Raw genomic sequence first — 144179 nt, forward strand, 5'->3', positions numbered from 1 at the left:
ACCAATAGGCTCACTCGCACGGCCTTTGTAACCCCTGACAGCGAACCTATGGATTTCCTCTCCCGTTAACCCCTTTGATGCTGCGTTAGATAACGGGAGCGGAAATCCGTAGGTTAAAGGGCCGTGCAAGCAACCAATAGGCTCACTCGCACGGCCCCTTAACCCCTTAAGGTGCAACAAGTGCACCAGGAGCCTAAAAGTCTGTACGAGCGACCAACAGAGTCGCTCGTACAGACTTTTAAAACCCCAATGCTGCAACTTACCCTGCAGATCCCACTGGTCTCCCTGTTCTATCAGTTAAATGTCCGTACAAGTGACTTTATTGGTCGTTCGTACGGACATTTAACTGATAGAACAGGGAGACCAATGGCATCTGCCAGACAAGTTACAGCACCAGGAGCCTAAAAGTCTGTACGAGCGACCCTATTGGTCGCCAGCAGGGGGCTCGTCTGCCATCAACCATTGGCAGACGAGCCCCCTGCTGACGTCCAATAGAGTTGCTCATACAGACATTTAAACTCCTGGCGCCAGAGCTGCTGCGGTACGCGTTAACCCCGTATTAACCCCTTAACCGGAAAAAACGAAGAAAAAACGAACACAAGAATGTCCATGAATATTCGCCTGAAGAGAAGACAGGAACAGGCGAATATTCGCGGAATACCAAGTTTTTTTTCCCCCGAAGACGAGCACGAAGAAGAACACGAAGAGCCCCCTGGTGCCCAAGTCTCATCTTAACCCCTTAATGACAAAGCCTGTACATGTATGGGCTCAAAATGCATGTTGTTTTAAATGGATTTAGGGACTGCCCATTGTCCTTAAGGGGATGCCATCTCGAATAATTTATGCAGAACAGAGATTTGGTGTATTGACTATTCCCATCTACCCCACACAAAAGTTATCCCCAAACTCTGGAATATCTGGCTTTCTCAAAGCTATGCATATTAGTACACCACATTTTGTAACTAATATTAACTTTGTTTTAAATCCAATTGATTTTCATTTTTAAGTTTCCTTCTATAAAATGACTATCATTATCTTATATTAACTTATCCGACTATGCAGCCAAAATGCATTTTTCATAAAAAGGGAACCTATTTCTGTAACAAAAGACAGCATAAAAAGAGACAATACATAAAACAATTCCAACAGTACACACACAAAAAAGGCTAATGTAACCAAATTTAATCTTAGTGCAGGCAATAAAGGAGCTGCAACAATTTCTCCATCAAAATTACTTAGAAAATAGCGCTTGATTTCAATCAGTTTCATATTGTCCATTAATGGTTTATTTGGTGACTGGGGTTATTATTGTGTTATGCTACTTTAATTAAACAATATCATTAAATAAACAATTTGCAGAACCTTGCAATGACAATAGCCAACAGACGCAAATATATACATAGGCCAATCAAGGGGTTAATGAAGATTCTTGAGTTCCAGAACGCTGAAGAACGAGGGAGGATATAAAACGTATAACCGCATTTACGATGGCAAAATCATTGGCAAACGTATAAATAAAAAGCTATAATTACTTGGAATTTTCATTTGACCCTAGTGGACTGCCGATCTTTTGAATTGTCTGACAGTGGGCTCAGGCCCACATATATAATAACATATAGACAATAACCGGTAATAGAAATGTACTATCAAAATTTATAGTGGGCGGTAAGTTAGTAGCAGTACTTATTTTAAAATTGTTGGCTTCTAAATTTTCAGCGTTGGCTTCAAGATCCGGTGTATGTTTCCAGCTCCGAAACTCATATCTTCATATAAATTCCAACTGATTGGTAAATTGTTAGCACGCTTGTCTCCAGACATTGTCAGCGAAACTGCCCCACATAGGATTAACGTTCCATTTTGCACCCTTGACTTATTTTGTAGTGTTTCGGATATGCTTTTGTAGCAGAGGAATGGACTTTTAATTTAATATGGCCAAGGACCATGCCATAAACAAGGGTAAAAGAGGTCTGTTGGCATAATAAACAGGCCCTTTGGGGGCCAGAACTTCAGTATGGATAGTATAGCTGGGTGAATTGGCTTTGACGCAAAGCTCGCTTGGTTAATCTCGCAAATGGTAAAGGAGCGCGAGTCACAGTAGGCCTTCGCAAGCTAATCTGGCGCATTAAATTATTCTATACTTTTAACCCTTTCTGGCACTAGATTTGTATTATAAATCTAAATATTCTACAAATTAAATCTTGCAAATATTCAGTAAAAAAGTAAAACATACAGTAAAAATATCATTATTAAGGTTGTTCTCAAAAGAAAAAAAATCTTAACTTAAGGATGATATGAAAAGACAATTACCGTATTGGCTCGAATATAGGCCGGACTTTTTCCCCCCACTTTAAGTCTTTAAAGTGGGGGTGCGGCCTATATTCGGGGTCTAGCGCCCGGCGCCTGGGACATGCAGTCCCGGGCGCCGGGCAGGCAGCGAGGTTAGGATACAGATCCCGCGCAGCGGTGCAGGGGACCTGCATCCTACTCTCCAATATGCTCAGACAGCCTCCCCTGCCAGCACTTTCCACGGGGGGGGGTGCCGGCACGGGATGTTGTCTAAGCGAATCGTGCGGATGGTCACCGGCTGCGGAGGTTGTTTACCCGCATCGCCGCAGCCGGTGATCGTCCGCACGATGCGTTTTACCTCTGCCCCCAAGACTTACCAGAGCAGACTCCCGGGTGTCTTGCGGGGCCGGCGGGGGACATCTACGCAATACGCTGAGTGCCGGCACCGGAAGTTGTATACGCGTATTGCATAGATGTCCCCCGCCGGCCCCGCAAGACACCCGGGAGTCTGCTCTGGTAAGTCGGGGGGGGGCAGAGTGGCAGCATATCGCGGGGGGGGGGGGACAGTGGCAGCATATCGCGGGGGGGGGGGGAGGACAGTGGCAGCATATCCCGGGGGGGGGGGGGAGGACAGTGGCAGCATATCTCGGGGGGGGGGGACAGTGGCAGCATATCTCGGGGGGGGGGGAGACGGAGTGGCAGCATGTTTTTTTGGTGCTTTTTTAAAGAAAAAAACTTTTTCTTTAAAAAAGCACCAAACTTTTAGGGTGCGGCCTATATACGGGGGCTGCCTATATCCGAGCCAATACGGTATGTACATGTTGTTGGTGTAATGTGTCTTTATCTATTTTCTTTGTCTATTATATTCTGTATGAAAAATCATAAATAAAATATTTTTAAGAAAAAAGAAAAGACAATTATTAACTAATACAGGACAAATATTTTTCTTCATTCGTTTTTATTTGGCATGAAAACAATAAGTCCAAAAGGAAAAAAAGAAGATGTGTTCTATTGTAAATTGACACCTTTGAAGTATTCAGCAAAGCTCTGAAGTTGTGATCATTAAATAATAATAATAATTAAATAGAAATATGTCGAAAATGAACTATTCAAAGCAACGCAAAAAACACAAAACGTTTGTATGACCCGGCGTTATTGAAATCAGTGCTGTTTCTAAAGCAAAGTTCTCGCCGGCGGCTGTTTTGTTCACCCTTCCGTTTTCAATAAAGTTATTGCATCTTGCCTCCTCAAAGATGGCGGCTCCCATAGCGCCCTTGATTTCTATACGGTGTATATGGAGGATTTACCGGTGTTCTCGGCGTCTGCACTACGGTGCCCGGTTAGGGGCATTGGGGGTACAAAAGACACCCCGTTTGTGGAGTCTTTCGGCAGGTTAGTGGAAAGGAAGTTTGGAAGGGAGGGTAAAAAATACATGTTTAAATTAAGAGAAGAATCGGATAAATCGTTATGGGAACAAAATTATCTAGCTGTAAAAAGTCGTTGTCCAGAACCTCCTGTGAAAATAATGTAATAGTACAGAGAAGGGTCAGCCCCATCTCTGTTTATGGCATATAATAAAAAGTCCACCTGTGTGAAGAGGATGATCAGTGAAAAACTGGGTTATATAGGGCCAGATTCTATTGTCAGTATAAAATGTATCCCTAATTATAGAATAGTTCTTCTCCTATAGACTGTGATGTTAAAAACCAAGACCAAAATTCAGTTATAACACTTAAAACGTAACATCTTAATAGACTATAATATATGATGATGCTGCTAAACAGAATCTGCCAACCCGTGTATCTAATTAATCGTTTAAATATTTGAAACTCGCGTGAGTATGGCAGATATATCTCGCATTAAAATAAATATCCATACACTATTTTTATGTATGTTTCTATGAGTGGTCTAATTGGACAAACACCAAGCTAGCAACTTGTGCAAATGATAAAGTTGTGTTCTGGTCATTTAGGGACGTTTTCTTTTACTAGGCTTTGCACACCAGTTGTTACAAATGTTATAAGGAAAGAATGGGGATGATTTAATTATAAGGCTCATCCAAAATTCTTCTTTACCACCATGCAATAGCAGACTGGTGTGTGTCATCAAAAATGTAATAATTGTGAAGGACAACAAAAAATGTACATTAAAGTTTCCTTTCTACCTCACTTGGTACTTCAGTCTTCATCGGGTTTGCGCAGTTGGTTATTAGGGAGCGTGGATGGAGACTGATCTCTTTGTCGGCTTTAGAAAGAGATGGTGGGTGAATAATTAGGATTTGGCACCAAAGAAAACATCTTCATTGATTTTAAAATGACTAAACCCATCATAATAATAATCTACTCGTAAATTTAATACATGGGTTTGTTTGTTTGTTTGTTGAAATAGTGTAAGGAGCTCAAAGATGAGACCTTGTTAAAAAGTCTGCTTCATATAACAACTGTCTATAAAATTATGCAAGACAAACGTTTGAACTAAAGTAATATATGAGCACAATATTCAAAATAACTGTGTTAATGTCGCAGGGTGAAACTAAACATGGAAAGGCCTGACAATTGCTGCTTGCTTTAAAATGCTTTTTGTCCATAGTACTTATATTTGTTCTGAATTATCTTCTAGGCACGGGTAGGGTCGTGGTTATACTAATTGCATATTATTTCATTCTCTCCAAATGTTCTCCAAAGCTTCTATTAGCCAGTTAGCCGAGGCTTCGATACCAAATGGGGAAATTAACCTACACTCCAAAGCTTTAGAAGAATGCACTGGACCTTTACAGCATTACGATTATCTTGTTAAGGAAGCAGTATTAAGAAAGGATGAACATCAAAGGAGAGTCATGCAGCAGTTGGATAAGCTTCATGAAGACCTCAGAGGGTACAAGATAGACTCGAAAGGAGTTTTCTCAAAGGTGAGGACTATCAGAAACAATGTTTTACGGGTTTGCAGTGATCTGTATTATATATGCATTTGTACATCTGGGCTAATAAATATCAGATTGTATTTGAAACCTGTCCAATGTTGTTGCCACATCCACAATAATTATTACTTAAAATGTAGCCAGTGAAGGCTTGGCTCGACTCTATATGTGACCTATAACATCCTGTTCGCTGTCTAGAAAAAAATATAATTGGGGCGTAGAGTCAACATTTATTTTTTTTTCAACCCCTTCAATCCCAGGGGTTTTTGGTACCTCAAAGCCCAGAGCAATTTTGCCATTTTTGGGGTATGTCGGTTTAGCGATAAATTCTCTTTTCCTGTGAATAGTGTACCCATATAAACTATATATTGTTTTTTCAAGGAGAGATAGAGCTTTTGTTTGATACCATTGTTAGATGATTAGCTGAAAATTTAGAATGAGAAATTTAGTAAACACTTTTTTACATTTTCCCTCTGAATCCTCACAAAATTAGGTAAAGTGATGGAAAATCCCCTCCAAATTTATTAATTCAGGTGTCCTGATTTCAGAAATACCTAATTTATATAGATTTTCCATACTTTCCCAGGGAGCATACTATAAGGTGTACAATTTTGTATAATTTTTATGCCTATGGCTTAACGGGTTTGGGGGTTGTGAACGGGGGCAGGAGGGTTATACTGGCTAGATGTTATGCTAGGGCAATGGGAAGTAAGGTTTTTTAATAATGTTTTTATCTTTTTTTATATATTTTTTTTAATTTTCTTTTAATTTTAATTTTTTTACATTTTTTTTTTATATTTATATATTATTTTTACACAGAAATGGTTAGAGGTCCTCCTAGGGACCTCCTGAACATGCCAGTGATGTCACAATGACATCACAGCTCACATTACAATTTTTTTTTGTATTATATATATTATTATTTTAATTTATTTAATATAATTTTTTAAATGAATTAACTTTTTTTTTCTGCTTTTCTCTCAGTGAGATGGTTTCTCACTCCCCTCCCCGCGATCCCCCTGCACCGATCCCACTGTGATCTCTATGCAGGTCCTCACAGACCTGCATAGAGATCGCAGCGTCTCTGTGCCTCATCGGAGGGCAGGATATCCCCAGCAGTGACGTAACCCGGAAGGGAATGCCCGATCGCGCGTTTGCAACTGCACGATCGGGCACTTTCAACTGTAACAGCTTACCGGCTTTCATGCCGGAGCTGTTACCGGAGATCGGGCAGCAGAAAGCCGGCGATGCCGGCTTCTGCTGCCAGGGGGGAGTCCAGGCTGTCAACAGCCTGGTCTCCCGTGCAGCGGCAGGGATGTGTCCCTGACGCTGCACGAAGGGCTGGACGTACCGGGACGTCCATAGGGGTTTCTTTGTGGGTGTTTTTTGGATGTCCCGGTACGTCTATAGGGGAATGAAGGGGTTAAACTCAGCAACCTGCCACTGTGGAACACGTAGCTTACCGAGCTGATGCTTATGCCCTTTGGAGTGCTTCCTCCAGTTAGAAATATAGTGCTGCCTATAGAAAAGGGTTTAGGGTCAGTTGCATCCTCAGCCTCCCACACGTGTGCATGCCTGCATATTCTCCTGGCACCTCAGAGAAGGCCATTGTTTTTTCTTATCTTGATCCCAGCTGTTTTTTTTCCCGTCCTTCTGCCCTTTTCAACCTCTTTTTCGATCTTCTAGCCTTTTTCCCTGTCTAGCGCTTTCTAGTCCTTCCCACCACGTCTCTTGAGTTTGTCTTTTCCCTATCCCCCCACTTACAGCTTACACTTTCCCATCCGGTTATTTACATTCTCTCCTTCTGATTATTTTCTCTGTTATCTCCCCTCCTTTTTATTCTGTATCCCTCCCTAATTCTTCAACCCCCAATTTGAGCACTTACCCCTGGTGTTTAGGTTGAAACAGGCCTTACTCACCATTTATGCTGAGCTAAATCTATCCTTGATTCTACAAGGAAGTTAATTTTTCTAGTGTCAAACCTGGAATCTGCTTTGAACAAAGCCCATAATAAAAAAAAAACCAATAGTCCCGCAAAGAGGTACACGGAAACATGCAACCCGTATGGATCTTTCTTCTAGGCAAGAGCTAACGCATTCATCCATCCCATTTGCACACTGCTATAGTAAATTTAATTACATGAGTTATGGTGGGTAAAGGTGATGGAAAACCCTTCCACTTAAAATTAAGGGGGTAGTAGAAGTATTATTAAACACTCATCTACAGACACCAGACATGCCAGAAGGCTTATTTTTTCCCTCAGAAACCTCAGCTGTCTTGTACAGCGGGCGATTACTTTCAAGGGATCCATGTATAAAGTGGATACAGAGGCAAAAGGTGATCATTGTTGACCTTATTTGCATGCGCCTACCCAGAATCCCTTGTGGTTGTGGCAGCACCATGAGATTTCGGAGGGAAAAACAAGCCTTCTGGCTTGTCTGGTGTCTGTAGATGAGTGTTTAATAATACTTCTACTACCCCATAGTAAATTTAAAAAATGACGCAGAAGAACCTTTCCTTAGTTTTTGTTACAAATCCAAAAATGTTCCCGTACGTACCAAATGTTTTTTTGGGGGGGTTAAACATATGCTGTGTTCCTTATCTCCATTCTTTTAGAAAAGCATGCTATTTTTTATTTTTTTTTGAACATCATAAAAAGTTACACTCTGTGAAGTTTTATAGAACCCCTGCAATTTACATTGCATGGGCAGTTCAAGTCTTAATTCTTAAGAAAATGTTCTTAGGCGATGAAGTGTTCTACTTTGCACAGAAGTGTTCCTTGTGGTGAGTGATATAATGCTAGGGCTTTTTAAGGAAATAATTATACCGCATATTCCGTCTGGAATCATTTGTCCCTGATTCTTTAAGGAGATAATGACGGATCTGTGAAGGAGAAATGATATATTTAACAAAAAAGAGCTTGGTGTGCTGTTTGAAAGAATAAAGTTACAACACGGAGTTTCTTTCAAAGAGCTGTGAAAATGGTTGTTTTTCAGATAAAAATAATTTCCTTCATTGTTTGGGAAGATGCACGAATATTTTTAAAATATCTACAGCTTGTTGGTTTTTTCAGGTAATAAAATTATAGCCAAATATAAAAAAATCTCAGCATATGAGATCCGTTTATGATTAGTGAGGGCTGTTTCTTCCGTCGGCTAGAAAAGTAAGTAATAACATAAAATATATCTCTACTGACGATGTCTTGGAGAAAATGAATTGTCTAATAAACACAGAAACAAGGGTTGTTGTGGAATCATAGCGTTTTCCAACGCGGACACCTAGAAAAGCATTGGAATTAGCAACACAATGTGTACAGCTGCAACATAAATGAGATGATACACATCATTTCACATCTGACATATTCAAGCGGGGTGTCTTCTCTAAGATTGGAAAGGTACATTCAAATCTATTTTGATGTCCTTTCAAAAAAATAAAATAATGCTATGTTCCTATTTCATCGAGAAACAATTACATCTTAACATTTAAAGTATATGTATCTGTGCGTTAGCGGTTAAGTATAACGCCGGGAATAGCTATTCATTATTTTCCTTTCCAACGTTTAGAATATAAGCTCTGGTGCGAGGGGTTTGCCACACCGTTTGTCTCCATCTGTGTCAGACTCGCAGATGTGTATACTTTCAGTGCTGTTGCTAGCACTCTATAAATAAATGATAATAACGGTAGCCCTGTAATTTTCCAGTGAAACATTCTACATGTGAGCCACTAAATTACTTATTCGTTTTTAAAAATGGGGTCGGTACCTTCTCCGTTTTTTTTTTGGTTTTTTTTGGTTTTTTAACTATTTGGATGCCAACAAGAGCATAGACAGAATTGATTAACAACCTGTTTGAAGCACATTTGTTGCCTGCACAAATGTTTGCCATTGTTAAATTTATTAAAATTACCCATCCTCCTCCTAAGGTTGGTAACTTCCCCAAAAATGGAGGAAGACAATATCATGTAAGTAAGTGCTGGCATTCACTTGAAGTGTATTTCTTGTGCATATACATCCTCTGTACCAGTCTTTGGCTTTCCTTTGACCCAAGGCTTTTCTGTGGCCCCAATTATATTCTGTCTGCCTTAACCCTGGGCTTCTCTTGGCCATGAGAATGTCTAATTGATTTTTACCTTGCAACCGAGTAGAGTTGCCAAAATCCAGGGACAAGCCAGAATATTTCTGTAGTGTCCTAATAGAACATAACACCTAGTATTTATATAGCGCCTTTCTCCCAGTGGGACTCAAAACGTTTTTTAGTGCAGGCTCTCGGAATTAACTGGATCGGTAGCTGAATAAAAGTTGTTTATCACCCAATGAATGTTGTCGGTCAAATTGCGGTATCACAAATATTGAGGTGAACAAAAAAAGATATGACTGACTTTCCAAGATATGCTAGTGTACCGTATTTTTTATCTTATCTGTAGCTATAACATAAATATTTTCTGTTGTGTTCATGGTAGTTCACAACTAACAGAAGGCACATTGTCTGCAGAAAACCCAGATACAGTGATCTCAGGTGGACATGTTTTTCTTCACATATTTCACGTATCATCTTCTTGCAAATTAATGAGTGTTTTCCTGTTTTTTCATATCTACTTAAAACTGAAGTTCCTTGGTAACTGTATTGCTCCCAGGCCTTGTTTTTTCATTTCAATTATCTTCCGTTCTTATGTTGCTGCCATGGTCGTAGAAAAATGGACACTTTTTTTTTTTTTTTTTTTTTTTTAATATTCTAGCAAGAACCCTCTTTAACGGATTCTAGTGGATCTCGGCAACCCTTTCATTTTAGATTCCAGTCTGGCGTTTATTAGATATTTCTTTATGCAGCATCAGAGCTCTTAACTGGGTCTTTGAACAAAACCAAAGAGACAGAGAGTGTACTACTCAATGAAGGAATTAATCACTACATCATTTACTGAAATAGGAGGGTGACCAAAACCTTAACCATAGCAGTAATGGAGGCATGCACAGCGTATTGCGGTTCAGTATGGAAGACACCTTTTTAGTAAAGAAATAAAAGAATGAAGTTCTAAAATAGTAGAGCCTACGTGGCTTCCTCTTTAGATGCATGTATTGCGCGGCTACATAATCCACATTCGATAAGCTCCAACCTCTTTGACAAATGTTTTATTTCTACTTTAGATTTTTACCAGGCGAAAACCTCCCAAAGGACTGTATGTATTTGGAGATGTGGGTAAGTAAAATGAAGGCAGAAATGTGAAGATAATATTCTTTTTAGAAAAATTCTATACGCTAGCTACAAATAGAATACACCTTGCCAGCAAGTTCGAAATTCAGGCCTTTGACCTGGTTTTATGAAAATACTAACTTAATAATATATTTTCTATTAACATCTTTTTACTGAATTGTCATTCTCAAAGAGAAAAGGTAATATGGGGGTTACAAAAAAAAGAGTACTTTTAAGAATTTTTACATAATTATGCAATATTTCTTATCTTGTATTTTTTTCTTTTTTTTTACATGATTTTAATAAATTAACTCTGTCATATAGGTAAAAAACATATTGGTAGGACACATAACAGATAAAAATTGTGGACCATAAAGTCAACTCTTTATATGTTTAGTTTTTCCTTTAAAATGTAATAATTTGCTATTCCATTAACCGGCCCTCCGTTCGCATAGAAGACATTTTGGTTTAAAACTGTGAAGCTAACGCATGAATGGGGCCTAGTAACCCACTAATAAAATGAGAGATTTGTCAGTCCTGTTGTAGATTGAATGAACGGTGCTAACACTTTTTTTGTCTTTTTTTTTTTTTATTTATTTTTTTATTAAGGCACTGGAAAAACAATGGTAATGGACATGTTTTTTGGACATGTTGAAGTTGAACAAAAAAAGCGAGTACACTTCCATGGATTTATGCTTGATGTCCATACTCGTGAGTGATAACACCAGTCAAGTATACATGGATATATACTGTCTATTCCGTCAATCTGATTATGTATTAGATACCAGATGAAACCGCTCCACAATAGGACATTTCCTGACATGGAATTTTTATTTAAAATGATACTTTTAAGCTGCTAAAAGAAAGTCTATTGTTAAACGTCTAATTGTACAGCAATCTAGTGGACCTTGTAGAAATACATATATTTTCCAGTAGTAAACTACGACATACACATGCTGCTCATGCATTCATACTCTTTCGAATAGGTTTGACATTGAGCCATCCCTTAACCTGTCTATTGGCACACTATCCTGCAGAACATGTTTAATTAACAAGAACAGATGTAAAAAAAACCATTATTGTGACTTCCTTTAACTTAAAAAAAAAAAACAAAAAACTGTGGGCTATATTACTCCGTGATCTGATTTTTTTCCCCCAAGCATTTGGATAGTCTTGGCTTTTTGTTTAGTTTTCATTTTAGCGTTGAAACACATTTTGATTAACCTAGGAATTCATCGCCTTAAGAAAAGTTTACCAAAGAGAAAAGCAGGATTCATGACCAAAACCTATGACCCCATTGCCCCAATAGCTGAAGAAATCAGCGAAGAAGCCTGTCTTTTGTGTTTTGATGAATTTCAGGTGAGTTAGGCCAGGATGAGTTGGACAATGCATTTAACATTTCCATAATGCATAGTTGTCTATTGTATGAAGGGATTTTCTTGGTTATTTGTACAAATGCTGTTTAAATTAAGATACGTATTATACAGGGGCTCATAATGTATGCAGCTTTTATTTATTTATTGATATGAATGTACACAGAATATAATAAGAGCTACAATATGGTATGTATGTGTGTGTGTAAATGTATATATGTGTGTATATATATATATATATATATATATATATATATGTGTATATATATATAATATATATGTGTGTATATGTATACATACATATAATGTAGTATATGGCAGTGGGGGGATCTGTTAGTAACATGCTGATGAAAGGAATATATTCTATATTGTCTTACCTTGTATTACGCTATCGATGAAATCTTAAAATACATAGTCATCTTTTTTTTTTGCTTTTCAGTGCTTATTTCTATCACATTCAGGACTGATATTCCAAGAAGAGTAATCTTAACTGGTTATGCCTGTTTATGATTCTGTGCAGTTTTCCAAACTAGTGGACAAAATATTAGAGGTTAATCAATCTGATGTACAATTGAACCATGATTGTGTTAACTTACCCTGATACTTACCCTACAATCCTTCAAAAGGCCCATCTAATTTTGTAAACATTTTGAAATCTACCTACAAGCCCCCAGAAAAAAAGTCTGATTTCAAGCAGGATGCATGTCTTTTGTGCTAATTCTAATTACTAGTTATGTATGCTTATATTTGCCATTCATTACATGGCTCTGTACCAATCAGCAGATGACAGAGCCCTAGGCACTTGCACATGTAAATTAACTATTAGATTTTTCTTTTCTCTTTTTTTTTCTTCTTACTTAAGTGAGTCATAATAGAAAGCAACTCTAGGTCATAATAAATCTTTTCTCTTAAATGCTAATTAAATTTCTCCATTCTCTTCATTAGTCGGCTGCCATTAGTGGTAATTTGTAGCCTTCTCTTTTGTTCTTCGGCATAATGAATGCAGGATACTGAAAAAAAGACTGTCGCAAGAATACATTGCCTATTGTTTCTCTGCTTACTTCTATCGCTCTGGAACGGAGCGGTAATTTTACAGTATAAGTAAGAGGACACGATCAAAAGATCGCAAATTGGCAACCCTGCCATCAAGTGACTCTTGCTTTATTAATTGGATAGCGTTTACAAATCAGTTTGTTCTGCAAAGGCAAAAGGCATGAGTCTTGTAGCGTCAAAACATCACGTAGACGCTGATCGTGAATGTCTTCTCTGGTAGAAAGTATTTATCTTTTTGGCATAATCCAAATGTTATTACAAGGCTTTCCAAACATTGATTTAGAAGTAATGTAGCTTTGTTAAGAGAAAATCATTACAACTGCAGATCTAAATAGACAGGAAGAAAATGCGGTTGAATTGTGTATCAAATACTTGAAGTTTCACTTCAATTTTCAGGTACAAGGCTTTGTTTCATCAACCAAGCATCATAGTTCTGCAGTAGTGTTTTGCTGTAACACCAGTGTATTGTTGTTTATTTTATTGTTGTATTGTTTATTTATTGGTTCAGGTGCACTAATACACATTCAGTTTTATAATTTCAATAGGGTTAATACTGAAATGTCTCCTTTGCTTGATATTACATATTGTTCTTCAGCACACTATATGGACAAAAGTATTGGGACACGCCTATTAATTATTCAGTTCAGGTGTTGTAAATCAGACACATCACCATGTGCATAAAACCAAGCACCTACCAATGCCGTCTGCATTTACAAACCCTTGTGAAAAAAAATAGGTTGAATATCCGGTGTGGCTCTGACTGGCATCCACGGAGTATTTTGCTCCTGCAGCTTCATTGGGGGCCACGGCCACACGTATAGTCAGATGACCGGCATCGGAGGATGCAGCCTTACTAGCCGGTAGGCCATTCCGGTCCTGCTCAAGTTGTATCTAATGTGTTTCCAGTTTATTTTCAATAACCTGAGAAGTATGTTTGTCCCTTTATAAAGTAATTCAAATTGAAGATAACGTTCCCAATATTTGATTATTTTAATGTCACACAGTACAAATATATTATATATTGCCTTTATTGTAATTTAGGTTAGCAGATATACTTGAAATGTATGTCCTGTGTCTCGGAAAAAATCTTTGTCAAATATACAAAATGTGAATCTCTTTAAAAGTACTATTATAATGGCGGGAATAAAAATAAAAGCCTTATAATTGCACAGCTGATAGTATGAAGTATGCTTCTTTGTACTACTTAACTGACCATTCTCTTTAGTATTACTTTAGGGATGTTACAGGTTAAGGTTTATGAGAAAGGCAACCCTTTGTAATTGACAGGATAAAGCTTTGTAGCACTATAACACAGCTTGTTTTGCTGATTTGCCATCTGTTGAATTGTGTTGTTCGCCTATAATAGTATCCATATCATTTGATTCCACTCTAGTCGGCTACTTGTCCTCCATTCTAGTGCCATAACCTAGTGTTGCCTCCTATCTCAGCAATGCTCCTGCAAGTATAATAGAAATGTAAAATATCATTCGTTTATTGTAGTTTGTTTTTGTTCATTATGCTAGCTCTAATTAGCTGGATCACCTTAACGTTTGTTCCAACTGTGTGAAGCTGCCACTTGTATTCACTGCCATGAAAGCCAATAAATGCTGAGCATAGATAATATAATACATGTGAAGTCTCGCTGATTTGGGTCATTTTAACAGCTATGAGTAGGTGTACACAATACTAGTATTTAGCCTGCTGAATTTAGGGGATAGTATTTCTAAAATAAAATGATAGAATTTCACTTAGAAGTTGACTATAATTGAATACAAACCCATGGTTTTTAAACTGTCCTACTCATTTCATTTCAGATAGGGTAAATAGTCAAAAATGTAGTCCATTCAGCAGGGTTCACTACATGTCTAGTTAAAATTCAGGAAAGAGATTATGTGGTTATGTCACTTCACAGATCTCAAAAATCATATACGGTACAGTGGCAAGAAAAAGTAAGGGGATATAAATTTGTCTTAAAATGTGATGTGATCGTCATCTAAGTTACACTAATGAACAAAAACAAATTGTTTTAACTAATAACACACAAATTACTGCATTGTCCTTATCCATATTGAATACATCATTCACAGCGTGGGTTGGAAAAAGCATATGAACCCCTAGGATAATCACTTCATCAAAAGCAAATTGGAGTCAGGAGTTAGAAAACCTGGAGTCCAATTAATGAAACGTCATGGGGTCTGTTTTTTAGAGCTTGTTTGACAAAAAAACACACTCAAACATTTTGAGAAATCAGAGAAGGGCTACTAAAATGATGAATAGTTTACAGGATAAAAAAAATATGAAAAGGCTAGAGGATATCAAAATGTATAGGATGGAGGAGATAAGTGAGATAGGGATGTGATAGAAACATTTACATGCATAAATGGACAAGAAAGAGGTATATTTCAGAGAAATTTTATGAGAAGATGTTAGATATTGGGGGAACAGCCTTCCAGCGGAACTAGTATAATGTTAATACAGTAATGGAATCTGAACATACATGGGGCAGGCAGGAAGCTATTCTGAATTTAAAACAAGAGCAAGAAACCAGGGCCATACCAGGCAGCTTGAAAAAGTTGTATAAGCAATGGAGGCTTACTATACTGATTTGGAATGATAATATATTTGGGGACATTAAAAGTAATGAATATCTCGACCAAAATTAAAATTTTAAATTTGCGAATTTATTTTAATATGCCACATACCAGTATCCTTACAAAGTATGATAATGGGCATTGATGTTTTTTTACAGGTAACAGATATAGCTGATGCCATGATACTCAAACAACTGTTTGAAAATCTGTTTGAAAATGGAGTTGTGGTTGTGGCGACTTCCAACAGACCGCCGGAAGGTAATCTTAATTTTCAGGCTTATTATGTAAAAGTTAATTATATATTGTTACACCATTTCCATTAATTGCATGGACAAAATTTGGATGCCAGAGAAAGTAAATGAGAAGGATGTTACTTTAAATTAACATTGTTTTCCCTCTTGCAAATGCTTGGCGTGGCAGCACTGGGGAAGCGCTAAAGTGTCTTAGCGGTCCGGCGACCCCCTAACGTTAAGCTTACATAGTGTGTGAGGAAACTCTTCTTCTTCCTTCAGCAGGAATCTGGACGGGAAAGGTTTCCTCACACAGTGTGTGAGTGCCACAGCAGTAAGCTGCGGGCCGGCTTTAGGTGGCCATTGGGCCACATCAACGTGGTCCCAGTGTTGACCAGAGAAATCTGGAGGTGACGTAAGGAGGAGGGTAAAATGGGATAATAAAAGACCAAGTAAATGAGCGATTGTATAAGTGTTTGGGGGCAGATGTGTCACAGCCAGGCTGTTTGGGGGGCAGATGTGGCACAGCGAAGGCTGTTTGGGGGGCAGACGTGGCGTTGTGGACATGTTGCTTGTGAAGTTGGGATGAACTGGGATAATTTTCTCACCTGGGCCCTGTGGTATCTGGTTAGATCCCTGGTGTGGTCTGTGGGCACATTAGCTTGACCACACAAAATATGTGGTTGGTGTGCAAATATTTCCCGGGCTGCTTTTCATTCCCAGTCCGGGCCTGAGCCCACTTACCACCCAACACATCTCCTCCTCTTTCAGTGCACACACGTTATTCTCACTCACGACTAGCTCCAGTGTTGATTCCCACAAGAGTTCAGAGTCGCTTTTGCAATTAGTTTTCATTGGAAACAAAGTAACATGCAAATCAATGCATAAATTATTTGAAATGCGTTTTCTTGTTGTTATTCTGTCTCTCACTGTTCAAATAAGCCTACCATTAAAATTATAGACTGATCATGTCTTTGGGCAAACGTACAAAATCAGTAGGGAATCAGATCATTTTTTCCTTCACTGTACCTCTCATGTGGAGGTCTAAAACATATTCTTGGTCAGTTGTTACCGATAAGCTTGTAATCAGGAGTCTTCATGATGCATTGAGGCACAATGTCCCACTTAAATATCATAAAAGGTTTTTCTTAAGATTTAATATAAATTACACATTTTTAGCAGAATTTTTTGGCTTCAGCATTTTCATCTCTTCTCTTCAGACTAATCCAAATATTGTCAGGGAAATATATATTTTCGAGAAAAGTATGGCTTCTCAATGGCTGTATATTTATCACGAGTTTATCATCTGGGAATGGAGAATTTTCACAGTTTTACCCATTAAATGTAGTAGCGAGCATGTGCAAAAAAACCCCAAAATATATTCATTAACTTGTCTTGACTTTAGAAACATCTCCTATGCCTGAGATTTTTATCCAGAAATAGATGCCCTGCATTACCTATTATGTTCTGATTTTTTATTATTCAATATGCTGGAACTGTAGCCTTAATAGCACTAACAGATTAGAAAAGTTTTTCTGGAAAGGGGACAAGATTCGCCTTACAACATTTCATGCATTCGTTTGTGCAGATCGATGTTTTGCTAGCATACATGCAATTGGCTTCTAATTTTGTGGGAAAGCATGCTTCCTAGTTTAAGTAGTGGAATCCAAAATGGACTCCATCATGCATTAAACAAAACAAAAATATAAGTCGGGGAACTAGATTGTTAGTAAATATTTATTTTTATTTTTGATCGGGGAGAAATATCGTGTTTATGGTTTAAAGTACTGGAAACTTTGTCTAGCATTTGACTGTATTGCATTTTCACAGGATAGTGTAAAATTACGGATTGCGATCCAATACACATGGAATTCCTTTGGTCATAATACTTGGTAAAGCTAATTTGTGAGAATTGTAGTTAAGAAATGTGTATAAAATCCCATGGGAACGTCCATCAGATGGCCATTGAAAGTCAGATGGATTATGCAGCATTTCCATAATTGAAAGACATGATATTCTAGAATAATACTTGGGCAGCACAGGTGCAGGATAAGAGACCTCTTTGAATGCTTTTTTAAAGCATGAGATTCCAAGAAAACCTTTCAAATTAGTCTATTTAGCACATAATTAAAAAAGCTGACTTTAAGCAGTAAAAAGAAAAAAAAAAATGGGTGCATGCAAACTTGAAATCTAGACCTACTCATTGTTTGATAATTCAGTTTGGTATAAAACAGGAAAATAGTACCACATAAAACATTAATAGGTGACTATAAAAATCTCCTGGTCCGGTTTGTATACCTTTTTTGCAAAAGCTTACTTATGCTTCAGTTGTTGTGGTGAAGATGGTGGAGTTTGTTGCTGGCTTTGCTGGCTTTTGCAGTGGATTGCTTAGGCTTCAGATATAACTATACCTTAAGTAATCTAAAACATATTTATTGCATATTTTATTTAAACCAATGGAAGCTTAAAAAAGACATTTAGTTTTGGGGTTTTTTGTCACCATCACACGGATTTGCCCTCCTCCCTCTTTTTTGAGAGAATTGTAATTGTATAAGATCCATGATACATGGCATCAGTCTGTCTTGAGATTGCACTTTGTAACTAGGATAATAGTGTCTGTTTGGCAGATTAAAAAGGATGACTGAAATTTGTCTTGATTCGTGTATTTTCATCATCTCCTTTCCCACTTGAATCTGTAAAGTATCTCAGTTTTTTGAGTGAAAGTTAAGGATTAATAATTCACGGAACACTTAAGTAATGAAAGACTGCAGTTATTAGGTACATGTTCTAATGATGAACAAATAGCTCACAGAGTGAGTATGCTCTATAAAGTCATTGGTTGGTTTCTTTTTACTTACATTATTGGCACTTAAAGAGGAAGGTTAATATATATTTTTAATATTGAATAAAAACTTTCTGATCAATGGGAGCACACCAGTTTTACTCAGCTTGGTAGTTGTTAGAACTCAAAAATGCTGTTTTGCTTCTACAATTTTGTGTTTTTGTCTTCATGTTGCTCCCCAACCAGCCCACGATGCCCATTGCTTGCAAAAGTGGGACAGTGTGGGAGACAGCTAGACAGTTCCAGAATATTGGGATTGTCCCTTGGAAAACTTGATAGTTGGTGTCACGTTAGCTAACACCAGAAGCACTCACCGCAGGAGATCTTCAGAATAAGGAATCACCAGGAACTCAGGATGATCCGAACAGTGAGGAAGCTGCAGTGATAGCTGAAAATGTGGATACTGAGCTGAAGCAGCGAGGTGCAGAGGTAGTAGATATGGGAGCAGCCCAGGATCAGAAATATGATGCCGTCAGACGAGCCAGGGGTCGGAAACACGATACGGATAGTCAGCCAAGCCAGGGGTCGGATACACGATGCGGATAGTCAGCCAAGCCAGGGTCAGGTACACAATGCGGGTAGTAAGACAGGCCAGGGGTCGGTAACGATGGTCACAGGCAGAGGTACAAAATAAGCAGGCAAGAGGGTAGTCAGGAAATCCAATGGTCAACCAAATAGCAACAAAGCAAACTCAAACTCAAAACGGAGAAAGACCACAACAGGGTGCCTGTGGACAGATCTGCAGGGTTTTTGAATCTGGTGCCACAGAAAGCCACGCCCCCAACAGAGCGTCAGGGGCGGGCCCTTAGACGTCCCTCAGACTCACGGCTCCAGCCGTGAGAATTGGCTGCGCCCCCAGTGGAGACCGGCGAACCGGTAAGTAGACCTCTCTGGGGATTCCTTAGGCAGCGAGCAGTTTTCACTCTGATCGCTGCCGAATCCCCAGATCTGCCTTCCTGCTTCCTGCACCGGCGATCGGGTTGCAAATCGCCAGTGCAGGGAGATCGGGAACTCCGGACCCCACCGCACTTACGTGCCGACGTCCGCCCGCCGGAGACGGAGCACACAAGGACCCGGGACCGCGACCGGACCTGCTACCGGACCCGGGACCGCGACAGTTGGAAAGCAGTTATTTCTCAGGAGTACTCCTTGTATAGTAACTGTCATGAGCCAAAATTGAAAGAAGTACTCAGCAAGTGTCTTTACCTATAACTTTTTACCCCATGTCAGCTGATAAAACTGTTTTCTAGGACTATTCTGTCAGTAACTAGGAAAATAATGTTTATAGATAGGCTGTTTTGGGTTCTTTTCACTAAAAGTTAAGATAAGTCAAGCTAATGGGTTTATTGGGGTAATGTAAAATAAGTGATGCTTAATGTTAATTTAATTGATGTTACCCTGGGTTTGGCTTTGTTGTTCTCTGTACTGGTTTCCATCTGTATGTCATCAGACTTGGAACATGTGTCTTGGTATGTCCCCTTCAGCATGCCAAGACATTTTGCACAATGCTATGATTCTAACTTTGTGGGAACAGTTTGGGGAAGGCCCCTTTATATTCTAGCATGACTGCCCCAGCACACAAAGTCAGGTCCATAAAGAAATGGCTGGATGGTGTTGAAGAACTTGACTGGCCCACATAGAGCCCTGACCTCAACACCTTTGAGATGAACTGGGGCGGAGGTTGTGAGCCAGGCTTTCCTGCGTCTGACCTCACAAAATGCTCTACTGGATGAATGGGCAAAAGGTCGCTCAAAAACCTTGTGGAAAGCCTTCCCAGAAGCTGTTATAGCTGCACGGGGGGGGGGGCAACTATGTATTAATGTCTATATACATAGAATGTGATGTCATAAAAGTCCCTGTTGGTTTAATGGTCAGGTGTCCCAATACTTTTGTCTATATAGTGTGTGTATACATTAACATATTGTGCATTAAAGGTGCTGTCCCACAAAAAAGCTTAAGCTTATAAACCCTAGCAGAGCTGTCATTTTATCATTTTCTCTGTAGGTTTAATCACATAAAACAACACATACAGCTTAAAGAAGCCTTTTCAGTTTAGTGGCAACAACCTGTCTGTTACTATTGTGTCACATGGCGATTTAGCGTCCCCTGAAAAATAATGAAGCAAACGTTATCCTAATTAGAATTAAATGGTACTTTTGATTATAACTTCTAATGATGCCTATGTGATTAGTACTGTGTTGAATTCAGAAGAACATTTGGAACAACGCTTTTATGTTGTACCAGGAAAGTTGTTGCTTTCAAGAGATATTAACAAATTTACCAGGCTATCTGCACCCTACCAACTAGACTACGACTTTAGGGACATTCACTGTACTGTAGAACAAAGAAACTATACATGCGTCATGTCTCGGATCATCACAATCTACATATGCGTGGGATGCGGGGGTGCATGTACATGTCGTGGGAGAATCATGCATGCACATGTATATATCTGCGTAGCATTGAGACTTGAGCCACAGGCTCCTTAACATCCTAAGTGTATATGCGCATGCACACCCACTGTCAGGTTATGTGCTGTTGATTGGCATTTTCCTGCTGAAGACACAGCTCTACTGAAAGACACACCACTGCTGTCACTGAATCCCAAATATAACACATAGTAGCCTTATAGTATGTTAATACATAAAACAAGCTCATAACAGATCTCAATATGAATAGCAGATTTTAATCTAAATGGTTTTTAAATCAGATAGTATAAAGGTTCTCAGATCTTCATAGACAACACTGGCACTCTGAAATGTAAACACTCTGTCTCGTCTGACAGTGTTTAGCTGCCACCATTTAAAAATACATACTTCAAAGAACAAGTTACCATGGGGTGAGCGTTCATTACGTTGGTACTGTATGAAAACACCACAAATCTAAGTTTGCAGTATACTGCTTGTTCTCAAAAGGTTTTCAAAAAAGTGGAGATTAGAGGAGAATAGTGTACTTCATTACCTTGCTAATTAGTATCATATTTAAATATGAGGGGGAAAACTCTTTAATTTCATTAATACAGTCTTTTTTTTTTTTACTCAAGTACTTACTTTGGTCTTTCGTACAGAATATTTTTTAACTGTTACAGTAGAACTGATGTATGGTATATTTTCCTTGCAGGGGGATTAGAAAAGTTATAGTGCTATGTTTAAAAAAAAAAAAAAGGGAAACAGTATACATTGTACTGTACTGTACAAATTAATAAATGTTAACCACGTAGTAACGTCCAGATCAATAAAGGACCAATTATGTCAAAAGGACTAGTCAATATGTTTTGATAATTCTGTTGTAGTATAACACATAGTAGTCAACATTCTGTTATGGGTCATTTCAACAGGTGCTATAAGACATTTTCAACATTCTGTCATGCACTACTTCCGAATATGAGGACAGAATTATGATTCTAAATCAAACTTTGACTGACCATACTTGTGGAGTTTGTTGTTGCACAAAATCCCTTCATTGATGGACAATGCAATGCAAGTGCAATCACAATGATTAGCTCCAGGCACACAAATTTCCCAATCCAACATTGTTGCATTACGGTCCAGCACTTTGACGAATGTTTTAAGGTTAGTCCCACACTGTTGAAAAGATAATATTGCAGAATCAGGAACGCTGATGATCTACAGGCTCCTGGAGATAGTCCTATCTTAAATATGTAATAAAAAAGATGAATATATGTTTGTACACAAACTTACATTCAGATGTCAACCTTAATTTTACATTTTACACAGTGTACAATATTATATCCATATGATTGCTCAAGCAAATGTAATCAACCAGGTAGCACCTTGGTGGTGTGAGAAGCCAGATCACTAGGTAATCATACACAAGTATGATTCTAATTAAAGCGTGATGATTTGCATCTGGAAAGCTTTTGCTGAAATCAAGGAATTGTATACTTTTGCTATGTTAATGAATGAATGTGTATTTATTAACACTCATACACAATCCTATGAGAACTCTTTTTTGTGGTCTTATCCCTGAATTAGCATTTTTTACTTACTAAGGGGGCATGTACAGTGTGGTTGTACGATTTTCTATAACTACTAGGGGACTTGTCACCTTCACAGGTTTTAGAGTAACTAAAGTGATTATATGTTTTGTGTAGCAGTACAATATTTGAAGATATTTGGTAAAGGACTGTTTTACCCCAAGGAAGTTGATATCTGTGGCAAAAGGTTGGGAGTCCAGTGCTGACTAATCAATTCCCTGCCCTGATATTATCTCAATTCCCCACCCTTACAAAGCTGCTTGAACCAATCAACAAGATTTAGCAACTTCATATTACAGGGAAAATTTAACAGGGAAGAATAATCATGCAGGTCCTTAAAACAAGTTTCTGTTGCACAGGTTTGGTTAATGTGTTGAACTTTAATACATAAGATCTGGGAAGAATGTAACATTTGTTACCTTTATTTCTACTCTCTGTGAAAATTCTAAACAAAGTACATGTCCTTGAAGGCAGGATTAGTCCAAAACAAGTTCGGTTCCAGAACAGCATTGATGGTATCCATACCATTAACATAAAGCCATAATTGGAAAGGATTCTTCCCAATCCTCAAAAGTATTCATAATTAAAAAATAAATAAATAAATAAATTAAGATATACTTAATGTAGGGTGTAAAACAAAAATACAACAAACAGCCTTACTACCCCAACACCAGCACCCAGAGCACGCAACACAGGGGTATTTCACCTTGATTAAGCTAGCGAAAGGTTGAGCCCTAAGGCAGGAAACCCAGTGCAGGAACTGAGCACTAGCTGGATACCTGTGTATAAGAGATGTCACCGCTACTTCCATAGTACAGGTATCCCCAGGAAGTGAGGTCAAGTACACAGATGCCAGGTTTGGTACACTAAATGGGGAGTCAGTGCACAGTGCAGGATTGCTAGATAAGCATCAAATTACCACACTAGGGTGCTTCTAAATAACAGTTCCAGGTTTTTAAATCCGGTACCGACATTGCCCCACCCCTCATCGCACTTCACCTGACTTCGAAGGAAATGGGCATCAGGTACATGCCAAGCTGCGCAGAAAGAACTTTGGACCGCTTGGACAGAAACAATTTGGACAGGAAAACTATGCAGACAAACTTTCTCTCTCACAAAATAGGCACCAATTCAGGAGCTGCGGTTGATTTGGGTAGAGGTATAAAAGTAGCCTTTTTAGAAAAATAGTATGCTATGATTAAAAAAAATGCTGATTGGCAACGAATTTCATTATCGATTATTATCGATTTTATCGATTAGTTGTTGCAGCCCTACATTTCAGCGACACCCTTTAAGCTTAGGAGGTGATCATTGATTTTGAAAAATAAAAACAAAATGCACTTTTAGATATGGTTTGACTGTTTTTGGGTTAAACGCTATTAATGTCAAATATTTTCTTAAAAAATGATTGCCAAAATAAGACATTTGTTTAATGTGCATACACAAAATCCACAAGAGACGCTTCCCTTCCACGTTCCTCTCTACAGACGGCCAAAGAAGGAGCGCTTGGGTCAGATAGGATATGATAATAGCGGTGGATTTTGGCTGTGTTTCGGTGTGTTTGTGGCGAGTGTACAGCGGGAAGCGCGGCAGGCCATGGTAGCCAATCCAGAGTGAGTAGGTTCTGAACTGCCCAATTACGAAGTCAGGGCGCATAATGCCTATTTGGCAAGAGACTGTTGTAACGGCACATATATATATAAACACGGCACATTTTAACGAAGACACAACATTGCTAAGCTAAAACCGCTGACTTTCCACATTTCTGGTCGTAGTGCGAGCTCATAGTCGCTCGAGTAACATGAAGATGATCATGCTGGGTAGGATATATCTCGTATCTTGGAGGTGGCTCCAAGCCATAGATGACACGTTGATTTTACATGTAAGAGATTTATGTTATAGATTCCATACGATAATGTGACCTCGTATACACGGTATATCCAACACACACAAACACACACAGATACTGTTTGAGGGGCAACCATGAAAAGATGTAATTTTATTTATCCGTTATTTAAAGGGGAAGTCTCACGGGGGGGAAAAAAACATTTCAACAGGCATCGTATACAGTGCCGACACTGACAAAAAACCCGGTCTGATTTCAGTCCTTTATCTGCAGACCTGGATATTGTCAGATGTGATGTTTTGGGTGACGCTTCCGGCTCAAAGACTGTACTGAGTCGAAATGTTAGAAAAAAAAAACCCCCAATAGTTCAGACTTTCCACGTTTAGGGTCCTGGTGCGAGCTCATAGTCACTCGACTCCGATGATTGTGAAACTGAGTGATACGATGATGATGAACTCTCTTCAGGATCCGGCTGAGCAGGGTATATGTCCTCGTATCTTGGAGGTGGCTCCGAAGGGATACACTCGTTGATATATTCTACGGTCGGCCCCCATCGCCGTGGAGCGTTGTAGTCGTTTTCCCCGTCAATTCCGCCAGAATCATGGTCGCCCCGTTCAAAAAGGATGCTGTCGTAGGAAGGAGGGTCCCTGCTCATTGACCAATCAGGTCCTCCTGCAAAGTGTGGAGGTGGGGCTGACGGGAACGTGAGGACTTCGTCACCCAAAGTTAGAGGAACCGGCTGATATCTGGAGGCTTCTGGGTCCTCCTCAGAGTCGCCGTCCCGACGGCTTTTGCTCACACAGATAGCCAGGCAGTAACACAAGCCGATTACGACGAGCGCGATTATCTGCACTAGGCGAGCTTCACAGACTTTAGGGGTTTTGTCTGTGTTAGATACTGGCTTGCAGGCTGGTACCACAAGTCCTGGGATACTAACTATTACCCCGCAAGCCAATAACAGGATCCCAAGTATTACAAACTGCACAAACTGCCGGCTTTTCCCGCAGAGGAAGCTTCTATCTGGATCCGTCGGGTCTCCTTCTAATTCCCTCCTTCTTCTATCTCGTTTGGCAGAAAACTCGGCCATTATTAAACATGCCAGCCCTAACCCAGCAAGTACCGGGCCCGTCACCTTGTAGGTGTTACAGCTGTCGGACTGGCATGACGCGAACCCATAGACAGAAAGTACAGACCCGCTGCATAAGAGCGCCCAGCCAAATACAAACAGCGAGAATGTTATTTTGCTGCTTGTGCGAGGGCTAGGAGTGCCGAAGCAAGTGCGCTCCATGATGGCTGAAACGTGTACCTGTCGGGTGTCAGTCAAAGATGGTCAGGTGCAGAGACTTGCACCTATGTGCCGGGTATTGCGTGCACAAGAATGAAGGCCTTTTAATCTCTGCCTATTTTGTCTTTTTAAAGTCAATTGAAAGCTCAATTTCACTCCCTGTAGAGGGCAGGTAACAATTATGCTCAGTACTGCTACTGCTCACAATCTGAAACAACCAGAGTGTCTGGATGCGCTTTTACAGAACATCACAGCATTGTGATGTCACAGCACTATGACATCACAGTCAGGGCAGGCTGTACCACTGTGCAAAGGCCATAGGGATGTTCTGCCCTGGTTCAACATATCCTCAGGGCCAATGCACAGCTGCCTCTTTCACAAATGACAGTGTTTTATTCCACAAACCCCCCTCTCCTTACACAAAGTGGTTTTGGAACAAAAAGAGACTTTCTGCAGTGTTAGGAAGTAAGGGCTTCTTTTGACATTGCGCATGCTTCACAGAAATACTTGTTAATAGATGACAATGTTGAGGATACTTGGACAGGAGAAAAACCATGTTTACACTTAATAAAAGACAATTAACCACTTAAGGACCAGGCTGTTTTTGGGGGGGGGGGGTTGTACCTTTCGTGACCGAGGATGTTTTGACACTTAGTGAACCCATGCAAGTTTTATATATTGTTTTTTTTCAGGACAAGAATAATTTTTTTGATCTAAATATGAGTAAACATTGAAAAAAGCACTTTTTCTGACTTTTATTTGAAAAATATTTTACTCATCGATAAAAGCTAATAGATTCTATTTGTTTTTATGTTTTTTTGCAAGTTATATAGCAAGTACAAGTAGCATATTGCTATGTCAAAACCCTGTTTTCCCAAATCTGGTCACCCCATTAACCATAACTGCTGCTAAATTAACCCTAAACATCCCATTAACCATAACTGCCCCTAAATTAACCCCAAACACCCCATCAACCATAATTGCCCCTAAATTAACCCTAAACACCCCATCAACTATAACTGCCCCTGAATTAACCCCAAACACCCCATTAACTATCTGTCCCTGAATTAACCCTAAACACCCCATCAACTATAACTGCCCCTGAATTAACCCTAAACACCCCATCAACCATAATTGCACCTAAATTAACCCTAAACACCCCATTAACCATAACTGCCCCACTTCCTCTAACTTTCAGCAGCCCAAATATTAATTTTATACTCACAGTAGCCGTGTGGATGGCAATGGGCAAGGCCAAACGGCAGTGACTGCAGGGAGGGACTGGGAGAAAGGAAGGGGCGGGGCCAATCGGCAGTGACTGTAGGGAGGGACTGGTAAGTAGTAACTGCTTTGAGTCACACTGAAACGGATTATAAAACGAGGGGTATTTTAGGGAGCATTTGCTCTGAAAAAACCCTCATTTTATTATCGATAAAAATCGATTCAACTAATCGATAATGAAATTTGTAGGCAACGAATCTAATGATCGATTATTATCGATTTTATCGATTAGTTGTTGCAGCCCTAGTCTGTAGTCACAGGTGACAACTTTTAATGGACTCACATAGAAAAAGATGTTGACCCACATAAACTTTCAGGACCTTAGAGGTCCCTTCTTCATGAGGAATTCTTCTGTTGCAAGATGAGACCTCCAAGGTTTTAAAAAACTTATGTAAATCTACACCTTTTCGATAACCAAGAAAATGTGTCACATTTGACTAAAGATGCTATCTTCTTTTGGACAAATAGAACTAAATCCATTTTCCTTACTGAAATATTTCTGATTTATCTCCAACTTTGAATCCAGCTTGGTGACTCATTCATATTTCTGCTATGTTTAGTCCTCATTAAAGTTATAAATGTCATTTAATAGTTTGCTTCATTGATATCTGTTGCTTTACCTGATTGAATGTAATGAATTTCTTGAACTGTAAGAATTCGATTCATTTTTAGTTCCCCGCTGTTCTCTTTTGTTGTTCTGTCCTTTTATCAGTGTAGTGCTTTAGTTCTGAGAGTAACATACAAGCTGGTATTGTTATTAGGCCTAAGTAGCAAGGCTAATACCAATTTTCTCTTTCAGACCTCTATAAAAATGGACTTCAGAGAGCTAACTTCGTACCATTCATCTCTGTGCTGAAGGTAAGGGAAGTCACTAACTAAATGTGATCCCCCCCCCCCATCAAATTCATTATGAGGTTTGTACAAGACTTCTTTGATCGTTTCTTCAAGTTAAACGCCACCTTTTAATTACTGTTGGAACCAGCGTGCCGAGGTAAGTTATATTGTTCCATATGATGCATAAGCTCAGAAACCGAATACATTGCCTGAGAAATAAATATTTGTTATCTTTAACTCACATATACTATATGGACAAAAGTATTGGGACGTACCACTTCATTATTGAATGTAGGTGTTTCGATCAGCTCTCATGCCACAGGTGTATAAAATCAAGCACCTAGCCATGCAATCTGCATTTACAAACATTTATGAAAAAAAGGGACGTTCTTAAGGGCTCAGTGAATTCTGGTACTGTGATAGGATGCCACCTCTGCAATAGGTGCTTTTTACTACTCGATCTGACACTTGGCATTGTACTTGGTGATCTAAATCTTGCATAAAGCTGCTTAGCTATGGAATAAGCAGAGCCTTGACAAATTGTATGCACCATGTGCCTCAGCACTTGGCGACTCCGCTCTGTTACTTTAAGTGGTCTTCCACTTCATACCTGAGTTGCTTCTGTTCCTAAATGACCGTGGAATATCTAGCAGGGATGACATTTCATAAACTATTGCAAATTATTGCAAAGGTGGCATCCTATCACAGTACCAGAATTCACTGATCCCTTAAGAACGTCCCTTTTTTTTCATAAATGTTTGTAAATGCAGATTTACTGGTGGATTCTGGAGCAGTGGAAACATGTTCTGGGGAGTGACAAATCATGCTTCCCTGTTTGGCAGTCTGATGGGCGAGTCTGGGTTTGGAGGATGCCAAGAGAATGTTACCTGCCTGACTGCATTGTGTCTCCTGTAAAGTTTGGTGGAGGAGGGATAATGGTATGGGGCTGTTTTTCAGCCCCTTACTTCCAGTGATGGAAAAGCTTAATGCTTCAGCGTATCAAGACATTTTAGACAATGCTAGGCTTCCAACTTTGTGGGAACATTTTGGAGAAGGCCCTTTTCTATTACAGCATGTATGTGCCCCAGTGCACAAAGTAAGGTCCATAAAGACATAGTTGGATGAGTTTGGTGTGGAAGAACTTGACTGCCCCCACACAGCCCTGACCTCAACCCCATCGAACACCTTTGGGATGATCTGGAAGAGAGATTGCAAGCCAGGCCTTCTTGTCCAACATCAGTGTCTTACCTCACAAATGCTCTACTAGATGAATGAGCAAAAATTCCCTCAGATTTTAATGCCTATGTATTTAGAATGCAGCATCATCCCTGTTGTCCCTGTAGGTGTAATGGTCAGATGTCTCAATACTTTTGTCCAAATTGTGTGTGTGTGTGTGTGTATAATATATATTGCTTACAGAAGTTAATTTTAACTCATACAAAAGGAAAGTGAAATATTCTCCATCTCAACCCTGCTTCAATGGAATGATCTTCTCCCTTTTAATGAATATACATACATTGTATCAAACATCTGTATTCAACCATTTGAAGCCACACATATTACTGATTATTGCATATCACTTTTATTCAATGTGTAGTATTGTTTTACAGTGGATATAAAAAGTCTACACACTCCTGTTAAAATGTCAGGTTCTTGTGAAGTTAAAGAATGAGACAAAGATAAATCATGTCAGAACAATTGAACTTCAACAATTCAATTGCAAAACAAACTGAAATCTTTGGGGGGGGGGGAACAAAACTTAGAATGTCCAGGTTGCATAAGTGTGCACACCCTTAAACTAATACTTTGTTGAAGCACCTTTTGATTTTATTACAGCAATTAGTCTTTTTGGGTAGGAGTCTATTAGCATGGCACATCTTGACATGGCAATATATGCCCACTCTTCTTTGCAAAAGCACTCCAAATCTGTCAGATTGCAAGGACATCTCCTGTGTGCACAGCCCTCTTCAGATCACCCCACAGTTGTTCAATTGGATTCAGGTCTGGGCTCTGCCCGAGCCGGTAAAAAACGTTAATCTTCTTCTGGTGAAGCCATGCTTTTGTGGATTTGGATGTGTGCTTTGGGTCGTTGTTGTGCTGAAAGGTGAACTTCATTTTCATCATGAGCTTCCTAATGGACGCCTGAAGGTTTTGTGCCAAAATTGCCTGGTATTTGGAACTGTTCATAATTCCCTCCACCCTGACTAAAGCCCCGGTTCCAGCTGAGGAAAAACAGCCCCAAAGCATGATGCTGCCACCACCATGCTTCACTGTGGGTATGGGTGATGTGCAGTGTTGTTTTTGCCCCAAACATACCTTTTGGAATTATGGCCAAAAAGTTCAACCTTGGGTTCATCAGAGCATAACACATTTTCCACATGCTTGATGTTTGTTTTTGCAAACTTCAGCCAGGCTTGGATGTTCTTCGTTGTAAGGAAAGGCTTCCGTCTTGCCACCCTACCCCATAGCCCATTCATATGAAGAATACGGAAGATTGTTGTCACATGTAGCACACAGCCAGTACTTGCCGGAAATTCCTGACCAGTTTTCTTCTCGTCTTTTCATCAATTTTGGAGGGACGTCCAGTTCTTGGTAATCTCTCTGTTGTGCCATATTGTCTCCACTTGATGATGACTGTCTTCACTGTGTTCCATCTAATGCTTTGGAAATTCTTTTGTACCCTTCTCCTGACTGATATCTTTTAACAATGAGATCCCTCTGATGCTTTTGAAGCTCTCTGCGGACCATGGCTTTTGCTCAGAGATACAACTAAGCAAATGTCAGGTAAATCCTACTAGAACAGCTGAACTTTATTTGTGATTAATCAGTCACCTTAAATGATGGCAGGTGTGTAATGACGGCTATTTAACATGAGTTTTAATGTGATTGGTTAATTCTAAACCCAGCCACAGCCCATTTGTAAGAGGGTATTTCAGTTTGTTTTGCAATTGAATTGTTCGCTTTATAGGTCACATTAAAGGTGGAAAAAGTTCTGATATTTTTTATCTTTGTCTCATTCTTTAACATCACAAGAACCTGGCAGTTTAAAAGGGGTGTGTAGACTTTTTATATCCACTGTATATAGCACCAAATTCCATAGTAATGTACAATGAGGTTGTTTAACTTGTTGAAAGTCCTCTAGAATGACGAAAGAAGAAAACAAGGAAAACAAAGGGAGAAATAGCAGTCATTGTGATGCTGTTTACATATTTATTAATGCAAACATTAAATATTCTATTTCTAACAAAATGAGAGGAATTAGTAAGTAGAGTTTTAGATGAGTACCAAATAGGGATGGTTGTTGTGAGATCCTTTTATTCTTACTATGTTAAGAATTCTAACCATATTTTAACACAACATATATAGGGGGATCAGATACATAGGAAGCCTGATTTTTTACTTGTTGAACAAGGACTATTGATTTTAAACACAGACATCTATAATGTGCATCCCAAGGGTCCCCTGCAAGACCTATTGATTTATGTCACAGCAATATGACACCATAGTATCTTGAAGTCAGGGGAGACAGAATAAACTGGAAAGATGGTTAATATGAGAGGTGATAAGGGGATAAGAAAGTGGCATAATTACTTGGTATGGAAAGAGAAGGTATGTGTAACGGTGGTCACCCTTGACTGGCTCTGATAATTCCTCTGAACAATTTTTGTCATGGGTTTCCCAGAAATAAACCTGAATTTCAGTGTAATGATTTCTTTCTTTTTTTTTCTTTTTTACATTTTTCATATTCATACATAAATTTAAAATAACATTTCCTTAAAACTATTATTTCTTTTTGTGTTATTGTTTCTTTCCTTCTTTATATACTATATATTTTATAGCAACATAGCTTTCAAATGTACTTTTTAATTATATGCTAGAGGGGATCCCAAGCCAGTTAAAAGGGGCTTTTGAGCTCTTTTTTACAAGCCAGCATGGAGGTCTGCAGAGAGGGTCTTTAATCCAATAAACATTTCATTGAGATCATGAAAAGAAAGCCAGTGGAGAAGCTCCAAGAATAGATTGTTGAGGGTAATTTAAACCAGGTGGAGCCCCCAGGATATGCCAAATTAACCAAGAAATGTATTTTCGTATAAAGCAGAATCTTTAATTTATTTACCTGGGCAAATTCAATCTCACAAATATGTATGGCGGCCTTGCCACTGAATTAATTAAGTGTTAATTTGGCTGGACAGGGCATGCAGAGGCTGTGAGAAATTCACATGGCTAATAGAACTGTCCAAAGCTGGCCCTACCAAGGAATAGATAATTAGATGTAATTAGTGTGTATGAATTGTTGTCTCTTTGCCCTCAACTTGAATAATTTTGGAAGTAAAAAGCGCTCGTGGTGTAAATGCTTTGATGTATGAAGAGTCATTGTGGCTTGTCAGTATAAAGGCAATGTTTTATTCCCCTTATATAATAGCTGCGGTACAGAAAGGCTGAATGGACATTACTTCCCCCAATTCTGTTCAACGCCAAGGACCTCCGTATTCCCTTCTAACAAAACGTGCAAGAAGTTTTCTCTTCTAGATATAAAAGAGGGGATCATAACAGCAACTTCTTTACATTTACTTAGTTTTTCCGTCAGAGTTTTTGCATCAAATTCACAGACATAGTACTGTGCCTATAAACATTGGCTGTACGGATGCATTTTAATTGGTGTAATATAGAAGGACAAAAAAAAGAACCAAACTCAATACCATGGTGAATCTCCAAGTAATTCAATAAACATAAATTCCCTTTAATTAGTTGTGAATTAACTGATATTTTTTGTTCACTGTCTAAGTAAAAATGTTCAAACAGCAAATATTTTAGCATCTATTTTAACACTTTGAATAGCTGGGGATGGATATTAAATGAAGTGCAAGTATTTGTCACTTTTAATTTTCCTTTTCAGAATAAAATATATAGGTTTACTTTACTCAAACGTGTACATTTGTGGGTCAGAGAAAAATATAGAACTTTGGAGACTGGCAGATAATTGTTGTGATATATTTTTAAAGAATTCTGTGTAAAAGGAAAATCTGTTTTTAGCTTTGGGATGTGGACACAACAAAAGTGAAGGTATTCTGGAATCTCAAAATGAAATAGGCCGTTGGCTTTGCAGTGATGGTCTACGTTTCTTATATATATAGTGTAGTATGTAGTCTAGATTAAAGAGATTCTCTAGATCTGTGATCCTTATGGTCCATTAGCATTTTATCAGATCTGTATAGAACATATAAAGGTGTCTGTTTGATTTGTGTGAAATTGGGAATGTGTATGTTGATATTGAGATGCTGATCTAAGAGGATAATCTTGAGGCTCAATATCCGATCCCAAGAATCACATTTGTGAGATCTCTCGCCCACTCCCAAAAAAGATTTCATTTGACGAGGAGTAAACTGCCCACACAGCTGTTTATGGTGCATTTTTATGGAGTGATAATTCAGCCTCTAGTTCATTCCCCAATGGTAATATTGTTATATTTATCAAATTATGCAAATACATAGCATAATATCTCAGGGATTAGGCAACTAGGGTGCTCAAATGCTTCCAACTGGTCATAATTTAAGATTAAATAACCACTTATTGATTTTTCTGTTAATGGCACTTGATCACTGAAGTTGCTTTCCAGAATCAAGACGTCTCTTTTGACATATTAATAATATAGCACTGGGTATATGCATCATGAAGCAGTGATATCAATTATTACAGAAGAGTAAAGTATAGAACTGATATTCCCAGGTAACCCTTCTGATGACATATCGGTGTTAGAATTAAGTAGCATTTGTTCTCCAAGTTAATATTGAAAATGTATGTCAGCGTCAGAGCATTACGACAAGTATGGTAATTATGGGCGATTGTTCATCAGACATGTGTCACGTATGAATTAATTTAACATGCGGTGTAAATCAGCCTAAAGTAACACAGATTTACTATTGGGGGTTGCTTTAAAAACTATTTACTGTTAATACGTAAGTGAAGGTTAGAAAGGTTGATGAAGTGATAGAATGTTATCCCTTTCTGTTCTTTTTGTCGGATTGTAATTACTACTGATTCATACAACTGTCTCTAAAAAGAACAGCAGTTTATTAGTGTGTCGATCAAGACAAGGCATGGCTAATACAAAATCCTTTTTTAATTTTTAATCTTGCTGTGTATAGATTATACAGGAGTTCTTCCACAATTATTGAAATTATTCTTTCACATGGCTTACTTAAAGGAAATGTATTAAGTAAAATATTTTTGACACTTTTTTTATTATTCCTTCCTCTTACTCATTGCACTTTTTTGTGAACTTGAGTAACACGTTATCGGTTGGATATATTTTTGACATTGGTTTCGAGCACTTGGAATGCCACGGTGGTGTTAGGTCCCTGAAGACCTTACATATGAACGTAAGGGTTGCCTCTATATCATGCATGAAAGCAGGTGGCTTTGAGGTTAAAACTCCCAGATTGCTTGATGGTCCCTTGGATATTATATCTCATAGATAATACTATCAGTATGTAGGGCACAGTAGGGAGGAGACAAGAGTGAGTTCTGTTTCCTTTCTCACATAAACCACACAAATTGTTTCCATTCTGCTATGGCTCCTTTAAAGCATGGTTTTGTGAGCACAGGACAATTACCTCTGTTTATTAGTCACACATAGTCCACAGCCCTTTCTACTGTCTCCAGCATCACATTGTATCCTGTCAGTTACAAAACCTCTTTAAGCGCAGTTATTGATTGAAATAATGATGTAAAACAAGGCTAACAAAAGCTGTTTGGGGATTAGTAAATCAGCTAAGTCAATGGCAGGGCTCTCTCCAACAGCTGAGCCTATTTTTTTTTTATTATCTATCAAGCATCTGGTGGCAAAAGAAACAAGTGACTCAATTATAGCATTATGTTTACAGTGCTTATTGCAGTCATGGATCAGTTCACAGTTGGACATCGTGCAACACTGAGCTAGAGGCCCGCTATAGCAATAGAAATTCTAATACACTGGAAGCCATGTTTATGTTTAGCTTGTTTTTAAATCATGCTTGTTTCCACTTTACAAATTAAAGTTTGCAAAGTGCTAATTTTTCTAATAATCGTATAGTGATTATATACCGTAAATCATGAACACAGGAACCGCTGAGGAGGAGGAGGGTGGGAGCAATCCCCTACACACATCTACACCTCTTTCTGATATTCCTTCTGATAAAGCAGACAGGGTCATGGGATTAGTGGAGCTATAAAGTATGTGGACAGGATACAATTACAAAAGTTTAATTGAAGGTGTTAATATATTTTAATTCTCAAGTTTTATGGTCAAGTGTGTTCTTGATGTTTGCCTTTAATATTAATACAGTGAAGTCCATGTATTAAGAAATGTTGGACAACAGGTCCTCCTCTTCAATGTGTCTATGGTCTTTTGTGCATGGGTTTCTTGGTTTCACCCATGTGTTTAAAATTTAAAATGACATTTCTGGCATTGTATGGGATATACCACATTGTTCAATTTGCAAGTGAATTGTAACAGTTCTGTGGTGTGCATCTTGGAGAGAGGTTTGCATAGACATCTGCTGTCCCTTAATAGAAGATTACAAACATCAGCTGGCATAGTATATGACAAAAAATGTATCTGGTCCTCAGAAGGGTTCTACTACATTGCTGTAGGTAACAACCATGTATGTGCAGGCTAGTTCAAATGCCTTTCTAAGGATACATGTCTCTGATCCCCTGGTGCTAACAGTATATAACTCTCTTTCCTGGTAAGCCTAGAGTGGAAGCCCAGTGAGATGGATTCCATCTGAAGAAAAAGACCTCTGACATCCTGAAAACTTATGAGACGTTTTACAGTTTTGGCCCAATAAAATGTATAACCTTCAACTAGAGACTCAATCTTTTCTTGGACCAGATCCCCTCTGTTGGTTTTGTAACAGAAAATATGCCTTGCTGTGCTAAATCTGCCATTGTAGAGCTATAAAACCTTCTTCAAAGAAAGCACATCCAAATACCCCTAAATGGTCAGCTTCTAAATTAATTTTATTGAGAAGACCACGTATGATAATTTGCCTTGATATCGCATGTAAAAGTCTGTGTAATTCATGTGTTGTGTTATGTTTCTTTGTAGGAATACTGCAGTACAGTTCAACTAGATTCTGGAATAGACTACAGGAAAAGGGTTCTTTCTGCTGCTGGTAAAGTATATTTTCTGTAAGTTTCGATTTGGTTTTAGTTTTACCAGCATATTTCATTTTTGTATTTTTTTTTCTTCTTGCACTGACATCCGTTTAAAGAGTCAACAATAAAATAATGGAAAAATAACCAAAAAAGAAGATTGTGAACATATGGTTGAGGTCACCTTTGTGCCACTTCCATGTTTAATTCCTTAAAGAGTAAAAACACTTTTGCTGCTCTATGCTGGGATACACAGTGGGTGTGTACTGATGGTGTCAGCTTTTGATCCGAGACAGAAAATGCCACAAGCAATTTTCTCTGACTTCTCCTGCACAGAGAAATGCTGGCTGATATAGTGATCATATGCACAGAGCCCTGACCTCATCAGTGCCTGACCTCACAAATGCTCTACTGGGTGAATAGGCAACAAATTCTACAAAAACACTCCAAACTCTTGCGGAAGCTGTTATAGCTGCAAAGGGAATTCATGCTATTCTCTCAAAATGTTAAAGAGAAAGTCTCCTTAAGGATATAATACAGAGCAGTATACAGTAGTGTCGGTTACCGTTCACAAAAACATGATTGTATTTTAATTGTTTTTTTCCCACAGCATTAGATAAAACCAAGTTTTTGTCAATGCTGCCAATTTTGTCAATTACTGTATGCAACACTTGGTTTTATGCTCAGTGAGAAAATATTTTTTCCATGGAACCACATTTGTTTTTGACTGTTTTAACTGTCTGGTTCTATAAGTTCCAAATTCAGGGAGGTCTCACTTTTCTTCCAACACGTAAGCAGGGGCGGGCTGGGCCAGGGGGGCCACTGTAGTGGCTGATGCGGTTGCACGACCGCCAGGGCCGTCTTTAATGCGAGGCAGGAGCCCGCACCAACCGCTATCGCAGGGGGTGCAACTGCGACCGGGCTTGCCACTCTCGGGGGCCCAGGCGACCCCTGCAATCACTTCCGCAGGGGCCCTGCTGCTGGGGGAATTTGTCATGTCACATGACCTAGTTCCATTCCTGCTTCCCCTGAGCGGGACAAGAGAAGTTGTTCACACAGAGTGCCAGCAACACAGAGGGAAGTAGCTTCCCTTGCAGAAGTCTGCAAGCAGCACCAAGAGATCTGCGGTTCATGAGGGGAGAGGTTGTATAAACGAGTATGCATGAATGAGGGAATGAACGAGTATCTGAATAAGTGAATAAATGTTTGTAAATTAATGAATGGGGGCAAAGGTGGCAAGTCCTATGCTTCTAATCTGGGTGTTGGGCAGATCCTGTGGATGCAATCAGGATGCCAGGGCTGACATGATACTAAAAGGGGGATAGGAGGCATTAATTCACAAGGGGGTGCTGGCTGGGGCATCACATAAATCAATACTAAAGGGGGGGCTGGGTGGTGGGATAAATATACAATGTGAGGCTAGCTGGGGGCAATACACAAGGGTGTGGGGGCATTAGGGTGACCACATCGGCCATGTTTTCCAGGACACACATAACTTTTACATATTGCTGACCAGCCCAGATAAAATGCTGTGGCAGAGCCTGTCTTGGTCTGTGTGTTCAGGTGTTGGTGTGGCAGAGCCTGTCCTGGTGTGTGCGTTTGGAAGTTGGTGTGGCAGAGCCTGTCCTGGGGTTTGTGCGTTTGGGTGTCGGTGTGGCAGAGCCTGTCTTGGTGTGTGTGTGTTTGGGTGTCGGTGTGGCAGAGCCTGTCCTGGTGTGTGTTTTCGGTCATCTTTTTCCTGGCACTTCACTTACTGTAGAAATAAATTGATCTATTTCATTTTTACTTATCCAGAGATAAAATGCAATCCTGAATTTGTAATCACTCCAAAACTTTCTAGGCCCAGAAATCAGTGAGAGGAAAAGTAAAGGTTTTGTGTTATTTACCCTTTCAATTAGGGCTGAAACAACTAATCGAAAAAATCGATAATAATCGCTAATGAAAATCGTTGTCAACGATTTTCATTATCGATTAATCGAGTCGATTTTTATCGATTATAAAAAGAGTTTTTTTCAGAGCAAATGCTCTGAAAAACTCCTCTCCTTTATATAATCCGACCTCAAACAGAGATCGGATTATAACACTAGAATCCAGATCCCCCGCAACGCTGCAGGGAACCTGGATTCCCCTCACTGTCGGCCGGTCTCTCACTTCCGTCTCTCTCCCCCGTCTGTCTCCCCCCCCCCCGTACACCCCTCTGACTCCTCCCCCCTCCCATACATCACTTTGCCTCTCTCCCGTCTCTGTTACTGACAAGCACTTTCACTGCAGCTTCATAGAAGCCTCAGCGTAAGTGAAGGGCAGTAACGGAGGCTGTCTTTGCGCATCGCGCAGACCCCCACCGGCTGACAGAGAATCATCCTTTCTGTCAGCCGGTGGGGGTCTGCATCGCACAGACAGCCTCCGTTACTGCCCTTCACTTATGCTGAGGCTTCTATGAAGCTGCAGTGAAAGTGCCTGTCAGCAACGGACCCGGGTAGAGAGGCAGACCGGTGTATGGGAGGGGGGGAGGAGTCAGAGGGGTTTGTGGGAGCCACCCTCCCATACACCACTCTGGCTCCTCCCCCTCCCATACGCCACTCTGCCTCTCTACCCGGCTCCCTGGTGTCTTGTGAACCTCCGTTGCTGACAGGAGGCAGAGTGGAGTATGGGAGGTGGGAGGAGGCAGAGTGGAGTATGGGAGGGGGGAGGAGGCAAAGTGGTGTATGGGAGGGGGGAGGAGGCAAAGTGGTGTATGGGAGGGGGAGGAGGCAAAGTGATGTATGTGAGGGGGAGTAGGCAAAGTGATGTATGGGAGGGGGAGTAGGCAAAGTGATGTATGGGAGGGGGAGGAGCCAAAGTGGAGTATGTGAGGGGGAGGAGCCCGAGTGGAGTATGTGAGGGGGAGGAGCCAGAGTGGTGTATGTGAGGGGGAGGAGCCAGTGTGGTGTCTAGGAGGGGGAGGAGCCAGTGGTGTCTGGGAGGGGGAGGAGCCAGTGGTGTATGGGAGGGGGAGGAGCCAGAGTGGTGTATGGGTGAGTATTATGAATTTCAGGGCATATAGGGGGTATAAGGCATATCGATATTAGGCATATCAGGGGGGCATAAAACATATCTGGGGGTAAAAGGTATATCAGGGGGCTCAGTTGCATATCACTGGCATATAAGGAGTATAAGGCATATCAGGGGCACAGTGGCATATCAGGGGGCACAGTGGAATCTGGCATATAAGAGGTATAAGGCATATATGGGGGAAGAGTGGCAAGCTGGGGGTCAGATGTGCATAACCGGGGGCAGTTTGGTAAATAAAAGAAAATTTAAACAAGGCTTTTTTTCTCATAGTTTTTATTAAATATGAAAAATAGTTAACATATGAATTAATATTTAATAATAACTTTGTATTAAGACCTAGTTTGAGAAACACTGTGTTTGGGTTCTTGTAGCTCTTATTATTATGTCAGTAAAATAAGAAGGTAAATAGAGAGAGGCCATTGCAATAAAGAGATGAAAGTGTAAATTTGTACGTTTTTTATTACATTATTTTAAATTGAAAAAAAATTGCGTTTTTTTTATCCGATTAATCGAAAAAAATAATCGGCCAACTAATCGATTATTAAAATAATCGTTAGTTGCAGCCCTACTTTCAATCTGCATATTTTATTAAAACTAAATTTTTATTTTTTTTTACAGACAACCAGTATTGTTGTTTATTAATAACCCCCTTTGTTTTTCAAAAATATTTCTGACAACATTTTGTAATTATTTAAAAATGTATAGTGATGGAGCCAAGCAGTGAAATACTGTACTGTAGTGTTCTGATGCGTTTTTGATATCACTTGCCCTGGCTTTGAGTAACTTTTCAGTTTGATATAGTTTCTAGTCCATGTTCATATCTTCCATTGGGCCAACACAGAAAAAGATCTAAAGTTATACAAGCTTTCAGGTCCTCATAGACCTCTTCTTCAAATGGAATTCCAGATGAAGATGAGAAGTCTGAGGACGTGAAAGCTAATGTAACTTTTTATTTTTCTATAATGTCCCAATAGAAGTTGTCAGTTTTAACAAAAAAAAATGATTTTGGGCTAACACAGCAATGTTATTTTTTTTTTTCTTATACTGAAATTTCTATTAACTGTGGCATTATTTGTAAGCCTCTCAAATCTGATATTCACAGATTTGCAGAGGAAAAAAGCACAGTGCAGCTAAGGCTCAACAAAGACACTTCAGCTAGCTGATAGGCACCACGACAAATAGCAATCCAAGCAGCAGACGTGAATTTGAAAGATGTTTGGCTGTCTGGTCCTTTTTTGGGTGGGGGGGGTTGCTTTGGATGTAAGAAAAGGTCTGTAGCCTCCTCTCCCCCTTTTGTGTACACAGAGCATTAATGGATTTGCTTTGCCTGCGTTGCCTCATTAGTGCAAACTGGCAGAACCAGAGAGTTCTTTTCAGTGTATGCAAATAAGGAAGAGTCACCTAACTGAGAGTTAATATTGCCAGATTCTAGCCGTATTCCAAATGTCTTGTTTGTGTTTGGAACATAACACCCTGTTCTTTTTTTATTTAGATATATAGATATATGGGCAAAAAGCTAAGTGGCAGCTGTTAGACGTTGGCTTTGAGTGTTATTAATGTCACTTCTTTTCAATGTAGCACAAGTGAAGCTGATGTGGAAGCCGTCATGGATAAGTTGTTTGATGAGCTGGCTCAGAAACAAAATGATGGTACGTAAGTTAATTTCTCTTGAAAGAGAATACTTTTAAAACACAATGCCCAATCTCCACTGACCAATTAATAAGTTCCATTTCTGTATATGGGTTGATGCCACGCTCAAGAGGCAGTCATTGTATCAGCATTTTGTCTAATTTATGTGTTGAATCATGTACTATTATTCATCAAGCTATGCATTTCCTAGCTGCAAGGGATGAATTTTAGGGTAATTATCTAGACAAGACTGAAGCTTTTGTTCCTGTTCCCATAGTAACAAGACCAAGGATTCTGAAAGTGCAGGGCAGGGAACTGAAGCTGAGTAAAGCCTGTGGATCCATTGCTGACTGTACGTTCGATGAACTCTGTGACCGTGTAAGTGCCCCATCAACTATTAACACTAGTCTGTTTGTCAAAGAGTTTGTCTTTATCCGAGGTAAATAGTATTCTTCCTAAACAATGAACAACATCATATTCCGAAGTTATGCCACCTTTTAAGTTTTGCATTTATATTTCAGATTTAAGTACTAAATAAATAATAATTAAATATAGACAAATAAAAGGAAGACGAAAAATACATTGTACAACGCCCCTAAGAGGAGGGAGACCTTAATTCTTATTTGTAGGGAGTGCATATCTACTCATTGTGCATATAAAGCACAGATTGACGCAACATGACTTGTTTTTTATAGATCAAGGAAATGTACCCACCTTTTACTTTCGTACCTAATGTCTACAAATAAAACATGGTATTGCCTACATTGGCATTGAATAGAAGAATTTCCTTGGTTTTAGAGACTGATGCATATTTTTTCTTACCCAGAGTAAATATTTTATTGTTTTCTCACATTAAGAAAAAGTCCTGACATTAAAGTTGCTGTTCCACTTAGACAAAACATTTCACACTCTCGCTAATAAACCTTAGCAGATTTGTATTTTTTTCTGTTTTCTAAAATTTTCTAAGAAACAAATTTAAGAAAGTTTTTTCAGTATTCATGGCTACAATGTATGGATGGCTTGTTTTTGTGTCAAGTACTCCCAGCTAAAAATATGAAAAAGGCAAATTTTATTATCTTGGGGGTTTGGGGATGCAGTGGTATTAGGTATGATACAGAGAGAAAAAAAAGTCATATCTTCAAACTCTGAAAAACAGATCAAGGTGAGCCAATGTTGGTTATTAAAATGAACTTTAATACTATTTTTATATAATTTTGTTTCTAGAATTAAAAAGGAGACAAAAATATGGAGATGTTCTTACATGGCTTGTCTGATGTTCACTGTGTAGTTTTTAGGATTTGTAGATTTGCTGTTTAATATAACCACTGTGAAAGATCATTAAGTCAGCATGTCACACAAGGATATACTAGTAAACCGTTGCAATGTGGTTGGACATCTTGTGGTTTTAATGAGCCTTAAATACCAATATTTGGATGAGGTGAAAAAAGTGATGCTGACTGAATGGTTGGTTATGCACCAGTCACCATATAGATATATAATACATGATGTGCTAGTTGCACAAGGGTAAAGGAATCCACTTTATTTGGTAGAATCAGAAATTAACTGGGGGGGATTATTCTATTATCTTTTCTTCTACACATTTCTATATGGGCTGGCACTAGGTTCCAATGCAGTCTTCACATGGGAAATGAAAGAAAATGTGCATCAATGCCCTAGTCGTACCTTTGGTGGCTTTCAGAACGGAACAGAACTGAGAAGTCAGGAAAAAATAAACACACCCAATGTGGTTCACGATATGTACTTAGTTTTTGATTCTTTTGCCACTGGACCGCCGTGTGGGAATTATTCCTACTTTGAACCCCAGATATCTAGAATAACAATATAAATATGACAGTGTTTATTATTGTCATAATCCAGGAGATTTTAGGTTACAGATCGAGGGGTTATTGTACATGATGTTCTCAATAATCATTCAACCCATTTCGACTAAGTGTGTGTGACACATAAAATACTTATTCAGTACCATGTTAATGGCCAGAGACATACATATGATTACAGTATCTTCTAAGCATATTTCTTTAATGAACCACATGATGTACTCTCTTCTGTAGCGGCAGCTCATTATTGCAATTAAAAGAACATTGGTCTTAAGAAGGCCTATTGTAACAGTGATACAAGTGCCAGGCTACCTCTCATCATGCCTGGAACAATGTTATTAACAAAGGCCAGATTCCTATGGCTTAGTGTAGGCTACAGGGTGCTTACAGAGGAAAAATTACTCCTTGTACAGTGTGTACCATATAGAACAATGGATTTCTCTAAGGTATCTTGTGCAGCCGCTATCGGATGTAGTTTGATAAAGGAATGCACAAAGCCCTAATTGCTGGAACATTATTAAGTAAACCAGATTCATTAAACTTAATGCACAAATGAGACCATGTGGCATCCAATTGTCTGTAGTGGCTGAAAACGGCCAAATCAACATCTGATGAAACACAAATATATCCTTTTGGGTAGGTTGACTAATCTGGACATGTTTATGTACAGTAACAACAAAGTAGATATCCCCCACTGTTAAGGTAAGTGAGCAGTGCTGGATTTATATTACATTAGCTTCTAGACATAGGATCACTGGCATCCAGGTGCACAGCGATATGGCCCAATAAAAATAAATGGTGCCACTGTACTGTTTCATTGCTTGGCTACAGATCCATAGTTCTTCTTCCCCTTGGTTAAAGTACTGGGCTTTACATCCTTCCAACTTAAACATCCAAAACAGATGTAACATTTATTGATACATAGGGCCGGTTCTGTAACTCAGTATACTAATATCCTGAAAATGTGCTTCTATATGGTGCATATCACTTATACTTGTGTGTTTTTATTGAATTAAAAATGTAGGGCCCCTTAATCACTTGCTAACATTGGTCATACCTATACCTGGGAACTCACTATGTTTAACCCATTCATGCCCTACTTCCCTAGGGCTCCAGGTCAGTTTCTTCTTTCTCTTTGCAGAGAAACTTTGCCCACACCAATTACAGTTCCTCTCCTCACCCGCTAACGATTTGTGGCTAGCCCTATACTTTCACAGAGCCTTTCTTTCAAAGGAGGAAGCGCTCCAAGTAATAGCCCTGAGAAGTTGTGTTTCCACACTTGTTTATACCTACGTGTTGGGTGTTGATGTACCATGTAGGTAATTAAAATTCTTATTTTTGCCTCTTTTGTTTATGCATCTGTTGTTTTTGTGTTGTATATTGTAAAGTATCAATTTTGTTTTAATTTCATAACAAAAACCTTATATGATACACAATTTGCATCTTTAGGTATTTATGAAAAAGCTAAACTCAACTAGGAACAGGGTACTTCTGGGGCTTGTCTTGCAAATTATACGCTGTCCCTTTGAATATCATTTACAGCACAAACAAAATGCTCCAAATTATAGTTTCCCCGAATGAATAGATGCTTTAAAGCCCAAGAAAATCCTTTCTAATGCTAAAAATATATATATCTTAAATAGTGAAAGGACTATTTTTGTTATTCTTCCTTAAACACATGTTTAGGAAGTATAGCATACTTATGTAAAATGTTGGTTGCTTTGTGAATAAAACTCTGTGAGCTCAATTTCATGACTCACAAAGTCGACTTTTTCGTATAATGGATATCACACATTAAAATCATATACAAGTAAGCAATTTAACTACCAGGGCACAAATCCCCAAAAAACATCACTCTGAAACGCACATACACTGTGTGTGATAAGTGGAAAACTTCTTATTGATGGTGCAGGTTGTTGCCACAGATGAAGCTCATTACAGCCAGTCATATATTTTTGAATTTGCTTCCCAATATTTATCACATAAATGTTATTTTTGGAGAACAAAACTACCGTATTTGCTCGATTATAAGACGAGGTTTTTTTCAGAGCAAATGCTCTGAAAAATACCCCTCGTCTTCTAATCGGGGTCGTCTTCTAATCAGACCTCAAATAGAGTCTGATTAGGAGACTAAGATCCAGATCCCCCGCACCGCTGCAGGGGACCTGGATCCTCCTGTCTCACCCCCCCCCCCATCATACACACTTACCGGTGCTTCCTGCTGTATTGCCGGGGCAGCGGGTTGACGTCTACGCGATCCGCGTAGACAACGTCCGCTGCAGCCGGAAGGAGGTGTGGCTAGCAGCGGGGGTTGTCTGCGTCCGTCGCGTAGACCTTCCCCGACTGTCAGAGATCTCTGATCTCTGACAGCCGGGGAAAGTATACGCGACGGACGCATACAAACCCCCGCTGCCAACTCCACCTCCTTCCGGCTGCAGCAGAAGGCGACGTCAACCCGCTGCCCCGGCTGGAAGCACCGGTAAGAGAGGGCTGAGAGGGGAGAGAGGAGAGAGGAGAGGGGAGGGGAGGGGGGGGAGAGAGTGTGTGTGTGTGTGTGTTAGTTAAATGGGGGCATAGGGCATTTCTGGAGTGGCGTTAAGGGGGCATTTAATAGAGCACTCTGCCTCCTGAAATGCCTTATACCTCCCTATATGCCACTCTGCCCCATAATATGCCTTTTAACCCCCTAAATGCCAGAGTGGCATATAGGGGTATAAGGCATTTCTGGAGGCAGAGTGCTCTATACAATGCCTTTTAACTCCCTTAATGCCACTCTGCCTCCTGAAATGCCTTATACCTCCCTATATGCCACTCTGCCCCATAATATGCATTTTAACCCCCTAAATGCCAGAATGGGATATAGGGGTATAAGGCATTTCTGGAGGCAGAGTGGCATATAGGGGGTCAAAAGGCATACCATGGGGCACAGTGGCATATAGAGGGTTAAAAGGCATATCATGGGCCACAGTGCCATATTGGTGTGGCAAGCCTGGGGGCAGATGTGCGTAACTGGGGGACAGGCTGGAAAATACAAGAAATAAAAACAAAAAAAATATTTTTCTCAATCATAGCTTTTATTAAAAAAAATAGTTTACATGAATTAACATTTACTGGTAAAACTTTTTTCCTTTAGGGTCGTCTTATATTCAGGCTTTTTCTTTTTTCCTAAGTTAATATTCAGATTTTGGGGGGTCGTCTTATAATCAGGGTCGTCTTATAATCGAGCAAATACGGTATATCTGTTTCCCCCTGGGTTTAATTATATTTTTGTTTTGCTTTTGTGGCAAACATAGTGATACTTAGTAACTGATATTGTTTTGTTCTCCAAAAATAACATTTATCAAGTTGATAAAGACCTCATCGTGAGGTCGAAACGTTGTTGTTCTTCTCCTTCAAATAAACCTGCCTGAGTGGAACCCTTGAGTGCCTGGAGCCTTTTTCTATTTTGATTTACTGGGTAGTTGGCCCTTCCTGGCACAGCTAAGCACCTGAGTTCCTGTGGTGTGTGCAGATTCCTGATTCTGGTGATTATGTAATTTTTCATCATTAACCAATTGAAGCATAAATATTAACATTTTGTATTCTAGCCTCTGGGTGCCAGTGACTATTTGGAAATGTGCAAGGCTTTTGACACTGTTGTTATCCGACGTATTCCACGTTTGGACATGACAAAGAGATCACAGGGTCGAAGGTTTATAACCCTTATTGATGCCTTCTATGATCATAAGGTATGTTGATCAAATTGTTAGTCTTGTTCTAAAGTTTATAGGCTTCTTTTTGTTTTAATTTAATAAAAAGTAATTGTAGCAACTGATGATTTCCTAGCTATGTTATCTGAAAATTACCTAACATTTTGGTAATAGATAATTACTGTCACTTCGTATTTTGGGTTATGTTCATAGGGATTACCATGTTAGTCTAATTGTATAAATACAAAAAAAATGGACTAACATGTTTTTAAGATGAGCTCTTGAGAGTATCAAGGGTATCATAACGGGAGGTGGACACCTCGAAAATTTAAACTACTATACCCAATTCTTGTTTTTCCAGCCTATAATCTCAGACGAGGAAAGTTATCTAAGCATTTTACACATTTCATTAAAAATTCACACATCAGAAGCCTAGTTGCCAAACGTAAGCTATAACCTAATTTTTATTTAAAAATGTTACCATACTTGTTGCATTTCAGCCTTCGTTTATCCGTAATGTAAATTTCCTTTTATGGCTCTTGCTACAAGAATAGTTTCTCCAACCCCAGGGATACCTAATTGGTGAACAAGTTACTGTGTTCAAGTACATCTAAGATCAACATAAGGACCTCTCCTGGGAATTTTCCATCCCTGAGATTGATCTAACAACTAAAGGCTACCATAGTGATTTCAAGGGTTGTGTACAATGAGGGTAGCAATGTTAGGCAACCATTTGAACTGCTGCTGGCTCATACAAATGGTTTTTAAAATTGTTTTGAATCACTTTTTTTAAATTTAGTATAACCAAACACGTGATGATCTCCCCAATTATACATGTCTACGAGGTAGGTTATCAAAGAGGATACTTTCTTATAAGTATCATAAGGACAAAGAGAAGCTGTAGTTTGATTTTGTTTCAACTTATTGTAAGGGTTTACAAAGTAAAAAACTGATATTATTACATATTGCCCAAGATCCCACTACTGTTATAATAACCTTTCAGTAGACTGACATACAGAGTTTAAGATGGAGCATCACACCCACTTTCAAGACCTCAGAGATCACTTTTCTCATGTTGGAAGAATAACATCTTTAAGAAATTTGTGACATTTTGAATGTTTAAGTGACTCTACATGTTATGTAAGTTTGCTTTTGGCTATCTTCTGTGCAGTGGTATACCATGCAACAGGGCTGGCCCCAGGTTGTGTGACCTCTCCAAAGACAGACTATACTGCCTGTCACTAAAGGAACAGGGCCCGTTGAGGAGATCAAAATAAAGGGAATGTAAGGTCTGTATGTATGTATCGCTTCTCCCTTGTAATGTGGGCTGGCTACTGATGCTGAGCGCTGGCATATAATGTCATATCCCGCCGCTCAGCACTGAAGCTGTGCTCACCACCCTTATGCAATGTCTCGATGAGTATATAGTGATGAGTTATGCTGTACCACCATCGGTGTGTAGGGGGTGCCAAATAAAGGATCTGCAGGGTTTAATCACTGAAGTATTATTTTGCATGTGAATTGGTGTATTAAAAATTTCACGGGTCTACTGCAGTGAGTTTCTCCTGTAAAAGGGTCAGACTGGCCCTGCATTATTTAAAGTTAATGTCTTTATCTGTGTATTGTACGCAACCAGGTAGAGAACTGTTATTTGTTCGCATTCTAAAATCCTTTCGACTTGGAATTTGGAATGGCTATTGCTGGCAACAGTTCAGCCAAACTAGAGCTTTTGGCACCTGCGGTAGGGTTCATCTACAGCAGGTGCGTCTACTTTTTAAGCTGCAGAAAGGGGGTTCAGGGGCATTGTTGCTGGGCGACTCCCTATTTGCAGTGTCTGGGGCAGCAGCTCCTCTTGCCCCATGGAAGTTATCAACCTGGCCTAGAATAAAAAAATAAACAAATACAGAATGAAAAACAAAAAAATAAACTTACCTGAGCTACCCTCCTCTGTGGTCTTATGATTCTTGTTACTGAGTAGGTCCAAACCTGTAGCATTTGCAGACCCGAAATTTAAAGGGACCACTTAACGATCATGTGCATATGATGCCCGGAATGTCCCTTTAAAGAATGAAAAAAATGTGAAATACCTTTTTAATCACTACAAAGAACATTAGTTACTGTGCCTGTAATGATGTTTTCCAACTATCATGATGCTATCTTCTTTTACCTTAAACTGCTGTTTTCTTTATCCTTCTTACTGACATTGTTATAAGGGTATCGTTACAAGGGTATTTTTTAAAAAAACTATATATTTTTAGCAAATTTTATGCTGTGACTTGGACATTGATTTGTCATTTGACCTTGTCCTTGAATTTAGAACAAGGCCTATTTTTAGCATTCTGAATAATACATCTGTTGATAATCTTAAAAATGATTGGAAACCTTCTTTTAATCAAATGAGGGACTTGAAGCAGGCATGAACCAATGTACATATACAACTGTTAAGGAAAATGGACGTATCCTGACAGAATTATGCAGTTCCTTTTGCATTTCAATTGTCTGAAACTAAAAATATAATAAGATCGGAAATTACTTTGACTAGGTTTTCATGTGAATTAATGACTGTCCCATTTGAATATGAATCAGTGATTTATACCGGTTTGAACAAAGAAATTAATATGGTTGCAGCCCAGTTACAAATTGCGCGGAAAAAAGGGTATATAAAACGCACCTAATATACAGTTGGGAGCTATATTGCCAATTCCTGGTGATGTTTAATCTTGTGAATAAATTCGTTAGTACCCACATAAATAAAATAACATGGTGTTCTGGTGTAAATAAAATATATATTTATATTCTGAAAAAGGAAGGACAATCGTGTTATTTGGAGCAGTAAAATCTGCTCACGTTAGTATATATATATACTTCATACTCGGCCAAACTATGCTATGGTAACTCTCTATACCACCTGAAGTTACCCACTATTTAAGAGAGAAGCCAAAGTAAAAAAAAGTAAAAAAAAACACTACAAGAAATATATTTTATACAAAAATAACATCAGAACTCTTACTTTTATACAAAAATAACATGTCTTACATTAAAGAGAATTGCCCAATTCTTCCATATGTTGTTCTAGAGCAGGGTTTGACAAACCTCAGGAGCCAGGTCACCATGGCGACCAGAAATCTCTTCTTGATGCCTAAGGTTTTGGGGAGCACTAGACTGTCAAATGCACTAAGTTTTCTTTGCCAAGCACAATGTCTACGTTCCTCAACATTGCCCGTTACTTTGTGCATCTTCAAAAGAGCTTGGACAGAACAACTGGAACCCCTTGTCTGCCTGGGAGAGACCTTGCTGAAGCAGTATAACTACTTTGTGTTTGGTTGTGCTCGGTCTTGCCATGGTAAATTACTTTTGACATTAAGATCACCTTGTTAGCGAGCTTGGCTTTTCATCAGCCAGTTTTATTCCTCCTACACAGCTGTTTATGGTTCTGTTAATGATTGTGTTTCAGCCTACATATTCAATTGATTATCATCAGCACCTCTTTGGTATAATTGTTTGATCGTACACTCAACTATATCCCTACAAAATCCATTACTTTGTGCACTTTGCATTTTGTTAAATTATAAAAACGAAACTATTAACGTCTGTTTTTGAAAACATTCTTATATTTTACACTATATTGAGTAATATATACTATATGGACAGAAGTATTGGGACGCCTGACCATTACTCCAACAGGTACTATGATAACATCACATTCTAAATACATTATAGACATTAAGATGTAGTTGCCCCCCCCCCCCCCCCCCGTTGACATTATAACAGCTTCCACTCTACTAGGAAGGCTTTCCACAAGGTTTTGGAGTGTTTGGAATGGGATGTCCAACAAGATCAAGTTCTGATTATTATTATGATTGTGTATTTCTGATGATGATCTCCGAGTTCCAGTTAACACAGGACTTTCAATTCACAAATTTGTTGTTTCTGACAAATTACACACACACATGGAAATATTGTAAATTCTGCAATAGTTGTGTTACTCATAAGAATCTGGTATAAGAGAAACTCTTAATGTGCTATAGTTTTCTTTATGGACAGTAAACTGACTGGGACTAAAGGAGACTTCATTAATTTTGTATAAAATAACATTATCTACAGTATTACTAATATCTAGAAACATCTGCAGAGCAGGGAAACACAATTACATTTTCTTTTATAGCGAGGTTTCCAGCAGATGCTCCACAGGGATATGGGTTGTGTGTGAAATGACATTAGAGATTATGTAGCAATTAATTCCCTCAACTTTTTCTATTTACCAAAATGTGCCCCAGCAAATTGTTGTTCTATGTGGCAATACACTAATAGCGAAAATAAGATCAATGAGTCATGTTTTTATATTCATTTCATATTTGTGTGGTATAATGTCCATGAATATATAACTGATCACTTTTACCTGAAAAGGCTCAGTGAAGGTCAAGAGTGTGTAACTCTTTTATTGTGTGCATTTTGTGCCCACAGCTTCCTCCATCGGTCTGTAAGGTGAGGCTCAATCTGCCCTGGGTCCATTCTTACTTTAAGGGCCCCTGGCAGTTGTCTCATGGGCCCCCTGATGTTGTACAGCCCTGCAGGGGTGAGAAGGAGTGCCCGCTGCAGACTTATAATGATCCCCTGATCTTAAATCTACATTTTTTTATATATATACATTCTTTGCTTTTTTTTTTTCTCCTGTAACACTCAGTGTGGATTTACCCCAGGCACAAAGGCCACTGACACCCATTCATGTTTACAAATATTAAAGGAATCAAAATACTTTTGTATGAGTGACAGGTAAAAAGTCACAGGAACTGTGAGATTGATCAAAATATGTGTTTGTTTCTTTTTAATAAAGGTTTGGGCATATGACAATAGTAGCATAGGAATATTTCAAATGTTCATATCTGAGAATTTCCCGGAGTTCTTTCTCTATTGGGGGAGTAGCTTCATGAGGGGGCAGGGTTAGCTACCCTAAGAGTAGAAATAAAGCTGGCATGGTGAAATGCCCCCTCCCCGGAGAAAGAGGAAAGCGATCCAGATAATCTGAAACCCAGAGAGTTTCCAGATATTCTAATGTTGCATTTAGTTACAAAAGTGTTATTCAGCACGGAGTATCTGAAACACCACCTTACGTTACTTTAAAAATATATTTTGTTTACTAAAACATATAAATATGTTTGTTTGCAGGTTCGTGTCATCTGTTCAGCTGATAGACCTCTGCAAAGTTTGTTTCTGCAGAAGCTTACTGATCATGGAGAAACAGGAAGCAGCAGGATACTAATGGATGATCTGGAGCTGAGTGAGGTATGAGATGCCTAAAAACCAATATGACTGTCATTGCTAAAATGCAGACAAAAAAAGTATTTGTGGCCAGATGAGAGTTATGTTTTATTTAACTACTGCATCTGGCCAAAGCCAGCAATGGATTTTACTAGTGTTTTTTGGCTTAGACTTAGGGCCGCAGGTTTGGGAGGTGGCAGAGCCTAGGCCATTTCACTAAGTTTTATTTGATGATTGGCCTCCCATGTCCCCTCATAGGGCTGGTTTGAGAGATCAAAAATCTCCACTAAAACTTGGCCTACTGCAGATGGTTGTCCAGCACCACCAAAGACGGAAATATAACTTCCTATCCCGAGGCTCTGCGCAAAGAAAACATGCTGGGGAGAAGGACAATTTTCACTTACACCTAAAATACCTAAAATATGAATTAATTCCCTTGTGATATTCCATCTGGATTATTGCATCTCCTTACTAACAGACAATCCCCATCTCTTGCCTTTCACCACTGCAAACCACACCTTGACCAGACTAATTTTATTCTGCCCCATTGTGCCAGTAGCTCCCCACACCCTCCAGAAAAAGCAACTGACTTTTAACTACAGATCCCTCAAGAACAATGCATATGACAGTATTTCCACCCTTATGGCTAAATACTCTCTTGAACAACCCCTTCTCTCTGTCCATGGCCAGCTTCTTTCCTCAACACAACCTGCATTACTAGGGCAAGATCAACTGGGCTCCCCGATATGCTGCTGCTCAATGAGCAAGTTGGGGAAATAAGAAATCTCTCTTTTTTTTTTACCAGCCAATTTTCTGTCCAGAGCTTTGTGCCTAGCTGGCACAGCTTCTGAATTATTTTGTACCTGGCGATGCATGTCCTTCTGAGGTGAAGCTCCTGAATTTGATGCCAAATCCTTGCACAAGCTCAGATAATTCACAAGGAAAGCAGAGACACTGGTAGGTAGGTCCCAAGGGACTAACGGGCCTGCTCTGCATCAAGCTTATCACAGTTCCCCACCAAAATATACCAGTGAATATTATCTAGCTAGCCCCACCAACAGTGACAGCTCAATATAAACATTTTTTTCAAAAACAATTTTGAAATTTGTCCAGCTCTAGCCAATGGAGTGCAAACTAATATCTTACGATTTTATTTAATCCCTTAACGACCAACGACGTGCCAGGCACCTCACGGAAAAACAGTGAGTTAATGACATTAATTAATGGCATTAAACAAGCCTAGAAAGGAATCTATGATCGCTTTATTCGCTTAAACGGTGTTACTGTAATGCCTCGAAGTCGAGGCATTCACCAACACTGAGAACTGCAGCAGGGGACCCATGTGGCCCCCCTGGGGGTGTTCATTGTCCACCATATACTGTATGGCGGTGACTGCCTGATTTAAAAGAGCTTAGTAGGGGATTAAGGATCGCCTCCTAAACTTTAATGGTGTCACTAAAAATAGCCTTTACGCTGAAATCAACTGGTCTTGTTGCAGAAGGATAGATGGATATTTACTATTAATGACTTATTTCCTTGTTTTCATGTACAGGATATATCTGGAGATCTTTCCATGTTCACCGGAGAAGAGGAAATATTTGCATTTCAACGTACATTGTCTCGACTTACAGAAATGCAGACAGAGCAATACTGGCGAGATGGAGAGAGAAGTCAGAATTAGTTTTCACTAATCGCCATGATTATGCCGCAATTCAGCAATTTGTTGAGAGATGACATTTTAAAGCTAATAATTAAGCTTACTGCATCTTTTGCATTTTACTCAGATCTCAGGACCATTACTAATAATATTGTGGATCCCTGTGTGTTGTATTTATACAGGATTCTTGCACGTATCCAGCAAACTGTGTGGAGTGGCGTTATACCTGTGAAGTAGAGAGTAAGTAGCAGTTATGTGACAGAATAGTGCCAAGCCAAGTGAATCACCCAAGAGCCTTTCTTAATTTTATGATATTTTTTAGATACGCTAAAATTCCTACTCTATTTGGGCATGATATCATACCTACCAAGTGTCCTACTTTAGGAGGGACAGTCCCTCTAGGGGACCCAAATTCCTATTTCCTCTCCTTATGTTCCTCTTTTCTAGGATCTCAGAATGTTTGCCGAGTATGAGTTTATCACAGTGATCTACAGCCGTAAAGAGCGCAATAATGTTAATAGAAACGGTAGAGAATAGGTTACTCAGCTATGAAACAATTATCAATAGGTCACAAATTCACATACTTCTCAGTAAAGTCCTGTCCCCTAGCTATACCTCTAAATGTCGCCTCCAAAGAACTATTGTTAACACATTTGCCAACATGCAGGGGGCATCGTCTGACAGATTAGTTGTGCAGTTTATCTCATTAGTAGGTATGTTTTACAACTGGTTACAAAATATGGAAGGAGAATTAGAGAGTATCCAAAAAGCCCCCACCATAATCAGCTGCACAGCATTTAGGGAGAAATGTTTTTAAACAGACTGTTGTCTATGTTCTCTTTGTTAATTAAAGGTTTTGCTCAAGGGGCCAAACCCACTTTTAGGTGATATTTGTAGAATTAATGTCATGTCGATAAAATAAGCTAGTTTTCCATCTGGAAGTCTCCTTATTTTAGCATTACTAATGTAAGCCGTACATGGGTGCCACTGCCATCATCCTAGACTATCTTTCCGTAAAGGGGAACCATTTTTTATTACTAGTATCAGATTAAAAATACATTTTCAAAAACCATTTTTTAAACCATTCTAGTTTTTGCTTAATGTTTTCCGGCAGCTCTTTATTAGACATCTAATGTTCGTGTTCAAGCTCTGTTATGTTAGCACAGTCCACTAGACAAACAGCCTGACTCCTAATCATACCGCCTTGTGGTGAACACTAAGGCGGGTCAATCTTTATCACTCAGCCGGAGCGTTTTGAGCAGGGAAAGTCACCCAAATTATTACGATTAACTCAACAACGGCAGCCTCCATGCCCACAGATAATTTATTAGAACAAAATTAGATTAAACCATGTTTTTTGTCAATAACTAAGCTACATTACGGTTTACAGCACTGTATTTTACGCTCAAGGGGGGGGGGAATTATCCTTAGGACTTCCCCTTTATCTAACGGCTATTTAAATTATTTGTATATTTTAAGGGATCATTGTCATGCACTCCTGTAATTCTTTTTTCTCCATGTTCTGTGGCTTTAGTCTCTCTCATAGCAGGCCTTGAGTTCGTAACCTACATGCAATGCAGGGCAGTATTGCTTTGGAGGACATATAACAGTTTTATTGTTGATAGGATTTTATATTAGTCATTCTGGATTCCAGCGCACAGTAATACTATGTACTACTTAAAATGTTCCATAACCTGATTTCAGGCTGCCTTGCATGGCCCTTTGTATCTGGACCTAAATAGATCATAAAGATTTATTCAATAAATGTGAGATGCATTGATATATCGATATTTCATTTCACTGCCCTCACTATGCATTATGAAAAGTCATCCCCAGACAGTTGTCCCTTCCAGGAAGGCCTGAGCTGGCCCTTCATAACGCATACTTAAATCTTCAAAGAAACCTTCCCTGCATTACATATCAAGGTCCATCTCAATAAACCTGCCAAGATTGTAATGTTTAGTTACATCGCCTAACTCACCGTTTCTCACTCTCTCAATGTCCATGCCCTTGAGTTTGTGTCTTACAATAGGAAATGTAGTTCAGTGAATGTTTTGCCAAATGGTACATTGCCAAGTGCATACATAACTTCTCCCAGTTTTCAAATACGTACATATAAATCACACGATTACCTTAAAGCTGATCTTTCTTTGTTCATTCTGAATAGCTGAACAGTAAGCATATGCAAGTTGCTGGAAAGTTCCATATTTTATATATTTTTATGCCACACATTATATTATTGCAGAAAATAGGGTGCTGGCAAGTAGGAAGCCAATTTTGGGAATTATAGGATATAAAAGCTGTTGTATATGAATTCATGTTTCATTGGATTTTTATTTTAATTTAAATGTGTTGCACATATAAACTGGTGCTTAAAACAGTATATATATTTATTATTTTAAGTTAAATATGTATGTACATCTCACTGAGTTTGTGGCCCTGGACTGAAAGCCCTGATCCGGGTGCTCATGTAAGCACAGATACTGAACAAGATGTATACTTCCTTACAAATATAGTGCAATACATTTACAGCATCATCTTATAGGCAAGTGATCAAGACTTCCCATTGGTGACCTGTAAAATAATATCATTTTTATTTGTATGTATGGTCTCTGTTTTTGTATAACCAATTGAAAATAAATATTTGGCAGTCCTTTTATTGTTTTATCATGAATTATTTTGAAATTATTATGGAAAAAGGTTTTCCGTTTTGCAGCAGAGGTGCTTTTAGCAGTTGTGTGACAATATGAGGCAGCATATTGCATTAGATCCTTTACTTTTTGCATGGGGCATGTTAGCTTCCCCCAACACTCCAGTATTTTTAGTTTTAGAAAACTGTACCAAGATACTTAATGTGTTAATGGTTAGACAACTTAGACTAAATAACCAATATTACAGTATTGGTCCCAGAGAAGATAGTCCAAAGAAGTTAGTGATATATTTTAGTGGTCTGTGGAGTCACCTACGCTTTCAGTGCCTCAGGGGGCTCTGATTCAGTTTATACTTTATACCTTTGAACATTGGTTCACTTATCACTCAACCGACTAACTTAACCTAGCAGTCAGGACCCGGGCCAGCAGGTCAGGTAGGAGCCCAGTTGCAGGGGATACCAGGGGCTCTGTCTATACTCCTTGATGCGTCATGACTGGTGGTAGGTAGGTACAGACAATGACACAACAGACAGAAAAGCAGGACTGGAATGAAAGAATAAAGGGGAACTGTAGCGAGGACAGGGGAAACCAGAGTGGCAGGGCACACTGCTGGACTCTAAGGGAAACGGCTGGACAAGTAGGCAAGTCTGGGACACACTGGGTCTGGTACAAAAAGCTGGATCATGAATGTAGCCAAGGTCATAACACAGGAGATCAGAATGAAGTACACAGAGCTTTAGCTGAAAGCAGACTAACAGGAACCAAAGCCAAACAATGAAAAGGCCCAGACTGAAGGGCAGAGCAGGTATATAATGGCAGGGCTAAACCCAGGTAACAAGGCTCAGCTGTTCCAAGTAATTAGAAAGGGGTGCTCCTGAGAAGGAAGGGTGGCCACTAGTGGCTACAGGTAGACATGACAATGAATAATTATAGCATAGTCCAGGGTGGAACCCTGACACTAGCAAACCAAAACAGTAGGTCTTAAGGGCCCTGCAAATTTATTATACAAATTATATTGCGTAAAATATTATATTGTATAGATTTTATCATTTTAATAGGATTGGCACTTTTTAATTTACATTACAAAATAAATAGGTATTGTAATAAGGAGTATTTTTCTGGGACACGTGAATATTATTATTATGAATTCTTCCTAATCAATGCTCATGCTATTTAAGTATTCAAGTTAAAGAAACTACATGACTTTCAATGTTCATTAGAAATGATCTAGTGCCCTCAAGTGGCTGCATGGTGGTACTTTTATTTCCTTTGCTATTAAGTAAAAATAATCCTCAAGGTCTTTAAAGAAAACCTGTATACAAATTTAACAGAAAAATAATATAAAATTAATATTAACATAAGATCTATGCACAGATTAAACAATTAGGTTTTTAATATAAAATGAGAAAATATGCATTGAGTAAACTATACTCATATTCATAAATGAACAATTATGACTGTACCATTCCTGTATTTAGCACTATGTTTAGTCCCACTATGTAGGAGGTGAGAGTAGGTTCTCACCCTATTGAGAGTGTGCCTTGACGTGGCGGGTGAGCTTAATTATGCTTTGGCCAATTCATGTAACCAAAACCTCTCATTTATATTATGTTTATATATTTGTTGCCAACTTTGTTAGGGTGGGTAGTACAGCCAATACACTGTATTTACAGCATGCTCACACCTTTTGCTAGGCCTGGTTTTGTTAATAAAAACTTTAAGTGAACACTGGAACAGATGCCATGTTTCCACAAGATTGTGACACTCCTTGACATTGGCAGACAAGTTATTAAGATAGGAGAAAAGAAAAGAGGGTGAGCAAAGGATTGGAACAGCAGCTGTCCACTATCTGTGAACAATGTCCCCTAATGTTCAGAAAGAAAAAAACAAATACAATATATGCCATAGTTAGATAATTAGCTGAAAATGTAGGATGAGAAATTTTGTAAAAACTAGCAAAATATAGGAAAAAAAACCCTTTATTATATATATATTTTCCCTCTGAATCCTCACAAAATTAGTGATGGAAAATCCCCTCCAAGTTTATCAATTCAGGTGTCCTGATTTCAGAAATACCTAATTTATAAAAGCTATGATTGAGAAAAAAAAAATTTTTGTTTTTATTTCCTTTTATTTTCCAACCCGCCCCGCAGTTATGCACATCTGCCTCCAGGCTTGCCACCCTGCCCCAGAAATGTCTTATACCCACTATATGCCACTGTGCCCCATGATATGCCTTTTAAGCCTCTAAATGCCACTGTGCCCCATGATATACCTTTTGACCCCATATGTGCCACTCTGCCTCCAGAAATGCCTTATACCCTTATATGCCACTCTGGCATTTAGGGGGGTTAAAAGGCATATCATGGGGCAGAGTGGCATATAGGGAGGTATAAGGCATTTCAGGAGGCAGAGTGGCGTATAGAGGGTTAAAGGGCATTTCTGTAGGCAGAGTGGCATAAAGGGGGTTAAAACACATATCATAGAGCACTCTGCCTACAGAAATGCCTTATGCCCCCCATTCCCCCAGCTGTCAGAGAGGAATTGTGCGGGGAATTCTCTCTTACAGCTGGAGGGTGTATGCGCGATGGACGCAGACAACCCCTGCTGCTAAGGGCGCCTCCTTCCGGCTGCAGCGGAGGTTGCCTACGTGAATCGCGTAGAGGTCTACCCGCTGCCCCGATTACACACCAGGGAGTCAGAAGCACCGGTAAGTTTGGGGGGGAGGTTACCAGACAGGAGGTTCCAGGTGCCCTGCAGCGCTGCGGGGGATCTGGATCTTAGTCTCACAGTCAGACCTATTTGAGGTCTGATTATAAGACGAGGGGTATTTTTCTGAAAAAAACCTTGTCTTAATACCGTATTTGCTCGATTATATCTTTTTTATATTTTTTTCATTTTATTTTTTTTGGGGGGGATTTATCAGTGCAGTATGGTTAGAGGGCCTCTTAGGGACCTCTTTAACATGTTATTAATGCCAGTGATGTCACAATGACATCACTTAGCTTTATTTTTTTTTTAAATTATTTATTGTATTATTTTAGTGATTTTTTTTTATTTTTCAAAATCACTAAATTTTTTTTTTTCATTTCGTTTTTCAGCATGGGGGAAGAGTGAGAAATGTGGTTTCTCACTCTCCTCCCTGCGATTCCCCTGCACCGATCACACTGTTATCTCTATGCAAGAGATTAAGGGGTTTAAGAAAGGGCAGGTTAACATAGCTAAAGGTGCAGTTAAAATAGCGTTCATAAAAAAACTTCAATAGTTTACATCACTATTAAAAAATAGCTTTAAAAGCAGCACTGTGTTCCACCCCCTGACAAGCCAACTCATACATTTTCCACAAAGGGGTGGAATGTGTGGAAAGTCAGTAATAACAAAGTTAAAAAACAGTAACCATGATTAAAAACAAGCCAGTAGTAGTTCTTGAAGTGGAGCAGTTATTTGCTTTTTGCAGAGTATTGTACAGCCTTGTATCTTCCAACCTGTTTATTTACCGTGCTTTAGAGGTGTGTAATGAAGGGATAGGAAAGGTAATTGGTGACAGTGCTCAAAAAATCAATAAAGTTGTGGGGGGGAAATAACCAAAACAAATCAATCAATAAATAAATTGTATCAAAGATATACTTCCCAAAACCTGTGTTTCACAGATGGTGTAATTGCTGAAGAATCCTAGGTACTTGAAAGAAGAAAAAAAAAAAGTCCCGTAACTTCCGCTCACCTGTCCATGTGGGTTACAATACATAGGAAGAACCACGAGATTTCTGCACACAAGAATAGAAGAACAGATACGAATATCGGAAAAAAATATGACAAACACAGCGTATCAACCCATTTTACAAAATATCACAATAGTGAACCTAAACACTTACAATTCATTGGGATAACACACGTAAAAAAATTCTGGAGGGGAGAGGATTTTATAAAAAAAATTATAAAAGAAATGAAGTGGGTGTATCACTTAAAGAATTTGAAAGATACAAGAGTCACATACCAGAAGAAGCTATTGGTGCAAAACGCGTCCTGCATATTGACGAAAACAGGAGGGGAAGAGCCACACGCTCAGAAGTCTATATGAACTATACGCAATACGAGTGTAGCAAAGCTACCACAACACCAAGCAGAAGTTACGGGACGGTTTATACCACTTTTTAATGTAAGATACCAGATTTTATTCAAGAGTAAAGATATATTTATACTTTTTAACCTCCTGGTATCTGCCTTCCGATTTTTTTTTGGGAGAAAACTGGTTTCATGCACGCCGTCAGGGACACCTGAAAGTTGCATTGTAAAGAAACGACAAACAAAGAGGTCAGACATTGACCTGCAAAGTGTAAGAGTATCTCCTATCACATATTCCACTTATTGTGCATACTACACCATAAAGTTCCTTTTTTCATTTTTTTTTTCTTTCAAGTACCTAGAATTCTTGAGAACTTACACCGTCTGTGAAACACAGGTTTTGGGAAGTGTATCTTTGATACAATTTATTTATTTAATGTTTTGTTTTTTTCCACAACCTTTGTTATTTCACATTACTTTTGGGGTAACTGTGGAGTTTTACCCCCAGTGATTTTGCAGCACTTATTACGTTTGCTTAGCGCTTCACCTAAAGTCACTTAAATGAAGGGATAAGCCCTGATTGAAATGGGCCATTGTGGAGCTGCAGTACTCGGCAATAACCTCCGATGTAGCTGCTTGTAGCGAGTTATTTGATTAAGCAGGTAACATGTACCCTGACCATGTCTACCAAAAGCCACTTTTAAAAAAACAAATGAGGCCACAAGGTTATTGTTGTTTTAGTGTGTTATTACTTTGGGATTTTATGATAAACTTGGGAATGTATTGTCCCACGATTATTGGAAGCTGTCCAGGTCCTGAGGCCGCAAAGCAGTCCTAAATCATGATGCTCCCTGACCATACTTCACCATTGGGATGATGTTTTCATGTGGGTATGTGATGCCCTTTTTACACCATACATAGTGCTGAGTTCTCTTCTTGAACAATACAACCTTCAACAGTCCACAAAACATTTTCCCAGTAGGGTTGTATAGTATCAAGGTGCTTGGCAAACCTCAGGCAAACAGTGATGTTAAATTGGAGAACAGCGGCGTCCTCCATGCTGTCCTGCCATTGACTCTATGCCTGTTCAATGTTTTGCATATGGTAGACTCATGAACAGAGATGTTAATTAGTTCCAATGATTTCTTCAAGCTTTTCTCTGTTACACTAGGGTTCTTTTTACCTAATTAAACATTCTGTAGTGTGCCCTTGGAGTCATCTTGGCTGTGGCTGGGTGCCGATTTCAAGGGAGAGTAGCCACAGTACTACGTTGCCTCCATTTATGAACAATTTGTCTAACTATGGACTGATGAATATGTAAAATATTTGAGATTAATTTGTAACCCTTTCCAGCTTTATGCAAATCAACAATTATTGGTTGTAGGTCTTCCGAAGCATTGTTCACATAAGCAAATGCTTCTTGAAAATAAAAAACCTCAAACATTTTGATTTTGCTATGTCAGAGTACGTCTAAACCACACCCCATACCGTTTCATTGATTGGACTCCATGTTTGCTAACTCCTGACTCCAATTAGCTATAGTTGAAGTGATTAGCCTAGGAGTTCACATACTTTTTCCAACCCATGCTGTGAATGTTTGAATGATATATTCAGAATGAACAATACAATCATGTCTGGGTTATTAGTTAAAACATTTTTCATGATTGTAACATAGATGAAGATCATTTCATATTTAAGAAAAATGTATACATACATTGCTTTTAAACTATAATACAACCAAACATGAGTACTGACTACAATGTTATATGTTTTACAGTCACTTTGCCACAATGTCATCTCTTTTCCCCTCCCCAACCCTACTGAAACCAACAAGCATTTCCTTTCTGCCCCTCGATCAGTTGTCCCCCAGTCTTGTTACCCTGTCTTTTATACTTAAGAAAGTTGAAGTATCTATGTAACAATTTAGGAGCATCTTCCTGCACTCAGCCCTTTAAAATAGTATTTTTAGAAGCCACTGATATAACATGATCCAACTTCACATAAGAATTTTCGTTCTTCGGGCACCCTCAACATAGCCCATTTTGGAGTAAGTGTAATCTTGGCAACATTTGGGAATTAATATAGTCTATTACCCGAGACCAATAACTCTGAATAGGCAATAGGGTTGCTTCCAAGTCATCACATTTAAGACATTTAAAAGAATTCCTAAAGCCTGCCAAGTATTGTCTGTGGGGATAATGTATGAGCCACCCAATACCTTATAGTATGCTTCCTAATATGCTATATGGTATGGCATTTTCATCAGTGTCCATGGCTTATGTATTATTTTAAGGACATCCTGTATTTCCAAATCAGTTACATATGTGGACCATCTGACCAGTCCCCTCAGTGGTTTATACACTTAAAATGCTTCCTTATCAAAGAACATAATGTGCTTATAGAGTATTGTTTAGGTGTAGCTATCTACAGATAATCCAGACAGGTTGGCCAGTCATTATCCATGAAGAAAGTCAACACAGATGAGGCATAACTAATAAGTTGTAGATAAGCAAAAATAAGAATAGAGAGTTCAGGGAATTTTTTTCCTACATTGTACATCAGACATCATTGTTTTAGAAGAGACAACCGAAAAGCACCCAATTCTGATTTGAATGGTATGGTAGGGTCTAGGATCATGGAACGGGAGCCCTTTAGATTACACACTTACTCTATGAGGTTCATAGAGTCTATGAAAGGTTCTTCCCAATAAAGCCAGTCTTATGAATCATTGAATATCTAGGACTACTGTATAATACATTGTATACAGTTTTAAATTCAGGCCTTCAACAATAGCGGGACTAAAATGCAAAACAACTTTTCTGAGAACCATCATACACTGACGATTTCTTGGGAAGTGTTTGTGTGAAATGTCAAGATCAGTTTATTAATGCAAACAGTATGGGCTTTGAGCAAATAAACACCAATTTTATTTTCCCTGTGTTGTTGTTTCACTACTTTTCCACATGTTTTAATCATTATCTATATACAATACTGCATTCTGAAAGGTTGCCACTAGGGGGAACTAAGTAACTAACAAGTACTTCATTATCCAGGATTCAAATTTTAAAGAACGAGATCATTAGGTAAGTCTTGTACAATTATTTATTTTATTCAATTTAGGAAATATGCTATGGTGTTAGGTAGTATGTATTGTTTGTTTTGCAACAAAATTAAAAAACATGTGTTTAAAATAAAATTAGATGAAATGTTTCATTTCATGGTTTGGTGAATAAAGCACCAATTTTTAATAAACTTAACTGTCTGTGGACATTTCGACTTTAGACATATTTTATGTTGTGATACTGTGGAAATTGTAACTTGCCTTGAGGACCACCTTCTATATATATTTATATATATATATATATATATATATAATAAAAAATAAAATAATAGAAAATAATTCTAACCTCCAGTTCCTACAAGTAGTCAAAGTAAGTCATTTGGGACTCATATTCTATAACTCCCGTCAGCAAGAGTGGACTAAGGTTAGGTGGGGGCCCTGAGACACTATTATAAGGGACCCCTTCCAGAATACTTATATATATACCGCGAATGCTCTGAAAAATACCGCTCGTCTTATATTCAAGGTCATCTTATCAGACTTCAAATAGATCCTCCTCTCTGGTAGTGGGTGGACGTCTGCTGCCAACTGGTTGGTGCTAGAGGATGCCCCTGCAGGCGACAAATAGAGTCGTTCGCACGGCCCTTTAAACCCTGACGGTGAACCTACAGATTTCCGCTTCCGTTAACCCCTGCGATGCTGCGTAGATAAAGTAGGCTAGATGGGGAAGGTACCAGGGAGATTAGTAAACGAAGACGAACACGAAGATTCTTCGTGTTGTGTGTCTTCGTCTACGTTTTGCCGCCGCCATGTTCGTATGTTCGGTATTCGGGCTGAACAACGAAAACACACCCTTCGTGTTCTTTTTATTTTTCATCCGAATACAAATGCACAAGTCTACTTTCTGTCATCTCGAACCAGTCTGCCCATTCTCCTCTGACGTCAACAAGGCATTTCCATCCACACAACTGCCGCTCACTGGATATTTTCTCTTTACACCCTAGAGATGGTTGTGCGTGAAAATCCCAGTAGATTAGCTGTTTCTGAAATACTTAGACCAACCCGTCTGGCACCAACAACCAATGCTCGGTTTGAACTTCAGCAAGTTGTGTTGACCACCTCTACATGCCTAAATGCATTGAGTTGCTGCCATGTGATTGGCTGATTAGCTATTTTTGTTAACAAGCAATTGTACAGGTGTACCTAATAAAGTGGCCAGTGAGTGTATATATAAATATACAGATCCTAGACCAGTGATGGCGAACCCGTGGCACGCGTGCCGCTGTTGGCACGCCGAGCCGTCTCTGTGGGCACGCCGTGACTACAGTAATATACTATAGTCACGGCGTCCCCCGGACTACATCTCCCACAGTTCTCAGTGCTGAGCGCCGGGCGACTGGATATGACGCTTATATCCAGCCCCGGCGCCCAGCATAAACAGCTGTGCGCGGCTGCACTGCACAGTTAGAACGGAAGAAGCAGAAAGGAAAAAGCAGAAAGGAGGAAAAGGAAGCAGAAAGGAGGAAAAGGAAGCAGAAAGGAGGAAAAGGAAGCAGAAAGGAGGAAGAAAAAGCAGAAAGGATTAAGAAAAGGTAAGATTTGTGGAGAACCAAGGTGGGTGGGTGGTTGATTATTGGGGGGGTCTGATGTGGAGAACGAAGGTGGGTTAGGGGGGTCTGATGTGGAGAATGAAGGTGGGTGGGGGCATCTGATGTGGAGAATGAAGGTGGGTTAGGGGGGTCTGATGTGGAGAATGAAGGTGGGTTAGGGGGGTCTGATGTGGAGAATGAAGGTGGGTTAGGGGGGTCTGATGTGGAGAATGAAGGTGGGTGGGAGGGGGTCTGATGTGGAGAACAAAGGTTGTGGGGGGGTCTGATGTGGAGAACAAAGGTGGGTTGGGGGGGGTCTGATGTGGAGAATGAAGGTGGGTGGGGGGGTCTGATGGTGGAGAATGATGTGTGTGCATATACATATGGTAAGGCATATGTATGGGCACTTGGGCAGGCATATGTGTGTGTGTATAGGGCAGCTGTGTATATGTGCGTGTATGTGCATACGTTTATGGGCAGTGTATATGTGCCCACAAAAGGTGTCTTTAAAAAAATACATGCACGTGTACAGTTGTTTTTTTTTTGTTTTTTTTCAATACAAAAAATGTTTAATGGAAAGCTCTGTTATTGTGTTTTTCTTTTTAAACAAAAGCTGTTAATTAGTTTGAAAAACTGTACGAATTGTTTTTTCTAAACTAAAACCTCGTTATTCAGGTTTAATGGCAGTGTTGGCACTTTGAAAAAAATAAGTCGTTTTGGTTTGCAGTTTGGGCACTTGGGCTCAAAAAGGTTCGCCATCACTGTCCTAGACCAAGGGGCACCCAGGCAAGAATATACACTTGCGCCTCTCTGCCTCTATTCTTTTACACAGAAATATTTTAAATATTTCTAGAATGAGCCTAGTATATTTAATATTGGTGGTATTTTAAAACTTAATGCTTCCAACTCATCAGCATGCTTCTTACACGCACAGGCTTACAGTGTACACCATCACTCAGTCTGATACTGTAAACTGACACACACTCTACCATTGCACACACAGGGTCGGAAAAATCATTAGAGGTCTGTGCTATAGTGGTATAAATGCAATCTCCTCTAGCAGTATGGCTCAATCAGACAGTGACATTGGCACACTAGGTAGACTGGCAACATGATATAAAATATGCTATGTGTTATAAAAGGTGTTGAAAGTGGCACTTAAGAGTGATTCACACATAAACACTCTACAACACATGTAGCAGTGAAGACTTTAATATTTGATATCATGGAACAGTCATAAATATGTGTATAGATTATAAAAAAAAAATGTCAAAGTTACATCTCAAAGATGCAAGATTCTAGTTTTAATCTGCCAATTAACAAAATCACACCAAAATCAGCAAGTAAATAAAAAATATTGGTTTTAAATTAAGATAAGGCCATGTAATCGTTGAAAGTCAGGAGATATTTGATCTGCAAACAGCTGTCTTCATTTACCCGCCACACAACATTTTTCTTCCATGAATAATATTTATGATTGTACAGTTGTACTTAGGTGAAACCAATGAAGAAACCATCCAATTAGATTACTTACTGTAACACAGGAAATGACACAAGCAATTAAAATCTCATAATTGAAGTCTTGGAGATTATTAATGTTAACGAGGCTAATTTCCCGTATTACTTGTCCTTTGACACACGAATGTCCGATAGCCAAGGTGATCTGAAGGACAAGACAAATGAAAAGGGGAGATTATCTGTAGACAAATGGATTCAAGGACCAGTGTATATAATGGGAACCAGAGAAATTATTGGAAAGTATATCAACCTGATCAGTACCAAGGTAATGGGAAAAGCATAGGGAGAACATTCATTAAAAAATAGGGAGAGCAGAGTAGGTTAGGATAAACATAAATAGAATCTAAGAAAATTTCATCAATAAAATGAAAACTAGACATAACAATAAAATAGATTAGATCTATCATGTCTCCCAAGTGTTACATTTTACAATGAGTGGTGAATATATAACCCACCTTATGTATTTCTATTCTAACTTTCTATTCTCAGGATCTCCAGAAGAAAAAAAACGTGTAAACCAAATATTTTGAAAACAATTCAACGAACTGAAAAGGGCACAAGTTATATGTATTTTCATAAATACATTTACTTTTATGAGAGACGCTGTGAGCATGATATGTCCCCTTTACCCCTTCAGGACCGGGATTTTGATACTAACGTGTCGCTAAAGGACCGGAGCCGTTTTTGTGTTTTTGCCATGTCTTCCTTCAACTGTAATTTCTCTCTTATCAATTGGTGCACCCACACAAATCATATATTGTTTTTTTCAGCACAAGTAGGGCTTTCATTTGAAACCATATTAAGCTGGGTAGTACATTGTTTTGTTTGAAATAAACTGGAAAAAGTGGGGAAAAAATGAAAAAAAACGCATTTTTTTACAGTTTTGTATACATACAAATTGTACACACATTAAACCAATGGGAAAAAATTATCCCAAATATATTCATTAACTTGTCCTGATTTGGAAACCACCCAACATGGCCAGGATTTTTATCTATTTTGACCAGTATAGGGCAAATATTGCAAGGCATGCATCACGTTTTTGAAATGTAATTTTTTTCAAATTTGGCATGGTAGTCTAATAACTGCAATAGTTGTCACAAATACTGATTATCCCCCCAAAATTATATGTTTATGAAAAGTAGATAAGTCAAGGTGTACAACTAGGGTCATTTTGACACTTTTCAAACAGGGATTTTATCGCCAATTGCTGCCAAATTTTGAGGTATTTTTATATTTTTTTGCATATGCTGCAATGTTGCTTTAGATTTCATATTATATTTTGTATAGAATATGTGCAACTGCAGAAAAAAATTGCTGTGTTCACCAACATCCCCCGGTTCCAACAAGGCCTCACATGCATGGTTCATGCATTTTTTGAGGAAGCTATGAGGGCAAAACTGGAACATGCGCATTTTCGTTTTCACATTTGGAATTTTCAGAAATTGGTTTCCTGGGCCCATATCCCATTTGGGACATTTTGGAAGCCCCCCACTGTAAATTACCCCATAAAAGTATATATTTATGAACAGTAGACAAGTCAAGATGTTCAACTAGGGTAGTTTTGACAGTTTTTAGCTAGCCATTTCTTCACTTATGTCTGCCAAACTTCACAGGGAAATTATTTTATTGCGTTTTTAACGCATACATTTCAATGTTGCACTGAATTTCTTGCACACCATAAGTGCAACAGTGGAAGAAAACACCACATTTTGTTCACCAAGATCCCCTGATTCCAACATGGTTCAAGCACTTTTTGAGGAAGCTATCAGGGCAAAACTGGAACATGTGCATTTACATTTTTTTAAATATTTTTTTTCATCAGATTACTTGTAAGTGACAGGTTTAGGCCGCTGACATCAATCAGGGAGACCGATCAATAATCAGCGACTTAAAATGTCACCGACAAGTGATCAGGTAATAATTATGATTATTTCATTTATTAATAATTTGTGTTTTTTCAATATTACCCTAGATGACCCCTCTCTCTTTGTAGAGCAGGGTCATCCGTGGGCTGCCATAATGATCCGATCACTCCTATTGGCCAGGAGCGATCTGATCAGCCCAGCCCAGCATTTGACCTGGAAGCACCCTGGACTTTCAGGTCAGTGCTGTTATTTTTTTTTTTATTATTATTATTATTATTATTATTTTATTAATTTTTTTAATTTCTTTTTTTAATTATTATTATTATTTTTTTTACATTTTTTTTAACTCTTTCAATGCTGATGCTCCATTGAAGCACAGCATTGACTGATATTTAGTCCCCACAAGCTTGTGGGGACTAATATTAACCCCTGCAATGCTGCGATGGGGGTCATACACAATCGCAGCATTGAAGGGGTTAATTGAGGAAGAGGTTGGGTAGGGGTTAACTGAGGAAGGGTGGGGGGGTCTGGTCTCCACATGAGACCAAAGAACCCTGTCTCCCTGTCCCTGAAGCTGCCTCTGGCAGCTGGGACACAATCTCCAATTGACTGGAGATTGTAGGGGAGGAGTCTCTCTGATCAGTCCTACAGGACTGATCAGAGGACTTCTGGGGGGTCGTTTTTGCTGTTGCTGGTCTGCCTGGGCAGACCACCAGCAGCAGAGCCCCCTACAAAACGGGAATTAACCCCTTCAATTCCGCGATTGCGGCATTCAATGCCGCGATTGCGGCATTGAAGGGGTTAACGCTGCACTGACGCTCTCATGGAGCGATCAGGCAGCAGGGGGGTGTTGGATCAGGTCCCCACACTTGTGTGGTGACCCATTCAACCCCCCCCCCTTCCCACTCCGTGGGAGCGATCGTAGGCTTGGGGGCGGTCTTAGACAGGCTGTGCTGTTTGCCCAGGAGTCCTGGGCAGACAGCAGCAGCAGCGCCCCCACGATCACCGCGATTGTGGTGATGTGGGGGCGTTTTTTGGAGGAGACGTACCTGGTACGTCCCGGTCTACCAGTGACTGTTAACCAGGAAGTACCAGGTACGTCCCGGTACTGAAGGGGTTAAATGCCATTGCAGAGTGATGTTTATTTTGGTCCATTAAGTCATTCACCTACTCTGAACATAGTTTGTAATACACTCCCACAATGTCTCCACACCATATATGTGATTATACTATATTTTACGCACCAGGCCACTCCATTAGACAAAAAGGGTTCTGACCTTAAAACAGGATCTGCTATATTCAAGGGCAATCCCATTCTCGTCTTAAATGTTGAATTTGATTGCAGTTTATTTCTTCTTCTGTTTGTTGTAAGTAAACTTTGTCAAACGTAAACAATTATAAAGAACATACGTTCTATATATATATATATAAATGAACTCACAACCATATAAAACACAGAGATATACTGAACTCTTTACTTAAAAAAGCTGTGCAGTCAACTGAGAATACCAATTACCATCGGAGATGGCCTCGATCCTTTGACTATCAGAGTTGACCTGTGCAACACTCTTCAGAACCCATGAATGTACTATATTTTATTTGTGTAGGGATCTTAAGTTACTACTACTTATGTAAAACATTCTGTACATCCATATTGCCTCAGCAAACGACGGGTTAAAATAAATTACCCAGATTGTTAATTAGCATGTTTGACAGAAGGTTAATTGAAATCAGTGTTTGACACGTGCACCTGATGACTAGTTCACTCTTTTCATGGGAACATCTCACTTGAGCTTGCAATACCATCTGGAGGAACATTGGATTAGGCATTTTTATTTAAAATGTGGCCAACATTCAGGTATGCGTCACACCCTGTAATTAGCAACTGCATCATTCATATCACCAGCATTGAAATGAAGAAGATAAGAGAATGCACTATGGTGTTTTAATTAAAAGGAAATTACACAACTAATGATAATGCGTCACGACCTATACAATGGAGCGTCGCCCACCATTGTTCATTTTATGTGTCCAGTTGTTATGTTGTAAACATTTACGCTTATAGACACATATGTTCTATAAAATGTTCTAGCTATCCAGATATTGAAAGAACAAAATCAAAACTCAAACACAGGTGAACTATGTAGCAAAAGCTGCTGGATCTAAGCTCTTTAGGTTCTTGTGATTTTTAAGGACAAAGTTATGTGAGCAGGGTATGCATTTACCAGCAGATGACTTACTCACATACAGCCTTACCCTCATAAGTCATTTACCACAGCAATGATACACCTACTCACACAATGGAAATACCCAGTGGTTCTTGTCTAACAGGTCCTTTAAAATTCTTAGCTGCCACTTATCAACAAAAGAATGAATGTTGATGGAATGTTTGGTGGGTGGCATTTGCTATGACACAGATTACTTAATCACACAAGTTATATTTCATATATATATGATTTTAGTGCCAAATTAACTTCCATTTTTATATTACAAGAATAACGTAAGATGTAAGATGTATGAGGGTCACTGTTCGACTACAGCAGACCCTCTTGGCATAACACGAGAGGAAGGAGGGAAATTATCTTTCATGGGTTCCTAAACCAGTGATGGATCAAAACGCTATATTATCAGCGATTGCTTTACTAGGTTTCTCGGTTTCAGGTTTCCTGGAAAAGTCTGTTTCTAGGATTCACAGTATGGAGACTGTACCCTCCAATTTCTCTTACAGCCTGATCTCAAAAAGGGCAATTTATTGGATGCAAGGAATCGTACATTTTACTTATCGTTATTGTTGGTTGTAGAGAAATGTATGTATTGACAGCAACACCGAAAGAACCAGATGTTTTCTTAAATTATGGGAAAAAATGACATTAACCAGATAATAGGAACATGCAACAGTATAGACGCAAGATTTGTTCAGAAACCTTTGTCTCTTTAGAAAAGTCTCCAGTTAAAATTAGGCAACAACCTCCTTACCATTGAATTCATAGCATTATGGCGGGGTGTTTTTGAGAAATGTGTAAGTGGGCGTGGTTTTGTCGTCACATCACTTTGTGTGAGACAATTTAATTGGCTGCCATCAAGCCCTGAGGAAGTGTGTCATCATGCACAAAACCCATTAGGCAGTCCTGTTTGTTAAGTGACTGTGTAATCCAGGGGCATAACTAGAAACCACAGGGCCCTGGTGCGAAAACTGCCCCGGGGCCCCCCCAACTTCAACAGCTGGTCTGTACCTTCTTTGCCCCACACAATTACACATCCATGCTCACACACATACATAAATACAAATACATACACATACATCCCACCCCCTGCCCGTCCCCGCTTACCTCTCAGCTCTCCTGCAGCTTGCCTCGGTTTCACTGCAAGGTCACATGACGTAAACTGACCCCGAGATGTTCCTGTCTTCCCTTATTGGTAAAAAGAAAATCCGAGATATCACGTGCTATAAAGTAATAAATAAATTGAACTTCCCTCAAGGCAGCAGCTTCCAAGAAAAACACTCTTCCTTAAAGTGTATATATAGCCAAGCAACGTAACATGGAGCGCATATACATGAGGGGAAAAAATAAAAACACAATAGTGTAATAAATTCAAATACAAATTATAAAAATAAGTGTATGAACCACTCACAAGTGGACTTGAAAAATTAGCTCATCAAGCGACCAAACGGAGTGGATCCAAACAGAATTGAAGTGGCACTACTAAAGAAAGTGTAGTGCATCAGCGTATAGACGAAATTCAGTCAAAATAGTTTAGAAAGGGCCCTTCCGACCAGTAGCGGTGCGGTCCACTTTATCTAAGACAGACTGTTGGTTATTTATAGACTGGAGCTTTTAGGATTCTAAAAACCAGGTTATCAAACTACTGTTTTAATAGAATAGTGGTTTCATATGGTGAGAGATATCAACATTGGTCTATCAGACATTACAAATCAAAGTCCAAGGACGGTGGAGTTACAAAGTGTCACAGATTAAATATTGTATGTCTGTGCAAAAGGTGCATACTAATGCACAACCAATTAACAATTGAATTTCTGGACTAGCCGGTGAAAGTTAAAAAAGACCAGAAGAAAATGTAATCAAATATGTTTCTGTTAAAATAGTATTAACAAGTAGACTTGGGCACATAGACCAAAAACAATTTGGACAATTTTTTTTGTTTTCCTTTTTGGTCCATTTGTTTTCAGCTAAAACAAATTTTGTTTTCTTTGGTTCAGATGGAGGGCTTTTTTATTCAGAAACAATTAATTCTCATGCCTTTCCCACTGTTCTCTTGCTCTTTTTATCTCTGCTTTTTTCTTTATTCTTCTCCAGTGATCTACAGCTCCTGTGATCTACTTCTCATGTGATCTGCTGCTTTATCCTAGCCTCCTGATGCAATTCTGCATCAGGAGTCTTGGCGCACACCACAGGGACAACCTCTCTCCTGCTTCTTTCTCTACTGATCTGATTTATTCTGGTTTTCTGGAGTACTTCCGCACCAGGGTGCAGCCTCAGTGCACACCATGGAGACTATATCTCTATATTCCAACGATTGGGGAGAAGCTATCCTTGTGGTGTGTGCTTAGGTTCCTCCCTGAAGAGCTCGGGAGCCCAAGGTAATGAAGCAGATCGCCAGGAGATGCAGATCAATGATGACGTGGAGAACACAAAGAAGGTGACGAAGCAAAGGACAAGAAGTGGAGCTGTGAAAATGGAGAATGTGGGAAGACATTGAGAGAGAGGGTGACAGCAAGTGAGTTTCAGAAACCAAATTATATTCAGAGCTTTCTGCCTCATTTTCGTTTGTTACGTTGGGCACTTCCATGTTTTTGGACATTTGTACGAATCAGAATGCACAAGTCTATTAACAAAAAACAATGCATATGTTTAAAGGAGTTGGAAATCAATGTAATATATCCAGGGCTGGCCCAAGGCAAAATGCCGCCTGGGGCGAATTTTAAAATGCCGCCCCCCCCCTTATCTACCCTTCTTCTCCCTCCGTCCCTGCCGCCCCCCCCCATTGTCTACCCTTCTCACTCCCTCCCTATTATCTACCCTTACCCCCCCTTGTACTTACCTTTCAGCAGTCCTGCGGCGAGTCTCCCTGTTCGTCTCGTTGCCGGCTTGTTATGCTGTGCGTCGGAAATGAGGTAATCTTCCGGCACTCAGCATTACAAGCCGGCACCGAGACCGAACAGGGAGACTTGCCGCAGAGGAGAGAGAGAGAGGGGCACTGAGCGGGTACTGACAGCTTGGTAAGCGAAAACCACTCGGTGCCCTTTTCTCTCTCTTTCGCTTTAAAAAAAAAAAAAAAAAAAGGGGGCTTGGGGCGGCAAAGTGCCGCCCCTTCAAAAGTGCCGCCTGGAGCGGTTGCCCCACTCGGCTCCATTGTTGGGCCGCCCCTGAATATATCCCCACACCAGTTCACATACCATAGTCAACTCAAAACCCAGTGTTTTCTTCATCTAACCCAGAAAATGACTTAAATAACTAAAACAGAACTTCTAAAAGTGATACACTTAAGAGATTTAGAGTATGATAAATTGATACTGAAGCAGGTTGACATTTGTATATTTTAATCATTAAACAGAAGCTGCTTAGTGTTGCAATACTATTTATTGTCATGGTATGCAACTGAACAGTTGGATTAAAAGCAAATATATTTTCTCTGTGGAAATTTTTAACCACATGTGTATCTTTCAATTCCAGGCTCCAGCAGTAAACAGATTATGTTACCAGCACAGGACAGACACATGCTACTGATAACATTACAAATAAGTCATAAAAATTGATCAAATAAGAAGAATGTGGCTACTGTAATATTCAGTAATGGGCTGATCCAGAGGACGCAAACCAAAGGTGGTTGTGATATGTTAAAGAAAAATCATTTATCAAAAAGGAAAAGTACCCTTCCTGGCATCTTAAATTGATATTTTGCTTACATTGGATTAAGTACTGTAGGTGTTGAATTAGGTACTGCATATTGAATTAAGTCCCTGCTTGGAGAGCTTAAACTTGGGGATGGATGAAATATACAGATACAATATGGAGAAAGCGAGGTACACCTGGATCTCATACTGGGCTCAGTTCTGCTCAGATTGTAATTTATCAGTAGAAGTAAAAAGAATTGTTGCACACGCTTTTCAAAATAAAGTTAAATCATTTAAATTTAAAGTATATTTGATTGTATTTATACTCAGATAAAGACCCATATATTAAAGGGTGAAACATATGTTCCCATGTACATTGCTTATTAATAAATCTTTAATATTCTTTCCAAAAGAGCATTCCTATTATTTGTATTATTTAAGTGAACAGTTATCGTTGGCATCACTGACTAAAACATATTTCATTTTCAAAGATTTGTTTGGTGTGCATCTCCTTTCCAACTTCTTTCCAATGGTGTCCCTTTCCTTTCAGACTTTACAATTACCTATTCTACTTATGTTAAAAAATATATTAATAAAGACACAGCACAGAGAATGGAGAAAAGTTTATTCTACAGCTCTTTGTTCAGGACTCTCTCCCAGAAAAAGGCTAGCAACTTTCAACTCTATGGGCAAGCTTGGTCAAATGGGCTAATTGTCAAACCTGGGGGGTTTGACCTAGAGCCTCCAGGTGAAGGGTCTATCAAGTCATTTTCATCTTTCTTTAAGCGGAGGCCATGCACAGTCTCAGCCCACTCCGCAGCCACTAAAGGTTGTCTCGGGCTTGCCCGACCCTGGGAAGTTGCAGGTATGGTGATGTCATTCATTACCCTGTTCTGATGTCAAAGTGTGACATGGCAATAGTAATAGTAATGGCAATAGTCTCCCTAATATTCAGTGCTAATGTTAACAGGGTCCTGTCAGACAGACAACCCAGATATTATTACTATCACTATGTTTTATTTGTGATAGATTCTGTAAGGCTTATGCATACAGTTATATTTAAACAGAGACAACATGGTGGAGGGCCCTGATCACTAGAGATTCCTGTGTACACAATGAGTAAAGAGACATATAGGTGATGAGTGTTTTTCTACTAATTCACAGTGCCTGTATGTTTACTTTTTCCCCCCATTTACTTTATCTAGTCATATCATCCCTAATTCTATATTGATCTCTTTTTTGCAATGTAGAATCCTCTATTTGAAATTAAAATTAATTTTCACTGATTGGTTGTCAATCAGTGGCAGCAAAGTACTTCAGATGAAATCACTAGGAGTATGTCCTGTCACTGATTGATAGTTTAGGCAGCCAATCAGTGGCAGGAAATTGCTCCTATTAAAATCAATGGGAACACTTGACTTTACACATGCTCACTGGGGTCGCAACAGACCACTGCAAGCAGTGTTCTGTGGAGCACCTACTACCACCAACCTGGTGCTGGTGAGTAGATAACATGCAGGGATATGCATCTGGCCAAATGCATCTTCTGCAGGGCATTTAGCTAGGGGCGGGGGAAAGGGGCAAATGTATTTGGGGGGGATTCTGCAGAAACCCCCATGCATTTTAAAAAACAGACCACGCACAAATTTAAAGTTCCAAACACTACATCAGTTTTTATAGAACTTTTGTTATACAAGGACAGGAGCACAGCTATAGGTTTATAATGTAACGAGAAAGAAAAACATGTCCATCGAGTTCTAAAATGAAAATTTATGTTAACATATCAAAATGTAAATTCACATTTTGAATTAAAGATTTTACTTCCATCCAAATTCTACCCACCCAAATGCACCTTTAGAATCTTTGTTTCTGTCACTGTTAAATGTCCGAACCTTTCATAGAAATAACCATTTAATCATGCAAAATGTTGTCTCATTCATCATTTTCCCAAGGAACAATTAATTGTCATGATAGGTTGTTGCCATAAAACCGAAAAAAAAAAGCTTTTTCAAAAGTTCCTGCGTTGTTTTATGTGAGTAAACCTATGCTTTCACCATTCAGTGAAAAAAAAAGTAATTTTCTGGCTTTTCCACAGTGCACACACACATATATACACCGATCAGGCATAATATTATGACCACCAGCTTAATATTGTGTAGGTCCCCCTTCTGCTGCCAAAACAGCCCTGACCCTTCAACTTCTGAAGGTGTGCTGTGGTATCTGGCACCAAAACGTTAGCAGCAGATCCTTTCTTAACATAATTCATATTTCTTTTTTTCTAGCAACCTCTGTGACACATGCAACCAGGTCTTTCTGCTGTAAACATCACATTTTAAATAAAATATGTACATCAGGACTTTACCGCACCCAGATTGCACCCTCAGTGGTCTCCTCTCAGAGTCTCAGGTCTCCTCTTGATCCTCCCCTTTCTCATTATCTCTTCCATTCCTCTTTATCTCAGCTCTCACTTTGCTCTTCAACTCTCCATTTTACTGTATCTCTCCACTTGTTCTTTATCTCCCCTTTCTGTTTATTTCCATTTGTTCTCTTTATTTTCACGTTCTCTTTATCTCTCTTTTCTCCCCTTTTGTTCTTATCTCTTCTCCTGTTTCTCTCTCCTCCTCCTCTTTATATCTCCCTTTTCTCCTTATGTGTTTTATCTCCCCTCTTTCTTTGGTCCTCCTTTGTGTCTATCTCTCCGATTTCACTTTCTCTCTCCTTTCTCCCTATCTTCCCCACTTCTCATTATCCCTCCTACTTCGTATTATTTCTCCCCTTTTTCCCCATGTCATTAGCTCTCCCTCTCCTTTATGCCTATCTCTCCTCTTATTCATTATTATATTTGGCACCCTCATATTTCCCTTGCCTATCCCCCAGTAACTTAAGTACGCAGTGGTAAACATTTTTAAACACATTCTAATAATTGTACAGACTTATACACTCACGCCAACACACATGCACACACAATTACTAACACGTACTTACACATACACTACCATGCTCACACAACCCTACCACACACACCCATTCGTCTGGTGCCAGTTACAGGGAGATCTATGATCTCCTCAACCAGCCCATAACCCCACAGTCTCAATTTGGGGCTTCAGTCCCAGAAGCCCCCACTAGACACCTCTGGAAGCACGTGCTGCTACTTTCTTCATTATGTTCCATACCGTCATGATACGTTTTTGGGCGTTTTTTTTCATGACAGCATGGAACATGGCAAAGGTTTTAAAGGATTTAATCTAATTTTATTGCAATAGCTCTATGGAACCTGCTGGCGGTCTATAAATAAAATGTAATAAGAATATACAAATCTTATCACTGTACATCACTGCAGTAAAATGCTACAGATAAAGTATAGTATCTTCACTCCCCTCTAAGGTTTAATGGAAAAACAAACGATCGTTCAGGGCTCACGTAATACCTCGAGATACGTCCCACGTGTTATTGTAAATAAGAAGACGCCACCTTCAGAATCCTAGTCCTGCAATTCTGCCCTCGTCATTCCTACAAACATTGCGTTATAGGGAAGATTATCCAATAGCAGGGATTTGTCCTCACCCACTGAAACATAATATAGCGTGAGTGAAATGACAGCTAAAAATAAATCTAGTAGACATTCTACATCAAAATTCAAGAACATTGTCTTCTTTATTCCATGCTGAGAAGAAATAAGCCATAGGCTGTCACGGACAGCTGATGATCTGATGTGCTCTCCTGCCTTAACGTGCAGTAAGAACTGCAGGAGTCTTATAGGGGAGGAGGATCCTCCATAACTAAGTCTCCGAGGCTGTGTTGGACACATATATATATATATATATATAGCTTTAAGGTTTCAAATTACTGGACTCATAACATGAACATCAGCCTTAAGATTTGTTATTATTTAGATGAGCTGTTTGTGCCTTTTTTCCAGGACACGTGTGCATCCTTAAACCCTCTAGAACGACAAATGCATTTGAAAACATCAGTGACTTTACGCACACGTTTTAAACCAATTAGGTCTCTCCTAACGCAGCTTCACGGTGTACACGCTGTATATAAAAAGGAAAACGGATGGCAAACCCGTAAAGGCATGTGCAGATGTTCGAGGCCTGAACGCACAAAAACAATAACATCAGCACACGTGTACTGAAGGGGTATATTTATCATGGTAAGGCAGCCCAAAGCACGTTATCTACTGCTAAGCGCTTATTCTTGTGGTACGCTGCCTCATATAAGCATGACTAATGTACTAATTGCATCTGCACATACATGTACGACACGAGCGCCCCCCCCTCCCCGTGAGAGCATTGGTCCCACCCATCTATTGCGTCATGCACCGGACTCGCCTGTTACCGAGGGCAGACACCAGCGTGTACATTACAGGGCAGCATTACTAGATTGTTTATTATTAGGAAGGCGGGAACAATCCGAGGGGTGCGACTCTTCCCGCCTACTGATCCGCACCAATCGCAACTCTTCTAGCCGTCTGATGGAAAGGTGGTGCAGACCAATCAAAATGCACCCCAGGGGTCCCGCCGGTCACGGGTTTATTAATAGAATGACATCATCTGTTTGGACGCGTCAGCCTAACTTTGGTAAAGTAGAGGTGGGCTGAGAAGGCGGGGCGACAGAACTATAAACTTGTAGCGTCATCAGATTGACAGGGCAAAGTGGTCAGAGGACGTGTGAATTAAAGGTGCAGTGCTTGTTATAGCGGGGTGCTCGGCGTTATTGTTAATCTTGCTTTAAATGATTCCCTTTGCATTTTCGGCTTCTAATCTAACAGTTGTAATGGCTTTATTTAAAAAAATATATCCTTTGTATTTAGGGGAACATTTTGTTGAAATGTCATAATGTAGTAATGTTATAGCCCTAAAATAAATCTCACACAAAAGAATTTGAATCATCCCTTTGTACAGCGCTGCATTATATGATGGTGCTATATAAATCAATAAATAATAACACAGAGGAGCAAATAAAGGATGATTATGGATGGATTATTCACACGGCAACTGGGCAAGCTTAGGGCCTCATAAAATGGCAACCCCCACCCTACATGTTTATATCCTTTCTTTATTAAAAAGCCTGTATCGGACTTTTTTTTATATAGAGAAGGTATTTTTTTATCTCACACAATATTTCAGTATTGTTCTATATAGCGCCATCATATTCCGTAGCTCTATACAATGGGTAGACAGGACATGACAGGTAATATATAACATAATGGACAGCTAGTCAGGCTGATAAGGAAGGCAGTGGGATAATTGCCCTTTCACTGTATAAATACCTGCGAAATTGGGGCGTGGCTTCACAAAGAGGAGGGGCTATCACATATGTGGGTGGAGATAGTCAACTTTGTGGGCAGGGCTAGCCCAAAACACCTTACATTTGTATGAGGATGAGAGTGGGCTGGCCTAAAGGGGCTCCTGCAACCTGGAGATTGAGCAACATGACCTGGAGAAGCAGAGAGTTCCCAGGTATGAGGATAGTGTGCCTTGAATGTGTTGCTTGCCATATCTGTTTTATTACTGGACCACTTGCCACCTGGTCTGAAAGTCATATGACCTCACCTATGGACATATGAGCAAAAGAATATTCTCCTTGTTATTTTTGAAGTGGTACACAGGGTCATCTTTAACATTGATTGGACCCTGGGCAAGCATTTGCTTAACAACAGCACCCCTGTGCTCCGTAGCATGCAATCAAGCTCTCCACCCCAACAACAAAAAACACCAACAAAATAACATAATTACGTTTTGCACTGATTCTGCAGATTAGGAGGAGACTGTCAGACTCGCTGCAGTCTTCCCTTCCTTCCAACCCTAGTATCCTCATGCTACATGTGCAGGACAGGAACAGAATACTATGCCATTCACATGGTAGATGAATGTTACAGGTGACCCTTAACAGGTGTGCTAGTCGCAATCAGGACCCGCTGTCATCACAGTGCCCTTCTTCACTGTGCCGCATGTATTTCAGGCGTAGATCAAATAAATAATGCATGGGGACCCTACATTACGGGCATGGATCACAACTCGCACACCCCAAAGGGCAGCCCTGGCACCAAGATTGCACACATAGGACTTGCCCATCACCCATATTGTCCCATATTGTCCATGGGGGTGTTTCCCGCTGATATTCGCCCCCTGACATCAGCAGAAACACCCCCAACGTCAGCTGGACCATCCACTGACGTCAGCGGGACCGCCCGCTGATGTCAGTGGGCCTAGAAGTTCCCAGGTATGACAATATCCTAAACTTCAAGCGCCAGTATCGTCAATAAAATTAGGAATTTTTTTTGTTGGTACAGAACTGGTCCCATCGTGTAGGCAACCTAGACAAGAATCAAGAGTGCTGCCAACAGAATCTGTCCTATGTTACCCTGCACGTGCATGATGGAGTAGGTTCGCTGATGGCTTTAGAATCACTACCTGTATTGTATAAGGTGCAATCAGATGGACATTTTTTCTCCTCTCCCTGCCCGTAGTTTCCTCATCTCCCTTATTCACTTGATGATGTCAAAGACTATTAGTCTAGACATCAGCTTGCTTCTTAAAGCTCAAAACCTGAGCTGGTTATTTACGTTCTCCTCCATCATTTCACACGTAACTTCCAGTAAATTTCCCAATGGTTAATCTTATTCCAGGTCAGGCCTCAATAAGAAATAATGGTGGGATCAGTGATAATGGGACCTCTGATTTAACCGCTGTTGCCTCATCTGTGCTTTGAAAAACAGGGAGATGTTGGTTAGCCACAGATACAGTAACATACCCCCCACTAATTCCCTAGAAAGCAGCTTATGCTGATATGACCTACATATTCATGTTTTGTCTGGAGAGATCAGATATACATTTTTTTTATATATATGAACCAGATGTATGGGTTTGTCTTAGTCTGTCAATTCTAGTCTTGTCATACCCCTTGAATATATGTATTGTAAGAAGCGCTGCGTAAATTGTTGGCGCTATATAAATAAAAGATAATAATAATATTAATAAATAATAATAATATTTAAATAATAATAATATGACAGTCTTTCTAATTTATAATTAAAAATTATAATAGGTAGGTGGAGATATAACCTGTTCCTTTGTTTCGGAAATTCTTCTCTGCATCATATATAATTAAATGGGAAGTATAAAGATGGAAGAACGGCAGGTTGACACTGGGAGCGATGATACAGTAATGTATCTTCTGAAAGTACAATAAGTAAAAGCATGGGCATAGTACCCCTACCCATTTTGCCCCCCACAGCACCATTACCATTGAGGGGCACTACACTCTACCTGCAAGCTAGCGACAAATGATTGTTCTTGTTCGTATGGCCAGAAATATTGTTAGCAAAGGTGCTGGCACTATATAAATCAGTAAATATTAACCACACAACCCTCTCAATGATACCCCTTCTGTTTGTCTTCTTTCAAAATGAAATCATTGATCAAAGCATTAGAGACGCCCATGATAGTACATGTTATTGTATTGTATAATATTGTTAGACTGTGTGCTTCTCATGATATTGGTGTGATGTAGCAGTCGACTTGCAGGCAGCGTCAAAAGACACATTGCAGAAGGTGGAAATGTTCACGAAAATCCATTTAACTCGCCCCAAAGAGATATGTAAGAAGGTCTACTATGACAGCCCATTGATTGTCTGCTGGTTTGTTTAGTTGTTTCTTGCTATATATATCCTATCATTTTTTTCCGCCTTAATAGACCTACAATAAATCGTCCAAATGTTGCAGCAGCAACACAGCATTAAAACTAAACCAGGAGCAAAATACATAAGTAAATGTTATAAAGAATAAAACATGACCCGTAATAAAGGTAATATATATATATATATATATATATATATATATATATATATATACACATATGTACTCGTTTTACTGCTAAAGAACTCAATCATGATATCCAATATAGTGGTTTATGTTTATAATGAGTAGTTTGGGGCATTTTGAACCTAAGCGGCACGTTGTATGTAAATCATATCCGTTCTTGTTTTAACAAGACCTAAGGAACCATTGCTTAGTCGACATAGCTCTGCGCGGTGTCGAGAGCTAAAAGGCGTCTTAACCTGATCTCACTATGTTGGGCAAGTCTCAACATGTCTGATCTAGCTAGCGTGATAAGTATGGGCATGTTGTAATATCATCCGTGGACTGCTGGCTGGTTACACGTATGGATGTTCGTTCAGTATTAGTGATCTGTTTGATAGTGTGCTTGTCGTGTGAAAATTTACAACGGTTTATAGGTGGAAATTCTAGCATTATGTTATTATAGGCTTCATACATACAATGCCAGCTGCGGTCCATAGGTAGAACGTTAGGCTATACAATGGACACAATCCAAAAATAGAATATACGACCTTTGAGACAATAAAAAAGGCTTGATTTGGCTTGGTTGCCCATCTGGAGGATGCCCAGGTTTAGTGCACATCCTTGCGCAGGCATTGGGAAGGGACACTCCTGGAGTTCTAGTACCTTTGTTTTGGGTGATATTTGGCATTAATAGTCTTCTTCATTTTTTTTGGGGGGGGGGGTCAGTGTGCACCAGCTGTGTACGATTTGAAATTTCAGTTTAAAGCCAAAGTCTTTGCCAACCAGTCCTGCCATCCTTTGCACTAAATATGTTGCAATACAAAAAGAAAGAAAAAAGTAAGAATAAGAATAACAAGCTGAAATAACACTGCTTCTTGTTTACACTTATAAAAACTTCTTGAAGTATCTACAAGCAGAGGCGGACTAGCCCCTGGAGCAATTGCCCCCTGGGCTAGTAAAAATTATTCTAATAAGGCCTGTCCAAATAAGGCAAGGCAGGAGCTCAGTGGGTTCCTTGAAGCACGTGCAAGCGGAGCTACAGCCAGACACCAGACAGGGTAACAAGATATAGTTGTGTGTTTGGGGTAAGCGTGTGTTTGTGTGTAATTAGATGGCACAGGGGGGAGAGGAGCATGAGTGTGTGTGTAAGTATGACGTGCAGGCGGTACTGAGGGGCCGTTTGGCTGCACTTACACACCTGGACCAAAGCCTGTCAGCCCTCCCTTGTCTACAATTGTTTTGTAAGCGACGGATGCCTCTGGAATCCGTCTTGCATGCATTAGCCCCCTTCTCTACACCCAGCTATTCTCTATGCAGGGAATATGTTTGACCCAGCACATCTCTATGCATGTGATAAAGCATACCTCCAGCCAGCTCCAGTGTTGGCTCCGTAGCAGGGGTCTTCAAGTAGCCAATCAGTGGCAAGAATCGACAGGCCATGGAGGATGCTAGCTGCAGGGCTACAGCTTCTACCCCAGCTAAGGGCTTTTTGAAATGTATTTATTTTAATTTTGAAGAGTTCATATTAAATTACTCACATAGCATTTTAATATGGGGTATCAGAGGGGGTAAAGTCAATATTCCACTGGGGAGGAATAATCATAGGTACACACATTATATATCTATAGGTACTATTTACATGTGACAGACCCACTTTAAATTTGCATTCACTGAGACTTGCGTTGACTGATGAGTGTCGCTATTCTGTTTAAGTAAGTGATGCATGATAATCAAGCAGAGAGCTTAAGGTTGATCAATGCGCGTTAATAGGTCAGTGGGTGGGTTCAGGGGCGAAGGTTGAATGAACATAGTCACAGGAGATCACGAGTGGGTCGTGGATCGGTCGATGTGCTTGGGGGATGACAGTGTGTTGCCAGCAGTGAAGGGGTGGCAGTGCGATCCTCCCCCTGCTGCAGCCTCCTCCCAGTGGGCAGCGGCATGGTGCTGTTAGGTTGTGTGTCCCTGCGTGTGCCTCGCAGTGTTACTGTAGCTGGCTGTGGTTGTCAGGAGGGGGAATGTGGGATTCAGCATTGGTGTGCATTGTGACAGGCTCTTGGTGAATGCAACATCCCCCTGCGCTGTCACTTTCCAGCCCGCTGCAAGGAGATAAGCAGGAAGTAAGAAGCCACCTCTGCACACATCGGAGCTGTCTATCTCTATATGTGTATAGATATACACATATATACGGTGTATAGATCCCTTACTAGCAGCGATCTCTCTTCGGACATCAGACGGGTGCTTTAAACCTCCTAGCCCGTCTCCTTCTTCCATCGTGATCGTGGGATTCGTTTACAGCGCTGCGTTCTGCAGCTTCCTCACCATCACAACAGGGAAATAAAGGACCTGAATGAGGTGTGGGGGAATTGTCAAGATGGCAGCAGCAGGAGCAAGGAGGTTATGCGTTTAGTGCATGATCGCGGAGACACATAGAAGACCACGCTTCAGCCCATCTGGGACATTGCTGATTATGTGGATTCTCTGCAGAGTGTTGTCACAGCGCCCGATGAGGAAGGGGCTTTGAACGCGTTGGTGATCGCGCACGAACTCTCCTGGATGGGTGATTCTGTGACCGCACGTGAAGCAGCTTTTGCACGAGTTGCGTTTTCAGCCCTTTCTGCCCTACCTAATGCCCTTGCGTGGAAGCCGTGTGAGCGGAGGGGGGTATCTGCATAAAGCCACTGAAATCCGGACAGCGATCGCTCTAAATACCCAGTGAGCGCTGCTGCACGGGGGAGCGCAGAGGACTCTGAGCGCCCCGATCCCGTCTGCTGGGAGCTGGGCACCTGGCACAGGCATGGACGCCGTCTGAACGCTTCATCTTCCAGTACACCGTGGGCACTTACGAGACTTGTGCCATGTGCGCTCACTGACGTGCCCTGCGTTCGCTCTGGGTAAATAATATACGGCTAATCTTTCTGCGCACAGACCTGACATTTCGGGGAGGTTTGGGTGGAGGGCCAATCGGATAGTATGGCAGAAGCCTCCCCGTCTCCCTCCGTGTCCCCTGTGGGGGAGCTGGATATAGACCCGGACTTCGAGCCCCAGAGCCGGCCCCGCTCCTGCACGTGGCCCCTGCAGCGGCCCGACTCCCAAGCCAGCCCTGGCAAACCTTGCCGCGGAGAGGTCGGGGACTCGTCCTCCTCTATCATCCCGGAGGAGGAGGACGATGACGAGGAGGTGGCGGCTGCCTCCGCCGCTGTAGCCGGTGAGCCGTTGGAACGACGAACGGTGGTGCTGGTGAGCGGAGGTGAAGGGGGGACCATGACCGTGCTGGCGTCCCCGGTTGGCGGGGCGGAGGCGGCGCAGGCTCCGCTGGGAGGTGCCGGAGGAGCGGGAACCGGCCAGCAGCGGAAGTGCTCGTCCCGCAGGAACGCCTGGGGCAACATGTCTTATGCAGACCTCATCACCAGGGCCATAGAGAGCTCTCTGGACAAGAGGCTCACCCTGTCCCAAATATACGACTGGATGGTCCGCTCCGTGCCCTATTTCAAGGACAAGGGGGACAGCAACAGCTCGGCGGGGTGGAAGGTGAGCAGAGCTCCACTCTATTACAGCACACTGTGGCGTGTGTGTATATATATATATATATATATATACACACACCACTGCAGGCCATTGGCATGGACACATTGTATATATATATATATATATATATATATATATATATATATATATATATATATATACACACACATTGTACAGCATGGCAGAATATGATGTAAAAAAATAATATATATATATATCGTAAGTATAATATAAATCGATAATATATATATAATATACATATTTGTCACTGTATGGAGATCCTTTTCTGATCATACTGCTGAAACTGTACTGTGGAAGAAAAGTTGTGTTAGAAAGTATTATTATGTGTTCACCATGTGAAGTATCTGAGCTAACGACCCAGTATACCCAAGCAAAGTGGTTACTGTTATATATTATAAACAAGCGTTCTATAACCAGTCATTCTATACATTGTCTAAGAATTGTATAGAAGACTTTGTTTACAACTAATTAACATTAGTTTGAGCATGTGAGAACGGCCATTCATAAATAATGAGTCCGTTTTATATGTCTATTCGTTGCCAGACTTGCTCCATCAGTCTATATATACGTATGCCAGGTCCCTAAATAACATTTATGGATATTTCATATAGACTTCCATAAGTGAACATGCCCTACGCATTCATAGAGTGTGACTTGCAGCGGTTTATCTCGTCTCATTAAAATTAGCCACTTATATCCTAGAATCTAGTATTAGCCTCTAGCTCCCTGCTGCCAAAAAATCACTTTCTGAATGCTTTTGGGGTTTGTTTCGGACAAAGAATAACAGTTTCACGTTCCGTGCATTACCTATAGACATGTGTTTTGTCACATGACCTCCCTCAGAGACAAGAGACCCTTGATTTGTTTTGTTTACAATGCTGCAGTAACATAAGGACTTGGGATTTTTATTAACGGTTTGAAAAATGCTCTATACAGAAGGAAGGCAAGTTTTAAAAGTTCCGTCGTATTAAAAAAATACAACCATTATCACTATATATATATATATATATATATATATATATATATATCTTTCTCTTGAGGTCCTTATTCTCATCACTCTCATCACCCAGCACAGTGTGGTTATGTTATCATAAAGCCTATATATATATATATCTGAATCAGAGCATTGCGACTGCGCTCCAATGCTTTGGGGCAAAGCCTCTCATATTTGGTGATCTAGGCATCGTGCCCGAAGTGATCTTTAGATGCTACTTATTTATAAGCCATAACATATATAGCTTATTAACTAACTTATTCACCTTTTCATAGGTTAACCGGTCACCTCGGGTGTTAAGATGCAATCATTTAACCGTTTACCACAGTGCAGTAAGAAAAGGGCTTCATTTATTTGTGTAGTAGATCTAGATGAGATAGCTGTGGTAAAACGCGGTACACACAACAAAAATGTTACAGTGAAAAAGTCATGAAAACTGTGCAACAATATTACACGTTCTTTAAAAGTGCTACTTACAACAAGCATCATTTTGTGACACATCATCTTTGAAGGTGATGTATATAGTGCAGAAATCATACACGAATGCAGGAAATTAGGATCATGCATGGGAATGTCTGCGCATGCACATGCACCAAGAGTACACACACTCACTCTCCTAGTACAGTCTTCTTGACGTGCCAACAGGTCAGGGAAATGGGCAGAGCGGTTTCCATTCAGTAGTACTAATAAGCTTTTGAAATTAACAGAGCATTGTCCCCATAACATGTTTCTATTAGTGGTTTCACCCTGGAAAAAGCTCTGTTTTTGGGGTAAACAATAGAATGTCTCGGTCTTAATCACCAACAAGGACCTGGCCCGCAATCTCCGTTCAAGCTCATCCCAAAGGTGTTCAATGGGGTTGAGGTCGGGGCTGTGTGGGGGGCAGTCAAGTTGTTCCACAACAAACTCATCCAACCATGTCTTTATGGACCTTGCTGTGTGTACTGTGTCACAGACATGCTGGAATAGGGCCTTCCCCAAACTGATCACACAAGGTTGGAAGCATAGCACTGTCCAAAATGTCTTGGTACACTGAAGCATTAAGATTTTCCTTCACTGGAAGTAAGGGGCCAACCCCTGAAAAACAGCCCCAGACCATTATCCCTCCTCCAATGAACTTTACAGTGGGCACTGTGTAGTCCGGTACGTAGCGTTTTATTTGAATCTGCCAAACCCAGCTTCGTCCATCAGACTGTTACATTCATCACTCCAGAGAACATGTTTCTGGTGCTCCGGTTTCCGGTGCTTTACACCACTGCAGCCGACGCCTGGCATTGTGCATAGTGATCTATGGCTTATGTGTAGCTGCTCGCCAATGATAACCCATTTCATGAAGCTCCCGACAGACAGTGCTTGCGCTGATGTTGCTTTCAGAGGCAGTTTGTACTTAGTGATGCTGCACAGGACAGGCGATTTTTACATGCTGCACGCTTCAGCACCCAGCAGCTCTACTTTGTGAGTGTGCGTGGCCACGAAGCAGTGCGTGGCTCCTAGATGCTTCCACTCCACAATAATAGCACTTACAGTGGACCAGCACAGGCCTTTCACCAACTGGCTTCAAAAGTGGCATCCTATGCCATGTTTAAAGTCACTGAGCTCTTCGGTAAATACACCTGCTAGCAAAGGCTGTGCCTGAAACACCTTAACTCAATAATTAGGAAGGATCTTCACTTTTATGTCATATAGTGACTCCACCATACACACACACACACAGCCAGTCAATGTAGCAATTGCTGGCATAAAGGTATTAAATATATTAAGATGTTGCATACATATCAGACACATATGTTTTTTAAGCGACAGGGTCTCATGGTGAGCCATTACTGAAAGTTTCCGGGTATGAAGATATGCAACGGGTAACAAGACATGCGCAGGTTCCCCAACCTGAGGAATTTCTTGCTACCAATTTGGGTATATACTGTCGTATATTATTTAGTACACAGAGGTTATCTCTAATGTGTGTGTGGGATACATACAATAACACATACAGGTGCGATGTCACGTAGCATGTGAAACTGTAAATCATTTGCAGTCTATAGACACTGATTATACTTATTACTGTCACATGGAGTTGTTTGGTTACCGTACCTTGCCTCTGACATCGTTTGCGCAGGATGGCCACTCATACCATGAATCATTCTGTATACAGCCATGTAATTGTTCACCCACCTAGGAGTCTGTTTAGTAAATACTGGAGTATATTTCACGTGTATGATCTACTGAATTGTACGTGCTGTAGCCTGTGGGAGTGCCAACCACCAGGATCTCAATGTGATGTGCAAAACGTTTCTGATGACAACATGCGTGTATATGTAGGAAGTCCTAACTCGGAAAACATGTTTCTGGATTCGTGTTCCGTTTGATTCCACCCTTCTATTTACTAGAGCTCGTGTCATATTTTAGACAAGACAATTTAACGTGCGATTGGGACAATTGTATCGGCACCAGCCAAGAGCTGGTCAAGTGGTGAACATCGAAAAGCTCTGAAGAGCTTTCTGAAGTAGGGACTGGAAATGATTGTTCAAACCAACACAGCTGGGTGATATTGCCTGTGGACAACGGCTTGTAACTGCCTTGTTTTACGCCATCATACAGTATTTCACGACGTGGTCAGTGAGCGAGATGAACCGGCTCAGACGCTGAGTTGCCGAAATAAACAAATGTGTCTAGCTTGAGGTGGACGAGATTGAGAAACACCACTTGACAGGTCTGCAATGGACTTAATGACATCTCGCCCATCGATGCAGTGTCACAACCAGCAGTTTATTAAGAAGACCAATCACTTTCTATTTCCCGAGAGACAAGAGGATGGTCCCTCAACTAGGCGAAGAAGCGATTGCGTTATAAAACCTATTATCTGCATACACTTGGCCACATCATTGTGCTGCTCCTCTTATGATCAAGTCATGGCATAGAGAAAAAACATAGAGATCTAGCCGATGTACAGTAAAAAAAAAAAAAGTATAATTACGTCGATGGTTACCCGAAACAATAGCAGAACGCGTGTGCTTAGTATATTGTGTGACATTGTCATTTTTGTCACATCTGCGTCTATTAAAGACATAGCGAAGCTATGTAATGGAAATATTCTTCAAGAATATTCAATATTTTTAAAGTTTACAGGTCCATGAAGTTCTGTTCTATGGATACAACTGACACTATGGGGCTGATGTATAAAGCAGACTTATATGTATAAATTACCTGCCTTATACATGCAAGTTTCTCAAAGAAAGAGGTATATTTCTATTATGTCAAATTTCAATTAAATAGTTATATATTTTTGTTGATAATGTATCATATAATTGTTTTCACGTAAAGCTTGTAAAAAAAACAACAATATTGCGGGAATGCATATTCAGACAGATTGAATACAGCATAGCAATATAGCTCATACCAAGTAACCGCAAATACAACATGTATAGACATGTAACACCTACATTTTCGTAATAGAGGTCGTATAGAAATACCTACAGTATATTCTTTTTTTGTTCCTAAGAAAGTTAATATATATATATATATATATATATATATATATATATTAACTTGTAGTTTTCACTGTATAACATTACATTACAAAGCCAGTTGCTATCCAATGGAGCTGAACTGTCTTTATGAAGAGAGATTGGGAGGAGGTATTACGTCCTAAAGCAGTACCAGTTTGCCAGCATTAAGGGGAAGTATTCACCTTTAATGCTATCCGGAGTTGTCCAAGTCTATGTTAATTGACAGAATACCTTTGGAAGAACATAATGTCTTTTTTTTTTAATTTTTTTTTTTTAACTACAATTAATTACGTGTGCCCAGTTCTTGGTTGATGCGTCTCTTGTGACATTGGCCAGGATATAACAATTATTGTACGTGTTCAGCACAAGAACTACACGCTTGAACTAGAAATCATTTTTTAAACAATCTGGGTGAGAGGAAGGGAACGTTCCCTATCTTTCTGATTTTTAAAATTGATAAATATGCCCCTTGTAGAGCGCCGTGGAAAACGATGGCCTCATATATTTCTGTGCCAGGTTCTGTAATCTCCCTTTTTAGGGTGTTCATTGTATCAGCGCATTTAGCCTCTTCGGTCTTTCCCAGCTTTGCAATGCTTCATTTTGTCTGAATAGTTTCCATTGTACATCTCCTTGTAAAATTAAATGTAAACAAAACTAGAAGCAGGTAGGACTTGTTTTATGTAAGGTGACTTTAAACTGTTTGCTTTAGGAAGTTATCCAGCCCTGGTTAGCAACGTCTGATTTCTCAACAGCTCCTACCCTGTTCATATGGTACATTGTCTGCAATTACTCCCCACGACCGTGTCTGTGTGTGTGTATTTATATGTATTTAGTATATATATGTAAATAGTGTATGTGTATATATATATATATATTTATATATATATGTCATATTGTATGTATATACAAAGTTGTATTCCAGTAGACAGCTTTGTAATTAAATATATGTATTTTGGTTATACTCTGATGGTTTTGATTCTTTTAAATTATTTTTTTCCCTATTTTCGAAACATCTGATGTCAGTGAAAGGGTGAGTCACACGTGGAGTTCCCGAAAGGGCATTACTTAAACCTAACCCCCCCCCCCCATCCATTGGGAGACGGGATTGGGGGGTTGAGATGGTGGGACCATTAGGGGTCCGTGCCTCCTTTATATATTAACCCCCCTTATCTCCAGTAGGGGATGGGTATTAAGGGAATATATCCCATGAGGATTATTTAATAACTTCCACCAGTAGGGTGGAGTAGGGTTAAGAAGGGAACAATAGTCGCCCTCAAATTGGTTAATAGGTGGGTTCTGGGAGGGAGTTTTACTGTGAACAGGGCAGTAGGGACAAGTTTAAAGTGGCATCTGTGTGCAAGTTTATGGAAGGTTGTCTTGTTTCTTGCGATTTGGCCATTGCTGTTCATTTTTTGCCAGTTTGCAAGCGCCTGCTCTTTAGTGAATAGTGAGGTCATCATGCCAAATTACAAAAACCTTTTTTGACTGTTTACAAGACAATCGAAAAGATGAGGAGGTGACTCTATAACTGTTGATAACAGTAGTCCGGGAGATAACAAGCTCAAAATACTAGTCTATAAGCTCATCTTCTATTGTCCGCACTATAACATAAGACATCAAGTACTTGTTTATAGCTCAAGAGCATTAAACAACATATATTTTTACTAGGTAGTTGACATTATGCTTAGAAAAACCACTTAAATAGTTACGTTTATAAATATTTTACCATTGTAAGTAGTGGGGTTATTTTTTTTTCCGTTTTAAAGTGGAATAATAGAAGTCTATATATTAGCATTTACTATTGTTGTTTTAGTGTATTAAATGATTCCTCTATCTCCCTGTCAGCACATGCTTATGTCATTTTGTAGATGTAGTGGGTTTGGCTGGAACAAGAATGAACTGAATGAACTAGGCAGACGTGTGACAGATATTCAGACAGTGGGAGTCTAAATCTACTGGTTGGAGCTGTCTGACTTGCTCGGGATGGCAGGGAAGATAGTATTTATCATTATTATTGTAAGAAATTATTATTATTTGCCATGCATGATGATGGAAAAACCCTTGTTTTACCCACAATTCCATATCACCATGTTATGCCTTTAAAAATGGCTAAATTTGTTTTAATTGTGTGTTCGCACTTTACCGCAACCATTTGTCAATGTGGCGCTGGAAGCCAAAGGCATGCGTTTTAGTCTTGCACTGCCGACCCCGTGTTTGTCATTACTGTGTTCCGATTTGTGATGCAATTGTAGATTGTTTCGTGATTGCCTGTGTAATCAATAGCATTTTCTGATGTGCGTCACCACAAACGTTCACTTCGACATTAATCTGCACCTTTGTAGATTATTGGGGGGGGGGGATTCTGGCATCTAACCGGTATAAGTGATGCAAGTTTATAGAGCAATCATTCACAAACAGAGGACAGATCTTCCATAGATTTACCGTGAAAGACAAATAATCTTTTACATACAAGGTACTTTATAACTTTGGGCAGAATAGGTAGTTTTAAATTTAAGTTTTTCTCTCCCCAGTACAGTGTGTTGGCAGGGGCTATAAACACGCAGTTTTAAGAGGAACCGCCACATTGCACCCCCGATCTTGACTCTCAAATACAATATATTTTTTATTTTCGCTTTCACAATGATATAAAGATGTTGCTGACATACTGCATGAAAGAGCTGCCGTCTTGACTGTGCATCACATTTTAAACCGATGCCTCACCCTAAGGTTATTAGGGCGAAATTGGGAAACTGCATGGCGGTAAACAGTGTCTAGCGCTGGGGGTTAACCTGCAGTCTGATAAAACAATGCAGGTAGCTTCCGCTTCTTGGGATGACAGTAAGATTCCAGTGCAGTCTTCGATTAGGAATCATGGGAAATAAAGGGACATTTGCATGAAATAACGTAGCAACCTACCTTGGAACTCTCTGGCTCTGGTAACCTGGAGCCCCCTCTGCAGGATGCAGGTAGGAGGTCCCACTGACATCACTAGGCGCGCACCATTTCAGGGGCGGGTGAGGCACGCCACAACACTGCTCCCGCATCCCAGTGTTTCCTCGTAGTGACGTGGAAAAAGCTCCCAGGTATGCCTAGCAATGCCTTTGCTGGATGTCAGGGCATGAAAGTATACATCGGAATAATTTTAAAACTTAACAGTAATAATTATAATAGCAACAGGGGTGGTTGATGGTTCTCAGTGCTGAATTCAAATATGGTTTTATCTTAGATGGGACTTTTAATGGATAATGACGGCAGGTAAACAGGGGCAACAATGTCGAGACTCGTTCAACAAAAACGCAAATGAGATAATGTGAATATTCAACTTATCGCCCCCTGCCCAACACGCTCCTTTGTATCTTGAGGTGTATTTTCTTATGCCTTGCAAAATACAAAAGTGACTTTAGTCATAGCAGGTATTTTGCTAAAGGGGATATATGTATATGTTTACAGTATACATTTGACCTTTTACATTAACGTCATTATTAATGTTCCGCCGTTGTCGGGTTTAGACCTATTCAGTGACTCTATTCTAGGAGCTTTCTATTTAAAGCGCGGCTGTTTTTTTCCAGTTTTATTGTAACCATCGGAGACAGATGAGCCAGGAAAGGTTTTCACTCATCTTTCTGACATTCTTGTCATGGCAGATTTCCTCAGTCACTAAGCCAGTGTCCTTATAGAAATATCCAGCTCTTGCAACACAGGGGGGGGGGGGGGGTGCAAGCGGTACCAGATGTAGACGCATCTGTTTCGAATCTCTATAGTGTCTCGGACATCACTTCCAAAAACCGACTGCTTAAATGTCTTCCCATAATTTAACTTAAAATGCAAGATTTTTTAAGTTAAGTATACCAATGCAGACCTGATCCAACGGCTTCGTTACTAGGGGAATGTGAATAATGTCAGTGTTTTTAACAGGATACTACTTGTTATGTTCTTTCTACAGCGCTACAGAATATGATGGTGCTATATAAAACAATAAATAACAATAATAATGATATTGCTTGGTTAGCAAAAAAGACATTGTGTTAGCCAGCGACGGATCATGGGCAACAAAGGAATATTTGAAGGAAGTGCCATAGCAGAGGCAGATGAGATGACGGACTTGGAAAGTATAAATCTGAATAACAGTTCATTGCTAATAAATAAAATAGTAATAATACAAGGTGATTAGGGGTATTTACTGCCGGATTTCTCTCACATATGACTGCTATTTGAATATTTAAGATCTCTAGAAAGAAAATAGTAAAACAGATGTGGTTGGTGCAGTTGACATTAATTCTGCTTCATTTTTCTATGATTGCAACATTTGCCCTAAAAAAACAACTGTTTAAGATCTGAGAAATCCTTTTTGAAAATCAGTTTTCTGCTTTTTTTGTGTGCGTGTGTGTTTCTTTTTCTAGTTTACGAAGCAAAGTGTTCATTCTGAGTTAATGTTTTTTATTATTTTTTTTTCTTTTGTTTTGATCCACGAAAGAACTTGGCTTGTCAAAGGAAAATGCAGACGGTTGCTAAACTGGGTCTTTGTTTCAGTTTTCCTTGGCTTGAAATAAGCTGTAGGCCCACAACTGGAGACCTTTTGACGTATGCCTTTCATAAGCAAAGAATTTGCTGCCTCGCGAATTGAAGTTTGCATACACTCTCGCACACCCCATGCTAACATGTAGCGATCATTGTTTACTTCCTGTGTAAGTCCTGGTACATTCAGTACCAAGAAATAGGAGTTGTTCACATAAGCACCAGTGCCAGATTTATCTTCTAATCCAGTTTTCCCCTCTCAGCCCAGGACAGATTATAAATGTGTTGCACGCTTTTATTCTTTTTCTTCCTTAGTTTATTATTTTTTTCTTCTTAACAAGTTTAAGTTCCTCCTTAAATGCTCCGTTTCATGCTGTTTGAATGTTACGTAGCACTTGTAATAGTAAACCATGCTGGTCAATGTGTGTTATAAAACAACACACAAACAGGGCACTGGTGTGCTTTAGAGGTCGGAGAGCTGGGTTGAATCAGATTACTTGCATTACTGTTTGAGTCATGTGTGAGCTTAGTTGGTCATGCCTATTGAATTCCGTAAGGCCTTATGCACATCCATATGGAAATATATTCATCCGATATTATTATTATTATTTAATGTTTTATATAGCGACATGCCTCGCACGCTCCCCGTTTTGTCAAGTCTGGCATTTGACTCAAGCCCATAATGGCCAAGTGGCCATCATTAAGCAAGATGTGCTACTATATTTGTATAAGAATTTTAAACAAAAAGTTTTTTTTTTTTAATTATTTGAAAATCTGATTCCAGACAACCCTAGTTAGCTTCTCCTGCAAGAAGGGCTTAGCTAGCCCTGCATGCCGCATAAGGAATCATTAAATCTGTTAAGCAACTCTCATTATACATATCCAGCTCAGCTCCTTTTTGTCTCCTTCTTCCCACTTTAGAAATTCTAATTTGTGTTATATATATATATATATATATATATATATATATAGTGTAGGGCTGCAACTAACGATTAGTTTCATAATCGATTAGTTGGCCGATAATTTTTTCTATTAATCGGATAAAAAAAATTAAATTTTTCATTTATTTTAAATTATTTAATAAAGTAACATAGGATGTTAAAAACAAACGGCAGAATAATTTTTTTTTCTTGTTTTTATTTCCCCAACCTGCCCCCCAGTTATGCATATTTGAGCCCAGGCTTGCCACACTGCCCTCCCCGACATGCCACACTGCCCTCCCCACATATGCCTTATATACCCTATATGCCTTATACCCCCAGATATGTCACTCCGTCCTCCCCAGGTATGCCGTATACCCCCCTGATATGCCATAGTGCCCTCATAGGATTTGCAGACTCGTTCACAGACACAATACTTTTATAAATAAATACAGGATTAATCTTCACTGCCCCCAGGATTTAGATTCCCCTCAGTTTGCCCCCCTTTACCTCTAACTGCACCTTAAGTTAACTTTATTAAATTAATTAAATTAACTCTCAGTCCTCCGCCCCTAAATTAACCCTAAACACCCCATTAAGTATAACTGCCCCTAAATTAACCCTAAACACCCCATTAATTATAACTGCCCCTAAATTAACCCTAAACACCCCATTAACTATAACTGCCCCTAAATTAACCCTAAACACCCAATTAACTATAACTGCCCCTAAGTTAACTCTAAACACCCCCTTAACTATAACTGCCCCTATGTTAACCCTAAACACCCCATTAACAATAACTGCCCCTAAGTTAACCCTAAACACGCCATTAACTATAACTGCCCCTAAGTTAACCCTAAACACCCCATTAACTATAACTGCCCCTAAGTTAACCCTAAACACCCCATTAACTATACCTGCCCCTAAGTTAACCCTAAACACCCATTAACTATAACTGCCCCTAAGTTAACCCTAAACACCTCATTAACTATAACTGCCCCTAAGTTAACCCTAAACACCCCATTAACTATAACTGCCCCTAAGTTAACCCTAAACACCCCATTAACTATAACTGCCCCTAAATTAACCCCCACCTCCCCTAACTTTCAGCAGCCCAAATATTAATTTTATACTCACAGTTAGATGAGTGTCACAGCCATGGCGATGCTAAAGAAATGGGCGGAGCCAATCGGCCATTTGGCGCCGCCCCTTTCTTCCTCCCTGTCCGTCCCCGCAGTCACTGCCGATTGGCCCCGCCCCTTTCTTTCTCCAGCAGCGATTGCAGGGAGGGACTGGAAAAAGGAAGTGGGCGGGCCAATCGGCAGTGACTGCAAGGAGGAACTGTAAGTAGCAACTGCTGCTGTGACTCCTGTGAGTCACACTAACGGATTATAACACGAGGGGTATTTTTCAGAGCATTTGCTCTGAAAAAACCCTCATTTTATAATCGATAAAAATCGATTCAACTAATCGATAATGAAATTCGTTGCCAACGAATTTCATTATCGATTATCATCGATTTTATCGATTAGTTGTTGCAGCCCTAATATAGTGTATAGCATTTTAAATACACAAAATTATGTGCCCAGAACAAAGGAGGATTGCATAGCAGAAAAAGGAATGTGGTGGGAAACCAAAGAGTGTTAAAAAAAACTTTACACAAGCTTTAAGAGTTTCAAAAACTCACCAATGTTTGGAATACCTGACATGGACATTGGAGTAAGAAAAGTTCAAAGTGTATTGGAAGATCTAAAAGTGCAATTCAATTTTTATCCCAAAATTCCAGAACATGACATCCAAATTTAAACTACAATAAGTTAGAGGGTGGGCTGTCCAAGGAAAGAACACAATGCAGACCACTTGATTGGAAACAATACATTTTGGGATTGCAACCCCACCTCGGTGGAAGAAAAGTGGAGGAAAGAATGCAATTTGATTTGTTTAACACTATATATATTTAGAGAGGTTGAACTCATTTGAAAAAAATGCAGGCAAAACGTACACTTTAAACTATACCTTACTTTAAAATATCTACTTATGTTAAATCCTTAACACCAACACATTCATAATACAAGTTCGGTTTACAAAAGGGGTTTCACTTAACTAACATAAAGTGTTTTACGCCTATCTTATTAAGACCAAAAAAAGGCTTTACTGTGGAAAAAGCCCTGCCTTTACTTGTGTTGATGCTGGAATAAGCATGAGTGGGGGTTGAGGAGAAGAAGTGGTGTAGAGTTTCACGGAGTCCCTCCTTAGTCAATAACATACACTCTTTACTGAGTTAACAATTTAAAAGGAAAAGCCGGGGCTGATGCAAGAGCTGCAAATGTGTTAACTTAGACAGGGTGTGCAATGTTACATAAAGTGAAAATAACATATAATGTTTGACTTGGTCTAGAAGTTTGTATCGCAGTGGTAGGCCTCTAAATATCTGCATGGCTTTGGCGATAAAAGCTTATTTAGTAACATTCACAAACATCAAATCAGTGGCTGCTTATAAGACCTACTTCCACGCTCAAGACATTTCTAATCAGAATTAATCCTAGTACTTCAGCCATTGATCTGCAGGTTTGGACTCAAGTCTCCCCTAAAAATCAGGTATATCTTTTTGCACTAGTGTGGAAACCTCAAAAATGCTGGGAGGTATAGCAATTACTCAGGCCTCTTATTTAATGACACATAAAGAGCGAGTTTGTTACTAGTGTAGGCAGGGCTGGCCTTAGGGGTGTGCGACCTGTGCGGCCGGGACTTAAATTATAACATTGTTTGTTTTTTTTGTAACTTTATTTAACATCCTCCATGTGAAATAAAGGTTTTTTTTAACTGTATTTAACATGGAGGATGTTAAATAAAGTTAAACAAAAAAAACGGTGTTGTCATTTAAGTCCCGGGCAGGGGCGCCGAGCGGTTGCTTGTGAAGTTTTCAGCACCGCTCGGCACCCCTCACTCTCCTGGACTCCGTCGCGGTGCCAGCGTTTTGTTGCACTTTTATTTTCGCTGCACGCAAGGGGGACACAAGCTAAAGGATTACATTAGCCTCCCATGGAGGTAAGTTAAAGGTGTTGTTCTGTGCCTTGCATCTGGGTAATTATCAGTGTGCCCAATGACCAGTCTGGGTCTCATAGGGACCATTTCTCACACTAGCGTCTTACCATTTTCCTCATTGTTATTGTTCACTGCTCCTTAGTAGGCACGTGTTTAGTTTTATATAGTAAAAAATATATACTCTGTAATTTTACAAATAATCCATTCATCTACATATGTTTGTTTTCTTGCCCCTTGGTTTACCCTTTGAATACCTGGTGTGCAATGTATTGCACAACCTTCGGGCACTCTTAAGAGTTAAGCTAACTGTCTGGTACTTACCGAAAATAAGTGTACTATGGTTTTCTGCGAAATGTTAGTTTGGAAGAAGCTCATCCGTCAGTGTAATCCAAACTCAATGTGGTAGGCGGCTACATGTAATTTTCTCTTCCTGCACAGCATTGCTGTGGACAGTATGTTCTTTTAGATCCAGGATCGCAGCCGAGAAAGTTAAAGACTTTGAACGATGGTTCACCTTCTGTGTTTGGGGTCAGCCATCCAGGAAGCAATTTGTAATTTTTTTCAAGTTCGTTTGCAAACAGACAGTGTCTTATGCAATAAAGTGTGTTGTGGCAGGAAAAAGCTCCCTTTTTATTTATTTATTGAGGAACATTCGAGGAAAGACTGCCATAGTAGACAACTAGGGCTGTAGTCTTTCTTCTATTAGTAACTTAAATCTTTTCAGTATAAAATGTATTGTGAAAACCAGCGTGGTAAGGTTTTGCTGCAGAAGATCAAGGTATTCAGTATTCTAGCCCGCTATAATAAAAGAAGTTATTAAAACAAAACACCGTGTCGTTAAAATACAGTGTAACAAATATTACTCTGAAGAGAAAATGTTAAAGGCAGAAGTTATAGGTTATATATAAAGAGCCATTGTGAAATTACCATGGAAGGAAAAGGACTATTCTTGGTGATCCTCCATATTTTCCAGTATGCCCTAACGCTATAGCATGTTCCGGTATTTGAGAAAAGGTGGTATTTATTTCTGTTAATTTAATAGCAGCATTTGTGTTTGTGTGCAATCAAAGGTGTCACATACAGGTTTTATTAGAGGGCTTAAAGGGCCCTTATAATCGGGATCAATGCATTCCTTTATAAGAGTTTACCATTTGGGGGTTTCCATTTGCGTAACCTCGCCAAGGTTCTGGACTTCCCACTTAATCTGTAAGGGTTCATTCTGATATTTTTAATGGCAGCGATTGATTACGAGTAAAAATGGTTAAAAAAAAAGTGTTTTTTTTTAATTATTTGAAAATCTGATTCCAGACAACCCTAGTTAGCTTCTCCTGTGAGAAGGGCTTAGCTAGCCCTGCATGCCGCATAAGGAATCATTAAATCTGTTAAGCAACTCTCATTATACATATCTAGCTCAGCTCCTTTTTGTCTCCTTCTTCCCACTTTAGAAATTCTAATTTGTGTAATATATATATATATATATATATATATATATAGTGTAAAGCATTTTAAACACACAAAATTATCTGCCCAGACCAAAAGAGGATTGCATAGCAGAAAAAGGAATGTGGTGGGAAACCAATGAGTGTTAAAAAAAACTTTACACAAGCTTTAAGAGTTTCAAAAACTCACCAATGTTTGGAATACCTGACATGGACAAGAAAAGTTCAAAGTGTATTGGAAGATCTAAAAGTGCAATTCAATTTTTATCCCAAAATTCCAGAACATGACATCCAAATTTAAACTACAATTAGTTAGAGGGTGGGCTGTCCAAGGAAAGAACACAATGCAGACCACTTGATTGGAAACAATACATTTAAAAAAAAGTGTCTCAAAACGTCATGGATTACTGCAGGGGAATACTGATATACACCAACTTTGGTAGCAATTTTTAAAAACAAAGATTTTAATGACGTGATTGTTCGTTTAGAGCAGTTAATATGGCAGAAACTAAGCCTTTCTCCATTTCAGTCATTATAAGGTTCCACCCTGAAGGTGTTCCAAAGATGGTCATGTTTGTAACTGTTTAAAAGCAGAACCGTTGTATTAGATGTTGATTGTAACTCCCAGAGACAACCAGTTGTGTATTTGTGCTGTGCTTGAATACCATTTTTACTTATGGACAAAATCCACACAGTGTGAGTGACTTCGGATTGCAAAGGCTGGAGAAACTATAGTTTATGGTAATATAAAATACCGATAATTACTGATTTAATGGCTTTTTACGTTTATGTTGGAACAGCTACTCTACAGACCATTCACATAACGCTTTCTCTTTTAAGCTTCAATTTTATTTTAACCCAGTATACTTTTTTTGACAAGGAAGTGGTCTTCTTTAATAATTATTTCTTTACCGGAACTGTTTCCACAAACTTATTTCACTTCTTATTGAGGATTTTCCCAAAACGTCATACCCGAGGTTTGAAATACCTATTATCGTGTTACTTCCATGGAATTATTCCTGTTCCTACGGTGATTTTGTATTGCACTAATGATTGCGGACTGATAGCATATCCTGGCCTGACCCCTATGAAACCCGTTTTGCATTCATCTTTACATTTCATTCATCATTATTATAATTCCAACATTTACAGGGACAAAGATCGTAAAGGAAGGTGTTGTGGCCCTGAATACATCTGATTGGTCTGGTTCAGCCTTTCCATCACGTGATTGAATACCTTATACAAGTCCATCACTTATAGTGCATTCTCCTACACAATGCCTACACAATCATATGTCATGTTTCTTCCAGGCTCCGATTAAGCATCTGTGCTTACATAAGCCTTCTGTTTGTACTCTCTGCCCGATTGGTCGTAATACTTTTTGATCATGACCAATCTGGAAGGATCAAGAGCCTTGTCACTTAGCAACCGTGAGCGATCCCGTTGAATGAGATTATTGGCAGGCCTGGGGCAAACCATGTACCGGCAGCTGTACAAAAATCCAAAAATATTGCCTGCATGCCTGTGGTGTTAGGGATAGGCGGTAACCGTATTTCCACCTGGCACGTCACTTATAATTATTGTGACTGACATAACTGGTACTAATTATTCCAAATTACTTTGAGTATCACAAATAATCTTAAAGAGGCACACAAGAACAACTTACTTTTAATCACATGTAAGGATTTCACCCTTTTTTTATCTTCTAAAGTATATGCAGGTTTGTGAAGAGGTGGCAGCTCGACACAAAAGACATATAGCTTTATACCCAGTAGAGTTTACTGAGCTCAGCTTTATAAAAGGGATTATGGCGAATGGACCGCAAAACCGTATAGGCGGCTGGTAGGTGACTGTATTAACTGTTAGGGGGTCCCAGCACATGCATTTAATTTTATTACTGGCTGTTCGGATCCGCTTTATATTCCATATCTATGTTAGATTGTCAATTAAAGTTGATCTGTCACTTTTTTACGGTTCTATACACTAGATAAACATACGTAATGGTCTTTACATATTAAAGTAAGTAATATATACTGTGACACTGTACAGCCACATGGAGAGGTTTTGTGTGTATTTTGTGCACAGATGATGCATTTGGAGAGCAGGGGGGGCCAGGCTCCAAACTCCAACTCCAGTGTTGCAACAGACTTAAGTCCATACCAGATTTTGAAAGTCCACTCCAGGACTTTGATGACGTCCGCATCATGTGCGGAAAGTGGACCTTTAAACTCCCTGAGGGCTCACAATCAGGAGTCTGTTGAGGGGAGAGGATGTTCCCCTGTTTTCCCAGGGCAAGGAGAAGCCCTGAAGAATATCCTTGAGCCAAGTGTGGCACTCCCAGCCGTGACTTTTTGTCCGGGGGACATTTTCCAGAGCCTGGTTTAGCTGGGTCTGGCAGGGTGGTTTAAGTTAGTGGATGTCTCCTTATGAGTCAGCCACCCCACGCAGGGTCTGATTTCACGTAAAACAGTTTCTGGATTACACGGAAATTTTTGAGAAAATTTAAGTGTAATAATTTAAATATGCATGGTGATAGGTGCAAGGATTTCCTAACACAAGGCAAACGACCATATAGTGAGATCTTACAACAGGTAGAGAAATATGGCATATAGGGTGCCAAATGGCTTTTACTTAATGAAATGCCATCTATATAGAAGTGTTAACATAGAAAATAATTATCACGGCCAAATATCATAGAAATATAATAAGTTGTAGTAGTATAGCCCCTGGCCATTGAAGCCTGGATCATCTGCCATGCCTTGTGCATCAAAGAGCTTCCAGCACTCAAAGAGTTATGTGTCGGTTTTGCTGCAGCGGCTGATTTTCTATAGGCTGCCCAGCCATCCCTCCCCCTCCTCTTATTGGCTGCCTGTGCTGAGCTCGCCTCAGCTGACTAGAAGTTAATATAGGTCAACAGAGAAATGTGGAATTGACGTGCTGTCCTTCCCCAATCAAGCTTTGTTTAATCTGGAACAGCTCCAGCTCTTTCTAAATACTATCCTACACTTTCAGCACATGCAACGTGACAAAAATAGGCCACATCAGGGCAAAGTTTACCGCAGATATTTCACTCGAAAATCTCCACTTGCAAAATTCAACACCTGCAAGGGCTTACTTTGTAAGTTTGTGCAGACCAAAAGCCCAGTGTGTTTGTTGCACAGTTTTTCTTTAAGCCGCAGTTGCTTATTTTCTTACGAGACCCACCCCAACCACTTTGCTCTGCTAGGAGATCTGATTGTAAATGCTGGAAGGAACAGATCGCCTGCAAGCCAAGGGGCTGGGGGGTGCAGAAAGAGGGCAAATGCATGGGGGGGGTACAATGACATTGAATCGCAATTAATTTGTGAAATAAGCATGTGTCCGTGATCGCTAATCGCTAATCCACAAACCATGGTATTGTGTTTCCCTACTTTTTTCAGGAGAGAAAATCAGGACAGACTAATCAATCCCAATATGGATAGAGAGATTGTAAGCTTGTTTCTGTAAGTCAATTTGCTATGTTATATACTACCTGTTACGTCCCGTCTACCCATTGTACAGCGCTAGGGAATATGATGGCGCTATGTAACACAATGGTAAAAGAGGTGATAGCAATCTTAAACATAAAAAAGGGATTTAACAAAGAGGCAAGTCCTTTTCAAAGGAGAAGTGTAAGGACAAGAAGTCATAATCTAATACTAAAGGATCAGATGTAATGATGCAATGTAAAGATATTTTACTTTACAGAGAAAAAGGTAGATAAGGAATGGCAGGAGTGATAGATACGTTAATAAATAACTTGAACTTGCATATGGATATCCTGAAGAACCAAGCAAGTTTGAGGTCTTTACAGCTGGAATAATGGGAATAGATGGGCCGAATGGGTCTTATCTGCCTTCAAGTTCTATGTTTCTACTGTGGCAGGACTGAAAAGGCATATCACCGTGTTAAAATAATACATTACGTTTGCCTTTTTACAAGGGCTCTAAACCAAGGGAAATGATTGAATCACCTTCACATTGTGTTGTACACTGCGAAAGCATCCTTACAAATATCGAGCCGTGCTTTCATAAAAAGCCTTTTCAAGGCTAATTCAGGCTTTTTAACATGAAGAGCCACTCGCCGTCCATCCAGTTCCGTGATTAAACTACATAACCTGTACACAATACGTCAGTAGGCAAAGCAAAGCAATGCCCACTAGCGTTAAAAAAAATATATTTACCTACAATACCGCGCAAAAAAAAAGACATTTCATTTATTTATATAGAGGCTATAAAGGTATAAAGAGTTCTCTTATAACACAAGTGTTGTCATATATGTTGATCTAGATTCCTAATTATCCAAACAACATTTTCTGTAAATTCTAGATTCTTTTATTTTCTCAATTTTACGTTTACTGACAACAGGGTAGGTTCACGTTGCAAACTCAGCACATTATGATGTCAGAATCAAGCCCTGTAGGTAAACTATACCTGTCATGGACAAGTCCCTTCTCTAAATCGGAGGGTCAGCTTTCAATTAAGCTGTTTAATAAATGATTCGGACGCGACCTAACAAAGTACAGCAATGCGAAACGAGACCCGCGGGGAAGACGATCACAGTGGCAGGTAGTAAATTTAGAAAAAAACCATAGCATCCAGACACATACTTCTGTGTAGAGTCATCATACAGGACATCTGCGTAGGTGTCAGGTTTGGTGGGACGTCTGTGGCGTTAAGGAGCGTGTGACCCATGCTATTAAAGGAAAGCAGACTGTTTTCACACTGTCCGGCCCAGAGTAGCAACTAAGAGGAATTATTTGGATTCTGCAAACGTGGAGCCTGGTTTACTTTTTGAGTCCATTATATTTATGAGCGTGTTTTTTAAATGTATTATTTTTTTTTGTTTAGTGGCAGCACAGGCTTTTAATATATCATTTTTCAAGGCAGTGCCATAAGTACACCCTTTATCACACTGCTGTCCTATATAGTATTTCATCATGACGTCAGAGATGCAAGAATGGTCAGCTAGAAGCTGTCAGAACAGTGGTGAGATACAATAATCAGTGGGGTAATCTGGCTCACCAGTGAATGCAGTTGTTAGTACCATTTTTTTTTCATTTGATTTGTTAAACCAGTTTCAATAAATAGCCTTATTGACATGTAATCTGGTTATTAAGCTGAAATATGTAAACATTGATGTGGTAGGTTCTCATTAACTTTCGTCTTGAGGAATTGCACTAGTGGCGGGGACCTTCAATGTTTGAAAGGTTGTTGGGTGGTTAATAGGCTGTGCATAATAACACGCAGGGATTTTTCAACATTTTGTCTCCATCTCTCGTCTCGTGCTTTAGACATTGTGTACTGCCAATGATACAGCATCGAGTTGACATGCATACACACGAACAAAAACACATTCAAAAAGACTTGTTCTGATGCTTGCGTGCATTTTAATGGTTAGGAACCTTTGGTAAGAGAAAACAGATGTTCTCATAGTTGGATGGATGGTCGAACTGTGTGTGATTAGCTGCTTTAGCTTTCAGTTGATTTTTTTCAGACATTTATCTTCACTATCACCATAAAGTGGCCTCAGTACCCATGACCCTTCCTTGAACTTGTGTGTTGAGTTTACCAAGGAACATATGGTTTGGCCTCTCTGTGACACACAAATTACAATTTGAAAACTGGCCCCAGTGTTTTGTGGTCTCCTATCTTGGTTCAGTGCTAGTATTTTTTTTAATGAAGGACCAGAATGGCCACGTTCCTGATGAAGTGCAGTAGTGCACAAAACTGGTCGGGTGCCTAAAGCATAAAAGCGTTCTGTTATATGGAAATTCTTTGGCTGTCACCTAGTGGTTCTTTTATAGTGTAGCTTTTTTGTACTGTAATTTTTTTGGTTTGGACTGAAAAAATCCTTTCTTCTGCCATATTGCTAAAGCTCAATAAATTCAGACTGGGATACACCACCCAATATGACCTTCAAACCCCACTGCCTTAGATGTTCTGGAACTTGATTTACCCCTAGTGACTATGATCACTCCCTTGTGCCTATGACATTTTATGCTATGGGTTGCTTCTTTTTTAAGACATCCCATGGTGTACATCAAAATTCAGTTCACAAATCTATGCGATATAGCTCAGTACTACTACGTGGCTCTTTTATTTTTTTTATTTTTTTTAAACAAATACACTTAAGTTCAACCAAAGCATTTTGATGGAACAGGAATGTTTTACTTGGTATGGAATGTGGAGTTTCCTTCACTTACGAGTGTGTTATCCAAAAGCACAGCGGCCACGTCCAACAGGACAAACCAATTAGAGTTTTCCAGCACAGAGTCTCAATACCAGCTTTATATAGGCCGATAAATATAGTCATTTTCTCTTTAATATACCAGGCCCTAATATCTGGATCCCTTGTTTAAATGCCATGAATGAGAAATGCAATATAACACACCCTATTTTATATTACTGATGCTTTTTATTCATGACACTCGCATTATTATACATTTATTTATGCGTGTTCATTATCGGCGTGCACACTCATTTGCAGGAAGTATTGAGTGAACTGCTGCCAGCTGGAATGTGTGTGTTAAAAATAATAATAATGCAATTATAGTCTTGTTATAAAAAAATATTCAGCACTAGCAATAGTTTCCAGTTTTAATTTAGTAAGAGGAAAATGATTTGGATTGACAGCTCTTAAACAGCTATATCAAATACACTATTCCGGATAGTTAAAAAAAAATATTGTTATACCGACTGATAAAAGTAAAATAGTAGTACAAAATATTTTATTTTAATGATATATCGTTGAGATAATTTTACGATATGATAACAGCAGAAATTAAGCTCAATTTTATTTATGCATGCCACTCCCATAAGGCCTACGCTAATTGTATTATTACAAGTCCAGAGCTTTGACATTGAACGAAAACTCACTCCCACAACAGCAATTATCTGTCAACACAGTTAGCTTAATTAGCTACTACAGCCGCTGGATGTTTTGCGTGGCACATGCTTATATATATATATATATATATACACATACACACACACACAAAAAATATTATTTATTGTAATATAAAGATTAAAAGTTAATGTAGAGAACATGATTTATCAACTTTTAATATTTTTTTTAATAAAAAAAAATCACAATAAAATATTTACCATTTCAATATAATTAAACATTCCCGAATCGTTTTAAACTAAATTTAAAATGCCATAAAAACGGCATGATGTTTCTAGCTACACAAACATCTTTCAGAAAGCTAAGGGACACTTGTGTCCAGATTTTTACAGCCTGTGGCTGCTATTTAACAGTGGGATATGTGAGTGCTTTATGTCTGTCATGTAGTAAAATCACTGTGAAAAGGCTTTTTTTTTCTTTACTGAAAAGTAGAGCAAAGGTAACAGATGGGGGAAGGGTAGAAGGAAGTCGGACTGCAAAATTTGCTGATTTAGGGTTTTGGTTTTTAAAGGGATCCAGCATATTTCAGCAGCTCCTTTAAATTTCAATGGACATTTGTCCGTACACAGAAATTGCCTGTTAAGTGGTAGTCTGCACCAGGGTTATTGTAGCTGGCCCTACTGCACTAAATGTCCAAGGGGCTTAACTGGGGCATGATATAATGCTTTTACAGCAATGGGACAAGGACTATTAGTTGCTGGGTGCAGTAAAAAAGGTCTTTTGTCTGGCCGTAATGTAAGGGGGGGCTGTAAACACTAATGCACCCCTTTCTTTCTTTGCGTGCAGTTGTCAGTGGAGATTTGTAACTCTTTTTCTTGGTTCATTGTTCTCCAGCCAGTGTGTACTCTCCATTCACTTCTGCCAGAATTAAGATGAAGTCTTCTTGTTTCAATAAAGCGGCTTTTGTTATTGGAATGGCAGCACTTGTGTAGAAGTTGGACCATCTCCAGGAGAACTTGCACGATATACTTTGAAAACTATTGTCGTCTGATGTTCAGGCCTTGGCTTGTCATATAAAAGGGCAAAAAAAAGTTTATTAATAACATTCAGTCTTTTATCTAATTAAAAGATATATGAAACCTACAGAAACAAGCAAATTTAGCTATTAGTGATTCTTCATCTAACATAAATAAAAGTAGATCTTAAATGTAATCGATTGGTAGTGATATGTCAGCAATTTGTTAAATGTTCTATGCGGAGAGACAGTAGAAGTCCTCACCAGCTCCTAAATCCAAGATTGCCTGGCTACATGAAGTGTATGGCTTGACAGTTCTAGAAGGGTTAATATGCTAAGCATAATGACTATGATTCTTCTTTACTCTTATTTATGCGTAAAGGTTTAAGCACGTAGGTGGAGTGCTAACATGGTAGTTGCCTAAGGCCCAGTGGAATGTTTGACTATGTCAAGTGTTCTTCTGTCCTGCTCAGAGTTGGCTAACGAAAATCAAGCAGCTGAGATGCCACTTTTAGTTTTATAGTACGCGGTATGAACCAAATCTTACCAGTTGTCGCTATTATCATGTACATTGTAATGTTGGGTACCACCTGAACTGAATCACAGCAGTGAGCTGCTAGATAAATTGCTTTGAAACACAGAAACATAGAATTTGACGGTAGATAAGAACCATTCGGCCCATTGGGAATGCTAGGATGCCTTGGATACGACTATCTACTCTTGATAACATCTAGTGGCGGTAGATACAGCTGACACCTCACGTGCCTTTGTATTGATCCTGAAGTACCTTGTTGCATTCCTGTTTCACGACCTTTGTAGTTCAAAGGCATCAGAAACCAGAATCACTTATATCATCCACTGTTGCCTGCCCCCTGCAACCAAGCATGCTTCAATCTCTTGGTGCTAATCGAGGGGAAGCTGTGGAAAGCCGTATATCTTGGCTGTGCTTGTACAGAACAATTAAACCATATATTATGACTGTTTTATCTTAAGAATACTGTTGTCATTATTATGACCATACCTAGAAATATCCCAGCGTAGGCTTCCTCCAGCTGACCCTAACCTGGGGGGGTTTGCTTCAAAAAGGTGGCGTGGCTAACCCTTTAATGGGAGGGAACTGTCTGGGGAGCAGGGTTAAAGTAGGTGGGGAGTGGGCATGGCCAAACACATCTCCCCTGATTGGACAAAGAAGGAACTGACCCGGAGACCTGGGTAAGCACGGCTTGACACGGAGAGCTCACAGCTATCATTTTTACATTGTATTTATGGAGCCCCAGCACATTTTGTAGTGTTATGAGGGGAAATACAAAATTAAGTGTAGCATCGACAAAAATGAGGCACATGGGTACATAGGAAGTATAGGCCCTGGTCTTGTGTGCTTACAAGTTTACGATAAATACATGGTCTCATAGTAGCGCCCTTTCCATAAGGCCTATTGAAAGCGACTGAACCTAAACCCGCCACATTAAGCTCACAACATGTTTGCTTACATACCCAGTGGAAATTCAAAGTAACTAACCGTTTTTCTCCCCCGGAACACCTGTTAACTATAGCAAAAAAAAGGAAAAAAACAGCATGTACCTGACCTCTTCTTTCTCATTTGTTCATTTTGGGAGAAAGACAAGAAAAACTTTGATGAGGTTGATCATTGTTTTAGTTAAAATGCTTCCAGACAGTGATGGTAATTGAAAGAATTTGTAAGGAGATCATCCTTACATGACCTCACACAGCTGTCTAACCAATTGTCAGATTTGGTCTCAGCAGTGTATTGCAAGCACTGACCTTTTTAGTGAGCAACAGAGTCAACTACCAGCTAATTAGGCAGCGTGCAATCCTACTGTAAGTTTCTTTTTGTTATGTCAAACTAGCGTGAAATGTTGAAATAAGAAATGGGATCAAGGGTGTGTGCGAGATAAGAAACTTTAACAGTGCTGTTTTAATATGTGACCTCTGTCTCCTCGTAGATCAAACTGGCATAAGCACTTTCTACTATAGTGAACAGATAGAACAGAGGCTAGGCTTACAGTATGAGGAGACAAGGCAGAGCTGTTGCCTTCATAGTTAATTAAGGTCATTTATCAAAACTTTTTTTGCCATGTCAATGAGTGTCATTATTTTGGAGATACTGGTCTTAAAGGGACAGTCTAGTCCCAGTTTTGCATGGACTCCAGTGCATTTTGCTGTGTAAAATGGTGCAGGCATTCTACAGTTACTGGAGTTAGACAATGGGATTTCTGTCTCATTTAACCAGGAAGCGTTAGTATCAGGGGTTAGCCTGGTTTAAGTAGCACTTAGGTGCAACATTTCTGTGGAGCCCCTCCCCCATAACTAATATGCTGATGAGCTCTAACAACCACTCATCCTAACACCATACAATACCACACAGTCACTCTAACACTACATACATACATACATAAACACACATTCTCTTTATAACTCTCCACTGCATGATTAACCTCATGCTCTAACACCATACACATGCTCAAATACACACAGGCTCTGTCACACCAACACCCAGACACACACACCAGGACAGGCTCTGCCACACTGACACCCACACACATCAGGACAGGCTCTGCCACACCCACATCCAAACACACACACCCACCAGGACAGGCTCTGCCACACTGACACCCAAACACACACCCTAGGACAGGCTCTGCCACACTGACAACTGAACACACACACCAGGACAGGCTCTGCCACACCAACACCTATACACACACACCCGAGGACAGGCTCTGCTACACTGATAACCAAAAACACACAAACAGCAGGACACAATCTACGTCACAGACGTCTACATCAGGATGGATTTTTCACACTGCATTGTCGTTTATACCCCCTTAGTGTTTTTGCCCCTTGTGTATTGATGCCCCTGCTGCCCATATATATTAATATTATCCCCAGTTGCCGATAGCAGGTATAGATCAACACACTAACACACAAACCAAGCTTTGAATGTATAGATCAACTGAAATTCACTTGTGATCTCAGCACTGAAGGTATATATCAAATAAACAGAATCAGACATACAAATCCTGTATTTGCAGGTATACAATAGTATATGAAACGTAGCATTGCAGGTATAGATCAAATAAATACATGGAAACAGCATTGCAGGTATTAATCAACTGAATAAGACATACAAACACTGTATTTGCAGGTATACATAAATAATGTATGGAAATTATAGATATGGATCTACAGAATAACGCAAAAACCCAGCTTTGCAGGTATAGATCAATTGGAATTCACATAAAAACACGTCATTAAATGGTATATTTAAAACCCCCTAAATTACAGGCATAGATCACAGGTTGTACACCCCAAAGCCAGCCCTGGCGTCCACACTGCCCACACAGCAATCACACTCCTATCATACCCAGGCAACCAGTAAATGCTGGTACCTAGGCATGATGGGACTGTGCTTGCTGTGAGCAATCACACTCCTATCCTGCCAAGTCAGCCAGTACATGCTGGTATAGGGTGGCTGTAAGTGATGTGCAGACCCCATACTGCTGGCAGCATCAATACACAAGGGGGGCAGCTAGCTAGGTTTCAGCATGTACTGGTTGACTTGGCATGATAGGAGTGTGATTGCTAACAGCAATCACAGTCCCATCATGCCTAGGTTCCAGAACTTACACATCCATGCTATCACACACACACTCATTCAAACACCCTCCCCACCCCCTTACCTGCACTGCAGCTCCTCGATGCCGCTCACAGACTTCAGCAGGGGGCGCGGTCTCCCTCTGCGTTCTCTGGTACTGCACAGAGGAAGCAGGACTGGAGCAGAGTCATGTGATGTCACGTGAACTCTGCTAGGTTCCGCTTCCTCTATGCAGTACAGAAGACCCTCCCACAGGTAAGTAGCAGGGCTCGAGGTGCGGCCCGCGTAAGATCGGTTGCCTTGACTGCTGATCTTATGCGGGCCGCACCCTCTTTCTCATCTGCATTAAAAATAAATAAATAATAATTAAAAAAAGACGGGATTTAAAGTTGCATTGCGACTTTATTCCAAATTTGGCAGGGGGGCAAGGGCAATTGCCCCCCCTTGCCCCCCTGTAGCGACGCCACTGCACCATACTTTTGCTTGGAGACAAAAAACAATAATTTAAAGAGAACACTGTTAAAGTGCATATGATAACTGAAGTGCCCCTTTAATGCCAAGCAGAAACATAAATGTGTTAATTACATGCACTTTTGCTGGCATCTATATAGTCACGTTGGCTCTACTGACTAGTGGGGAAATGTATCTGGATCATTTATGATACAACTTCTGCTGTGTTCCAATGTGACACTTATCTCCTGCAGACAACTCCCTCCCATGTCAAAATAAATAGAATATATATTTTATTTCCATAGTCTTAAGGTGAAAAAGCTGGTGACAGAGCACACAAGAAGGAAGGAAGGACGTGTGGCATATAAATTACAGAAAAGCAGAAGTTAGAAATCATTAATTGCAGAAAACTGTTATGCGGGATAGGTGTACATATGTGGTTTGATATCTTCATATCTGCTAAAGCACAAATACGGATTTTATATTTTACATGATGATAGAAATCCTGTTTAACGCCAACAGTAGCATATTTGCTAAGAGGATAGTGGACAAGTGCTCCAGCCTTCCATCAGAAATGGTAGAAGCTAAAACAATGAAGGAATTTAAACATAAAGAGGAAAGGCATAAAGCTATCCTGAATCTAAGACAAAATCAAGGGTCTGAGTCTTTAAATCAGGAAAAATGGGTTGACTAAATTGACCAAATGGTTCTTATCCGCCATTGAATTCAGTGTTTCTACATAGCAGGGAATGTGGTCTCAGGTGGCCAGCTACATAGCAGTACTCTGAACTTTATACTAAGCAATGGTGAAAAGCAATCGCTCAGATCACTTTCATGTAATGTAAAGGTGGCGCCCATAGCTGCCATATACTGGGGCTACTTTAATAATATAAGAAGAAATATGAAAAGGAGACCTTCGCGATATTGTTTTAACCAGCACAGAGTACAAAGGTTGCTTGTAATTAGACAAGTTCAGGGTGTGAGATTTCAAAGCTTTTTGTAGGGAGCATGTGTCAGGATCATCGGTTTCCAAGGAAATCTCTTTACATAGAAAATGATATATATTGTCCACGGCTTATTTCAGTTTATTAACTGTGAGCTGTCCTCCGCAGTGCATAATAGGGATGCAATTAAAATGTCATCTTTTGTGGACAATCGACCAGCAGCATGCAAGCTCCAAATTAAAGTTGTTGAGATGAATTTGTAAATCTATGCTATAGTATAACCGGAAAGTCGAAAATGTTCAAACCTAGGGCACCCTTGCGGTATATGTGCAAATGAAAACTGGCTTAAAGTAGCACTTTAACCTGGAAAAAAAAACCTGCCTCCCAAGCAACACTTTTTCTTTGGGACCCAAGTTCTCCTCTGACGTCTTTTGTTTGTAGGCGCTCAGCATTTTTTCTGGTCATGAGTTTATCATGGTTTATGTACAGCTGTGTAAATAAATAGCAGGAAGGGTATTTATTAAATAAGTTGTGTAAATAAAAAAAACATTCTTCTTCTTTTAAATTCCTTACCCCAAAAAACACTCAGATAGCTATAAATATGTCCCATGGTCAAATATATAAAACTACGCCTCTAACCACACTATATGTGTTGGGTTTTTATTTAATCTAGATTGTAGGTTTCATTTTCCTATTGGTAAAGGTGGCTGCTGGTATAAAGTCTTGATCATGTCTTTCTTTGTGTCCCTTTGGCCACGCTTGACCAGACGTCTTAGATTGGGAAATTGTGCCACAGCTATCCTACACAGAAAAAGGCCAGAGTGTCCCTGTCTGAACCTTGCTCTCTGGCTTAGCTCAGCACTTATTAGTAGCATAATGTGATCGTAGCAGAAATGTATGGCCCTTTATTTCAGGAAACCCTTACATGTCTCAATTGGAACCACGTTTATGCATTTCCACAGTGCTCTGTTGCTGAAAATCAGTGACATAACTGAAAAAACGGGAACAAATGTAAAAAATTAACTTTGTATGCACAAAAGCTTAATCGATTGGTTCTGTTGTGCTGGCTACAATCCTAACCCCCTACACATAACAATTGTTGTTTAGGGCTGTTGCTGAACTACAACTCCCATGTTACTCGGTCATCATTATCTGTGCTGTTTATATAGACAAGTGAGAGCATGGACAATGCCAATACATCAGCGTATCTGGACATTCACACAAATGACTACGTTGCATTGCTCATTAATTAGCAGCTTTCTAATTTGCTTACAATAGGAGGTACAGTCGGCAAACACAGCCATGTAGCGCATGCGGTTGCTCCAAACAGGGACCCCCTACTTTCCCAGCGGCCGTAGACTGCAGCTTGGGTTGTCTGCTTTATTCGGAGCACTTGTGGGATGTCTGGGACAACACGCCACTAAACTGCCGATAACTTGTTTAAAAAGATACTAAAAGCAATGTAGTATTTTTCATAAAAGAGCCATCTAATTCTTCGTAGTGTTACCGACACCATCTTTGTATCTAAAAGATGTACGTAGCTGTGCACCTACCTCTTAAGTGACAAGGTATAGCAGTGAGTGGTGTAAATTAATTCAGTAATTGGTTGGAGTTATATAAAATAATTTTAATATGATTTTGGAACATTACAATAAGATCATTTTGTTTTGATTGCCTTTAATATGCCCCCCCCCCCCTTTTAACCACAGGGTAATTAGAATTTTCTTAATTCGGTCCCTCATGGGACTTCTCCTGGCACATTCTCCCCAATACAAACAACTAGTAACAGGGGCGTAAACTGTGTTCTGGAAAGATACAAAAGATTTGGCATGGTTTCTGGAAGCACCATGCTAGAACATTGAGCGTTGAACTTCGTCTGTGATTGTTGAGAAAAATATCAAATTTACAGGACCAGCAGGGGATAAGTGGATGTGTGATACTCTTGTATGAACAGCATTTGCATTTTTTTTTTATCACCACCCCCCCCAACTTTGTCCTGCTTGCCAAGCATTAAAAAGTGGGTGTTTATAAAAATCTGCTTTTAGCAGGTTATTTATTAAAACTAGCTATAGCTTGTGCTTTTTGTTTGTCAGTTGTTGGAATTGCTTTGGCAATATTTGGTATAAAAGTAGGGAGAAGGGACTATGTTACCTTAGAATCTATTAATTGGATTCCAATTCTGAAATGCTCTCCCCTATCCTCTCTTTCATAACTGTTAGGACTCCCATCAAAGGGGGACATAATGATATATATTCTGACAATGATTGTATTAATTTACTTAGATAAAATATCACCCATATATTGTTGGAGGGAGACTCTATAATTTTTTTCTATAAATACGGTATATTTTTTAAAACTTTACAAAAAAATTTGTTTATTGTTTGTTCTTTTTTATACTTAATTTTTTTTATTTGCGACATGCTTTTCACCTTGGCAACTTTAAAGACACCTTTTGTGCTTCTTATTTGTGCATTAAAATTCTAGATTATTTGTGGTTCTAGGTTCACAGTAATGTTCTATTTCACAACAAAACAAAAACAACAAAAAATGGATATATATTTTAAAAAGATGATGTGCAAAATTAGAAGTGCGCTTCTGTATGATTATACAAATTGTTGATGATAAACTTTTTTATATATTTCATTTTATATAATTATAATAATATAATGAAGAATATTTTTTTAAAACATCAAATGTTCAGCAGCTTGAAAGTGAGTCTGGTCTCTTTAAGAAACTTGGCTCTGACTGTACATTTGGATTAGATAAGCAGGTGGCATTCCTCCCAACTATGTACTTGATATGTACAGATAACAAAAAGTACGTGTCATGGGGCAGACTGATAAAGAAAGATACAAGCAGTGGCAGATTAGTCCAAGTCTTTTTACCACTATAATATAATGTTCTCTTTGGGGATACATATAAAAAAGGAAATAAAATAACATTTTAAAATAACGTAAAAATAACTTTCCATTTAAGATAATTAATTTTTTGTCTCCAGAGTGTCCTTACCATAAGCCCCCATTTTTCTTACGCCCATATCATTCAAATATTATTTTTTAAACAGAATTTCTCATTCAACACATATTTTCTTGATCTGTTGTAAAGCTCTCGTTATTAGTTTGAAGAAATATTTTTTTCAACTCTTTAAACATGGTTGTCTGAGCATAGGTAAGCAGATTCCAGATTCTACTAGAGGTAGCCCTAGCTAACCACTGTGATAAAATCACCACAATAACTGTGTAGGACCAAGGCCACCTTGAGCCTTCTTGCAGGAGAAACTTGAATAATGAAGTCAATGAGTCCCACATAGGACTATCCAGTAGAAGCCCTCCAAGATGGCGACATGGGAGATGGAAGTCCCTATATTTGTAGAGCTTCTGCTAAACTTTCTTTGTCGCATGGCGTGTGTTGTAATCTACAACTGGCGCCAGAAACGTTTTTGTGGTACTTAAAGAGACATTCCAAACGTCTTATGCACTTTAATGCATATGATAGGTGATCTCTTTAAATTTTCATGTGGTCTGCTTTGCTCCTTTCCTCCGACACCCCACCTCCAGCTAAATGCCCTGTGCTGGTTCTGCCTATGCGATGCACGCAGGGTCTGTTGTAGACTAGCACTATCCTGCCATTGATTGGCTGCTTAAGCTGTCAGTCAGTGACAGAACATACTCACATTGATTCCGTACAGTACTACGGAATATGATGGCGCTATATAAAACAATAAATAATAATAAGTAGTTTGATCCCAGTGATTTGACAGTTTAAGTAGCCAATCAAATTTCGAATCATGGAGGAATAAAGAAGATTTTGCAGCATGGCTATAACTTCTGTGTCAGATAGGTTTTTTATTTTCACTTTATTTTTTTGTTGAGGAAGAATGCATATTCAAGTACTCGCAGAGGGTTAGTGTTACTCACAGAGTACTTTAATATGCAGGGATGTCAGGGACATAAGACTGTCCCTTTACGCAGAGGCCCAAAACTGTGCTCTAAATTTAGCTCCCGAGCACTCAGTAGGACATTCTCTACTTTGAGCCAAACCTTGGATGTAAACCATTACATGAATGTTATGTTATTAAGGGTGGAGGTTCCATAATAGTTGATGCATTAACAAAGTGAAGTATCTTCCCTTCTGTCTATATACACGCTAAAAGGATTATTGCTTGGTCATGTTGCTTGACTGTTTCAAAAACAGGTGGGCTTTTCTTTCTTTGGGCGGGCGGGGGTGGGGGAGACAGGAGGATCCAGGTCCCCTGCAGCTGCGGGGGATCTGGATCTTAGTCGTCTCATAGTCAGACCTATTTGAGGTCTGATTATAAGACGACCCCGATTATAAGACGAGGGGTATTTTTCAGAGCATTTGCTCTGAAAAAAACCTCGTCTTATAATCGAGCAAATACGGTATATATATATTTATAATGTACGCGTGTGTGTCTAGTTTTGTCATACCCTTTGAATATATGCATTGTAAGAGGCGCTGCGCTATATAAACAATAAATAATAATAATGGTAAAATAAATAATAATAAAGATACTGGCATTTAGATTATAGTGTTCTGAGAAATGTGTGTACTAACATGAGATTCATACTTTGAAAGAAAAGTTTGCAAAATGAGAAGTATTCTTATATGAAAAGGAGCCTTGAACCTATCTGTTTCATATAGATCCATACCATTGACTCTGGCCTACCTTACCTATAAGCAGGGATTTTAGGTCAGTAAGACTATAAAAATGTATCTAGTTATAACATACTGTTGTGTATTTAAAGGTAATATATCAGAGGTGTGTGATAAGGCAGCTACTCAATGTGCTCCATCTGTTCTCGTGCTCACTTTGTCATCTGGAGTCAGAGGGTTTATCTTAGGGTAACAAGAAAATATTGCTGTCCTTGTAAATATGTGTCTAGAAATACCTTATCCTTACGCAACATGCTATGATAAAGCAGTACTAATGTTTTTTTATGGCTCCTCACTGCTGCTAAGGTTAAGAGAAACTACATTGACGTTATGAAAGCTCACTTAGGGTGAACAACCATAATAGGGAAGTATACGCTGGCTGGATTTATTCTGAGAGTATATATTTGTCCGATACACATATGCTTAGTCATTTTGGGGGAATTTCCCAGGGTAGGCTACTCGGAGCTCTCGCTCTTTTTAAGGGAGCAGCTTTGTTTGAGGGTGGGAATAGCCAAATGAGGGGTGTGGTTAGTGATGAGTGGCATTACATTTTTGGAGTGGGCAGGGCTAATTAATTCTCCCTTGCCTGGAGAAGGAGCAGAGTTACCCAGAGACTCCGGAAAGTAGCACTTCTCTCTGAGACTCCAGGTCAGACCTGGAGAGTTCCGATGTGTGTGTATTACCGAATATAGACGAGGGGTATTTTTCAGAGCATTTGCTCTGGAAAAAACCTTGTCCTATAATCGAGCAAATACGGTATATTGTTTGGACTATTGTGTCGATTCAGCAAAGCATTAAATGAAAGGTCAGCAATTGCAAAAAAGAAACAAAACATGATATGTGGGATTTATTGGCATATTATGACATGTACACCTAGGCTACATACTTGAAAATGATGAATTTTAAAGGTAATGTAGCTCTACAGACTGTAAAGTTTGTGTCTGAGAATGAGATGCCATTAGCGTTAACGAGTTGTTACCTTGAGTTAATGCAAACAAAGCAAGTGCAAAGATGTTTTAATTACGTCTGAGTCATTGGCACGAGGCTGTAAAGAGAACATTTCATGCAACGGTACAATGCTAATAGAAAAAAGTTTATGTAGTACAGCTGAGCATTTAAAATAGCAATGCATTGTTGGTGCGTGGTATATATACATACCATGATAATGTGCCACTATCAGCTTGTTGATACACTTTGTTCATACTGTGAATTGTGTAAATGGCTGTTCTCAGTGCTGCCAGCTAATGTCTAGTAGAACAATCAAACTGTATTTCTTAGCGTTATCTAAAAAAAGAGGGTACCGGCCACATTTAGACACAGATGAAACAACACTTGGACTGTATGTGGCCACTATATTATTTATTGATTAATTGATTGCTTGTTTGGATCAGACTTGATACTTTAGTTTAAGATAAGATTATGTAGTATAATGCTTAGGTTAATTCAGACCAGAAACAGTTGCAACTGGGTATACCAAAATGTCTGCGTCACAGCTTTCCAAAAGAATCACATACAAGCCTAATAAGCAGTTTATTATACATCCTTTCGGATGTGTACTGGCTTTTGCGCTTTCACGACGGCTACTGTTCTTTTTTGATTCAGAGAACAATAAATAATAATTTAAGTAATGTCTCCCTTATTAGACATGCATCCATACAAGCCAAGTTTGTGTGGGAACCACTTGCAGTTGTTTTGTGAACTCAGAGACATAACTTTCCAGATGCGTCAAGTTCATTGTTGGCTTTGCAGTGACATATGGTATTTGTTGTTTTCCTTGCCAGCTGCTCCGTTTCACGGATTAGCTTGTCTGGTCTCCATGTTGTTTTTCTACGTGGACAGGTGATAATATAATGCTAATAAAAACAATAATAATTAATATGTTTCACTGTAATGAAGTTCACCAGTTTGTAGAATATGTATAGTAATTACTTTTGGCCCATGTGCGGTGGAACTCTTTATCTGATAGGGTAGATGCCTGCCTACAATTCCTTTCTCCACTCTTCTAATGTCTGTACCGGTTACGATATTGAGAAGCCAACCGGATGGAAAATATGTATGGTGGCAGCTGTTCTTACTGTGAATTCTTGTATCTTAATACAACCAAACAATTTTAATTAAGTGAAAGACCATTTTCATGGTTTAGTAAGGTCTGATGTGTCCTACATGAGGATGCACTGGAGTACAAGGTTGATGTACTATAAAGTTACTATGTGCAGCCTATAAATAATATTCAAGCAGAAACTATAATGTCTTAAAATCCCCTTGTATTAAAGCATGGGCTAGTTACCACTCAAGGTCTGTTTGTCTTTTATAGTAATAACATTCACAAGATCACATGTAAGAGAGGAATCAGCAGAACATATAAAACTTGACATTTTTTCAAGGTTGTATCTGATAATTGTTAACCCAGAAGGTAAATAATTTATCCCCTGAAATTAGGTTTTCTTTCTTTAAACCTATTTTGACATCAAATATCATATGCCATATAACATTTCAGTCACTTAAATCAAGCAGGGATTCTAGCTGTAATATACCGGTGAAAAATGAAAAACTTGCATATTATGTTGTCTGAGCCCATCTTATGCACCATACACTATTTAGTGAATAACCTCCAAAGTGTTTCATGAAGGGTCATACATAATTATGAATTAGTGTGTGATTGCTTGATTTGATGAAACCACTTGAAATGAAAAGTGATTCTAATCTGGAGATTTTTTTAGAACCAAGACTTTTCCCTTATGAATGATGTGTTGAGAGAGTGATCTCGCACTTTTTCATTGGTGGCCTTTCTGAATTAGCCACATACCCAGTAAAACTAAACACAGAAGCACATTATTATATGGGTTATGCCGGGTCCAGAATGTGTATCACAAAACACATTACCCAAATTTCAGTCATTCTCTGAACATCTGTGGAACATCTAAGCTGCTAACAGAAATATACAAAGAACAAGAGGACACCCTGTGAGACTGGAAGAGCGCAGGTTTCATAGACGACGGAAGGGATTCTTTACAGTGAGGACAATAAAGGTGTGGAATTCACTGCCAAGGGAGGTGGTGTTATCCAATACATTAGATACCTTCAAAAGGGGCCTCGATATTTTCTTAGAAAATAACATTAATATTCTAGAGCTTCTTGATCCAAGGAGAAATCTGATTGCCTCTTGGAGACAAGAAAGAATTTTTTCCCCCTGATGGCAGAATTCAAAGTAGCTTAATTTGGGGTTTTTTTGCCTTGTTTTGGATCAAGAATAGGAAGGTTAGGTAGAAGGGTTGAACTTGATGGACTTAGGTCTTTTTTCAACCTTACAAACTATGTAACTGCCCTCCAAAACACCTTGGGCGGTACAGAATCCTTACAGAAGTTTTGCAATTCTGTGCTCTCGTCCTTTATTGCCAGTTCACTTGACCCATCTGCTTTTACTTTGTAGTCACTATAGTGCTGTCAGGTGGGTAGAAATTTTCCCAGGATTACAGTTCTCCTGTTCCGAGTCTTTTCCCCATTTTAAAGATTAATTTTATGACCATGAAAAGTTTTCCTCCGATAAAGAAGAATGTAAGAAAGATGAGAAATGATTTGTTACATCTATGGTGTAACCTAAGGAACAAGCTGACATTTGTCTTAAAGCAATGGTGTGCGATTAAGGGGTGTTGTTGGATATATAGATGTAAAGTAGGGTAATAGATATTTTAATAGCGTAATTTAAAACATCCAATTATATTGAGAGAAAAATCCGAAAGGTCACCTTTAAATGTATTTCTGGAATATTATTTGACAACTTCATATCAATTTATAATATAGAATGTTTAAAATGACATTGAAATTCTAGAAGGTGAACAGGAAAGAAATCTGCTTGTATTGGAGACTTATTTTTATAGGATGACACATTAGTAAAAACTGCCAGATCTTTAACAGCCAGTTTCCACTGCGTTTAGTTTAATAGCTTTAATAAGGATGCACTATTTCTTATTAGGAGAGGTTTTATTGACGTTACTGTGTACATTTGTAGCATGTGTAATGTTTACACGGCCATTTTAAAAGATATTTGATTGTTTTTGTATTTCCATTATGTCTCTGAAGAAGTGAGGACCTTTTTTTTAAAAAATTTCTTCCTTTAAGATGGATAAACAAAATATTTATTACAGGGAACAAGGTGGGATTAATTCAAGTACTAATATTTACATAACATGTTGAACTTTGGATGTGTTACATTTCAGCATTTAAAGTTAAAGCGCTCGGTCCATTAATAACCAGTATATTTATAAACAGATGCATATTTATTCTACATACGGTAACCGAAAAAAGACCCGATTACCTTAAACTACTTAGACCCTAAAATGATTGACTCCCTTATATACGCTAATTGCAAGTGCATTTATAGATGTAGGGAAAAAGTGTTCTAAACTAATTAGTCGTGTCCCATCTTCAGTCCAATGGCTGTATTTAAGCTTTTGAGGACCCCCTAGAGCTAGCAGAGAGAACCCATCGAGCTCTGGTCAATGGTGGAGTGTATAATTTCAGTGGACCTGGCGTTTACGATGCCAGGAAGACTCCCTTTGCCTAAACAATTCTTTCATTTAGGCTCCTTCTAAGCTTGTGGTTCCCAAATCTGTTACTCACTATTTCCACTGTTAATCTGAGGATCTGTGCCTGGCTCTGGCTTATCTCTCTGGCAATTTTTTGTTTCGTAAATTCCATTCACTAGTTGTGCAATTCTTGGCACACGCAAAGCCTGCACGTAGTATTCCAGGCCTCGCTTAAAGTCATGTTTGTACTGAATGACGGGAGAAGAAAACAAATTGTGCTAAATGCAGGCTCCAGAGCCGTTCCTAAGCCCCTACCCTAGAAATGATTGGAAAACCATGTACTGTTAACGGATGACGCCGCTCTTGTTTGTAGTGCTGTTTTACAATACAGAATAGAGGGATTATCTGTAGTGTAAGCAACCTCTCTTTACAAATCCAGGAGAAAACGATGGACTGCCTTTTGCTGAGGTCATTCCTACCTCTAGAGCTATGTACATGTATTATTATTATTACTCATTTTATATAGCACCATCAGATTCAGTAGCCCTGTACAGTGGGTAGACAGAACATAGCAATTAGTATATAACATAACAGGTAGACATACAGAAACAACAGGTGAGGAGGGTCCTGTTCACATGAGTTTAGCACAAATTAGTAAATCTGCCTTTGTCAGTTAGCTCACCTTGTATTAATTGCGTAAAACAAGAAACTCTTACACACGTAGAAGCTTGGTGTTTTAATATTTGCCTTAGAGGCATCATTGTTCTCTTAGACATACTGGGATTATAAATTTGCTGAACGCTGTTGGGACTGCAGCTTTTTTTTCTGTACACTCAGCACTGTTAAAGCTACAACCAAGGTGATGATTGTCTGTGCTTTGTTTGAGTTTATTTTTGCAGGTATGTACTCACATATGTAACATATGAGATGTGCCTTTTCCCATTCGACCTGTCCCAGTTTCCATGAGATTAAACCCAAAAAGTTGCAGTGTTTTTCCCCACTGTTCTGTGCTACAGTGATGTTGCTGACAGCTCTGCGTAATACTGAATGAAAATCACAGGCTTCGTTGCAGATATTTCACTTAATGCCTGCGTAGACACCACTGACTTCTACAAGACTTCTCTAGTCCACAAGATCCTCAGATATGTGGGTGTTCACCAAACAGTAGAACTACCATGTGCACTTTAATGCATATGATACTTGTCTTGTCCCGTTTACACTATTGTGGTGCCCTTATTTGTCTGTCCGCCCTGGAGATGTGTGCACTCCATTTCTGGCGCTGCACATATTTAAGTTGCCCATATGTGGAAAACACGACCAGTTAATTTAAGTTGGAGAGCTTTCCTGCCATAAATTGTCTGTTTCAAGCGGCCAACAGTGGCAAGATGCTTGGGACCATGGAGGAGGAGGGTAGCTACAGCTACTACCTTGGACAAGTGTTTCATTTTTTTATCTTTTTTTTTTCTCCATTTTTGATGAATGCAATTAAAGTACTCACAGAGTACCTTAACATACATTCTTCATTAATATTTAACATGCGATGGCCAACCAGATCTAGGGCTGCAGGTCTGGATAAGGGGGCAGGTAATGTGGCCCCTCTGCCTAACAATGGGGAGAGAGGCTCCCTGGTGAGCCATTCATCAAAGAGGTAGTTGAGGAGATCCCCATTTAACTGGCTTAAGTTTCATCACAGAGGACTGTGCCTAGATGGCAGAGCCAACATAATAATTTGGACATTGCCCTATATGAGACACAGGACAGGGGACAGCAGACGGAGAAGTAAGCAATCACTGCTGCCCTGAGTCAGGCCTAGGGTAGTGCCCAATTTAAATACACTGCTGCTCTATAGAGCTGATAAGCCCTCTCTTTGCGTATCTACAATGTTTCCATGACAGTGATGAATGAAAAGATGCATGTGGACTCAATCCTGAACTAATGCGAGTTCTTGATATCATGAGGCAGCCACCAGACAAATTAGCATCGTTTCTGGATGAAACATTGCTTGCCTTGTTGAAAGACCTCTGAACCCCAGCAAAACTGCCCCTTTAAATAAAATCATTACTTTAATATGTACATATGCATGTCTTTTTAACAGCTAGTTCACAGCTTTATTTTCTGTTTAATGGAATTCTGTAGCTGACATTAAAACGGAATGTGAAGAAGGAGGTAGTGTCACATTTCAGGTTGGGAACAATTAGCCTCTACGTGTCACACCCTTGTGAAAAGATACAACTCGTGAAACCAGTTATGTCATTTTCATTGAAGATGGTAGGTCAGGTGCAACAGTGTCTTTAATGATACAGCACAATCAATTGTTCTTAGCTTCTATTTAAAAAATATATGGACTTTTGAAATTTACACTATTACAAAGTCATTAAAGGAGCAGTCATTATATTTCAGGAAACGGTGACACTTCACTATCCCTGTCTCTTTGCTATCTGAACCGTGTTTTACATCAAATTATAGTTATGATTTTTTTTTAATAGCACCAACAACTTAAGCAGCGCTCCCAACAACAGACACATTCAAAGCGTTTGACTACACTATAACTGACCGACTAAGGCAAACCGCTTCATTAGGTCTGTGTTTAGACGCAAAGCCACAGGGTGGAGTAATGTTCCTTTAAGTAAGACTAGAATCAAGATATTTGTATAATAAAGAAATCATAAATGTAGAGTGAACATTATACATTGAATAGCTAAGCGAGAAGGTTTTAACACAAGCTTTCAGGACAGAGGTCCATTCTTCAGTTATCATTAAACTACGTCTGTTCTCCTAGCTGGAACTCTAGTGTTTTAAAGGTTTTGTTTTTACTCCACTTTATTACAAAACTACCATGACTCATGTGTTTTCTTCTGACTAACTCTGTACCATCCTTCCTTTCATTAAGCAGGTCTGAAAATCTGAAGTTAGCAGGGTGGGAGAATTCATGGTGGTTCTACATAGGAAGGCTTGATGTGAATACCTAGCTTGCAAAATATCCCCCAAAAAACTGGAAAGGCCTTATGTCGGGAAGGTACTGTCGTGCCAGACGGTTTGTTTTTGTTCTCTTGTGTCGCTGAGAGGTCATCTCATGTTCATTCAGTCTGCACTTGAGTAGCTCCCTATGATTGGAGTCACCTTTAAATGACAGCTTATGTGTTTGAATGTATGACATGTTCCTAATTCAGATATGTGTCCCAAGTATGCTGAATGTGTGCTGCACATGAATATAAACTTTTAATACAGGAAGGCGTTCAGTTCCAGGCCTGCATAGATCCTCAAAGTTCAGCAGAAATCCTAAGTACATTAGGTCTATGGCTGCGGCCTTGACAATCATTGCCAAAATAAAACTTGATAGATGCTTTTATGTTTTGCTAGTCAAAAAGTGGCATGAGGGTGCATAGAGGTCCCCAGTAATGTTTGTTGCGCCTTGATATGCTTTCAGTGTCCTAGCACACTTTAATGGCTCTGCTTTAAATGGTTCCATTCAGCCGCAATTTACTTTCCATTAAGAATTTACAAAATATCATTGAATACAATTTTCTCTCATACCCTGCAGAGATAATTTGACTCTGTTGAAAAAGAAACTGCTAATCTTTCTTCTTCAATCGGTAGCTAAAACGCGTCATACTACAAGACCAAAGCGGTCTGTTGTTTTTTTATTTGCAGAAAGGCTGATAAACTGATTATGCATCTAAAATAGCATTGTACAGAGACTTTCTGGTTCAGATTAGGCATTTTAGTACAAACTTCACGAACCTTAAAAAGACTTTTTAAGCTGCCATGCACAGTGTCTGTTGAAGCCCAGGCTTGCTGTTCTCCTGTATGTCTTTTTCTGTCTGCTATTTCAACAACATGACTGTCTTATCTCAGTGGTGATAGTTCTTCTTCTCTGAAATTGTCTGTGTTTACACCAAGTACTTTTCGGTGGAGGATTGTGAAGCTTAGGGCAGATGTTCAGTACATTCTGTAAAGCAAGAGAAGCCCCAGTGCAGTTCCGAGAAATGTTACCAAAGAATGGCCACATCTCTCGTGTCATTGGGACCACATCTCTTGTTTCCTTAGGACAATCAAACAAATAGTCTGATCCCTGTTTACAAGCACTAACAATTAGTGGTAGTATTTCAGTACCCAGTCCTGAGAGTTGGTCTCTGTTTGACACCCTCAGATAAAGTGCTATGTAAAGTATATCAATGTATCAAACGATCAAGGCTGTATTTACAACCAGCGCACCCCCAGAGACTGCTAGCACTGCCTATTTTTTTTTTTTAACTAAAAAGTCTTGTATTCAGGGCATAGATAGGAATTGGTGGAGCACATTCAAAAATGTAAGGAACATGGTCAGAAATGGTCAGGGCGTTGTCAGTATACATTTAAGCTTCTTCTAATATGTAAAGTAGAAAATGTCACCATGATTTCATTGGCATTTTCATTTAAAAATGAGATTTACTGGTCTTGATTTTGTTTCATTCAAGGAATTGCTATTAGTTTATCATTTGGACTGCCCAAGGGTGGATATTTGAATCTTTTCCAATTGACATTAGCACATGTTGAGGTTCTATAATGTGGTCTCCTCACCAGCCTGTGCATTTGTTTCCACACTTCACATTCTAATGTCCTGAAAACCAAGTTGATTTTACTTTCTTTGTTTCGTGATCTAGGATTAGCTCAGGGCCAGCTTTTTATATGTTATGAATTAATAGCTTTTGCCCATAGGAAGAAATTGACTAGGTATTTGAGGCGAAGGGGATTTGTGATAGGGTACCAAAAAATGAGTTTTTATATTAAAAAAAAAAAAAAAAAAAAAAAAAAAAAAAAAAAGAAAACACCACGGTAACTGGAAACTGTAACTCTAACTGGAAATTCATTGCGTTTTTGCCAGTTCCCACAGACTTAACCTTAAGAAACCAATAAGGTTTTTAAGACAGGTTTTCCTTTGGGCTTTTCAAATGGATAGCGTTTGGATTCCCAAAAGTAATCACATGTTTACTTTTCCACTCAAAAAAGATTACTTAGAACAAAAAGAAAGAAGTCATAGTTAACCTCGTGTGCTGACATATAGTATCACAGCAAGCACCAGTGTTAATAGTAATACATAAAGATGGCTGTGTTGAGCTCATTAGCTTTTTCAGACTTTTTCCTAGTTCTACATTGAACTTTTGAGTTCTAAAAAATTTTTGTACATTGTAATTTCTCCTTAGAATAAGCTGCTAGTTGTAACTGTGTTTAAACTTCAAGACAAACTGTCACCACTCAGGTTTCAATGCACTATGAAGCGAGCACAGATCTCTGGGAATTATTGAGTATTTAGTCCATATAGTTTAATATGATGGTGCTCATAGCCAGATATATAGTGCAGATTAAAATTGGCCATGGCATTTTATGGCCAGCAGCCAATAAATGACATACATGTGGTTGCCTGCTAGATACTCAAGGTTGCACGCTATGCTTTTACTTAGCGTGCGCCATAAATATCCATTTGGCACACTAAAAAAATAGAATCTGCTGCATGAGCCTCATTAAAGGTATGAGGGTGACAATATTGGGCACTGGCCAACTGGTCATTTGCCTGGTTTACACAATTGCCAGTCAAAGCCTGCTCGCAGCTCTGTTAAGGGTTTATTTTGCTCGCTGTCACCAACTTACTACCACACCTAGGTATTGTCAACCGTATATAATAATTATGGATCACAGTAGTCGGTTATTGTTCTGATATGCTACAAAATAAATTTTTTTTTACGTTTGGATGGGTTAAGGAGATTATAATTACAAACTGATCTAAAAGTATGATTGACACATTCTTGGAATCAAATTCTGTATGAAAGAATTTTATGCAAATAGGCCCTTATTTAAAAGTAAATATTACACTGCACGACTAGTGGATTTATTTAAACATTCCAATGATAGATTACATTTTCTTACCCTACCATTGACCTAAAATCGTGACATTATAAAGGTTTTTTCCCCTACAACTTCAGCCTATTGAAAATAATAATTGACAGAAGCTCTGCAGTCAACAGCTGTTTCACCTCATTCTTTTTTTTCCCCCCAGTAGATTTTGAGGTTCAAATTACACAACTCCTTTTTTATTTTTAAAGTCACTGGGTTTCTTGTTGCTGTTGTTCTGAATGATAAATTGACACCACATGTCCTTGCTGGATAAGAAAAGTGGCTCTGTTCCTGCAGAAGTACTTACAGCTGGTGTCCAGATTAACATCCAAGAGATAAACAGTGTGTTGGAATGTACCTCACTGACATGGTTGTAAATTGGAAAATAAATATATGTTGTTGGCCTATCAAATGGTGTAGCACCAAATAAGGTGTCCTTTGGTCGCTTTCATGATTTGCATCTACAAAATTAATCTTATAAAGTTGTAAAATTACAAACCTTTTAAAGGGATAAACACAATGAGCAGGTGATGAAGGTGCACTTCTGGAAAGTGATACCACTTCATTACTACATTGTTCCAGCCAAGTTGGTGGAAAGTATATCATTGAGATTAAATTCTTAAAATCAGTGAAGAGTAACTGTACATCCAACTGCTAAAGTCACCATGTAGCATTTGATCATTTTATTTTGTTACTGATAAAGGTAGGCTTTTTACTTACGGCACCATGATAACTAGCCCCTCATGTGATAGGGTACACTATGAATTTACAGGCTGGGTACTTAGAAGAAGCTGAAAACGTGACAGAGAACATAGTCTTGTCCTCCACTTACTCTTGTCCTCCAAGAAACTTTCTTGGGAGAAATGCATTTACAACATTTAGATGCCGTATCTATAACACATTTCTGTTTTACTAATTATTTTATTTTTGTTTCCCCTCAGAACTCAATTCGGCACAACTTGTCTCTGCACAGTAGATTTATTAGAGTTCAGAATGAAGGCTCTGGAAAAAGCTCATGGTGGGTGATTAACCCAGAAGGAGGAAAAGGCGGAAAAGCACCTAGAAGACGTGCTGCGTCAATGGATAACAGCAACAAATACACAAAGAGCAGGGGGAGGGCAGCAAAGAAAAAGGCATCTATGCAGGGTGCTCAGGACTCTACAGATGACAGCTCGCAACTTCCTAAATGGCCCGGGAGCCCCACATCCCGCAGCAGTGACGAGCTGGATGCCTGGACAGATTTCCGCTCGCGCACAAACTCTAATGCAAGTACAATAAGCAGTCGTTTGTCACCTATTCCAGCAAACGCCGAGCTAGATAATGTTCCGGATGATGAATCACCCTTGTCTCCCATGCTTTATAGCAGCCCGGGTAGTCTGTCTCCATCCTTAAGTAAACCATGCACAGTGGAGTTGCCCAGGATTACTGATATGGCTGGAACCATGAACTTAAATGATGGACTATCAGAGAATATCATGGATGACCTGCTGGATGACATTTCCCTCACTCCTTCTCAGCAGACATCTCCTGGTGTTCACATGCAAAGAAGTTCCAGTTTTACATATGGCACTAAGGGCTCTCCTTCTGGTAGCTTCAGCAACACTAGTAGCTTCAACTTTCCTTTAACCTCCCTGCGTCAGTCACCAATGCAAACCATCCAAGAGAATAAGCAAGCAATGTTTCCTTCCATGAACCATTACAGCAACCAGTCCCTGCAGGATCTATTAACCACTGATTCACTCAGCCATAGCGATGTACTAATGACGCAGTCTGACCCACTCATGTCCCAAGCCAGTACTGCCATAACTGCCCAGAATGCCCGAAGGAATATTATTCTAAGGAATGATCCCATGATGTCATTTGCAGCACCCTCCAGCCAAGGGGCTAACCAGAACTTGCTCCACCACCAGCATCAGTCCCATAATTCTTTTCCTGGTGGCAGCCGTGCCTTGTCAAACAGCATAAGTAACATAGGCTTAAATGATAGTAACAACCTGGATGCATCCAAACACCAGCAGCAGTCTTTAGTCAGTCATTCTATGCAAACCCTCTCGGACACGCTCTCAGGATCCTTGTATTCCACAGGCATGAGCCTTCAAGTGCATGAAAAGTTCCCAAGTGACTTGGACCTGGATATTTTCAATGGGAGCTTGGAATGTGACATGGAGACTATCATACGCAATGAACTAATGGATGCAGATGGGCTGGATTTTAACTTTGATTCCCTCATCTCCTCCCAGAATGTCAGTTTATCTGTGGGAAATTTCACAGGTGCTAAGCAGACGTCATCACAGAGTTGGGTGCCGGGCTGATGAATGTCTGAGAAGACTGAGCTGCCAGGTGAGTGTTTTACTGGAACTTTAAGCAGTGGACATGTTACACAACACTTCATATTAAAGTGATACAAACACCTTAAACATCTTAATGCTTCTTAAATAATTTATCGTAGTTAAAATCTTTGTTTGAATGAAGTTAACTCTGATTACTTTTAAGGCTCGACAGGTCAGGGTTCTGGGTGGTAAAAGCATTTAAGGGCTATTACTGTTGAAAATCACAACCAGTTCACTCAAAAAGAAGCCTCACAGCATGTCGTTTTATGATATACTGATATGATATATATTAAAATATATATATACAAAACAAGCAGTTAATCAGAAAGAGGGTGTTAGGGAAAAGCTCCATATGCTCCAAGAGCAAAAGAAGGTATAAATGTTTAAGATATCTTAAAGACATATTTTTGAAAGTTGCAAGCTCTATTGCATCACTACTTGTATATGTTGTAGGGTTTGTCCTAAAGTATCTTGTTACAAAACCTACACTTGTGTATTTTCATTGTGATAAAAATGGATGTACAAGGGATATTATATAACATTTTATCAAGTATTTACCCAAGGTTGTCACATCTTGAAAACCTGTTTAACCCCTTGATGACAATTGCCGGTCTGGGCACGTCACGGAAATTCATGTCGATAACGACAAATGACGTGCCAGGACCGGCACGTCATTAAACGGGTGCAGAAAGCGATCTATTTTCGCTTTCTGCACCGAAACGGCGTTGCTGTAATGCCTCGACCTCGAGGCATTCAGCAACGCCATTATCGGCACAAAGGGGCCATCTCTGGCCCCTCCCCGGGGCGTCAACATCCGCCATACTTTGTATGGCGGCGGACGCCCGTTTTAAAAGCATTTAGGAGGCGATCAACGATCGCCTCCTAAACTTAAATGGTGTCGCTGGAATGCCTCGATCAGGAGGCATCCAGCGACACCAAACACTTACCTGGGGATGGACTGTGACCGGTCCGGAGAGCGGTCACAGCCGCAGCTGCCGGTGATCTTCGCCATCTGCAAGATGGCGGCGGTCCGGGAAAATTCAATAAAGAAAAACAATAAAGTCTAAAAAGTTCGCTAGACGGTCTCCACTTGCAGGTTGAATATAGGTACTGCATTCAACCATGCAAGTCAATGGAGCTCAGCTTTCTAATCACAGTGTGATTAGAAAAAATAAACTAAAAATAAAATTAATAATAATTAGAAAAAAAATAGTAAAAAACCAGTAAAATGTAAAAATAATTTCCCACTGATGTCACTATCAGGGGAACCTTCAAGTTGAAAAAAAATGTTAAAAAAATTAAAAAAAAGGCAAAAAAAAAATATATATATATAAAAAATATATTTTTGTGAGCAAGTCCTAAAATTAGCATATTAGCTTAAAACAATTCTCGCATGGAAAGAGTTAAAATACTGGCATATTAAATGCCCATGGGGTGTCTACTTTTAAAAAATGTATGATTTGATGGGTTAAATTGAATTGGCCGGGTTCAACAAGGTCCCAATTAACACAGGGGGAAGGATGGCCACACATATAATTTCCAATTAGAAAAATGCACACGTACCAAATGTGGCCTTTTAGTTCCCCCCAAAAATGACAAACCCATGCATGTGGGGTATCACTGTACTCAGGAGATGTTGCTGAACACATATTGGGGTGTTTTGTGATAGTGACATATACGAGAACTTTTTAATTCATACCTGAAGTAAAATGTGTGTGACAAAACAAATGGAAAAAAATGACTATCACAAAGTTTGACAAAGACTGGTGGTAGATATGGTGCATGGAAAGAGTTAAAATACTAGCATTTGAAATACCCTGGGGTGTCTAGTTTTCAAAAAGATATAGCTTTATTGGGCACACTGAAATGGCCCAGCTCAAAGATGTACCAAATAGGGCATGGGCAGTGGATCCCCAAATGCCAAAGTTCAACATTGAAAAATGTGCATGCCCCAAATGTGGCCCTTTTGCCCCCAAACAGCCAGGCAAAATCATTCATGTGAGGTATCGCTGTACTCAGGAGATGTTGCTAAACACATATTGGGGTGTTTTTTGATAGTGACATATACCAGAACCTGTTTATTCATACCTAAAGTAAAATGTGTGTGAAAAAACAAATGCAAAAAAATTACTACCATAAAGTTTGACAAAGGCTGATGGTAGAATAAGTGCTTGGAAAGGGTTAAAATACCAGCATTTGGAATACCCTGGGCTGTCTAGTTTTCAAAAATATATGATTTGATGGGGTAAATTGCAGTGGCCGGCTTCAAAGATACCCGAAATGGCACATGGGGGGAAGAATTACCAGATTTGGAAAAAATGGCTTTGAAATAGCAAAACGCTACCTGTACTTTTTGCCCCATAATGTGTAGAAAAAAGCAAAAAAACATAAAAACATTGGGTCTTTCTAAACTCAGGACAAATAGTAGAATCTATTTAGCAGGTTTTTTTATTACCTTTTATAGATGAGTAAAAGATTTTTCAACTAAAAGTTAGAAACAGTCATTTTTTTCTAAATTTTTCACCATATTTTATACTTTTTTTTAATAGTAAATAATATGATACAATCAAAACAATGTCATCTAAAGAAAGCCCTTCTTGTCCTGAAAAAAACAATATCTAATGTGTGTGGGTTCAGTAAACGGGAAAGAAGAAAATTACAGCTAAACACGAGCAGCGCAGAAATGTTAAAACGGCCATTGTCACAAAGGGTACAAAAAGTAAAATCAGCCTTTGTCACGAAGGGGTTAAAGAATGTGTGCCATTATTGATGAGGTTACTAAATTCCAAAGATGAGCATGCCTACACATATTAATGCACAAAACACACAAGCTGTCACCTTACCATGGCTATGATCCTAAACTAAATGTGACATCTTTACCTTGGTCACTGGCCCAGGACAGTGCCCCCTCTATGGCTGTGCTCACTGCTAAACATTGGAATTTGCCATACCTGGGAACTTGAGTACCCAGAGCCTACCCTTGCAAGACGCATCCAGGACTGTCCACAGCCCCCCCCCCTGCTCACATTGCTAGAAACACCCCCATTCAAAGGATAAATGGGCGGTGTGTGGGGCGTGTCAGGACCCCGCTCCCACGACCCAGGTGTTTACTCGGAGAGCTCCCAGGTATGGCAGTTGCATATATACCAAGAGGGCAGTCTGTCCCCCTTTGTGCGGCAGAAGGACTGTAAACCTAGGCCTTGTTGGCTTAGGCCACAATAGGCCGTGGACAGTTTTACCTACACAGCGAACTCCCTCTCTTGCTCCTTATAGCTGATAGGAAAGGGGACATGGCTGCAACAAGGGAATGATGGGGAGTGGGCACGGCCAAACACCACTGCCCCACTCTGCTCATGAACTTCTTGTTCGGTTTTGTACTGGTTTAGTGTGTCATTTATTAGTTGTGTGTACAGGAAATAATGTATTTTCAACAGTGTAGTAAATATCACCTGCCTTATTTGCATAACATGCTTTTCTGTTGATACAAATACATTTTGCATAAATTAGGTGACTGCATACTTCAGGCAGATTCAAAATTATTATTTTTTTGTATGTAATGCATAGGATGTGTCATAGTTGCTATAGTTAGCCCCTTTGTGACAAGTTAGCAGGATAAAGCTCTACTTGTGGATTGTAAATTTTCTCATTTGCATGCAAATGTGGTTTTCCCACATTTTTTTTTATTTTAAACATTCATAAGTCTTAATTCTAAGAATGGTTCATTAATAATAATTGAATAATACCCTTCTGTGAAAATAAATCCACCTCAGTCCTGAGTATGACCTCATAAAGAATGCACAAAAAGTAATTTTTCATAAATTGATTACAAATTGATTAAGGTTAGAAAGAAAGTCATGTGATTTATTTAGGTCTTTTCTTTCATAAATTGCATTTTTAATTACTTTGTTCTAAATTACTCCAGTTTTGTGTTGCTCAAATGCACCAGAGCATGGTACATTCACTGGCAATCATAGCTGGGAACGTTCTGGCTCCAGCTACCCAGAGCCCACCTCGCGGGTAGGAGGTCACGCTGATGTTAGTGGGCAGTCCCGCTGACATCGGTTGGAGGTCCCGCTGACGTTGCAGGACACAAAAAATTTGTTGAAGGGGAAATTGGCAGGGAGTAGGGTGTGTTGCAACGCAACCCCCACGACTTTGCCTGTAGTGACCTAGAGAAGCAGTGCCGTGTCCATCAAGCACTGTCAGATCCTTACTGTTGGAAGGGATGTACTGAACCCCTTAAGATAACCATTGTCCTCTTAAATAAGTGTATCTCCTTTTCCCTGGAAAATACTTTAGCAACACCTACATTTGTAACCCAGGGCTATTCAGCTTCCGGCCATCGAAGATCACTAACAGGCCAGGAATTTTGTGTAGCCCATTATTGAACACATGATTGAATCAAGCTGGGAAATGCATAAATCATGTAATACCATTGTTGCCATTTCAGTTTCAGATATTTTAAATTATTTGGATTTTTGGATTTTCGGTTTATGAACCCAAAACACATTGATTCTACCATAAGTGTGGCTTCCATGACAGGAATTCCCAAAGGAAGTTAGGCAGAAGGAATGCCTGAAAATTGGTATGATTATATCTCAAACAAAAATACCATCACAAAGTCATTTGGGAGACCAGGTACTTTGTTAATGCCCTCAGAAATGTTGTTATGCATTCAATGCCTGATTTGTTCTTTCACCGAAATACCTGGAGTTAGCTAACAAGGAAGTGACCCTTGTCTTCACAGTACATAAATAATCTTCTGTTTATGTTGTGGTCAGACAATTTACAGCTGTGTGCTGTGGAAATTACAAGATGATAACCACAAAAAAAGAGATATTGTGAACATTCAGTCAAGTCTTCACACCACCTGTTTGTTGTTTCATGCTATTTACAACGAGAACAAGAGAGAAAGAAAATAACATTTTCAGACTGTAAGATTACTCTAGTCATCCATGTTTTTCACTGGCTATTGTGTAATTCTTGACCTAATCTATACTTCTCAGTAAATTGCTGCCACCTTGCTTATGGGCTCAAGATAGACTTGGGTAACTAAGTAACTAACAGAGTATGTCATCACATTGTTTTTAAACAGAGGAGCTCATTAACGGCTTTAACGACATTTAAAGTTAAAGTCACAGCAAAATTAAACATGGCTACAGAGTTTCAACCTGTTGAAAACAGTTTGAAATGCAGTAAAGCTTGGAGGTACTTCCAACAAATAAAATGAACTAAGAACATGGGAACTAAAGAAGAAAAGGCTTTTTGCAGCTTGGCTATTAAGGTTGGGTAATGGAGAACTTTTTGGTGTTGAAATATTTGGCACCTCCTTAATACCTGAAGATGTGTGCTGCTGTTCTCAGGCTGTGCAATATTTTGCCCCAAAAAACAATGATTTGGCAAAGATCAACAAAGATGAAGTTATCAGACTAGAAGGCGACGCTGTTGTTTACAGTAGTATGGGTACCTCTTGGCTGAGCAGAAAAAAGGTAATTTTCCTGGGTATTGCCATGTTCTCAAAGTGGTGTGTAAGCAAATTTATAGGATTTTGTCAATGATGGCCTACATCACTATATACATCACTTTGTTTTATGGAGGTAAGTAGATACATGTCATCATGAAGAGTCAAAATTGTGTATTTCCTAATTTCTATGTAGCTGCCAATTCAATTGCAAATGATACAAAAAACAGGAGGGTTACAATTAATTAAGATGAATTGAACATAAATATATATGCCCCTGAGAGCTTTTACCCACCACCCTTGGGTCTTTAGTCTGGCATGGACTTCAAGCATGATGTTGCATTACACTTATTTGTAAAGCCACCAGCACTGTTACAATAGCGGGAGAGTGAAAATTTACAATACAGAACTGACAGTATACAGTTTGACATTCGTACACATTAGGACCTATTGGTACAGAAGGAGAAGAGGGTCCTGCTCTTGCAAGCTTACAATCTATGTTTAGCTTATATAAAAATGTGTTGTTTAACACAGTTGGATTTATGACAGCTTGATAACATATGTCTATATAAACATTCAGCTTCCCCAGATCTTTTTCTCTATAGCGATTCTCATCAGCTCAAAATTTATTTCCCTTCATCTGAGTTCCAAAACCACACAGAAAATACCATAAAAAAACCAACAACAATTTTGTCTTTTTTATTAGTATTAACACAGCTTTATGCTAGGATGTTTAACGTTGTAGATCTTTAGGAGGTTGGTACTTGTTTAAAATTTAATTATGTGACCGGCTTCTTCATCACTTGAACCCATCTTATAACTTGTATTTGCAAGTCTTTTTGATATGTGATATGTTTGTGACTTTTTGCGCTTTAGTGAATAAACAAGTTTAAACAAATAACTATTCCAACAGTGCAGTTTTCCATGGATTTTTTGCCAGTGAAGTACTCTAATACAACAGAACCTGCTGCCCAAGCCACTCAGGTGCCATCTAGAACCTCTTATTATATTTTAGGATTATATTAAAAAAGAAAAAAAAAACACACGTGTTCTATATCGGTTATTAAATATGCAGCTGGGGCATGAATTAATGTTAGAAAGATAGAAAGGCTATAATTTTGTTACAAGTTTACAAAGATCGTATGTAGACTTTACTTACAAACCTTGGTTTTCCATTAAAGGGCACTTATTTGTTCATTTTCTATTTAGGTATTTATTTATTAATGTGTTGATTGTAATAGCATGGCTTAAATCCCATAATATATCCCATAATTTATACTCGATTCACAGTAATACAGATTGGAGAAGTAATTTTCACAGTGGCCCATGGATGACATACCGCTCCTGTTTTACAAGAGCAATCATTTATTTTCTTTCCATAGACGCTGTTCTAAAATTGTGCAGAGCCACCAAGTAGTAATCATCGATTATATCTTATATTTTTGTTGTCATAGCACCAAGGTTAACTTGATATTATGTGGATTATTCTGATAGCTCTACACAAATCTGATCATATTTATTATTCATATTAGTGACCTGTTGTTCCTAAAGAGGTTTTATTGCTTTGCCTACATGTCATTGCCAGTTCCAGATGGGAAACGTGCTTCATGTTATGTTCAGTGATATATTGTAGGTGTGATTAGTTTATAGGAAAACATTATTTTTCTTAGACAAATCTTTATATTTTCTACAATTTTCTAAAAAGCTTATGATCTAAGGTTTTAATGCTATAGGAAATAGGTTAAGTCAAGAAAAGAAGTTGACATTTTTCTTGAAGTCGATGCATATTTTATTAATCTGCTCTCTACAATAATACAATTACTCTTACTTTTAAAAAACAGAACCTATCCACTTACCATTGCATATGCCGCTCAACTATGAACAACACTGCCATACATCTCAAAAGGGATTGTAGAAGAACAATACTATTTCTCCTGGAACCATATATAGATCTTCTGTATAAAATCCTAAACACAAAGTTAACGTTTTGAGATCTTATTGCAATTCTAGTGCCAAATGCCAATTGGAGCTACGCTGATCAATATGGCAAGGGACCATCCCTGGAAAGGGCTTAGCTAGCCCGTTTTGTAGTGGAATAGGTAAAGCTTAACAGTATTCCTTCCACACAGGGATCCAAACACTTCGGCTGAAGCCCATATGCATTACCTGGTGCTTCAAATGCAGAGAATTTTCATGTATGGAGACAACCGTTGAAACCAATGGATTAATTCTTCTGATTGCTAAGATCCTACTACCTTAAAGTATCTAATTTTAGGAATAATTTGTATGATACTTGGGAATATAACCCTTTTTAAGCTTTTTTTTTTATTTATTTTTTTTTAACGACCTGCGGCCTCTTCTAATTATATTGTAGATTAAAGGGAAATCTGTTTAGTGCTATTTTAACATTAGTGCCGCCTTTCACCATCATAGAATAAACTAGTCACATATTACTCTGAACTCTAATTTATGTGATGTTACCATGCACATACTTGTCATTTTCCATAGGGCGTTATGTTCTTTCTGTATAATCCTGGAAAAGTTGAGTGGTATTGCTGATCCTTCCACAACATCCTCTATTTATCTGTGCTGGTCTAGTAACATTAAACCATGCAGGTCACTAAGCATTTACAAATGAGTGGCTTCAATTATGACATTTCTACAATGCCATCTAAATTACATTTTATGGCATCACTGGACTGTTTCTGCTTTTCTTTACTTGCAAGTGAACTAATGTTATCTGACAGCAAGGATAGTGTGCGGAGAAATACCGCAATGCCCACATGACATCTCTCCATTAAACGTGTACCATATGTTTCAGATCATGGGGCACAAGGCTGTGTAAATCATACATATTTCTAATGTATATACAAAACTCATTGTTACGCACAACTCATGGCAAACATTTTGAGATTCATTTTTCAAAATAATATCTTTAAATGGTCACGCTGCTAACATTGGTTGGTTTTCTTAATTCTGTCGGAATAGGTATGTTGAACATTTTGAGTGGCAGCCCTTTCCTTAACCACTGTTCCTACAATGACCCTTTAACCCTTTCAGGACCGGCGTTCTCGTACTGCGTCTTCCCTTGAAGACCGCAGTTTTTTTTAAAATATTTTAATTCCGTGCTCGTGATTTGCTTCAATGCGATCACGTGCACGGAATTGAAGGGGAGCGCCTGCTACGGATCACTGGGGACACCCAGCGGTCTGTAGCAGCCGCCCCTCACGATCCCAGAGTCAATAGCGACGCTGGATCGTGCATCATCGATGACGCGCCTGTTACGTCCCGGTCTGTGGGTGACACCCAACCAGGAAGTACCAGATACGGCACCGGTACGGAAGGGGTTAATCAATAACAGATGCGTATAAAGAGGGTCTCCCGACTGCAAAGTCATAAGTTACAATGATCATAGCCCAGAAAACAAAATATGTAACTCTACGTTCATCAAGGAAGAAATTCCCCTCCGTTCCCTTCTAAGAACGTAGCTCACTCATTATCATGTTTACCAACTAATAGTGATTGGCATGTGTGAGGAACGCACTAACAATGCACGGAGATGATGTTTGATACAGAGACCCGTGAATGGCAGCTATGTCCGCTAGTATGTTTGTTGCTATGGTAGCAGTTTGTGACACTCTTGTCCATTGACGTCACTACTGTTGTTATATACGTTACCTCGCCCAAGCTTTGCAGCTAATGCGATTTGAGAAAAGTCATTCGCAGACATTGCAGAAGTACTTGTAAGTAAAATGTGCATGTACTTTAAATTTAAAATAAAACACATTCTTTAAAAAAACATAATTGGTCAGATTTAAGATATACATTGTTGCGTGCAGAAAGGCTGCTTTTGGTTGCGGAATAGCCACTGATTATAAAAATGGATATGTTATGAATATAAGAAATGTTGGGTCTGCGTTAATGAGCATTTTCGCATTTGAGATGCATATCCTTGTGTTATCAGTCATCAAAACTATTTGTATTAATTCATCACGTTGTACATACTTCCCAACTTCTATGCTGGGAATCGGAATGGCAGGGAGTGGAGCTTGGGGGGGGGGCATGGGCAGTATGCATTCTCTGGTGTCTGAGATACCTGAGAATGAAACTGGGGCCACTGGGTTGCAGTCCCGAGTCCCACTGTCCTGCCGAGCTCTACCTTTCTCCTGAAGCGTAAGACAGAGGTAGAGCTCAGGGATAGAGGGGGTGAAGTGAAGGCATGATAACCTATGCAGCCTCTATTGCTTATTATTATTTATTCTTTTATATAGCACCAACATATTTTGCAGCACTGTACAATTGCAGCCAATTGCTATTAACACAGCTTTACGGGTGATAAATGGTCCCTTACTTTTTGTTCTGACTTCAGAACAGTTTTGCTCAACAGAAAGAAGAAAAGCAGAAGCTAAAGGAACTTTAATAAATTAATTGAATAAAGCTAATCAGTATTATGCCTTGATTAAATCATAGGCGCAAGAAAACTGTATAGCAGAACATTTTGACTTAAAGATGGTGCACCGTATTATTCATGGAGAAAAGTCCCAATTTACTGAACAGCAATATCTCCCAATACACACTCACGGTGGTTCTCCTGAGGTCACGTGCTGCCGCTGGAAATAAAACATGTTGCAGTGACGTGTATTTTGTTTTTGAGTCAAGAATCATATTTCTTGTTTTATTACCACACCTCTCAAATGTCCTTTTTTTGAGAGGGACAGTCCTTCTTTGGGACCCAAATCCCTCTGTCCTGCCTTTCTCCCGCGATGCCCCTCTTTTCTAGTACCGGATATGTTCGATTACAAGACTAGGTTTTTTTTGGAGCAAATGCCCTAAAAAATATCCCTCGTCTTATATTCAAGGTTGTCTTCTAATCAGACCTCAAATAGAGGTCTGGCTACAAGACTAAGATCCAGATCTCCTCTCTGGCAGCCTCTTCTGCTGCCGGCATTTCTTCTGGGGGCGGAGCGCCAGCATCACATGACCTTCCGGTGCTCCACCATAGAAGCCCCCGGCGGAAGTGCCAGTAGCAGCGGAGGTTGTTTGTGTACATCCCACAGCCGATGAAGGTTTGCAGGGGGTTGCGCACAGACAACCTCCGCTGCTGCCGGTACTTCTGCCAGGGCTTCTATGGTGGAGCACCGGAAGGTCATGTGATGCGGGCACTCAGTCATAGAAGCCCGGGCAGAAGTACCGGCCACCAGCAACGGAGGTCTGCATCGCACAGAGCTCCACCAGCTGCCCCACTAGACACCAGGGAGTCTGAAGCATGGGTCACAAGTAAAGGGATGCAGTGGTAAGTCAATCATAGTTTTTATTAAATATGAAAAAATAGTTTACATGTGAATTAATATTTACTAGTAAAACTTTTTTTCCCCTTTAGGGTAGTCTTATATTCAGGTTTTTTCTTTTTTTCCTAAATTAATATTCAAATTTTGGGGGGTCGTCTTATAATCAGGGTCATCTTATAATTGAGCAAATGCGGTAGTTTTCTTCTGAATGTCTTACTGTGGTGATACATGAACAGTCCTGTAAAGCCCTGCCCTTACACCCTAGGCTTGGGCCTATTCGACCTAGACCAGAATACACCTCTGTTGCTATCCTCATCTATATTTTGTATGTTGAGCCTTTTATTTGTTTCCTATTTTGAACTGTTATACTATGTAGTACAAAAACATGTTTAGAAACATTGCCAGAGTTTGGTTTTACATTGAGTTCTTTTGTGTCAGTATTTTTACCATTTTTAGAGTAATTAGCATTAGTGGGTAATGCTAATAGTAGACAGAAAGTACTTGCATGAGATAATGTCTTTAAGTGTATTCCCATGCCAGAGTGTGCTGGTGCTTAGGGAATGTTCTCTTTCCTGTAAACTGATGTCAGCCATTCGAAGTAGTCATTTCTACTTCTTAGACGTCTTGCGTACTTACCGCTGGTAACACTTGTTTGTTTTGCTGAAAGATGAGAATGATCGTTTATTGTTTACCAGTCCTTACAAGCCTAACCCCTACCAAGAAGAGTATATCCCTTGAGGAGACCAGAAGCCTAACTAGGCAGCAGGTAGTCCTTGTCCTCAAAAAGTACACAGAGTCCCCCTTGTGAAATGCTGGTAGGAGGTCCCTTGGACGTCAGTCCACGACTGGGAGTTTCCCGCGTAGTCACCTGGAGACCTGGAGAAGCGGATCTCCAAGTGACTATGGGGAAACTCCCAGGCATGGGAGTGGCGTTGTGGTACGCCCCACTGCCCGCCCACTACCCCTCCAAAAATTGTGTGCACCCTGGAATGTCAGCAGGATCATCCCCTATGTCCACAGGACCACCCAGAGTCTCCGGGCAAAACCCATAGAGTTCCCAGGTATTAGTGTCTGTGTTGAAAGTCTCACAGGGCATGACAACACCAAGGGCTTTATTGTAGTTTTTGTAGAATGCTTTACAAGATGGATGAAGTACGTGGGATTTATTGCATTTAAGTATAACCTCTTAGGTGAATGATCCGTACATGATATACTGTCTGAAATAGAGGTCCACCATTGCGTGTATAAGGACTGCACAAGAGATTTGGGATTTCACTATTTATTATGCAGTTACGTTCTTGTATTTCAAGTGGTCACAAGGACAAGGTTTGACAGATCTAGTAGGAACAATACTTCCCACAGTTTATCACCACAAATTACAAGACTGTAAGTTACCCCTTTCTCCTGGTGTTGTGAGAAAGATAAAGTATTAAAACAAAGTTTTATTATTGGATATTTTCATTTCCAGTGAAACCAGTCAAGGTGACTCCCCAGGCTTTGGATGTTGAAATAAGACTATGATGCGACTTGTTTTAGAGAGATTTCAGCAGGAAACAGTTACTTCAAAATTATTTTTATTATTATCGTTCATTTATTTAACAGTAACATTTTATGCAGCACTTCTTATAGAATATACATTCGAAAGGTATGACAAAACTAGACTTGACAGACTAAAACAGAGCATTATGCTTGTTAATGAGCCCTGTGCTCTGTTTAGGGTTAGATGTGTGTTTCATACCCTGCCCCTCTGCCCCTGGCGCTGAAAGAGAAGTATCAAAACTGAGACCCATCAGTGCATCCACATTGTATTCATAATAATCATGTATTGATTTCAGTTCGGTAACCTAAAACCCCAGACATATATGTGAAGTCTTAACCAACGCTTTTGACCGCAACCCATTTTTTCCTGTGATACAATAAATTAGCAAGTTCGGACTCCCAACTTACCCAAGCTTCCTTCATTAAGATTGTTTATCTTTGGGTTGGTGAACATTGGACAACAACGATTTCATTCTCATGCATAAGAGAAAGCAAATGTTTAGTAGAAGAAATAGAAATACTGATCACATGGTAGTAATTATATTGTCTCTGTCAAAATGATGTGACACACAACATGTGTCTTGTTTACCCATTTACCCGTTGTACAGTACTGCAGAATACGATGGGGCTATATAAAGTAATAAATAGTTATATATGTTTGTTTAAGTAGTGCACAGCAGATTTAATTCTATATAAATCTAACTCCTTTTTTTTTCTTTTTTTTTTCCAGGCCCAGGAACTGACAATTGACCCTAAAATTGAAACCCTTTGCCAAAACTGCTGTCAGCAAGTGGACAGTGACTCTGTTTACAGCTAATAACCTTTTCATGAAAACTGTATCATTCTCATTCAACCTACAAAGACTGTTAACTGAAACCCCTATCACCCCAAGTACAGGCCCTTCCAGGATTTTATTATATATTATTTTTTCCAACTTCTTTTTTTCACTTATGCAAAATCATCTTCACAGGATGAAAAGAAAGGAACCTGCAGTAGGGAGTATGATGTAATCGTGATATAATTGTCCTGTAAACAGCCTTATAAAGCAGAAATTAGAAAGAGCTGAGAAGCCAAGCTTGTTCAGAAGTCTCGACTTAACCTTCCCAGCCCAGAAGTGGTTAATATTCTATACAATGTTAACGCTTTGTATACCAGAGAGGAGCCAAAATATTGTTCATCTGCCTGGTATTTTAAGGAAGATGGTGTTGAATATGTATGTATTTTGGTTTTTTGTTCAATTTTTAAGTGGCTAGTTGATTTCTTCCCCCATATAAGTAGATATTTTTAACTGGTAAGCATTCATATAAGCTAACTGATGACCCAAGTGTGTTCTGCCGCCTTCTTTCTGTCTAAGACTCAGTTTTCCATGGAAAAGACTATTTACTTAACATTTTGATTTCCGTTTCAAACCTACCTGTATTTTTATGAAACAATGAGGCAATTCAGGGATAAACATATGTTGCTGACATGGTACTACTTATTGTCATCCCCAATCCAGATGTACACTGCTGTATTTTACTAATATATATCCTGAAAAGTGGAGTTTTTACAATTTCCTTTTATGGTCCTAGTTTTATTCTCTCCTGTTTTCTCTTTTCCTAGTGTTTTCTGTTGCTGTGTTTGTTTGTTTGTTATGTACCAAATATGTCTGGAAAGGGTTTGCGAAACAGCCGTCAAAACAATGCAGCTGTTGTTAATAGGCTAGGAGATGTATACTAAAGTGTCTGTACGTTCAAGGGCACTGCCTGGGTCTTCCATGGGCTCACACTATAAGAACAATCCATCCTGCAAATCCAGAGCCCATATACCAGAATAATAAAATGATCCTATAGTGACGCTCACTATATATGCGTGTATGAGTGTGAATGAAAGAATGAGTCTTGTTTATTTTTCAAGATTTTTTTTATATTAGGCCCTTCCATTGTACACTTTTATCAGGTCTGGGTTTGCTTTCTCAAACTCCAGACTCTTTTTTTGGTTAGTTTGGGCCTTTTTTCCCTTCTTTTGTGTGTGTATGTGTGTATGCATGGAAGAAGGAGAGGGGTAAGACGTGGGGGAATAAAAATAACACCAGTGGTACATCATTGCAACTTGGATTGAAGTACAGAAACTTTGAATTTTTTTCAGTGGATGCCTACTGTACTTCACGACATATGAAGAACTTTTTTTTTGTTTTCCTTTGCATTATGGCATTATGAATATAAATATATAAATATATTTTGTTATGTACAGAGATGAATCATTATGC

General features: G+C 39.4%; 2 protein-coding genes across 3 annotated transcripts; both read left to right on the top strand.

Moving 5' to 3' along the window:
- The first annotated feature begins 3539 nt into the window (after positions 1 to 3539).
- On the top strand, positions 3540 to 53453 carry LOC149284608 (AFG1-like ATPase). The gene is made up of 14 exons (XM_089496460.1): positions 3540 to 3678; positions 4971 to 5194; positions 10344 to 10395; positions 10999 to 11100; positions 11618 to 11748; positions 15565 to 15664; positions 27687 to 27745; positions 35811 to 35893; positions 40487 to 40557; positions 40815 to 40915; positions 45963 to 46103; positions 51231 to 51347; positions 52876 to 52993; positions 53428 to 53453. Exons 1-14 carry the CDS (start codon positions 3540 to 3542, stop codon positions 53451 to 53453), a joined length of 1464 nt encoding a protein of 487 aa, XP_089352586.1.
- A 30908-nt stretch (positions 53454 to 84361) lies between these two features.
- Positions 84362 to 129625, top strand: LOC149284609 (forkhead box protein O3-like). 2 transcript variants are annotated; one of them, XM_089496436.1, is made up of 3 exons: positions 84413 to 84525; positions 84802 to 84919; positions 128255 to 129625. In XM_089496436.1, exons 2-3 carry the CDS (start codon positions 84857 to 84859, stop codon positions 129623 to 129625), a joined length of 1434 nt encoding a protein of 477 aa, XP_089352562.1. In that variant the 5' UTR covers positions 84413 to 84525; positions 84802 to 84856. The 2 variants fall into 2 exon arrangements, with proteins under 2 accessions (XP_089352561.1, XP_089352562.1); XM_089496435.1 differs by having other exon boundaries at positions 84362 to 84919.
- The last annotated feature ends 14554 nt before the right edge of the window (positions 129626 to 144179 follow it).

Source organism: Sceloporus occidentalis, unplaced genomic scaffold, assembly GCF_023333645.1.
Source record: "Sceloporus occidentalis isolate IW3139 unplaced genomic scaffold, rSceOcc1.0.p SCAF_90, whole genome shotgun sequence".
In the NCBI taxonomy this organism is placed as follows: domain Eukaryota; kingdom Metazoa; phylum Chordata; class Lepidosauria; order Squamata; family Phrynosomatidae; genus Sceloporus; species Sceloporus occidentalis.

Coding starts and splice junctions, on each gene's coding strand:
- LOC149284608 (XM_089496460.1), top strand. CDS start 3,540: ATGGCGGCTCCCATAGCGCCCTTGATTTCTATACGGTGTATATGGAGG. Junction 40,916..45,962: donor TCGATGAACTCTGTGACCGT/GTAAGTGCCCCA, acceptor TTTGTATTCTAG/CCTCTGGGTGCCAGTGACTA. Junction 51,348..52,875: donor ATGATCTGGAGCTGAGTGAG/GTATGAGATGCC, acceptor TTTCATGTACAG/GATATATCTGGAGATCTTTC.
- LOC149284609 (XM_089496435.1), top strand. CDS start 84,362: ATGGCAGAAGCCTCCCCGTCTCCCTCCGTGTCCCCTGTGGGGGAGCTG. Junction 84,920..128,254: donor ACAGCTCGGCGGGGTGGAAG/GTGAGCAGAGCT, acceptor GTTTCCCCTCAG/AACTCAATTCGGCACAACTT.